The following is a 144,179-nucleotide window of genomic DNA, read 5'->3' as shown; positions in this document are numbered from 1 at the left end:
TGTTAACACACATTCTACTTCATACATTAAAACAAAATGGGAGAAGGAAGGAGGGATAATTATATCTGATGATGAATGGACAATAACATGGAGATATAAATGGAAGTGTACCAGTTCACAGAAATGGAGGGAGTTCGGATGGAAAAACTTAATAATGTGTAATCCCATTATGATAGTAACCTCCCTGTTTGCTATAGAAATTGTGGAAATCAAAATGCAAATCAGTATCATATTTTTTGGGACAGCCCTGTTATCAAAGACTATCGGAGGGGGATACACAATGCCCTACAAGACATCTTTAAATGTGAAATACCCTTAGAGAGTAAGAGCATATATTTTGGGTATATACCTCAAGAATAGTTGAAAAGAGATAAATATTTAATGAATATACTGTTGGTGGCTGGTAAGAAGACTCTTACTAGGAAATGGTTATCACAGGAGAGCCCAGCTTTAAATACATGAATGGAAATTACAATGGACATTTACAAAATGTAGAAGATAACAGCATCTGTTAATCATAAGCTGGAACAATTTGATTTATACTGGGAAAAGTAGTTTAACTACATAATGCCTCATTTTATTCTCACACAGTAATGAATATATTGTACAAAAAAGATTACTCCTTACTTGTACATAGTTTTCTGTTTTTTCCTTTTGCATGTTTTTTATTTCCACTCGTTTCTATGAGTGTAAACCTCAGATAAATACTTTGTGGAGATCTGTGACATATATGATTATATGATATATATGTACAATGTGTGAAATGCATCTTATGGAAATGTTTGCTTGATGATGAAACTCAATTTTAAAAAATTACAAAAAATTAGAAAGAGCCTTGGATTAAAAGCATCATATGCCATTGGAATGCACTTTGGCATGGTCCAGTAAGGGAGACTGTGAAAATTTAAGGACTTGAAAGAATCACAGATAGTGTGGAATATTTCCCCGCCTAAACTATACGGGCGGTAATAATTGCCTTCCTCATTTGAAATAACCTGTGAGCATCCGTGGTTTTCACAGCTTCTTTACTACACAACCAACGCGGCTTCAACTCCTACCGCTAACTGCAAGGAGTACGTACATTCCCCGGCGGCTGCGCCGCTTTCCTCCCACCGGTTGGTGGGTCAATTGGTCGCTGTAAGTTGTCCCGCGATTGGGCAGCGCAGCTCGAAGGGCCGCCCGGCCCTATGCTTAAATAAATAACTCGACAAGCTGTGGGTCCAGAGCACAATTGGATAGTACTGGTGGTTGTCTGAGGTCCGAGTCCAGTGATACGATCAGTTGTCCGAAACTGCGGTCATCCTTGCTTGCAGTGGATGACCATCAGGTCTGGGACCCGGCATGCCCTGCGCTCTCCAGGGACTGCTGCAACTCCACCTTCCTGGCCGATGGATCTCACTATAGATCTCACACGTACATGTGATGGGGCAGAACACGTGGAAACCCGCGAGGAATCTCTGGGTTGCAGGACAAGTTATTTAAACTTCGGTTGCAAGCTATTAACATTACGAGATCGCGGTAAACGTAATAAAAGTAGTTAAAAATACGATCCAATTAAAACAATAACCAAATCTGTGAAACGTACTAAGAGCTCCCACCTGAATAAATCATTTTCATTTTTAGAATCTTTTCATTGGTACATGATCTTCTACAGCTGTATAATGTTACAAAACATCAACAGATTAATATGTAGACAATTAATAAAGCTGAAGAAAAATAAAAGCTGATCGTAGTACATACAAATGGAATATATATTTTTCGGAAAAAGATTGAAAAAAAGAACCCCGTCTAACCATCGTCTCAGTTTTATAAAAATTAATGAAAGCAGAAGACAGAAATGCCGCCATTGTAAGGTTATTAAGAATAGGCTGAAATCCAGAGAATTCCTGAGGGTGAGTGAGAACCGGGAATATGTAATTTGGAGATAAGACCGTGAGGTCAGTTTCATCAACAGTGGGCAGATGAAGAGGCGAGTGAAGAGACTGATCGGTTGGGAAAGAAGCGCAAAAGCCCACGACGCGCTGCAGAACCAGCAGCATTGAGCCAGTACAGAGCCCAGAGAGCAGGTCGCTGCATTCACCGAACGAGCGAAAGACAAACATTATGATTACAATTCAATCGAAGTGAACTGTGCGGAGCTCCGAAGCAAACTGAATGACTATGAAAAGAAAACTAAGCAGGGACTTCAAAGGGGCGGGGTCCTGCCGGTGACGCTTATAGTGACACCACTTTGAAGCTCTAGCCTGAGAATACACCCGACCCCGCAGCCCCCCCCCCCCCCCGACCCCACCGTCGCCGGACCAGACCGAAATTCCGAATTATTTCAGCCCGCACTTGGGCAGTCTCCCGAGACAGTGACACCATCCGAACTCAGAGGAATTGCAGGCCAGACATGACGTGGGCACTACAGCGACCCCTAGCGCGTCAGGTGAGGAGGACAGCGATAATACAGTAAGACTGACAAACGTGTCATAGCTTGCTTGAATACAGACCAAGAGAGTGAGCACACCCAGGATTGAAGGTGAAACTGTTGTCAATCAATGTATTAACAAGCTAACACCAGTGGTGGCAGTTCTAACAGCAATTGGCTAGATGATTGGCAATCTCCTGAGAGACTTTCAGTGCTCAGCCGAATCTGTGGCTATTGATGAAGAAGAACTGAAAGTGTTTCAAACATTTAAACCGTCATTGTCCGCACCTGAATTAAGATTCACTGCTACATATAAACCATTTATCCGAGATGTTAACGATAAACACATGATGGAAGTCACACAGAAAAATATAGTCTGAGACCCTGTGTCCATGGATGTTGCAGAAATCTGCTGTCTAACACAATATAGCTTGACATCTCACTAGGCGGCAACATCGTCCGTTTGCTTCTCATTTGGCGGGTATTTTCTCTCCATTTATAGTCAACCCGTTCAATTCGTCTACATTTTATGACCCTGTATTCTAGATGCCATTTCTTTGCCAATTCTCATAATCTGTCTGAGTAGTGGTGCAGTCTCTCTAATTCCCCAAAACAAAACATCAGCCGATTCACTTCTGACTCTTCCGCTTGTTGTTTCATCAAAGAACCCCAACAGATTTGACAGGCAAGATTTTCCCCTGAAGAAATCATGCTGACTAAAGCATATTTCACCATGTGTCTCCAGGTAACCTGAGATCTCATCCTTAATAATGGACGCCAACAACTTCCCCACCACTGAGTTTAGACTATCTGGCCAAGAAGTTGCTTTCTTCTGCCTCTCTCCCTTCCTGAAGTCTGGAGAGCTGACCCAGAGATTCTTGATAAGAATGCCTCCACAATCTCTCCGGCCACCTCTTTCAGAAACCTGCGGTGTCACCATCTGGTCCAGGTGGCGAGCCTCCCTTCAGACCTTCAGGTTTCTAGGAACCTCTCACTTCTAAAGGTGACCACTCATTTCATGATCCCAGACACCTGGAACTTCCACCAAACCGCTGGTGTCTTCCACAATGTAAAACATCGCAAAACAATTTCTCACTTCTCACTTCCGCTATTTCCTTGTCCCCCATTGCTACCGCTTCAGCATCTTTTTCCTGCGGTCCGATATCCTCTCTCACCGCTCTTTTACACTTTATGCATCTGAAGAAACTTTTAGCATCCTGGTTAATTTTATTGACTGACGTAATTTCGCATTCCACCTTTACCATAAGTAATGACCTTTTCAGTTGCCTTCTGTTAAGTTTTAAAAGTTTTCCGAATAATCTGACGGCCCATTAATTTGGCTCTATTATATGCCCGCTGTTTCTTTTGTGTGCTGCCTTTGACGTCTCTTGTTGTCTACGTTTCTGTCACCTTTCCTTTAGAATAATTCTTCCTCTTTGGCATGTATATACCCTGTGCCTTCCGAGTTGCTCCCGGATAATCCTGCCATTGCTGCTCTGCCGTCACCCCTGCCAGTGTTCTTTTCCGATCAATTCTGGCCCAATACTTCTCATGGCTTTGTAATTCCCCCTAACTCCACTGTAGTACTGACTCATCTCACTTCAGGTTCTCCTTCTCAAATTTCTGAATGAATCCGAATTGTGATCACTCACCCCTAAGGTTGCTTTAACCTTAAGCTCTCTAAACAATTCTGGTTCGTTGGCGGGCAGCATTGCGTAAAACACCAAGACATTCTACAGGTATGTGAAGAGCAAGAGGATGAGATGTAAAAGAATAGGACCTATCAATTGTGACATTGGGAAAGTGTGTATGGGACTGGAAGAAATAACAGACGTACTTAATGAATTCTTTGTTTCAGTATTCACTATGGGAAAGGATCATGTTGATTATAGTGATGACTTGCAGCAGACTGAAAAACTTCTGCGTGCAGATATTATGAAAGAGGATGTGCTGGAGCTTTTGGAAGGCATTAAGTCGGATAAGTCGCCGGGAGAGAATGAGATGTACCCCAGGCTACAGTGGGAGGCGAGGAGGGAGATTGCTGAGCCTCTGGCGATGATCTTTGTCTCATCAATGAGGACGGGAGAGGTTCCGGAGGATTGGAGGGTTGCAGATGTTGTTCCTCTATTCAAGAAAGAGTTCAGAGAAAGCCCAGGAAATTATAGACCAGTGAGTCTTACCTCTGTGGTTGGTAGGTTGATGGAGAATATCCTGAGAGTCAGGATTTATGAATATTTGGATAAGTATAATATGATTAGGAATAGTCAGCATGGCTTTCTCAAGGGCAGGTCGTGCCTTACAAGACTGATTAATTTTTTTGAGGATGTGACTAAACACGTTGATGAAAGTAGAGCAGTAGATCCTGTGTATATGGATTTCAGCAAGACATTTGATAACGTACCCCATGCAAGGCTTATTGAGAAAGTAAGAAGGCACGGGATCCAAGGGGACATTGCTTTGTTGATACAGAACTGCCTTGCCCACAGAAGGCAAACATTGGTTTTAGAGGGGTCATATCCTGCATGGAGGTCGGTCACCACTGGAGTGCCTCAGGGATCTGTTCTGGGAACCACACTCTTCGTGATTATTATACATGACCTGCATGAGGAAGTGGAGAGATTGGTCATTAATTTTGCTGATGACACAAAGGTTGGAGGTGTTATGGATAGTATGGAGGGCTGTCAGAGGTTGCAGCGGGACAATGATTGGACGCAAAACAGGGCAGGAAGTGGCAGATTGAGTTCAACTAAGGTCAGTGTGAAGTGGTTCGTTTTGGTAGGTCAAATATGAATATAGCATTACTGGTAAGGCTCTTGGCAGTGTGGAGGATTAGCGGGATCTTGGGGTCAGCGTCCACTGGACGCTCAAAGCAACTGCGCAGGTTGCCTCCGTGGTTAAGAAAGCGTACCGTCTGTTGCATAAATCGTATGATTGAATTTAGGAGCTGAGGGGTAATGTTGCGGCTATACAGGACCCTGGTCAGACCCCACTTGGAGTACTGTGCTCAGTTCTGGTCGCCTCACTACAGGAAGAACGTGGAAACCATAGAGAGGGTGCAGCGGAGATTTATGAGGATGTTGCCTGGATTGGGGAGCATGCCTTATGAGAATAGGTTGAGTGAACTCGGTCCTTTCTCCTTGGAGCGACGGAAGGTGAGAGGTGACCTGATAGAGGTGTACAAGATAATGAGAGGCATTGATCGTGGGGACAGTCAGAGGCATTTCCCTGGGCTGAAATGGCTGCCACAAGTGGGCACAGGTTTAAGGTTTTAGGGAGGAGGTACAGAGGGGATGTCAGGGTAATTTTTTTAGTCAGAGAGTAGTGAGTGCGTAGAATGGGCAGCCGGTAACGGTGTTGGACGCGGATAAAATCGGGACTTTTATGACACTTTTTGATAGGTACATGGAGCTTAGAAAAATAGAGAACTATAGGTAAGGCTAATAATTTCTAAGGTAGTGACCGTTGTGGGCCGAAGGCCCTGTATTCTGCTGTCGGTTTTCTGTGTAGCTTTGTCTCTATCACGTGATCATGGCAATCCAACTCCGTGGACCAGAGCGCCGCCCGCTGGCAGAACAACAGCGGTGCATCACAGCAGAAGACCTCCGCTCCTTTCAATGCTTGACCTGCCGCTGCCCACGAGGGCAATTAGCGGACTGGTCTTCACTGCAAGACCGTTGAAGTTCAGGAAGCGGGATGTAATGATAGACTTGCAGAGGGTGAGGCCACGCCTGGAGCACTCAGCACAGTTCTGGGCCCACTGTTTGGAAATGATGGGCAGTCTTCACTTGAGATGAGGTTATTGCGGCTGCTCTTCAGGCTGAGAGGCAGCGCTATCACAAGAGTGCAGAGGATTCCCACAATATTCTCCGGAGTTTAAAAGAATGAAAGGGGAAGTAACTAAAATAAACAACGTCCCCAGGAGACAACGGCCCTGGGTCGCTCAGCCATGATCGTGTTGAAAGATTGATGGGCCGAGCGGCCCGCTGCTGCTCTCTGATCTGATAGTGCGTGCATTCAGTGGTGTGGGTCAGTGCACGGAGAGCGGGGGTGGGGGGGAGTGAACGGCACTGGGCGATGGGCCGAGCTGCCTGCTACTGCTCTCTGATCTGATAGTGCGTGCATTCAGTGGTGTGGGTCAGTGCACGGAGAGCGGGGGTGGGGGGGAGTGAACGGCACTGGGCGATGGGCCGAGCTGCCTGCTACTGCTCTCTGATCTGATAGGGCGTGCATTCAGTGGTGTGGGTCAGTGCACGGAGAGCGGGGGTGGGGGGAGTGAAACAGAGTCTGTGAAGGACGTTGTTGCGCAGAGGAGAGAGTAAGCAGAGCGGTGAGAGAATATCAGACGCTGAAGTGAGGGTGGGGGACACATGCTGCGATTTCAGAGCGAGGAGCATAAATCACATGCAGAGTATGCAAATGGAATAAAGGGAATTACAGAGGCATGAGAGAGGAGCTTGCCCAGGTGGGTTGGAGGGGGATGCTGACGGGGGTGACGGCGGAACAGAGGGAGGTGCAGTCTGTGGCAATAGTTCACAAGTGGCAGCACAGAAGCGTCCCACTGAATATGCAGGGGAGGCACCCGTGGCTGACAAGGAAAGCCTGGGACGACTTAAAAGCCCAAGGAAAGGACGTACATGGAAACAAAGGGGAGTGGACATTTGAACGACTGGGAAGCCGTGGAAGTCCAACAAGAGGCAATTTTTATTAAAACGGCTTGTTCCTCTCACTGAGCGTGCTCCCTTCTCCTTCACATATCGACCCTCCTGCCATCGATGCCGCCACCTCCTTTCACTAACCCTGCCCCTAATCTATGAGTAGATCACACAGTCCACTGTCCCCTCTTGTAACATATCGCCCTGCTGCCGGGAGCAGGCCTGGCCTCTTCCCAGCTGTCCCCGCGCGGGGCGGTGGAAATCGCGTCGCCCGAAGGCCCTGGTTCTCCTTTTGTAGATACACTGTTCTTCCGTCAAAAAGTCCTAGGGATCTCCGAAAAGTGAAGATATTTTTATTCCGAATAGTTAATATTTTCCGAATATGTAATAGTTCACAAAGCGCAGGACAGATACGTCCCGCTGAAGAACTTCTCAAAACGCAGTGTAGGCCACCGTGGCTGAGAAGGGAAGGTGAGGACGGCAGGAGAGCCCAAGGAAAGGACGGAAATGGCAACAAAGGGGAGTGGACAGTTGAATGATTGGGAAGCTGTGAAAGTCCAGCAAGAGGCAATTGCTATGAAAGGCTGTAAGTCATGAAACAGTGAACTGTGAAGGCTAACTCGGCAATAAGATAAAGTGGCATACCAGAAGTTCATTTTTCAGTTCTATGAAGAATAAAAGGGCGTTGAGAATTGATATTGGACCATTCCAGAATGATGCTGCTGAGGTAGTAATGGACGACAACGAAATGGCGGATGAACTGAATGGGGAATCCGCATCAGTCTCCACAGTGCAAGTCACTATCAGTGTGCCCGAACCCCCGGAGTGCGATCACTACTGCAAAGGAAAAGGTGCGAGTCAAACTCGAAGGCCTTACGTCACCGGAACCAGATGGACTACATCACAGAGTCCGGAGAGAGGTTGCTCATAGTTACTGAATGCATGGGTCATGATCTTTCCAGAATCACTCGATCCCGGCATGGCCCAGGAGGACGGGAAATTTCCAGCTGTCACACCACTGTTTAAGGAGGCAGGAGGGCAAAAGAGAGGACATTGCAGCCGGACCTCAGTGGCTGGGGAAGTGTTGGGAGTCCATTATTTAGTGCGAGGTTTTGGAGACGAATGATAAAATAAGCCAAAGTCAGGATGTCATCTGTGAAGGGAAATCTCATCTGACACAAAAAGTGCAAAACTTTAAACGGCAAAATGTGTCAGATGGAATACGGCGTTGGGAAACGCATGATAATGCATTTTGGTAAAAAGGAACAATTGTGCGGACTGTTATGTAAATGGGGAGGGACTTCAAACATCAGAGGTGCAGAGCTTGGGTCTTGGCGCAAGACTGCCAGCAGGCTGATTCTCTGAAAAAGAGGGCAGGTGCAATGTTGGCGTTTCTCTGAAGTGGAATAGGATGTAAAATGGAAGAGATGTTCTGGAGTTTTATCAGAAACTCGTCAGGCCACACCGTCTGTCAACAGCTTTCGGGCCTCCTGTCTCAGAAAGGATGTATTGCCATGCGACAGAGTCCAGAGGAGGCTCGCGATGATGGCTCCGGGAACGAAGCGGTTAACATGGCAGGAGCGTTTGGCAGCTTCGGGCCTGGACTCACTGGAATTTCGAAGAATGCCGGGGGTCTCACTGAGGGGCCAGCCTTTGGGAACAGAAGTAAGGAGGATGTTTCTGGTCAAACAACGGTGACTCTGTGGGATGCTCTGCCACAGTCTGCGGTGGAGGGCTAGTCCGTGGGAATACTGGAGCGGGGTTAATAGATGCGTGATGGCCCGGGGCATCACGGGATATGTTGAGAGGGCGGGTGTATGGAGGTGAATGGGATCCGGTATCAGCAGTGATGAAATGGCGGTGAGACTGGATGGCCTGAATGACTAACTCTACCCCTATGTCTTATCGTCTTTTCGTCTTCCCACACTGTGCCTAGAGACGCGGAGAGGGGTAGGGAGCTCCAGCTAAGATGGGCTCAAAGAGAGAGTGAGATTCCGGAGGAGGGAGTGAGGAAGGCGGAGTGTGAGAGGAGGTGCAATGTGGGAGGAGGAGGAGAGGGAGATGGACGCGAAGAGGGAAGGAGCGAGGGAGAGTGAAGTTAAAAGGAGAGTAGAGGGAGGGTTAGGAGGGGGAGGAAACATTAGGGTCTCTGACACGATTGCAAACGTTCTGAAAGATTCCGAACTCCGGGATCTCTTGTGGCGAGGATGGGGAGAGAATGGCCGGAAATTGTCTTACCGTCCACCTCTACTGCTTAATTTCTCGTCTCCCTGGCGACCCTCCCACCGCAGTCTCACGCCCTCGGTCCCGCGCACCCTTTCTGTGTATCCCACCCGCCTGAATCTGTGTCCGTCACTACCCTGTTCCAAGATGTAACCCGATAAATAACTAAATAGCTGTTTGTATGTCGCGATGAGAGGGTTAAGGACAGATTGCTGCCTCCCATTCAAGACACCGCCTCCTCCCACCGGTTCCTCCCAGTGACAGAGCCGCTAGCCCCCACTGACCCTGCCACCACCTTCCACTGAACCCACCATACCCCCATGGTTTCCGCCTCGCTTCCCACTGGCTGGCGTCCCCTATTCTCAGTGACCCTGACCCTGCCTCACACTGATCCCGTCCCCGACAACTTACTGACCTCGCCCTTCGTTCCATTCACCGCCCCACCTCCCGCTTACCCAGTCACTTCCTTGCACTGACTACGCCCCTCCCATACTGACTCCGTCCTCTCTTCCCGCTGGCTCCGCCCACTCATCTCAATGGCCCCGCCCCCTCCTCCCACTGAACATGCTCCCTTCTCCGCTGCGCATCGACCCTCCTCCCATCGACGCCACCACCTCTCTTCACTAACCCTGCCCCTAGTAGATCACCGAATCTACTATCCCCTCCTGTGACATATCGCTGGGAGCAGGCCTGGCATCTTCTCAGCTGTCCCCGCGCAGGGCTGTATTTGCGGATGTAAACGCTCCAAGTACCGATGACTCCTTGTTCGTTGAACGTCTTTTCTCGTTTCTGCCTGACTTGAATCGGTATTCCTTAGTGATCGGTGGAGATTTTGATTTTTGGCTTGACCCTATATTAGACCGCTCTTCAAGTAAAACCCCTGTCACTAATAAATCAGTCTTACTTTTTAAATATTTTTTTTTATCTCAATGTGGTATTCTTGACGTGCGGCCGGTTTCCTGCTAAAAAGTCCCCAGTTACTGCATCTGCGAAAAGTAAAATTATTTTTTTTTGAATACTTTGGAAGTCCGGAAGCCAGAACGAAATCACCAAAGAGGTGTTCTGAAACCCGAAGCTTCCGATCGCAAACAGTGAGGCGAGAATGTATCTGCCAGATGGATAACTTTCAGGCAAAGGAATCAAATCAAGCTGAGAAACAGTTTAAGTATGTCTTCGGCATGGCTGATAGGAATTCAATCCTACCTGCTGGAAGGAGCACCTGTTAGTCTGGACAGAGTTTGGGTAAGCGCCGAAGACAGGAGGGTAAATAATGACTGACCAACTTTAATACGTTCAATGACTTGTTCAACCTCCGTCGTGTAACTGTGCTGCAAATTCTCTGCTCTCGCGATAATTCACAGTAAAATAACGATCTGGTTATTTTGTCAACCAGCTTTGTAATTCTATGTTCTATCAGACCATTTCAAAGAACGTTGTTAACAAGCGAAAGGACTGACTGCCAGCTAGTCTATGATAAATATGCCTCACCGACGTGTGTTATTTTATTTCTAGAGCAGCTTCAGGTTTGCCTCCACTTCAGAGATTCAGTGCGCGCGTGTTGTGGTCACCGGGCAAACAGATTGTCCGGCACAAGATCATTGCTCACACTGGCCATGACAGTTTAGAGGGGTCATCGATCAGCCTCGACCCGTCTCGCTGGCAGCGTGTTCCCCGCACCCACCGGTCTCTGCGTGACACAAAAAAACAAACAAAATCTACCCCTGGCAACACTCCAGCCCCTCAGTTCCCTCCAGTCCCGGTAATCAAAGGTCACGTCTTACCCTCCTTCCCCCAAAGTGAAAAGCGCTGGCTCACTCAAACACTCCTCATACACAGAACTGCCGCTCCCTGGATTTCCGTGCAATGTGTGTTTACTCTCGCCTTCCTCTCAGCTTGAACTAGTCTGGCCATTCTCCTCGGACCTCTCCCATTGAAAAGGTGTCCGCACCCCCGCACAGAACTGCCGCTCCCTGGATTTACGTGCAATGTGTGTTTACTCTCGCCTTCCTCTCAGCTTGAACTAGTCTGGCCATTCTCCTCGGACCTCTCCCATTGAAAAGGTGTTCCCCCCCCCCCCACAGAACTGCCGCTCCCTGGATTTACGTGCAATGTGTGTTTACTCTCGCCTTCCTCTCAGCTTGAACTAGTCTGGCCATTCTCCTCGGACCTCTCCCATTGAAAAGGTGTTTCCCCCCTCCCCACAGAACTGCCGCTCCCTGGATTTACGTGCAATGTGTGTTTACTCTCGCCTTCCTCTCAGCTTGAACTAGTCTGGCCATTCTCCTCGGACCTCTCCCATTGAAAAGGTGTCTCCCCCCCCCCACAGAACTGCCGCTCCCTGGATTTACGTGCAATGTGTGTTTACTCTCGCCTTCCTCTCAGCTTGAACTAGTCTGGCCATTCTCCTCGGACCTCTCCCATTGAAAAGGTGTTTCCCCCCTCCCCACAGAACTGCCGCTCCCTGGATTTACGTGCAATGTGTGTTTACTCTCGCCTTCCTCTCAGCTTGAACTAGTCTGGCCATTCTCCTCGGACCTCTCCCATTGAAAAGGTGTTTCTCCCCACAGAACTGCCGCTCCCTGGATTTACGTGCATTGTGTGTTTACTCTCGCCTTCCTCTCAGCTTGAACTGCTCTGGCCATTCTCCTCGGACCTCTCCCATTGAAAAGGTGTCTCCCCCCTCCCCACAGAACTGCCGCTCCCTGGATTTACGTGCAATGTGTGTTTACTCTCCCCTTCCTCTCAGCTTGAACTGCTCTGGCCATTCTCCTCGGACCTCTCCCATTGAAAAGGTGTTTCTCCCCACAGAACTGCCGCTCCCTGGATTTACGTGCAATGTGTGTTTACTCTCCCCTTCCTCTCAGCTTGAACTAGTCTGGCCATTCTCCTCGGACCTCTCCCATTGAAAAGGTGTTTCTCCCCACAGAACTGCCGCTCCCTGGATTTACGTGCAATGTGTGTTTACTCTCGCCTTCCTCTCAGTTTGAAGAATGAATTGGGAGAAATTGTTATGGGAAACAGGCAAATGGCAACAGAATTTAATGCATACTTTAGATCTGTCTTCACCAGGGAGGACACAAGCAATCTCCCAGATGTATGGATGGGCCAGGGTCATAAGATATCAGAGGAATAGAGACAGATTGACATTAGGAAAGAAACTGTGATGAGTAGACTGGTAGGACTGAAGGCTAATAAATCCCCGGGTCCAGATGGTCTGCATCCGAGGGTTCTAAAAGAGGTGGCTCCGGAAATTGCAGATGCATTGGTAATCATTTTCCAATGTTCCTTAGATTCAGGATCAGTTCCTGAAGATTGGAGAGTGGCTAATGTTGTCCCACTTTTCAGGAAGGGAGGGAAGGAGAAAACGGAGAACTATCGCCCTGTTCGCCTAACGTCAGTCGTGGGGAAGATGCTTGAGTCCATTATTAAGGACGAAATAGTGGCACATCTAGATGGCAGAAATAGGATTAGGCCGAGCCAGCATGTAGTTACCAAGGGCAAATCATGCTTGACTAATCTGTTGGAGTTTTTCGAGGGTGTAAAAAGGATGTTAGACGAGGGTAAGCCAGTAGATGTTGTGTACCTAGATTTTCAGAAGTCATTCGATAAGGTGCCACATAGGAGATTGGTGTGTAAAATCAGAGCTCATGGCATTGGGGGCAGGGTTTCAACATGGATAGAAAACAGGTTGGCAGATAGAAAGCAAAGGGTAGCAATGAATGGGTGTTTCTCAGACTGGCTGGAGGTGACTAGTGGGGTACCACAGGGCTCTGTATTGGGACCACAGCTCTTTACGATTTATGTCAATGATTTAGATGAGGGCATTGAAAACTATATCAGCAAGTTTGCTGACGATACTAAACTGGGTGGCAGTGTGACATGCGAAGAGGACGTTAGGAGAATACAGGGAGACTTGGATAGGCTGAGTGAGTGGGCAGATACTTGGCAGATGTCATTCAATGTGAATAAATGTGAAGTTATCCACTTTGGAAGCAGGAACAAGAGTATTGTCTGAACAGTGTCGAGTTAGGCAAGGGAGAAATGCAAAGAGACCTAGGAGTCCTAGTTCACCAGTCAATGAGGGTGAATGAGCAAGTGCAACAGGCAGTGAAGAGGGCAAATGGAATGTTGGCCTTTGTTACAAGGGGAATTGAATACAAGAGCAAGGATGTTCTTTTGCATTTGTACAGGGCCCTGGTGAGACCACACCTGGAATATTGTGTACAGTTTTGGTCTCCAGGTTTAAGGAAGGACATTCTGGCAATTGAGGAAGTGCAGCGTAGATTCACTAGGTTGATTCCTGGGATGGCAGGGCTGTCTTACGCAGAGAGATTGGAGAGATTGGGCTTGTACACGCTGGAATTGAGAAGATTGAGAGGGGATGTGATTGAAACGTTTAAGATAATTAAAGGATTTGATAGGATTGAGGCAGGAAATATGTTCCAGATGTTGTGAGAGTCCAGTACCAGAGGGCATGGATTGAGAATAAGAGGTCAGTTATTTAAAACAGAGTTGAGGAAGAGCTTCTTCTCCGAGAGAGTTGTGCAGGTGTGGAATGCACTACCTCGGAAGACGGTGGAGGCCAATTCTCTGGATGCTTTCAAGAAGGAGCTAGATAGATATCTGATGGATAGGGGAATCAAGGGATATGGGGACAAGGCAGGGACTGGGTATTGATAGTGCATGATCAGCCATGATCTCAGAATGGCGGTGCAGACTCGAGGGGCCGAATGTTCTACTTCTGCACCTATTGTCTATTGTCTATTGAACTAGTCTGGCCATTCTCCTCGGACCTCTCCCATTGAAAAGGTGTTCCCCACCCCCCACAGAACTGCCGCTCCCTGGATTTACGTGCAATGTGGATTTACTCTCCCCTTCCTCTCAGCTGGAACTAGTCTGGCCATTCTCCTCGGACCTCTCCCATTGAAAAGGTGTTTCCCCCCCCCCCCCACAGAACTGCCTCTCCCTGGATTTACGTGCAATGTGTGTTTACTCTCCCCTTCCTCTCAGCTTGAACTAGTCTGGCCATTCTCCTCGGACCTCTCCCATTGAAAAGGTGTTTCTCCCCACAGAACTGCCGCTCCCTGGATTTACGTGCAATATGTGTTTACTCTCGCCTTCCTCACAGTTTGAAGAATGAATTGGGAGAAATTGTTATGGGAAACAGGGACATGGCAACAGAATTTAATGCATACTTTAGATCTGTCTTTACCAGGGAGGACACAAGCAATCTCCCAGATGTATGGATGGGCCAGGGTCATAAGATATCAGAGGAATAGAGACAGATTGACATTTGGAAAGAAACTGTGATGAGTAGACTGGTAGGACTGAAGGCTAATAAATCCCCGGGTCCAGATGGTCTGCATCCGAGGGTTCTAAAAGAGGTGGCTCCGGAAATTGCAGATGCATTGGTAATCATTTTCCAATGTTCCTTAGATTCAGGATCAGTTCCTGAAGATTGGAGAGTGGCTAATGTTGTCCCACTTTTCAGGAAGGGAGGGAAGGAGAAAACGGAGAACTATCGCCCTGTTCGCCTAACGTCAGTCGTGGGGAAGATGCTTGAGTCCATTATTAAGGACGAAATAGTGGCACATCTAGATGGCAGAAATAGGATTAGGCCGAGCCAGCATGTAGTTACCAAGGGCAAATCATGCTTGACTAATCTGTTGGAGTTTTTCGAGGATGTAAAAAGGATGTTAGACGAGGGTAAGCCAGTAGATGTTGTGTACCTAGATTTTCAGAAGTCATTCGATAAGGTGCCACATAGGAGATTGGTGTGTAAAATCAGAGCTCATGGCATTGGGGGCAGGGTTTCAACATGGATAGAAAACAGGTTGGCAGATAGAAAGCAAAGGGTAGCAATGAATGGGTGTTTCTCAGACTGGCTGGAGGTGACTAGTGGGGTACCACAGGGCTCTGTATTGGGACCACAGCTCTTTACGATTTATGTCAATGATTTAGATGAGGGCATTGAAAACTATATCAGCAAGTTTGCTGACGATACTAAACTGGGTGGCAGTGTGACATGCGAAGAGGACGTTAGGAGAATACAGGGAGACTTGGATAGGCTGAGTGAGTGGGCAGATACTTGGCAGATGTCATTCAATGTGAATAAATGTGAAGTTATCCACTTTGGAAGCAGGAACAAGAGTATTGTCTGAACAGTGTCGAGTTAGGCAAGGGAGAAATGCAAAGAGACCTAGGAGTCCTAGTTCACCAGTCAATGAGGGTGAATGAGCAAGTGCAACAGGCAGTGAAGAGGGCAAATGGAATGTTGGCCTTTGTTACAAGGGGAATTGAATACAAGAGCAAGGATGTTCTTTTGCATTTGTACAGGGCCCTGGTGAGACCACACCTGGAATATTGTGTACAGTTTTGGTCTCCAGGTTTAAGGAAGGACATTCTGGCAATTGAGGAAGTGCAGCGTAGATTCACTAGTTTGATTCCTGGGATGGCAGGGCTGTCTTATGCAGAGAGATTGGAGAGATTGGGCTTGTACACGCTGGAATTGAGGAGATTGAGAGGGGATCTGATTGAAACGTTTAAGATAATTAAAGGATTTGATAGGATTGAGGCAGAAAATATGTTCCAGATGTTGGGAGAGTCCAGTACCAGAGGGCATGGATTGAGAATAAGAGGTCAGTTATTTGAAACAGAGTTGAGGAAGAGCTTCTTCTCCCAGAGAGTTGTGGAGGTGTGGAATGCACTGCCTCGGAAGACGGTGGAGGCCAATTCTCTGGATGCATTCAAGAAGGAGCTGGATAGATATCTGATGGATAGGGGAATCAAGGGATATGGGGACAAGGCAGGGACTGGGTATTGATAGTGCATGATCAGCCATGATCTCAGAATGGCGGTGCAGACTCGAGGGGCCGAATGTTCTACTTCTGCGCCTATTGTCTATTGTCTATTGTCTATTGAACTAGTCTGGCCATTCACATCGGACCTCTCCCATTGAAAAGGTGTTTCCCCCCCCCCCCCACAGAACTGCCTCTCCCTGGATTTACGTGCAATGTGGATTTACTCTCCCCTTCCTCTCAGCTGGAACTAGTCTGGCCATTCACCTCGGACCTCTCCCATTGAAAAGGTGTTTCCCCCCCCCACAGAACTGCCGCTCCCTGGATTTACGTGCAATGTGGATTTACTCTCCCCTTCCTCTCAGCTGGAACTAGTCTGGCCATTCACCTCGGACCTCTCCCATTGAAAAGGTGTTTCTCCCCACAGAACTGCCTCTCCCTGGATTTACGTGCAATGTGTGTTTACTCTCCCCTTCCTCTCAGCTTGAACTAGTCTGGCCATTCTCCTCGGACCTCTCCCATTGAAAAGGTGTTTCTCCCCACAGAACTGCCGCTCCCTTGATTTACGTGCAATGTGTGTTTACTCTCCCCTTCCTCTCAGCTTGAACTAGTCTGGCCATTCTCCTCGGACCTCTCCCATTGAAAAAGCGTTTCTCCCCACAGAACTGCCGCTCCCTGGATTTACGTGCAATGTGGATTTACTCTCCCCTTCCTCTCAGCTGGAACTAGTCTGGCCATTCACCTCGGACCTCTCCCATTGAAAAGGTGTTTCTCCCCACAGAACTGCCTCTCCCTGGATTTACGTGCAATGTGTGTTTACTCTCCCCTTCCTCTCAGCTTGAACTAGTCTGGCCATTCTCCTCGGACCTCTCCCATTGAAAAGGTGTTTCTCCCCACAGAACTGCCGCTCCCTTGATTTACGTGCAATGTGTGTTTACTCTCCCCTTCCTCTCAGCTTGAACTAGTCTGGCCATTCTCCTCGGACCTCTCCCATTGAAAAAGCGTTTCTCCCCACAGAACTGCCGCTCCCTGGATTTACGTGCAATGTGTGTTTACTCTCGCCTTCCTCACAGTTTGAAGAATGAATTGGGAGAAATTGTTATGGGAAACAGGGAAATGGCAACAGAATTTAATGCATACTTTAGATCTGTCTTCACCAGGGAGGACACAAGCAATCTCCCAGATGTATGGATGGGCCAGGGTCATAAGATATCAGAGGAATAGAGACAGATTGACATTAGGAAAGAAACTGTGATGAGTAGACTGGTAGCACTGAAGGCTAATAAATCCCCGGGTCCAGATGGTCTGCATCCGAGGGTTCTAAAAGAGGTGGCTCCGGAAATTGCAGATGCATTGGTAATCATTTTCCAATGTTCCTTAGATTCAGGATCAGTTCCTGAAGATTGGAGAGTGGCTAATGTTGTCCCACTTTTCAGGAAGGGAGGGAAGGAGAAAACGGAGAACTATCGCCCTGTTCGCCTAACGTCAGTCGTGGGGAAGATGCTTGAGTCCATTATTAAGGACGAAATAGTGGCACATCTAGATGGCAGAAATAGGATTAGGCCGAGCCAGCATGTAGTTACCAAGGGCAAATCATGCTTGACTAATCTGTTGGAGTTTTTCGAGGGTGTAAAAAGGATGTTAGACGAGGGTAAGCCAGTAGATGTTGTGTACCTAGATTTTCAGAAGTCATTCGATAAGGTGCCACATAGGAGATTGGTGTGTAAAATCAGAGCTCATGGCATTGGGGGCAGGGTTTCAACATGGATAGAAAACAGGTTGGCAGATAGAAAGCAAAGGGTAGCAATGAATGGGTGTTTCTCAGACTGGCTGGAGGTGACTAGTGGGGTACCACAGGGCTCTGTATTGGGACCACAGCTCTTTACGATTTATGTCAATGATTTAGATGAGGGCATTGAAAACTATATCAGCAAGTTTGCTGACGATACTAAACTGGGTGGCAGTGTGACATGCGAAGAGGACGTTAGGAGAATACAGGGAGACTTGGATAGGCTGAGTGAGTGGGCAGATACTTGGCAGATGTCATTCAATGTGAATAAATGTGAAGTTATCCACTTTGGAAGCAGGAACAGGAGGGCAGAGTATTGTCTGAACGGTGTCGAGTTAGGCAAGGGAGAAATGCAAAGAGACCTAGGAGTCCTAGTTCACCAGTCAATGAAGGTGAATGAGCAAGTGCAACAGGCAGTGAAGAGGGCAAATGGAATGTTGGCCTTTGTTACAAGGGGAATTGAATACAAGAGCAAGGATGTCCTTTTGCATTTGTACAGGGCCCTGGTGAGACCACACCTGGAATATTGTGTACAGTTTTGGTCTCCAGGTTTAAGGAAGGGCATTCTGGCAATTGAGGAAGTGCAGCGTAGATTCACTAGGTTGATTCCTGGGATGGCAGGGCTGTCTTACGCAGAGAGATTGGAGAGATTGGGCTTGTACACGCTGGAATTGAGAAGATTGAGAGGGGATGTGATTGAAACGTTTAAGATAATTAAAGGATTTGATAGGATTGAGGCAGGAAATATGTTCCAGATGTTGTGAGAGTCCAGTACCAGAGGGCATGGATTGAGAATAAGAGGTCAGTTATTTAAAACAGAGTTGAGGAAGAGCTTCTTCTCCGAGAGAGTTGTGCAGGTGTGGAATGCACTACCTCGGAAGACGGTGGAGGCCAATTCTCTGGATGCTTTCAAGAAGGAGCTAGATAGATATCTGATGGATAGGGGAATCAAGGGATATGGGGACAAGGCAGGGACTGGGTATTGATAGTGAATGATCAGCCATGATCTTAGAATGGCGGTGCAGACTCGAGGGGCCGAATGGTCTACTTCTGCACCTATTGTCTATTGTCTAAAACCATTCAAGGCACATCGTGAAGGGAGTCATTGATTACGCGCCCATTTAGATCGGTTGGAACCCCTGCCATATCAATGTGCTTTCCCGTAGACGTGTGGAGCCTGATCTTCAGAATACGTCAATTCTTTTACAGTCATATTATGACGCTACGTAAATATCAAAGATTGATAAACGATCCTGAATTCGTTGGGCTTTTGAAATGTAATAGGAGCTAGCAGCTGCAAGCTCTTCTTCCTTTCATTTGTAATACCAGCAACACTTCGCTTTCTGGCAATGATACTTTGTGCAATGGCGGTCGCGTGCACATTCGCAATGATCTGCTTCATAAGAGCTGAATAAACAATAAGCCCAACCGCAGGAACAGCTGTTATTAGCGTTCCTAATGGTTCCAAGTTCAGCATCATGATAACTATTAAATTCGTTTAATAGTTTAATCACAGTATCAAGTCATTTTAATATTAATCTGCGGAATACAAGCATGATTGCAACCGAAGTGCCGCAGAAACAGGTTGCCTCGGTCATTTGAAATTTGTGATTATACTGGGAATAGCGATAGGGATAGGACACGGAGTGTCCTTACGAAGAAATAGAGAACACAGCCTCTTTACCAACACGTCTTTTTTAAATTTTTTGCAAGACGAAGAAACCACTGTCATACCACCGCATCTAATGCTTCTTATATAAGATACCATGAAGAAAATGTTTACCTGCCTCACCAACGGGTGGTTTGTGTAACTAACGATATCTCTCTGTAACAAATATGATGTAAATACTAATGGCAATGCATTGTATACAGCAATCTAACTATATACTGGCAACGATTAACTGCCCAGAAACACCTTATAGTTCCGGTTGCGCGGAAAGTTCGTGCATCCCCCCTCTACGGACCCTCCCCCCAGCGGAACACCCCTCGGACGACGGGAATGGCATCCCCAACGCCCAGACCATACACGCTATCCACTGGGCCATTATGCACCCACTCTTCCTCCGCAGACGTCCATGCACCTGCACAGGCTGTAGTGGCCATATTACCCTGCCCGTGGACAGACAACAGACCCCAACACATCATCTCGATACTGTACCAGACGGATGCATTTCAGTAGACGGGTCGTCGACCAAGACATTCGGAATCTATTAAACGATACTACCGGGATACTACAGGAATTAGCCAAGGGGTTAAGGAAAACTATCACATCGCTGATGGATAAGGGGAATGTACAGACATCGTTAGCGGCCTACCGGCGAGGTCAACCTGTTGGACTACCACGGGAACGCCATACTAGATTGCTACAAAAAAGCACTCGTGCGTCGTTACCTCACCCGACTAACAGCAACAAAGAGGCAGAAAGCCACACTCGTGTTTTGGGACGAGTCGGACCCACGATGGGGCACCTTACTAGCAGCGGACTTTCTATCACGACCGGGACACAATACCCCCAGTCAGCAATTCGTCAATTGCATCAGAATTAACAGCAAATTCGGTTTTTGTCTCCTCCATAAGTCAGCTAGGTATCACTTGACCTGCGCCCGCCGTTTACTGTGTGACATTTTCAACCACCCCGAAACATCTCTATCGGGTCTGTACGCGTGCTTATACCGGATTCACCGAGAAACGGCATTGCTCAATAAGTAATTGTTCAATAGATCGGCTCTCGTTGATAAGCTATTACTGTGTAGATAAAGTATATAGACTAATTTATAAAGACACGGCACCGTGCCGGTTGTACACAACAACAATTCAGCTTGGTATATGAACTGTATCAGACGTATTTATTAACACAATGTACCCGCTAATAGTTATAAGTAAAAATGTCCATAGACCTATTTATTGAACGTTCTCGACTGTATACTACTCTAAGCGATAACTGTAGCCGTATATAACATCGATAGATGTAATTGTCCTGTATTTCAAATAACTTACTGTCATACCACTCAATAGACAATAGATGCTTGAAACATATCTCCAGATATTGTCACAGGGCTTTATATTTGGGAGTATTATCTCCGGTCTGTATATTTGGGAGGACTGTCTCAGGAGTCCCTATCTCGGGTCTCTATATCTCGGGGTACTGTCTCAGGGTGTCTTTATCTCGAGATATAGTTACAGGGTGTATTACCATTTTAAGATCTGTACAAGTCAGAGTTTGTTGACCGTATAATCTAATATATTTCTCTTACACAGGTGTTAACATGCCAGGAAGAGGCCCATCACCTCCCCCGAGAGCCCGACTGCGTTCAGGCGATAGGCCTCCGCTATCACCAAGACTGAAACGCATTTCTTTTAAGACAAAGCACCAGCTCCACCGCCAACACCGGATCGACACAGATAATTCAGATGAAGAACCGCCACAATTTAAAACGATACGGCGTCGTAAACGAAAGGCCCCAACAGAAGCAGGCCAAAACGGGAAAAAAGGAAGAAAGAGGAAAAAGGTCAGATTAACAGACACAACAGAGCACCAACCCGGGACGAAAGAGCCGCTACCCGAGGAAGAGAGAGAGATGCAAGGAGAGGGACCACCGAGTGAAGGGGGACAGGAAAGGGAAGGGTGTACACCGGGAGAAGGGGAGCGGGGACACTCAAAAGAAAGCGAAACACCCCCGAGGGAAGGAGAGGACGAAAGAGAGAACCACCAGCGGAGGAGGGGGAGGGCGGAAGCAAAGACCCGACACAGGGAGCGGGTGAGGGGGAGGAGAAAGGCGGAGGTCTAGAGACACCACAAGGGGAGGGAGAGGAGGAGCAGGACGGAGGGAGACAGCCGCCACCGGGGGAGGACGGAAAGAGAGAGCCACCACCGGAGGAGGGGGAGGGCGGAAGCGGAGACCCATCACCGGGGGAGGGGGAGAGAGAGAAGGAAGACGGAGGCGGGGACCCGCCACCAGCGGAGGGGCAGTACGGAAGGGGAGAGTCGCCACCAGGCGAGGCGGAGGATGGAAGGGGAGAGCAGCCACTGCGGGAGGGGGAGGGGAAGGAGGACGACGGAGGGGGAGACTAACCCCCGGGGGAGGAGGGGGACGATGGAGGGGACCAACCGCTGGGGGAGGAGGAGGACGACGGAGGGGGAGACCAACCCCCAGGGGAGGGAGAGGAGGATGACGGAGGAAGAGACCAACCCCCGAGGAAGGGAGAGGAGGACGACGGAGGGGGAGACCAACCCCCGGGGGAGGAGGGGGACGATGGAGGAGAAGCCGAACCCCCAGGAGAGGGGGAGGGCGGAACGAGAGAACCACCATCGAGGGAGGAGGACGGAGGCGGAGACCCATCACCGGGGGAAGGGAAGGGCGAAAGGGAAGAGCCGCCAGCGGGGTACGAACCGGTAGCGAAGTGGGGAACGGGAGCGGTACCTCCTTGGGAGGAAGAGGAAGACCCCACAGAAGGGGAAGGGCAACGGGACGAGGAAGGACCCACAGAAAAGGAGAGGGGAAGAGAAGAGGAAGGACCCACGGGAAAGGAGGGTGGGCAAGAAATGGAAAGACACACAAAGGAGAAGAGAGCAGAAACGGCGGGAACAAGCAAGGAATTCGACAACACAGGTGACAACGAGGACACTGAAAGGCGGAAGAAAAGAAGAAAAAAGGAAAAGGAAAGGAAACGTACAGAGAGAGAAAGAAGGGAACGGACGTCTGAAAGGAAGCAACGGGAACGCGGAAGAAGGAAAGAAAGGACACAAACAGAGAAGGAGGGTCCGGAAAATTGCGATTGTGATGTCACCGGGACAGGCAAACAACAAGCAGTACAGAATACGGGCCGGTATTAAATCCAGAACACGTCCCCGCGCCACTCACAATACGGAAATCCAGGGCACGGAGAGGTCAGACCCCCAATCCTACAATGGCTGAATCTCCGGGACTACCAGAAGGTATTGAATTACACGAGCCCAGCAGCGACAGCGATGGATCTTTTTCTTCAGCAAGAGACACTCACTATAAAGGGTGTGGAATAGATATCAATCCCAATTTAATCATGACAGATAGGTTTAATAGGAGAACTACAATAACAGTCGATAACGGCCTGTAGTTTGTGAAAAACAGCATAAAACTGGCGGCCTGGAAGTTACCGACACGAGAAACGGTCCAAGACCTAACAGAAAGGCTGATTAATTTGAAGGGAGTTGTCATCGAAGGGACAAAAGCTATACAACGGGCAATCGCCCACTACAGAAAAATGAAACAAATCCTACTAAAGCCACCAGAAAATACCACATTTCCAGCTCCAGCCTTGACAAGTATGAGCCATGAATCGCCACCAATAGGATTTAAAATTCGGCAATTGACCGACCAAGCCCCATCCACGTCAGCACAGGCCGGACGTTCGGAGGATGTGGAAATTGTGACAGTCCCAGAGGGTGACACAGTGCACTCCAACGAAGACGCCCTCGGGAAATATAGACTAACTAAACACGCACAAAAACATCACTATCAACTACACAACAATGAATCTTTCCTCGGAGTAATGACTGACAATGACATTGAGGACTCTAAATTCCTCATAGGTAAAGACATGGCTCATTGGTTGCAGCGCAAGCTCCTTGAAAGCCGACGCAACACGATCGAACAACAGCAACAGGTAACGGAGCAACCAATTCTGATCGAGTCCGATTCTTCAGCGGAAGAGACAGAGGCCGTAGCTGGACCATCACACTCAACACCCGTACGAACTATCATCAAGAAGGAACCGGACGAGGTAGGACCCGCGGGGGCAACAAGCCATCCATTAGGAGCAACCGAGAAAATCACACCACCTTCCGGTACCAGTAGTGATGACGACAATGATGGAGACAACGGAGGTGAAGAGGAAGATCAGGGGGACATGGAACAAGAAGAGCAAGAGGGCCAAGAGGAGACAGATCAGCATCAGGGGGATCCCGAAACAGAACGCAGACGGCGCAGGAAACAGCGGGCACATGAGAAATTTAGCCACTTCACTAGTAAATGGCGCAGAGGCGGAACCGGCGACGCCATTTGTCGCTCTACCATGGCTTCATGCCTCATGTTTTACAATTCACTTGTCAGCTCTTGATGGAGCTTTCCATCCGCGATTCAATAATGGTCGTCGCGAGCCTCATCGGACAGCCGCAAAGCCAAATTGACGAAGCGCCAATTAGAAGACGATAGTAATCACCAGGAGGCGGCGCGTCCATCTGGCTATATATACACCACACAACGAACAAACCGCTATCGCCTATTATACTATTGACGATGATCTCCTTGGTAGTTCACTGTCTCGAGCTCGCAGGCCTTCTTTCACTGGCGTTCATGTGGAATCTCCTCTGTGCGCCCCTGATCGTACCATTGCTAGTCACGTCGCTGTCCTTGTAGATCAGAGTCTTTTGTGCCATTCTTCTGGCTACTATATAGATTGTGCTATGGCTCCCGGAGATTGTACGTACAGGCTACATCTGCTACCACGTATATCGAGGTGGAGAATTGCCTGACCTACCCACTGTCCAGGAGCAAAGACTACATTTGGAGGAACGGGAAAAAGCGTGGTCCTGTATACCAGAGCGCACTAGCAACTAAAGACACTCGGGAGCATTTTCAATAATGACTAGAGCTCGATGTCATCAATAAATCTATGGATCTGTTTATAACAGTGACTGGATTACCATTTTGGATTGCTCACCTCGGAAAAGAACTGCACGTGAAGGACAGATACGTACTGACTGAAGACAGTAGAATCTATGACGGGCCCGTATACGGGAGACAGGATACGGGCCCGTATATCGGTAGACCAGGGTGACGCGCCCGTATATGGATAGACCGGCAACGGGGTAGCGCTCCAGCGTGACGGGCCCGTATACGGGAGACAGGATACGGGCCCGTATATCGGTAGACCAGCGTGACGGGCCCGTATATCGGTAGACGGGGGTTACGTGCCCGTATACGGGAGTCAGGATACGGGCCCGTATATCGGTAGTCCGGGGTGTCGGGCCCGTATATCGGTAGTCCGGGGTGTCGGGCCCGTATATGGATAGACAGGCCACGGGATGGCGCTCCGGCGTGACGGGAGGCAGGATGCGGGCCCGTTTATCGGTAGACCAGGGTGACGGGCCCGTATATCGGTAGACGGGGGTGACGTGCCCGTATACGGGAGTCAGGATACGGGCCCGTATATCGGTCGACCGGGGTGACGGGCCCGTATATGGATAGACCGGACACGAGGTGGCGCTCCGGCGTGACGGCCCGTACAAGGGAGGCAGGAGACGGGCCTGTATATCGGTTGAACGGGGTGACGGGCCCGTTTATGGATAGACCGGCCAAGGGGTGGCGCTCCGGCGTGACGGGCCCGTATATCGGTAGACCGGAGAGACGGGCCTGTATATGGATAGACCGGCCACCGGGTGGCGTTCTGGCGTGACGGGCCCGTATTCCGCCAACCATATACGGGCCCGTCACTCCGGTCTACCGATATACGTGCCCGTATATGGTTGCCGGGATATGGGCCCATATATGAGTAACGGAATGTCCCCCTCCGGGGTCTAAACCGTATATGGGCAGTGGAAGTTACTCCCGGACAGCTGTTACATATACGGCAGCAACATTCTCAAGAAGTCCAGATGGCTAATAGAGGAGCAGCAGTGAGCATTGTGCAAATCAGGCGCCTTTCTCCATTGGAGGCTGGCGTAACACTTATAACTCAAACCCATGTTATATTTGATTGGGATATGCTGTGTCAGTCATTCCTGTCGTTAGGGACATTAGCAACTAAGTCATCAATACAAGATTACTCAATTATGGTTAATAAACTGGTACATGCGCAGTAAAGGCACACGAATCTAAGGCCCGTTAATTTTGAGATGCTTGCTACATTTTAGAATAATTCTGCTTGAGAGATCTGGGACTGTTCTATTAAGGGGGGCGACGGGTATACTCTCTTACACATGCGCCATCCATGTCTGTGGATCCATTAAGGGGATGGTGTGGATCTATTAAAGGGGTGGTGTGAATCCGTTAAGGGGGTGGTGTGGATCCATTAAGGGGTGATTTATAATATAATGAATTATAGAAGCAATAATAATTGTATAAAATATATCTTTTTTATTAATAGAATATATCAGTATATTCATGAATATACATCCAGAGATATAATGTTTCTTACAATTACTGTACGCATAGCTTATTACATGTAATTTACATTCCAAGTATTATACAGTTCCTCATCTTATCAGTTTAGAGGTTTTCTTCACTTCTTCAATGACTGCTGACAATTGACTGGTCCATTCGTAAATCGCTATATCGACATCGGTTCTTGAATTTCTACTATACATCAAATACATCGTAGCTAGCGTGAAAAAACTTAAGAAACTTAATGTAAAATCCTGTCTCCAAAAGAGGTTGCACAACTTGCCTGGCAGAGCTTTATCAGAGATAAAATTTCGTTTACCAAAATTGCTAGTAGTTTACTGTCTCGAGCTCGCAGGCCTTCTTTCACTGGCGTTCGTGTGGAATCTCCTCTGGGCGCCCCTGATCGTACCATTGCTAGTCACGTCGGTGTCCTTGTAGATCAGAGTCTTTTGTGTCATTCTTCTGGCTACAATATGGATTGTGCTATGGCTCCCGGAGATTGTACGTACAGGCTACATCTGCTACCACGTATATCGAGGTGGAGAATTGCCTGAACTACCCACTGTCCAGGAGCAAAGACTACATTTGGAGGAACGGGAAAAACCGTGGTCTTGTATACCAGAGCGCACTAGCAACTAAACACATTCGGGAGCATTTTCTATAATGACCAGAGCTCGATGTCATCAATATATCTATAGATCTGTTTATAACACTGACTGGATTACCATTTTGGATTGCTCACCTCGGAAAAGAACTGCACGTGAAGGACAGATACGTACTGACTGAAGTCATTAGAATCTATGACGGGTCCGTATACGGGAAGTAGGATACGGGCCCGTATATCGGTAGACCGGGGTGACGAGCTCGTATACGTCTAGACCGTCCACGGGGTGGCGCTCCAGCGTGACGGGCCCGTATACGGGAGGCAGTATGCGGGCCCGTATATCGGTAGACCAGGGTGACGGTCCCGTATATCGGTAGACGGGGGTTACGTGCCCGTATACGGGAGGCAGGATACGGGCCCGTATCTCGGTTGAACGGGGTGACGGGCCCGTTTATGGATAGACCGGCCAAGGGGTGGCGCTCCGGCGTGACGGCCCGTATATCGGTAGACCGGAGTGACGGGCCCGTATATGGTTGGCGGAATACGGGCCCGTCACTCCGGTCTACCGATATACGTGCCCGTATATGGTTGCCGGGGTCTAAACCGTATATGGGCAGTGGAAATTACTCCCGGACAGCTGTTACATATACGGCAGCAACATTCTCAAGAAGTCCAGATGGCTAATGGAGGAGCAGCCGTGAGCATTGTGCAAATCAGGCGCCTTTCTCCATTGGAGCCTGGCGTAACACTTATAACTCAACCCCATGTTATATTTGATTGGGGTATGCTGTGTCAGTCATTCCTGTCGTTAGGGACATTAGCAACTAAGTCATCAATGCAAGATTACTCAATTATGGTTAATAAACTGGTACATGCGCAGTAAAGGCACACGAATCAAAGGCTCGTTAATTTTGAGATGCTTGCTTCATTTTAGAATAATTCTGCTTGAGAGATCTGGGACTGTTCTATTAAGGGGGGCGACGGGTATACTCTCTTACACATGCGCCATCCATGTCTGTGGATCCATTAAGGGGATGGTGTGGATCTATTAAAGGGGTGGTGTGAATCCGTTAAGGGGGTGGTGTGGATCCATTAAGGGGTGATTTATAATATAATGAATTATAGAAGCAATAATAATTGTATAAAATATATCTTTTTTATTAATAGAATATATCAGTATATTCATCAATATACATCCAGAGATATAATGTAATATTTATATGTTTCTTACATTTACTGTACGCATAGCTTATTACATGTAATTTACATTACAAGTATTATACAGTTCCTCATCTTATCAGTTTAGAGGTTTTCTTCACTTCTTCAATGACTGCTGACAATTGACTGGTCCATTCGTAAATCGCTATATCGACATCGGTTCTTGAATTTCTACTATACATCAAATACATCGTAGCTACCGTGAGCAAACCTAAGAAACATAATGTAAAATCCTGTCTCCAAAAAGAGGGTGCACAGCTTGCCAGCGTCTGGCATTGGTTTATCTGAGATAAAATTTAGTTTGCTAAAATTACTAGTAGTTTACTGTCTCGAGCTCGCAGGCCTTCTTTCACTTGCTTTCGTGTGGAATCTCCTCTGTGCGCCCCTGATCGTACCATTGCTAGTCACGTCGGTGTCCTTGTAGATCAGAGTCTTTTGTGCCATTCTTCTGGCTACTGTATGGATTGTGCTATGGCTCCCGGAGATTGTACGTACAGGCTACATCTGCTACCACGTATATCGAGGTGGAGAATTGCCTGAACTACCCACTGTCCAGGAGCAAAGACTACATTTGGAGGAACGGGAAAAAGCGTGGTCCTGTATACCAGAGCGCACTAGCAACTAAAGACATTCGGGAGCATTTTCAATAATGACCAGAGCTCGATGTCATCAATATATCTATAGATCTGTTTATAACACTGACTGGATTACCATTTTGGATTGCTCACCTCGGAAAAGAACTGCACGTGAAGGACAGATACGTACTGACTGAAGTCAGTAGAATCTATGACGGGTCCGTATACGGGAAGTAGGATACGGGCCCGTATATCGGTAGACCGGGGTGACGAGCTCGTATACGTTTAGACCGTCCACGGGGTGGCGCTCCAGCGTGACGGGCCCGTATACGGGAGACAGGATACGGGCCCATATATCGGGAGACAGGAAACGGGTCCGGATAGTTAGACCGGTGTGACGGGCCCGTATATGGATAGACCGGCCACGGAATGGCGCTCCGGCGTGACGGGCCCGTATACGGGAGGCAGTATGCGGGCCCGTATATCGGTAGACCAGGGTGACGGTCCCGTATATCGGTAGACGGGGGTTACGTGCCCGTATACGGGAGGCAGGATACGGGCCCGTATATCGGTTGAATGGGGTGACGGGCCCGTTTATGTATAGACCGGCCAAGGGGTGGCGCTCCGGCGTGACGGCCCGTATATCGGTAAACCGGAGTGACGGGCCCGTATATGGTTGGCGGAATACGGGCCAGTCACTCCGGTCTACCGATATACGTGCCCGTATATGGTTGCCGGGGTCTAAACCGTATATGGGCAGTGGAAATTACTCCCGGACAGCTGTTACATATACGGCAGCAACATTCTCAAGAAGTCCAGATGGCTAATGGAGGAGCAGCCGTGAGCATTGTGCAAATCAGGCGCCTTTCTCCATTGGAGCCTGGCGTAACACTTATAACTCAACCCCATGTTATGTTTGATTGGGGTATGCTGTGTCAGTCATTCCTGTCGTTAGGGACATTAGCAACTAAGTCATCAATGCAAGATTACTCAATTATGGTTAATAAACTGGTGCATGCGCAGTAAAGGCACACGGATCTAAGGCTCGTTAATTTTGAGATGCTTGCTTCATTTTAGAATAATTCTGCTTGAGAGATCTGGGACTGTTCTATTAAGGGGGGCGACGGGTATACTCTCTTACACATGCGCCATCCATGTCTGTGGATCCATTAAGGGGATGGTGTGGATCTATTAAAGGGGTGGTGTGAATCCGTTAAGGGGGTGGTGTGGATCCATTAAGGGGTGATTTATAATATAATGAATTATAGAAGCAATAATAATTGTATAAAATATATCTTTTTTATTAATAGAATATATCAGTATATTCATCAATATACATCCAGAGGTATAATGCAATATTTATATGTTTCTTACATTTACTGTACGCATTGCTTATTACACGTAATTTACATTACAAGTATTATACAGTTCCTCATCTTATCAGTTTAGAGGTTTTCTTCACTTCTTCAATGACTGCTGACAATTGACTGGTCCATTCGTAAATCGCTATATCGACATCGGTTCTTGAATTTCTACTATACATCAAATACATCGTAGCTAGCGTGAGCAAACCTAAGAAACATAATGTAAAATCCTGTCTCCAAAAAGAGGTTGCACAGCTTGCCAGCGTCTGGCAGAGCTTTATCAGAGATAAAATTTCGTTTACTAAAATTACTAGTAGTTTACTGTCTCGAGCTCGCAGGCCTACTTTCACTGGCGTTCGTGTGGAATCTACTCTGTGCGCCACTGATCGTACCATTGCTAGTCACGTCGGTGTCCTTGTAGATCAGAGTCTTTTGTGCCATTCTTCTGGCTGCTGTATGGATTGTGCTATGGCTCCCGGAGATTGTACGTACAGGCTACACCTGCTACCACGTATATCGAGGTGGAGAATTGCCTGACCTACCTACTGTCCAGGAGCAAAGACTACATTTGGAGGAACGAGAAAAAGCGTGGTCCTGTATACCATAGCGCACTAGCAACTAAACACATTCGGGAGCATTTTCAATAATGACCAGAGCTCGATGTCATCAATATATCTATAGATCTGTTTATAACAGTGACTGGATTACCATTTTGGATAGCTCACCTCGGAAAAGAACTGCACGTGAAGGACAGATACGTACTCACTGAAGACAGTAGAATCTATGACGGGTCCGTATACGGGAAGTAGGATACGGGCCCGTATATCGGTAGACCGGGGTGACGAGCTCGTATACGTTTAGACCGTCCACGGGGTGGCGCTCCGGCATGACGGGCCCGTATATGGGAGGCAGTATGCGGGGCCGTATATCGGTAGACCAGGGTGACGGGCCCGTATATCGGTAGACGGGGGTTACGTGCCCGTATAGGGGAGTCAGGATACGGGCCCGTATATCGGTAGACCGGGTGACGGGCCCGTATATCCCGTATGTGGTTGGCGGGATATGGGCCCATATATGAGTAACGGAAAGTCCCCCTCCGGGGTCTAAACCGTATATGGGCAGTGGAAGTTACTCCCGGACAGCCGTTCCATATACGGCAGCAGCATTCTCAAGAAGTCCAGATGGCTAATAGAGGTGCACCAGTGAGTATTGTGCAAATCTGGCGCCTTTCTCCATTGGAGGCTGGCGTAACACTTATAACTCCACCCCATGTTATATTTGATTGGGGTATGCTGTGTCAGTCATTCCTGTCGTTAGGGACATTAGCAACTAAGTTATCAATACACGATTACTGAATTATGGTTAATAAACTGGTACATGCACAGTAAAGGCACACGAATCTAAGGCCCGTTAATATTGAGATGCTTGCTTCATTTTAGAATAATTCTGCTTGAGAGATCTGGGACTGTTCTATTAAGGGGGGCGATGGGTATACTCTCTTACACATGCGCCATCCATGTCTGTGGATCCATTAAGGGGATGGTGAGGATCCATTAAGGGGGTGGTGTGGATCCATTAAAGGGGTGGTGTGGATCCGTTAAGGGGGTGGTGTGGATCCATTAAGGGGTGATTTTGTAATATAATGAATTATAGAAGCAATAATAATTGTATAAAATATATCTTTTTTATTAATAGAATATATCAGTATATTCATCAATATACATCCAGAGATACAATACAATATTTATATATTTCTTACATTTACTCTACGCATAGCTTATTACATGTAATTTACATTACAAGTATTATACAGTTCCTCCTCTTATCAGTTTAGAGGTTTTCTTCACTTCTTCAATGACTGCTGACAATTGACTGGTCCATTCGTAAATCGCTATATCGACATCGGTTCTTGCATTTCTACTATACATCAAATGCATCGTAGCTACCGTGAGCAAACTTAAGAAACATAATGTAAAATCCTGTCTCCAAAAAGCGGGTGCACAGCTTGCCAGCGTCTGGCAGAGCTTTATCAGAGATAAAATTTAGTTTACTAAAATTGCTAGTAGTTTACTGTCTCGAGCTCGCAGGCCTTCCTTCACTGCCGTTCGTGTGGAATCTCCTCTGTGCGCCCCTGATCGTACCATTGCTAGTCACGTCGGTGTCCTTGTAGATCAGAGTCTTTTGTGCCATTCTTCTGGCTACTGTATGGATTGTGCTATGGCTCCCGGAGATTGTACGTACAGGCTACATCTGCTACCACGTATATCGAGATGGAGAATGGCCTGACCTACCCACTGTCCAGGAGCAAAGACTACATTTGGAGGAACGGGAAAAAGCGTGGTCCTGTATAACTGCGCGCTCTGCTAACTAAAGACATTCGGGAGCATTTTCAATAATGACTAGAGCTCGATGTCATCAATATATCTATGGATCTGTTTATAACAGTCAACCGGGGTGACGGGCCCGTATATGGATTGACCGGCCACGTGGTGGCGCTCCAGCGTAACGGGCCCGTATACGGGAGACAGGGTACGGGCCCGTATATCGGTAGACCAGGGTGACGGGCCCGTATATCGGTAGACGGGGGTTACGTGCCCGTATACGGGAGTCAGGATACGGACCCGTATATCGGTAGACAGTGGTGACGGGCCCGTATATGGATAGACCGGCCACGGGGTGGCGCTCCGGCGTGACGGGCCCGTATACGGGAGGCAGGATACGGGCCCGTATATCGGTGGAACGGGGTGACGGGTCCGTATATGGATAGACCGGCCACGGGATGGCGCTGCGGCGTGACGGGCCCGTATTCCGCCAACCATAAACGGGCCCGTCACCCCGTTCTAACGATATACGGGCCCGTATGTGGTTGGCGGGATATGGGCCCATATATGAGTAACGGAAAGTCCCCCTCCGGGGTCTAAACCGTATATGGGCAGTGGAAGATACTCCCGGACAGCCGTTCCATATACGGCAGCAACATTCTCAAGAAGTCCAGATGGCTAATAGAGGAGCAGCAGTGAGCATTGTGCAAATCAGGCGCCTTTCTCCATTGGAGGCTGGCGTAACACTTATAACTCCACCCCATGTTATTTTTGATTGGGGTATGCTGTGTCAGTCATTCCTGTCGTTAGGGACATTAGCAACTAAGTCATCAATACACGATTACTGAATTATGGTTAATAAACTGGTACATGCGCGTTAAAGGCACACGAATCTAAGGCCCGTTAATTTTGATATGCTTGCTTCATTTTGGAATAATTCTGCTTGAGAGATCTGGGACTGTTCTATTAAGGGGGGCGACGGGTATACTCTCTTACACATGCGCAACCCATGTCTGTGGATCCATTAAGGGGATGGTGTGGATACGTTAAGGGGGTGGTCTGGATCCATTAAAGGGGTGGTGTGGATCCGTTAAGGGGGTGGTGTGGATCCATTAAGGGGTGATTTATAATATAATGAATTATAGAAGCAATAATAATTGTATAAAATATATCTTTTTTATTAATAGAATATATCAGTATATTCATCAATATACATCCAGAGGTATAATGCAATATTTATATGTTTCTTACATTTACTGTGCGCATTGCTTATTACATGTAATTTACATTACAAGTATTATACAGTTCCTCATCTTATCAGTTTAGAGGTTTTCTTCACTTCTTCAATGACTGCTGACAATTGACTGGTCCATTCGTAAATCGCTATATCGACATCGGTTCTTGAATTTCTACTATACATCAAATACATCGTAGCTAGCGTGAGCAAACCTAAGAAACATAATGTAAAATCCTGTCTCCAAAAAGAGGTTGCACAGCTTGCCAGCGTCTGGCAGAGCTTTATCAGAGATAAAATTTCGTTTACTAAAGTTACTAGTAGTTTACTGTCTCGAGCTCGCAGGCCTTCTTTCACTGGCGTTCGTGTGGAATCTACTCTGTGCGCCCCTGATCGTACCATTGCTAGTCACGTCGGTGTCCTTGCAGATCAGAGTCTTTTGTGCCATTCTTCTGGCTGCTGTATGGATTGTGCAATGGCTCCCGGAGAATGTACGTACAGGCTACATCTGCTACCACGTATATCGAGGAGGAGAATTGCCTGACCTACCCACTGTCCAGGAGCAAAGACTACATTTGGAGGAACGGGAAAAAGCGTGGTCCTGTATACCAGAGCGCACTAGCAACTAAAGACATTCGGGAGCATTTTCAATAATGACTAGAGCTCGATGTCATCAATATATCTATGGATCTGTTTATAACAGTGACTGGATTACCATTTTGGATTGCTCACCTCGGAAAAGAACTGCACGTGAAGGACAGATACGTACTGACTGAAGTCAGTAGAATCTATGACGGGCCCGTATACGGGAGGTAGGATACGGGCCCGTATATCGGTAGACCGGGGTGACGAGCTCGTATACGTTTAGACCGTCCACGGGGTGGCGCTCCACCGTGACGGGCCCGTATACGGGAGACAGTATACGGGCCCGTATATCGGGAAACAGGATACGGGCCCGGATATCGGTAGACCGGTGTGACGGGCCCGTATATGGATAGACCGGCCACGGGATGGCGCTCCAGCATGACCGGCCCGTATACGGGAGACAGGATACGGTCCCGTATATTGGGAGACAGGATACGGGCCCAGATATCGGTAGACGGGTGTGACGGGCCCGTATATGGATAGACCGGCCACGGGATGGCGCTCCGGCGTGACGGGCCCGTATACGGGAGGCAGTATGCGGGCCCGTATATCGGTAGACCAGGGTGACGGGCCCGTATATGGATAGACCGGGGTGACGGGCACGTATATGGATAGACCGGCCACCGGGTGGCGCTCCGGTGTGACGGGCCCGTATTCCGCCAACCATAAACGTGCCTGTCAGCCCGGTCTACCGATATATGGGCCCGTATGTGGTTGGCGGGATATGGGCCCATATATGAGTAACGGAAAGTCCCCCTCCGGGGTCTAAACGGTATATGGGCAATGGAATGTACTCCCGGACAGCCGTTCCATATACGGCAGCAACATTCTCAAGAATTCCAGATGGCTAATAGAGGCGCAGCAGTGAGCATTGTGCAAATCAGGCGCCTTTCTCCATTGGAGGCTGGCGTAACACTTATAACTCCACCCCATGTTATATTTGATTGGGGTATGCTGTGTCAGTCATTCCTGTCGTTTGGGACATTAGCAACTAAGTCATCAATACAAGATTACTCAGTTCTGGTTAATAAACTGGTACATGCGCAGTAAAGGCACACGAATCTAAGGCTCGTTAATTTTGAGATGCTTGCTTCATTTTAGAATAATTCTGCTTGAGAGATCTGGGACTGTTCTAGTAAGGGGGGCGACGGGTATACTCTCTTACACATGCGCCATCCATGTCTGTGGATCCATTATGGGGATCGTGTGGATCTATTAAAGGGGTGGTGTGAATCCGTTAAGGGGGTGGTGTGGATCCATTAAGGGGTGATTTATAATATAATAAATTATAGAAGCAATAATAATTGTATAAAATATATCTTTTTTATTAATAAAATATATCAGTATATTCATCAATATACATCCAGAGATATAATGTAATATTTATATGTTTCTTACATTTACTGTACGCATTGCTTATTACATGTAATTTACATTACAAGTATTATACAGTTCCTCATCTTATCAGTTTCGAGGTTTTCTTCACTTCTTCAATGACTGCTGACAATTGACTGGTCCATTCGTAAATCGCTATATCGACATCGGTTCTTGAATTTCTACAATACATCAAATACATCGTAGCTAGCGAGAGCAAACTTAAGAAACATAATGTAAAATCCTGTCTCCAAAAAGAGGTTGCACAGCTTGCCAGCGTCTGGCAGAGCTTTATCGGAGATAAAATTTCGTTTACTAAAATTACTAGTAGTTTACTGTCTCGAGCTCGCAGGCCTTCTTTCACTGGCGTTCGTGTGGAATCTACTCTTGCGCCACTGATCGTACCATTGCTAGTCACGTCGGTGTCCTTGTAGATCAGAGTCTTTTGTGCCATTCTTCTGGCTACCGTATGGATTGTGCTATGGCTCCCGGAGATTGTACGTACAGGCTACATCTGCTACCACGTATATCGAGGTGGAGAATTGCCTGACCTACCCACTGTCCAGGAGCAAAGACTACATTTGGAGGAACGGGAAAAAGCGTGGTCCTGTATACCAGAGCGCACTAGCAACTAAAGACATTCGGGAGCATTTTCTATAATGACCAGAGCTCGATGTCATCAATATATCTATAGATCTGTTTATAACAGTGACTGGTTTACCATTTTGGATTGCACACCTCGGAAAAGAACTGCACGTGAAGGACAGATACATGCTGCCTGAAGACAGTAGAATCTATGACGGTCCCGTATACGGGAGGTAGGATACGGGCCCGTATATCGGTAGACCGGGGTGACGAGCTCTTATACGTTTAGAACGGCCACGGGGTGGCGCTCCAGCGTGACGGGCCCGTATACGGGAGACAGGATACGGGCCCGTATATCGGGAGACAGGAGACGGGCCCGGATATCGGTAGACCGGTGTGACGGGCCCGTTTATGGATAGACCGGCCACGGGATGGCGCTCCGGCGTGACGGGCCCGTATACGGGAGGCAGTGTGCGGGCCCGTATATCGGTAGACCAGGGTGACGGGCCCGTATATCGGTCGACGGGGGTTACGTGCCCGTATACGGGAGTCAGGATATGGGCCCGTATATCGGTAGACCGGGGTAACGGGCCCGTATATGGATAGACCGGCCAAGGGGTGGCGCTCCGGCGTGTAGGGCACGTATACGGGAGGCAGGATACGGGCCCGTATATCCCGTATGTGGTTGGCGGGATATGGGCCCATATATGAGTTACGGAAAGTCCCCCTCCGGGGTCTAAACCGTATATGGGCAGTGGAAGTTACTCCCGGACAGCCGTTCCATATACGGCAGCAACATTCTCAAGAAGTCCAGATGGCTAATAGAGGAGCAGCAGTGAGCATTGTGCAAATCTGGCGCCTTTCTCCATTGGAGGCTGGCGTAACACTTATAACTCCACCCCATGTTATATTTGATTGGGGTATGCTGTGTCAGTCATTCCTGTCGTTAGGGACATTAGCAACTAAGTCATCAATACACGATTACTGAATTATGGTTAATAAACTGGTACATGCACAGTAAAGGCACACGAATCTAAGGCCCGTTAATATTGAGATGCTTGCTTCATTTTAGAATAATTCTGCTTGAGAGATCTGGGACTGTTCTATTAAGGGGGGCGACGGGTATACTCTCTTACACATGCGCCATCCATGTCTGTGGATCCATTAAGGGGATGGTGTGGATCTATTAAGGGGGTGGTATGGATCCATTAAATGGGTGGTGTGGATCCGTTAAGGGGGTGGTGTGGATCCATTCAGGGGTGATTTATAATATAATTAATTATAGAAGCAATAATAATTGTATAAAATATATCTTTTTTATTAATAGAATATATCAGTATATTCATGAATATACATCCAGAGATATAATGTAATATTTATATGTTTCTTACATTTACTGTACGCATAGCTTATTACATGTAATTTACATTACAAGTATTATACAGTTCCTCATCTTATCAGTTTCGAGGTTTTCTTCACTTCTTCAATGACTGCTGACAATTGACTGGTCCATTCGTAAATCGCTATATCGACATCGGTTCTTGAATTTCTACAATACATCAAATACATCGTAGCTAGCGAGAGCAAACTTAAGAAACATAATGTAAAATCCTGTCTCCAAAAAGAGGTTGCACAGCTTGCCAGCGTCTGGCAGAGCTTTATCGGAGATAAAATTTCGTTTACTAAAATTACTAGTAGTTTACTGTCTCGAGCTCGCAGGCCTTCTTTCACTGGCGTTTGTGTGGAATCTCCTCTGTGCGCCCCTGATCGTACCATTGCTAGTCACGTCGGTGTCCTTGTAGATCAGAGTCTTTTGTGCCATTCTTCTGGCTACTATATGGATTGTGCTATGGCTCCCGGAGATTGTACGTACAGGCTACATCTGCTACCACGTATATCGAGGTGGAGAATTGCCTGACCTACCCACTGTCCAGGAGCAAAGACTACATTTGGAGGAACGGGAAAAAGCGTGGTCCTATATACCAGAGCGCACTAGCAACTAAAGACATTCGGGAGCATTTTCAATAATGACCAGAGCTCGATGTCATCAATATATCTATAGATCTGTTTATAACAGTGACTGGATTACCATTTTGGATTGCACACCTCGGAAAAGAACTGCACGTGAAGGACAGATACATGCTGCCTGAAGACAGTAGAATCTATGACGGTCCCGTATACGGGACGTAGGATACGGGCCCGTATATCGGTAGACCGGGGTGACGAGCTCTTATACGTTTAGAACGGCCACGGGGTGGCGCTCCAGCGTGACGGGCCCGTATACGGGAGACAGGATACGGGCCCGTATATCGGGAGACAGGAGACGGGCCCGGATATCGGTAGACCGGTGTGACGGGCCCGTTTATGGATAGACCGGCCACGGGATGGCGCTCCGGCGTGACGGGCCCCTATACGGGAGGCAGTGTGCGGGCCCGTATATCGGTAGACCAGGGTGACGGGCCCGTATATCAGTCGACGGGGGTTACGTGCCCGTATACGGGAGTCAGGATATGGGCCCGTATATCGGTAGACCGGGGTAACGGGCCCGTATATGGATAGACCGGCCAAGGGGTGGCGCTCCGGCGTGACGGACACGTATACGGGAGGCAGGATACGGGCCCGTATATCCCGTATGTGGTTGGCGGGATATGGGCCCATATATGAGTTACGGAAAGTCCCCCTCCGGGGTCTAAACCGTATATGGGCAGTGGAAGTTACTCCCGGACAGCCGTTCCATATACGGCAGCAACATTCTCAAGAAGTCCAGATGGCTAATAGAGGAGCAGCAGTGAGCATTGTGCAAATCTGGCGCCTTTCTCCATTGGAGGCTGGCGTAACACTTATAACTCCACCCCATGTTATATTTGATTGGGGTATGCTGTGTCAGTCATTCCTGTCGTTAGGGACATTAGCAACTAAGTCATCAATACACGATTACTGAATTATGGTTAATAAACTGGTACATGCACAGTAAAGGCACACGAATCTAAGGCCCGTTAATATTGAGATGCTTGCTTCATTTTAGAATAATTCTGCTTGAGAGATCTGGGACTGTTCTATTAAGGGGGGCGACGGGTGTACTCTCTTACACATGCGCCATCCATGTCCGTGGATCCATTAAGGGGATGGTGTGGATCTATTAAGGGGGTGGTATGGATCCATTAAATGGGTGGAGTGGATCCGTTAAGGGGGTGGTGTGGATCCATTCAGGGGTGATTTATAATATAATGAATTATAGAAGCAATAATAATTGTATAAAATATATCTTTTTTATTAATAGAATATATCAGTATATTCATCAATATACATCCAGAGATATAATGCAATATTTATATGTTTCTTACATTTACTGTACGCATTGCTTATTACATGTAATTTACATTACAAGTATTATACAGTTCCTCATCTTATCAGTTTAGAGGTTTTCTTCACTTCTTCAATGACTGCTGACAATTGACTGGTCCATTCGTAAATCGCTATATCGACATCGGTTCTTGAATTTCTACTATACATCAAATGCATCGTAGCTAGCGTGAGCAAACCTAAGAAACATAATGTAAAATCCTGTCTCCAAAAATAGGTTGCACAGCTTGCCAGCGTCTGGCAGAGCTTTATCAGAGATAAAATTTCGTTTACAAAAATTACTAGTAGTTTACTGTCTCGAGCTTGCAGGCCTTCTTTCACTGGCGTTCGTGTGGAATCTCCTCTGTGCGCCCCTGATCGTACCATTGCTAGTCACGTCGGTGTCCTTGCAGATCAGAGTCTTTTGTGCCATTCTTCTGGCTACAATATGGATTGAGCTATGGCTCCCGGAGATTGTACGTACGCTACCACGTATATCGAGGTGGAGAATTGCCTGACCTACCCACTGTCCAGGAGCAAAGACTACATTTGGAGGAACGGGAAAAAGCGTGGTCCTGTATACCAGAGCGCACTAGCAACTAAAGACATTCGGGAGCATTTTCTATAATGACCAGAGCTCGATGTCATCAATATATCTATAGATCTGTTTATAACAGTGACTGGATTACCATTTTGGTTTGCTCACCTCGGAAAACAACTGCACGTGAAGGACAGATTCGTACTGATTGAAAACAGTAGAATCTATGACGGGCCCGTATACGGGAGGTAGGATACGGGCCCGTATATCGGTAGACCAGGGTGACGGGCCCGTATATCGGTAGACGGGGGTTACGTACCCGTATACGGGAGTCAGGATCCGGGCCCGTATATCGGTAGACCGGGGTGACGGGCCCGTATATGGAGAGACCGGCCACGGTGTGGCGCTCCGGCGTGACGGGCACGTATACGGGAGGCAGGATATGGGCCTGTATATTGGTTAAACGGGGTGACGGGTCCGTATATGGATAGACCGGCAACGGGGTGGCGCTCCGGCGTGACGAGCCCGTATACGGGAGGCAGGATACGGGCCCTTATATCGGTAGACCGGGGTGACGGGCCGGTATATCGGTAGACCGGGGTGACGGGCACGTATATGGATAGACCGGCCACCGGGTGGCGCTCCGGCGTGACGGCCCCGTATTCCGCCAACCATAAACGTGCCCGTCACCCCGGTCTACCGATATATGGGCCCTTATGTGGTTGGCGGGATATGGGCCCATATATGAGTAACGGAAAGTCCCCCTCCGGGGTCTAAACCGTATATGGGCAGTGGAATGTACTCCCGGACAGCCGTTCCATATACGGCAGCAACATTCTCAAGAAGTCCAGATGGCTAATAGAGGCGCAGCAGTGAGCATTGTGCAAATCAGGCGCCTTTCTCCATTGGAGGCTGGCGTAACACTTATAACTCCACCCCATGTTATATTTGATTGGGGTATGCTGTGTCAGTCATTCCTGTCGTTTGGGACATTAGCAACTAAGTCATCAATACAAGATTACTCAGTTCTGGTTAATAAACTGGTACATGCGCAGTAAAGGCACACGAATCTAAGGCTCGTTAATTTTGAGATGCTTGCTTCATTTTAGAATAATTCTGCTTGAGAGATCTGGGACTGTTCTAGTAAGGGGGGCGACGGGTATACTCTCTTACACATGCGCCATCCATGTCTGTGGATCCATTATGGGGATCGTGTGGATCTATTTAAGGGGTGGTGTGAATCCGTTAAGGGGGTGGTGTGGATCCATTAAGGGGTGATTTATAATATAATGAATTATAGAAGCAATAATAATTGTATAAAATATATCTTTTTTATTAATAAAATATATCAGTATATTCATCAATATACATCCAGAGATATAATGTAATATTTATATGTTTCTTACATTTACTGTACGCATTGCTTATTACATGTAATTTACATTACAAGTATTATACAGTTCCTCATCTTATCAGCTTAAAGGTTTTCTTCACTTCTTCAATGACTGCTGACAATTGACTGGTCCATTCGTAAATCGCTATATCGACAACGGTTCTTGAATTTCTACTATACATCAAATACATCGTAGCTAGCGAGAGCAAACTTAAGAAACATAATGTAAAATCCTGTCTCCAAAAAGAGGTTGCACAGCTTGCCAGCGTCTGGCAGAGCTTTATCGGAGATAAAATTTCGTTTACTAAAATTACTAGTAGTTTACTGTCTCGAGCTCGCAGGCCTTCTTTCACTGGCGTTCGTGTGGAATCTACTCTGGGCGCCACTGATCGTACCATTGCTAGTCACGTCGGTGTCCTTGTAGATCAGAGTCTTTTGTGCCATTCTTCTGGCTACTGTATGGGTTGTGCTATGGCTCCCGGAGATTGTACGTACAGGCTACATCTGCTACCACGTATATCGAGGTGGAGAATTGCCTGACCTACCCACTGTCCAGGAGCAAAGACTACATTTGGAGGAACGGGAAAAAGCGTGGTCCTGTATACCAGAGCGCACTAGCAACTAAAGACATTCGGGAGCATTTTCAATAATGACTAGAGCTCGATGTCATCAATATATCTATGGATCTGTTTATAACAGTGACTGGATTACCATTTTGGATGCTCACCTCGGAAAAGAACTGCACGTGAAGGACAGATTCGTACTGACTGAAGACAGTAGAATCTATGACGGGCCCGAATACGGGAGGTAGGATACGGGCCCGTATATCGGTTGACCGGGGTGACGAGCTCGTATACGTTTAGACCGTCCACGGGGTGGCGCTCCAGCGTGACGGGCCCGTATACGGGAGACAGGATACGGGCCCGTATGTCGGGAGACAGGATACGGGCCCGTATATCGGTAGTCCGGCGTGTCGGGGCCGTATATGGATATACAGGCCACGGGATGGCGCTCCGGCGTGACGGGCAGGATGCGGGCCCGTTTATCGGTAGACCAGGGTGACGGGCCCGTATATCGTTAGACGGGGGTGACGTGCCCGTATACGGTAGTCAGGATACGGGCCCGTATATCGGTAGACCGGGGTGACGGGCCCGTATATGGATAGAATTGCCACGGGGTGGCGCTCCGGCGTGACGGGCCCGTATACGGGAGGCAGGATACGGGCCCATATATCGGTCGACCGGGGTGACGGGGCCGTATATGGATAGACCGGACACGGGGTGGCGCTCCGGCGTGACGTGCCCGTATATCGGTAGACCGGAGTGACGGGCCCGTATATGGATAGACCGGCCACGGAATGGCGCTCCGGCGTGACTGGCCCGTATACGGGAGGCCGCATAGGGTCCCGTATATCGGTAGACCGGGGTGACGGGCCAGTATACTGCCAACCATATACGGCCCGTATATCGGTAGACCGGTGTGACGGGCCCGTATATGGATAGACCGGCCACGGAATGGCGCTCCGGCTTGACGGGCCCGTATACGGGTGGCAGTATGCGGGCCCGTATATCGGTAGACCAGGGTGACGGGCCCGTATATCGGTAGACGGGGGTTACGTGCCCGTATACGGGAGTCAGGATACGGGCCCGTATATCGGTAGACCGGGGTGACGGGTCCGTATATGGATAGACAGGCCACGGGGTGGCGCTCCGGCGTGACCTGCACGTATACGGGAGGCAGGATACGGGCCGTATATCGGTTAAACGGGGTGACGGGCCCGTATATGGATAGACCGGCCACGGGGTGGCGCTGTGGCGTGACGGGCCCGTATACGGGAGGCAGGAGACGCGCCCGTATATCGGTTGAACGGGGTGACGGGCCCGTATATGGTTGGCGGAATACGGGCCCGTCACTCCGGTCTACCGATATACGGGCCCGTATATGGTTGGCGGGATATGGGCCCATATATGAGTAACGGAAGGTCCCCCTCCGGGGTCTAAACCGTATATGGGCAGTGGAAGGTACTCCCGGACAGTTGTTACATATACGGCAGCAACATTCTCAAGAAGTCCAGATGGCTAATAGAGGAGCAGCAGTGAGCATTGTGCAAATCTGGCGCCTTTCTCCATTGGAGGCTGGCGTAACACTTATAACTCCACCCCATGTTATATTTGATTGAGGTATGCTGTGTCAGTCATTCCTGTCGTTTGGGACATTAGCAACTAAGTCATCAATACAAGATTACTCAGTTCTGGTTAATAAACTGGTACATGCGCAGTAAAGGCACACGAATCTAAGGCTCGTTAATTTTGAGATGCTTGCTTCATTTTAGAATAATTCTGCTTGAGAGATCTGGGACTGTTCTAGTAAGGGGGGCGACGGGTATACTCTCTTACACATGCGCCATCCATGTCTGTGGATCCATTATGGGGATCGTGTGGATCTATTTAAGGGGTGGTGTGAATCCGTTAAGGGGGTGGTGTGGATCCATTAAGGGGTGATTTATAATATAATGAATTATAGAAGCAATAATAATTGTATAAAATATATCTTTTTTATTAATAAAATATATCAGTATATTCATCAATATACATCCAGAGATATAATGTAATATTTATATGTTTCTTACATTTACTGTACGCATTGCTTATTACATGTAATTTACATTACAAGTATTATACAGTTCCTCATCTTATCAGCTTAAAGGTTTTCTTCACTTCTTCAATGACTGCTGACAATTGACTGGTCCATTCGTAAATCGCTATATCGACAACGGTTCTTGAATTTCTACTATACATCAAATACATCGTAGCTAGCGTGAGCAAACCTAAGAAACATAATGTAAAATCCTGTCTCCAAAAAGAGGTTGCACAGCTTGCCAGCGTCTGGCAGAGCTTTATCGGAGATAAAATTTCGTTTACTAAAATTACTAGTAGTTTACTGTCTCGAGCTCGCAGGCCTTCTTTCACTGGCGTTCGTGTGGAATCTACTCTGGGCGCCCCTGATCGTACCATTGCTAGTCACGTCGGTGTCCTTGTAGATCAGAGTCTTTTGTGCCATTCTTCTGGCTGCTGTATGGATTGTGCAATGGCTCCCGGAGAATGTACGTACAGGCTACATCTGCTACCACGTATATCGAGGAGGAGAATTGCCTGACCTACCCACTGTCCAGGAGCAAAGACTACATTTGGAGGAACGGGAAAAAGCGTGGTCCTGTATACCAGAGCGCACTAGCAACTAAAGACACTCGGGAGCATTTTCAATAATGACTAGAGCTCGATGTCATCAATAAATCTATGGATCTGTTTATAACAGTGACTGGATTACCATTTTGGATTGCTCACCTCGGAAAAGAACTGCACGTGAAGGACAGATACGTACTGACTGAAGTCAGTAGAATCTATGACGGGCCCGTATACGGGAGGTAGGATACGGGCCCGTATATCGGTAGACCGGGGTGACGAGCTCGTATACGTTTAGACCGTCCACGGGGTGGCGCTCCACCGTGACGGGCCCGTATACGGGAGACAGTATACGGGCCCGTATATCGGGAAACAGGATACGGGCCCGGATATCGGTAGACCGGGTGACGGGCCCGTATATGGATAGACCGGCCACGGGATGGCGCTCCAGCATGACCGGCCCGTATACGGGAGACAGGATACGGTCCCGTATATTGGGAGACAGGATACGGGCCCAGATATCGGTAGACGGGTGTGACGGGCCCGTATATGGATAGACCGGCCACGGGATGGCGCTCCGGCGTGACGGGCCCGTATACGGGAGGCAGTATGCGGGCCCGTATATCGGTAGACCAGGGTGACGGGCCCGTATATGGATAGACCGGGGTGACGGGCACGTATATGGATAGACCGGCCACCGGGTGGCGCTCCGGTGTGACGGCCCCGTATTCCGCCAACCATAAACGTGCCTGTCAGCCCGGTCTACCGATATATGGGCCCGTATGTGGTTGGCGGGATATGGGCCCATATATGAGTAACGGAAAGTCCCCCTCCGGGGTCTAAACGGTATATGGGCAATGGAATGTACTCCCGGACAGCCGTTCCATATACGGCAGCAACATTCTCAAGAATTCCAGATGGCTAATAGAGGCGCAGCAGTGAGCATTGTGCAAATCAGGCGCCTTTCTCCATTGGAGGCTGGCGTAACACTTATAACTCCACCCCATGTTATATTTGATTGGGGTATGCTGTGTCAGTCATTCCTGTCGTTTGGGACATTAGCAACTAAGTCATCAATACAAGATTACTCAGTTCTGGTTAATAAACTGGTACATGCGCAGTAAAGGCACACGAATCTAAGGCTCGTTAATTTTGAGATGCTTGCTTCATTTTAGAATAATTCTGCTTGAGAGATCTGGGACTGTTCTAGTAAGGGGGGCGACGGGTATACTCTCTTACACATGCGCCATCCATGTCTGTGGATCCATTATGGGGATCGTGTGGATCTATTAAAGGGGTGGTGTGAATCCGTTAAGGGGGTGGTGTGGATCCATTAAGGGGTGATTTATAATATAATAAATTATAGAAGCAATAATAATTGTATAAAATATATTTTTTTTATTAATAAAATATATCAGTATATTCATCAATATACATCCAGAGATATAATGTAATATTTATATGTTTCTTACATTTACTGTACGCATTGCTTATTACATGTAATTTACATTACAAGTATTATACAGTTCCTCATCTTATCAGTTTCGAGGTTTTCTTCACTTCTTCAATGACTGCTGACAATTGACTGGTCCATTCGTAAATCGCTATATCGACATCGGTTCTTGAATTTCTACAATACATCAAATACATCGTAGCTAGCGAGAGCAAACTTAAGAAACATAATGTAAAATCCTGTCTCCAAAAAGAGGTTGCACAGCTTGCCAGCGTCTGGCAGAGCTTTATCGGAGATAAAATTTCGTTTACTAAAATTACTAGTAGTTTACTGTCTCGAGCTCGCAGGCCTTCTTTCACTGGCGTTCGTGTGGAATCTACTCTTGCGCCACTGATCGTACCATTGCTAGTCACGTCGGTGTCCTTGTAGATCAGAGTCTTTTGTGCCATTCTTCTGGCTACCGTATGGATTGTGCTATGGCTCCCGGAGATTGTACGTACAGGCTACATCTGCTACCACGTATATCGAGGTGGAGAATTGCCTGACCTACCCACTGTCCAGGAGCAAAGACTACATTTGGAGGAACGGGAAAAAGCGTGGTCCTGTATACCAGAGCGCACTAGCAACTAAAGACATTCGGGAGCATTTTCTATAATGACCAGAGCTCGATGTCATCAATATATCTATAGATCTGTTTATAACAGTGACTGGTTTACCATTTTGGATTGCACACCTCGGAAAAGAACTGCACGTGAAGGACAGATACATGCTGCCTGAAGACAGTAGAATCTATGACGGTCCCGTATACGGGAGGTAGGATACGGGCCCGTATATCGGTAGACCGGGGTGACGAGCTCTTATACGTTTAGAACGGCCACGGGGTGGCGCTCCAGCGTGACGGGCCCGTATACGGGAGACAGGATACGGGCCCGTATATCGGGAGACAGGAGACGGGCCCGGATATCGGTAGACCGGTGTGACGGGCCCGTTTATGGATAGACCGGCCACGGGATGGCGCTCCGGCGTGACGGGCCCGTATACGGGAGGCAGTGTGCGGGCCCGTATATCGGTAGACCAGGGTGACGGGCCCGTATATCGGTCGACGGGGGTTACGTGCCCGTATACGGGAGTCAGGATATGGGCCCGTATATCGGTAGACCGGGGTAACGGGCCCGTATATGGATAGACCGGCCAAGGGGTGGCGCTCCGGCGTGACGGACACGTATACGGGAGGCAGGATACGGGCCCGTATATCCCGTATGTGGTTGGCGGGATATGGGCCCATATATGAGTTACGGAAAGTCCCCCTCCGGGGTCTAAACCGTATATGGGCAGTGGAAGTTACTCCCGGACAGCCGTTCCATATACGGCAGCAACATTCTCAAGAAGTCCAGATGGCTAATAGAGGAGCAGCAGTGAGCATTGTGCAAATCTGGCGCCTTTCTCCATTGGAGGCTGGCGTAACACTTATAACTCCACCCCATGTTATATTTGATTGGGGTATGCTGTGTCAGTCATTCCTGTCGTTAGGGACATTAGCAACTAAGTCATCAATACACGATTACTGAATTATGGTTAATAAACTGGTACATGCACAGTAAAGGCACACGAATCTAAGGCCCGTTAATATTGAGATGCTTGCTTCATTTTAGAATAATTCTGCTTGAGAGATCTGGGACTGTTCTATTAAGGGGGGCGACGGGTGTACTCTCTTACACATGCGCCATCCATGTCCGTGGATCCATTAAGGGGATGGTGTGGATCTATTAAGGGGGTGGTATGGATCCATTAAATGGGTGGTGTGGATCCGTTAAGGGGGTGGTGTGGATCCATTCAGGGGTGATTTATAATATAATGAATTATAGAAGCAATAATAATTGTATAAAATATATCTTTTTTATTAATAGAATATATCAGTATATTCATGAATATACATCCAGAGATATAATGTAATATTTATATGTTTCTTACATTTACTGTACGCATAGCTTATTACATGTAATTTACATTACAAGTATTATACAGTTCCTCATCTTATCAGTTTCGAGGTTTTCTTCACTTCTTCAATGACTGCTGACAATTGACTGGTCCATTCGTAAATCGCTATATCGACATCGGTTCTTGAATTTCTACAATACATCAAATACATCGTAGCTAGCGAGAGCAAACTTAAGAAACATAATGTAAAATCCTGTCTCCAAAAAGAGGTTGCACAGCTTGCCAGCGTCTGGCAGAGCTTTATCGGAGATAAAATTTCGTTTACTAAAATTACTAGTAGTTTACTGTCTCGAGCTCGCAGGCCTTCTTTCACTGGCGTTTGTGTGGAATCTCCTCTGTGCGCCCCTGATCGTACCATTGCTAGTCACGTCGGTGTCCTTGTAGATCAGAGTCTTTTGTGCCATTCTTCTGGCTACTATATGGATTGTGCTATGGCTCCCGGAGATTGTACGTACAGGCTACATCTGCTACCACGTATATCGAGGTGGAGAATTGCCTGACCTACCCACTGTCCAGGAGCAAAGACTACATTTGGAGGAACGGGAAAAAGCGTGGTCCTATATACCAGAGCGCACTAGCAACTAAAGACATTCGGGAGCATTTTCAATAATGACCAGAGCTCGATGTCATCAATATATCTATAGATCTGTTTATAACAGTGACTGGATTACCATTTTGGATTGCACACCTCGGAAAAGAACTGCACGTGAAGGACAGATACATGCTGCCTGAAGACAGTAGAATCTATGACGGTCCCGTATACGGGACGTAGGATACGGGCCCGTATATCGGTAGACCGGGGTGACGAGCTCTTATACGTTTAGAACGGCCACGGGGTGGCGCTCCAGCGTGACGGGCCCGTATACGGGAGACAGGATACGGGCCCGTATATCGGGAGACAGGAGACGGGCCCGGATATCGGTAGACCGGTGTGACGGGCCCGTTTATGGATAGACCGGCCACGGGATGGCGCTCCGGCGTGACGGGCCCCTATACGGGAGGCAGTGTGCGGGCCCGTATATCGGTAGACCAGGGTGACGGGCCCGTATATCGGTCGACGGGGGTTACGTGCCCGTATACGGGAGTCAGGATATGGGCCCGTATATCGGTAGACCGGTGTAACGGGCCCGTATATGGATAGACCGGCCAAGGGGTGGCGCTCCGGCGTGACGGACACGTATACGGGAGGCAGGATACGGGCCCGTATATCCCGTATGTGGTTGGCGGGATATGGGCCCATATATGAGTTACGGAAAGTCCCCCTCCGGGGTCTAAACCGTATATGGGCAGTGGAAGTTACTCCCGGACAGCCGTTCCATATACGGCAGCAACATTCTCAAGAAGTCCAGATGGCTAATAGAGGAGCAGCAGTGAGCATTGTGCAAATCTGGCGCCTTTCTCCATTGGAGGCTGGCGTAACACTTATAACTCCACCCCATGTTATATTTGATTGGGGTATGCTGTGTCAGTCATTCCTGTCGTTAGGGACATTAGCAACTAAGTCATCAATACACGATTACTGAATTATGGTTAATAAACTGGTACATGCACAGTAAAGGCACACGAATCTAAGGCCCGTTAATATTGAGATGCTTGCTTCATTTTAGAATAATTCTGCTTGAGAGATCTGGGACTGTTCTATTAAGGGGGGCGACGGGTGTACTCTCTTACACATGCGCCATCCATGTCCGTGGATCCATTAAGGGGATGGTGTGGATCTATTAAGGGGGTGGTATGGATCCATTAAATGGGTGGAGTGGATCCGTTAAGGGGGTGGTGTGGATCCATTCAGGGGTGATTTATAATATAATGAATTATAGAAGCAATAATAATTGTATAAAATATATCTTTTTTATTAATAGAATATATCAGTATATTCATCAATATACATCCAGAGATATAATGCAATATTTATATGTTTCTTACATTTACTGTACGCATTGCTTATTACATGTAATTTACATTACAAGTATTATACAGTTCCTCATCTTATCAGTTTAGAGGTTTTCTTCACTTCTTCAATGACTGCTGACAATTGACTGGTCCATTCGTAAATCGCTATATCGACATCGGTTCTTGAATTTCTACTATACATCAAATGCATCGTAGCTAGCGTGAGCAAACCTAAGAAACATAATGTAAAATCCTGTCTCCAAAAATAGGTTGCACAGCTTGCCAGCGTCTGGCAGAGCTTTATCAGAGATAAAATTTCGTTTACAAAAATTACTAGTAGTTTACTGTCTCGAGCTTGCAGGCCTTCTTTCACTGGCGTTCGTGTGGAATCTCCTCTGTGCGCCCCTGATCGTACCATTGCTAGTCACGTCGGTGTCCTTGCAGATCAGAGTCTTTTGTGCCATTCTTCTGGCTACAATATGGATTGAGCTATGGCTCCCGGAGATTGTACGTACGCTACCACGTATATCGAGGTGGAGAATTGCCTGACCTACCCACTGTCCAGGAGCAAAGACTACATTTGGAGGAACGGGAAAAAGCGTGGTCCTGTATACCAGAGCGCACTAGCAACTAAAGACATTCGGGAGCATTTTCTATAATGACCAGAGCTCGATGTCATCAATATATCTATAGATCTGTTTATAACAGTGACTGGATTACCATTTTGGTTTGCTCACCTCGGAAAACAACTGCACGTGAAGGACAGATTCGTACTGATTGAAAACAGTAGAATCTATGACGGGCCCTTATACGGGAGGTAGGATACGGGCCCGTATATCGGTAGACCAGGGTGACGGGCCCGTATATCGGTAGACGGGGGTTACGTACCCGTATACGGGAGTCAGGATCCGGGCCCGTATATCGGTAGACCGGGGTGACGGGCCCGTATATGGAGAGACCGGCCACGGTGTGGCGCTCCGGCGTGACGGGCACGTATACGGGAGGCAGGATATGGGCCTGTATATTGGTTAAACGGGGTGACGGGTCCGTATATGGATAGACCGGCAACGGGGTGGCGCTCCGGCGTGACGAGCCCGTATACGGGAGGCAGGATACGGGCCCTTATATCGGTAGACCGGGGTGACGGGCCGGTATATCGGTAGACCGGGGTGACGGGCACGTATATGGATAGACCGGCCACCGGGTGGCGCTCCGGCGTGACGGCCCCGTATTCCGCCAACCATAAACGTGCCCGTCACCCCGGTCTACCGATATATGGGCCCTTATGTGGTTGGCGGGATATGGGCCCATATATGAGTAACGGAAAGTCCCCCTCCGGGGTCTAAACCGTATATGGGCAGTGGAATGTACTCCCGGACAGCCGTTCCATATACGGCAGCAACATTCTCAAGAAGTCCAGATGGCTAATAGAGGCGCAGCAGTGAGCATTGTGCAAATCAGGCGCCTTTCTCCATTGGAGGCTGGCGTAACACTTATAACTCCACCCCATGTTATATTTGATTGGGGTATGCTGTGTCAGTCATTCCTGTCGTTTGGGACATTAGCAACTAAGTCATCAATACAAGATTACTCAGTTCTGGTTAATAAACTGGTACATGCGCAGTAAAGGCACACGAATCTAAGGCTCGTTAATTTTGAGATGCTTGCTTCATTTTAGAATAATTCTGCTTGAGAGATCTGGGACTGTTCTAGTAAGGGGGGCGACGGGTATACTCTCTTACACATGCGCCATCCATGTCTGTGGATCCATTATGGGGATCGTGTGGATCTATTTAAGGGGTGGTGTGAATCCGTTAAGGGGGTGGTGTGGATCCATTAAGGGGTGATTTATAATATAATGAATTATAGAAGCAATAATAATTGTATAAAATATATCTTTTTTATTAATAAAATATATCAGTATATTCATCAATATACATCCAGAGATATAATGTAATATTTATATGTTTCTTACATTTACTGTACGCATTGCTTATTACATGTAATTTACATTACAAGTATTATACAGTTCCTCATCTTATCAGCTTAAAGGTTTTCTTCACTTCTTCAATGACTGCTGACAATTGACTGGTCCATTCGTAAATCGCTATATCGACAACGGTTCTTGAATTTCTACTATACATCAAATACATCGTAGCTAGCGAGAGCAAACTTAAGAAACATAATGTAAAATCCTGTCTCCAAAAAGAGGTTGCACAGCTTGCCAGCGTCTGGCAGAGCTTTATCGGAGATAAAATTTCGTTTACTAAAATTACTAGTAGTTTACTGTCTCGAGCTCGCAGGCCTTCTTTCACTGGCGTTCGTGTGGAATCTACTCTGTGCGCCACTGATCGTACCATTGCTAGTCACGTCGGTGTCCTTGTAGATCAGAGTCTTTTGTGCCATTCTTCTGGCTACTGTATGGGTTGTGCTATGGCTCCCGGAGATTGTACGTACGCTACCACGTATATCGAGGTGGAGAATTGCCTGACCTACCCACTGTCCAGGAGCAAAGACTACATTTGGAGGAACGGGAAAAAGCGTGGTCCTGTATACCAGAGCGCACTAACAACTAAAGACATTCGGGAGCATTTTCAATAATGACTAGAGCTCGATGTCATCAATATATCTATAGATCTGTTTATAACAGTGACTGGATTACCATTTTGGATTGCTCACCTCGGAAAAGAACTGCACGTGAAGGACAGATACGTACTGACTGAAGACATTAGAATCTATGACGGGCCCGTATACGGGAGGTAGGATACGGGCCCGTATATCGGTTGACCGGGGTGACGAGCTCGTATACGTTTAGACCGGCCACGGGGTGGCGCTCCAGCGTGACGGGCCCGTATACGGGAGACAGGATACGGGCCCGTATGTCGGGAGACAGGATACGGGCCCGTATATCGGTAGTCCGGCGTGTCGGGGCCGTATATGGATATACAGGCCACGGGATGGCGCTCCGGCGTGACGGGCAGGATGCGGGCCCGTTTATCGGTAGACCAGGGTGACGGGCCCGTATATCGTTAGACGGGGGTGACGTGCCCGTATACGGTAGTCAGGATACGGGCCCGTATATCGGTAGACCGGGGTGACGGGCCCGTATATGGATAGAATTGCCACGGGGTGGCGCTCCGGCGTGACGGGCCCGTATACGGGAGGCAGGATACGGGCCCATATATCGGTCGACCGGGGTGACGGGGCCGTATATGGATAGACCGGACACGGGGTGGCGCTCCGGCGTGACGTGCCCGTATATCGGTAGACCGGAGTGACGGGCCCGTATATGGATAGACCGGCCACGGAATGGCGCTCCGGCGTGACTGGCCCGTATACGGGAGGCCGCATAGGGTCCCGTATATCGGTAGACCGGGGTGACGGGCCAGTATACTGCCAACCATATACGGCCCGTATATCGGTAGACCGGTGTGACGGGCCCGTATATGGATAGACCGGCCACGGAATGGCGCTCCGGCTTGACGGGCCCGTATACGGGTGGCAGTATGCGGGCCCGTATATCGGTAGACCAGGGTGACGGGCCCGTATATCGGTAGACGGGGGTTACGTGCCCGTATACGGGAGTCAGGATACGGGCCCGTATATCGGTAGACCGGGGTGACGGGTCCGTATATGGATAGACAGGCCACGGGGTGGCGCTCCGGCGTGACCTGCACGTATACGGGAGGCAGGATACGGGCCGTATATCGGTTAAACGGGGTGACGGGCCCGTATATGGATAGACCGGCCACGGGGTGGCGCTGTGGCGTGACGGGCCCGTATACGGGAGGCAGGAGACGCGCCCGTATATCGGTTGAACGGGGTGACGGGCCCGTATATGGTTGGCGGAATACGGGCCCGTCACTCCGGTCTACCGATATACGGGCCCGTATATGGTTGGCGGGATATGGGCCCATATATGAGTAACGGAAGGTCCCCCTCCGGGGTCTAAACCGTATATGGGCAGTGGAAGGTACTCCCGGACAGTTGTTACATATACGGCAGCAACATTCTCAAGAAGTCCAGATGGCTAATAGAGGAGCAGCAGTGAGCATTGTGCAAATCAGGCGCCTTTCTCCATTGGAGGCTGGCGTAACACTTATAACTCCACCCCATGTTATATTTGATTGAGGTATGCTGTGTCAGTCATTCCTGTCGTTTGGGACATTAGCAACTAAGTCATCAATACAAGATTACTCAGTTCTGGTTAATAAACTGGTACATGCGCAGTAAAGGCACACGAATCTAAGGCTCGTTAATTTTGAGATGCTTGCTTCATTTTAGAATAATTCTGCTTGAGAGATCTGGGACTGTTCTAGTAAGGGGGGCGACGGGTATACTCTCTTACACATGCGCCATCCATGTCTGTGGATCCATTATGGGGATCGTGTGGATCTATTTAAGGGGTGGTGTGAATCCGTTAAGGGGGTGGTGTGGATCCATTAAGGGGTGATTTATAATATAATGAATTATAGAAGCAATAATAATTGTATAAAATATATCTTTTTTATTAATAAAATATATCAGTATATTCATCAATATACATCCAGAGATATAATGTAATATTTATATGTTTCTTACATTTACTGTACGCATTGCTTATTACATGTAATTTACATTACAAGTATTATACAGTTCCTCATCTTATCAGCTTAAAGGTTTTCTTCACTTCTTCAATGACTGCTGACAATTGACTGGTCCATTCGTAAATCGCTATATCGACAACGGTTCTTGAATTTCTACTATACATCAAATACATCGTAGCTAGCGAGAGCAAACTTAAGAAACATAATGTAAAATCCTGTCTCCAAAAAGAGGTTGCACAGCTTGCCAGCGTCTGGCAGAGCTTTATCGGAGATAAAATTTCGTTTACTAAAATTACTAGTAGTTTACTGTCTCGAGCTCGCAGGCCTTCTTTCACTGGCGTTCGTGTGGAATCTACTCTGTGCGCCACTGATCGTACCATTGCTAGTCACGTCGGTGTCCTTGTAGATCAGAGTCTTTTGTGCCATTCTTCTGGCTACTGTATGGGTTGTGCTATGGCTCCCGGAGATTGTACGTACAGGCTACATCTGCTACCACGTATATCGAGGTGGAGAATTGCCTGAACTACCCACTGTCCAGGAGCAAAGACTACATTTGGAGGAACGGGAAAAAGCGTGGTCCTGTATACCAGAGCGCACTAGCAACTAAAGACATTCGGGAGCATTTTCTATAATGACCAGAGCTCGATGTCATCAATATATCTATAGATCTGTTCATAACAGTGACTGGATTACCATTTTGGATTGCTCACCTCGGAAAAGAACTGCACGTGAAGGACAGATACGTACTGACTGAAGACAGTAGAATCTATGACGGGCCCGAATACGGGAGGTAGGATACGGGCCCGTATATCGGTTGACCGGGGTGACGAGCTCGTATACGTTTAGACCGGCCACGGGGTGGCGCTCCAGCGTGACGGGCCCGTATACGGGAGACAGGATACGGGCCCGTATGTCGGGAGACAGGATACGGGCCCGTATATCGGTAGTCCGGCGTGTCGGGGCCGTATATGGATATACAGGCCACGGGATGGCGCTCCGGCGTGACGGGCAGGATGCGGGCCCGTTTATCGGTAGACCAGGGTGACGGGCCCGTATATCGTTAGACGGGGGTGACGTGCCCGTATACGGTAGTCAGGATACGGGCCCGTATATCGGTAGACCGGGGTGACGGGCCCGTATATGGATAGAATTGCCACGGGGTGGCGCTCCGGCGTGACGGGCCCGTATACGGGAGGCAGGATACGGGCCCATATATCGGTCGACCGGGGTGACGGGGCCGTATATGGATAGACCGGACACGGGGTGGCGCTCCGGCGTGACGTGCCCGTATATCGGTAGACCGGAGTGACGGGCCCGTATATGGATAGACCGGCCACGGAATGGCGCTCCGGCGTGACTGGCCCGTATACGGGAGGCCGCATAGGGTCCCGTATATCGGTAGACCGGGGTGACGGGCCAGTATACTGCCAACCATATACGGCCCGTATATCGGTAGACCGGTGTGACGGGCCCGTATATGGATAGACCGGCCACGGAATGGCGCTCCGGCTTGACGGGCCCGTATACGGGTGGCAGTATGCGGGCCCGTATATCGGTAGACCAGGGTGACGGGCCCGTATATCGGTAGACGGGGGTTACGTGCCCGTATACGGGAGTCAGGATACGGGCCCGTATATCGGTAGACCGGGGTGACGGATCCGTATATGGATAGACAGGCCACGGGGTGGCGCTCCGGCGTGACCTGCACGTATACGGGAGGCAGGATACGGGCCGTATATCGGTTAAACGGGGTGACGGGCCCGTATATGGATAGACCGGCCACGGGGTGGCGCTGTGGCGTGACGGGCCCGTATACGGGAGGCAGGAGACGCGCCCGTATATCGGTTGAACGGGGTGACGGGCCCGTATATGGTTGGCGGAATACGGGCCCGTCACTCCGGTCTACCGATATACGGGCCCGTATATGGTTGGCGGGATATGGGCCCATATATGAGTAACGGAAGGTCCCCCTCCGGGGTCTAAACCGTATATGGGCAGTGGAAGGTACTCCCGGACAGTTGTTACATATACGGCAGCAACATTCTCAAGAAGTCCAGATGGCTAATAGAGGAGCAGCTGTGAGCATTGTGCAAATCTGGCGCCTTTCTCCATTGGAGGCTGGCGTAACACTTATAACTCCACCCCATGTTATATTTGATTATGGTATGCTGTGTCAGTCATTCCTGTCGTTAGGGACATTAGCAACAAAGTCATCAATACAAGATTACTCAATTATGGTTAATAACCTGGTACATGCGCAGTAAAGGCACACGAATCTAAGGCTCGTTAATTTTGAGATGCTTGCTTCATTTTAGAATAATTCTGCTTGAGAGATCTGGGACTGTTCTATTAAGGGGGGCGACGGGTATACTCACTTACACATGCGCCATCCATGTCTGTGGATCCATTAAGGGGATGGTGTGGATCTATTAAAGGGGTGGTGTGAATCCGTTAAGGGGGTGGTGTGGATCCATTAAGGGGTGATTTATAATATAATGAATTATAGAAGCAATAATAATTGTATAAAATATATCTTTTTTATTAATAGAATATATCAGTATATTCATGAATATACATCCAGAGATATAATGTAATATTTATATGTTTCTTACATTTACTGTACGCATAGCTTATTACATGTAATTTACATTACAAGTATTATACAGTTCCTCATCTTATCAGTTTAGAGGTTTTCTTCACTTCTTCAATGACTGCTGACAATTGACTGGTCCATTCGTAAATCGCTATATCGACATCGGTTCTTGAATTTCTACTATACATCAAATACATCGTAGCTAGCGTGAGCAAACTTAAGAAACATAATGTAAAATCCTGTCTCCAAAAAGAGGTTGCACAGCTTGCCAGCGTCTGGCAGAGTTTTATCAGAGATAAAATTTCGTTTACTAAAATTACTAGTAGTTTACTGCCTCGAGCTCGCAGGCCTACTTTCACTGGCGTTTGTGTGGAATCTACTCTGTGCGCCACTGATCGTACCATTGCTAGTCACGTCGGTGTCCTTGTAGATCAGAGTCTTTTGTGCCATTCTTCTGGCTGCTGTATGGATTGTGCTATGGCTCCCGGAGATTGTACGTACAGGCTACATCTGCTACCACGTATATCGAGGTGGAGAATTGCCTGACCTACCCACTGTCCAGGAGCAAAGACTACTTTTGGAGGAACGGGAAAAAGCGTGGTCCTGTATACCAGAGCGCACTAGCAACTAAAGACATTCGGGAGCATTTTCTATAATGACTAGAGCTCAATGTAATCAATATATCTATAGATCTGTTTATAACAGTGACTGGATTGCCATTTTGGATTGCTCACCTCGGTAAAGAACTGCACGTGAAGGACAGATTCGTACTGACTGAAGACAGTAGAATCTATGACGGGCGCGTATACGGGAGGTAGGATACGGGCCCGTATATCGGTTGACCGGGGTGACGAGCTCGTATACGTTTAGACCGGCCACGGGGTGGCGCTCCAGCGTGACGGGCCCGTATACGGGAGACAGGATACGGGCCCGTATACGGGAGACAGGATACGGGCCCGTATACGGTAGTCAGGATACGGGCCCGTATATCGGTAGACCGGGGTGACGGGCCCGTATATGGATAGAATTGCCACGGGGTGGCGCTCCGGCGTGTCGGGCCCGTATACGGGAAGCAGGATACGGGCCCGTATATCGGTCGACCGGGGTGACGGGCCCGTATATGGATAGACCGGACACGGGGTGGCGCTCCGGCGTGACGGGCCCCTATACGGGAGGCAGGAGACGGGCCTGTATATCGGTTGAACGGAGTGACGGGCCCGTTTATGGATAGACCGTCCAAGGTGTGGCGCTCCGGCGTGACGGGCCCGTATATCGGTAGACCGGAGTGACGGGCCCGTATATGGATAGACCGGCCACGGAATGGCGCTCCGGCTTGACGGGCCCGTATACGGGTGGCAGTACGCGGGCCCGTATATCGGTAGACCAGGGTAACGGGCCCGTATATCGGTAGACGGGGGTTACGTGCCCGTATACGGGAGTCAGGATACGGGCCCGTATATCGGTAGACCGGGGTGACGGGTCCGTATATGGATAGACAGGCCACGGGGTGGCGCTCCGGCGTGACCTGCACGTATACGGGAGGCAGGATACGGGCCGTATATCGGTTAAACGGGGTGACGGGCCCGTATATGGATAGACCGGCCACGGGGTGGCGCTGTGGCGTGACGGGCCCGTATACGGGAGGCAGGAGACGGGCCCGTATATCGGTTGAACGGGGTGACGGGCCCGTATATGGTTGGCGGAATACGGCCCGTCACTCCGGTCTACCGATATACGGGCCCGTATATGGTTGGCGGGATATGGGCCCATATATGAGTAACGGAAGGTCCCCCTCCGGGGTCTAAACCGTATATGGGCAGTGGAAGGTACTCCCGGACAGTTGTTACATATACGGCAGCAACATTCTCAAGAAGTCCAGATGGCTAATAGAGGAGCAGCAGTGAGCATTGTGCAAATCAGGCGCCTTTCTCCATTGGAGGCTGGCGTAACACTTATAACTCCACCCCATGTTATATTTGATTGAGGTATGCTGTGTCAGTCATTCCTGTCGTTTGGGACATTAGCAACTAAGTCATCAATACAAGATTACTCAATTATGGTTAATAACCTGGTACATGCGCAGTAAAGGCACACGAATCTAAGGCTCGTTAATTTTGAGATGCTTGCTTCATTTTAGAATAATTCTGATTGAGAGATCTGGGACTGTTCTATTAAGGGGGGCGACGGGTATACTCTCTTACACATGCGCCATCCATGTCTGTGGATCCATTAAGGGGATGGTGTGAATCTATTAAAGGGGTGGTGTGGAATCCGTTAAGGGGGTGGTGTGGATAATATAATGAATTATAGAAGCAATAATAATTGTATAAAATATATCTTTTTTATTAATAGAATATATCAGTATATTCATGAATATACATCCAGAGATATAATGTAATATTTATATGTTTCTTACATTTACTGTACGCATAGCTTATTACATGTAATTTACATTACAAGTATTATACAGTTCCTCATCTTATCAGTTTAGAGGTTTTCTTCACTTCTTCAATGACTGCTGACAATTGACTGGTCCATTCGTAAATCGCTATATCGACATCGGTTCTTGAATTTCTACTGTACATCAAATACATCGTAGCTAGCGTGAGCAAACTTAAGAAACATAATGTAAAATCCTGTCTCCAAAAAGAGGTTGCACAGCTTGCCAGCGTCATGCAGAGCTTTATCAGAGATAAAATTTCGTTTACTAAAATTACTAGTAGTTTACTGCCTCGAGCTGCCGTATATGGAACGGCTGTCCGGGAGTACCTTCCACTGCCCATATACGGTTTAGACCCCGGAGGGGGACCTTCCGTTACTCATATATGGGCCCGTATCCCGCCCACCATATACGGGCCCGTATATCGGTAGACCGGGATGACGGGCCCGTATATGGTTGGCGGGATACGGGCCCGTCACGCCGGAGCGGCACCACGTGGCCAGTCTATCCATATACGGGCCGGTCACCCCGGTCTAACGATATACGGGCCCGTATCCTGCCTCCCGTATACGGGCCCGTCACGCCGGAGCGCCACCCCGTGGCCGGTCTATCCATATACGCGCCCGTAACCCCGGTCTACCGACATACGGGCCCGTATCCTGCCTCCCGTATACGGGCCCGTCACGCTGGGGAGCCACCCCGTGGCCGGTCTATCCACATACGGGCGCGTCACCCAGGTAGACCCGAGACAGTAAACTACCAAGGAGACCATTGTCAATAGTATAATAGGCGATAGCGGTTTGTTCGTTGTGTGGTGTATATATTGCTTGATGGACGCGCCGCCTCCTGGTGATTAGTATCTTCTTCAAATTGGCGCTTCATCAATTTGGCTTTGCGGCTGTCCGATGAGGCTCGCGACGACCATTATTGAATCGCGGATGGAAAGCTCCATCAAGAGCTGACAAGTGAATTGTAAAACATGAGGCATGAAGCCATGGTAGAGCGACAAATGGCTGATATCTGATTGACGAGTGAAATGTAAAACATAAGTCATAAATGCGTGTTAGATGGACAAACGTTTGATATCTGGTTGACAGGTGAAATGTCACAGTTCATATGGTAATTACGTTTCATATTGGACCGAAGTTCTATCTGTCACCTAATTGATAAGTAAAGTGTAAAGTACAAAATGTAAATAACGGTGCGTAAACTATATGATGTATTTAATAAAATAATTATATTTTAAATTGTAAAAAAATATTGTGATTGTTTTTACATTACAAAATAATTTATCTCTGATACCGACAATACTAACGTTTAGGTTTTAGTCATCTTTGTTTCAACAATTATTGGTGATTGCGATCTTCTTTACAAACAATATTTGGGCATCATTATGCCAAAAGATTTGGCAAAATTGTCAGAATGTAATTATTAGCCTTTATATAAAACAAATTAAGGAAGATATGGCAAGATGGAACCTGATTTCTATTCTTTTAGTCTCAGTTCAAGGATTGAGTCTATTACAATGAATATATTGCTCAGCCTGTTATTTCTCTTTCATACACTACCAATAGAGATGAATCAAAATCAATTCAATGAATGGAACGAGATGTTATCAAGGAATATTTGGCAGGGTAAAAGGCCTAGAGGTTTTCTTAAAACTTTGAAATTAACAAAGGAAAAGGGGATGGAGCCTATCTTCTCTTAGAGATTATTATTTTGTAGCACAGTTGAGAACTGTGAAATCTTGGTGCAAACCATCATATGACGCTCAGTGGAAAAACTTTGAGGAGCGGGTACTTCCCATCCCCATACAAGCAATTTTGGCAATTTTATCAATACTATTGATAACTCATGGGTGAAATTGACTCTTAAAATATAGAAAACTGCTATCAAAAATATAATCTAGAGGGAAATATTGCAATTATTAAATGGTGTGCATATGACTCGGATTTTACGCCAAATAAACTGGATGCTAGGTTTAAGGACTGGGCAGCTAAAGGAATAACAGTTCCTTGCAACATAATGAAAGAAGCAACACTGTTCAGTTTCGAAACGCTTCAAGAGAAACACATTAGAAAAACAAGATTTTTATCGATATTTACTTATGCGACAATATGTTAATAGGACGCTTAAAAATGTAACCAGGGCAAGTACATGCTTGATAGAGCTATTTAGAAAAGCATACAATTCAGATAACGGTAGCAGAATCATTTCAAACTTGTATAAGTTTTTGTGAAATCTTAAAACACAGTCGTCTTCATACATTAAAGCAGAATGGGAGAATGAATGAGGGATAATTATATCTGAGGAAGAATGGACAATAATATGTCCATTATTATCAATGGAAGAGTAGCAGTTCACAGAAATGGAGGGAGTTCGGATGGAAATCACATGATAAGATATTTTATTATACCCTTTTAGAAATTCCATTATGGTAGTAACCTCCCTGTTCGCTGGTGAAATTGTGGAAATCAAAATGCAAATCTTTATCATATTCTTGGGACTGTCCTCGTATCAAAGACTATTGGAGGGGGATACGCAATGCCCTACAAGACATCTTTAAATGTGAAAGACCCTTAGAGAGAAAGACCATAAATTTTGGGTATATGGGTCTCTACCTCAAGAATGGTTTAATAGAGATGAATATTTAATGAATATACTGTTGGTGGCTGGTCGAAACACTCTTACTAGGAAATGGTTATCACAGGGGAGCCCAACTTTAAATGCATGAATGGAAATTACAATAGATATTTTCAAAATGGATAAAATAACAGCATCTTTTTATCGTAAGCTGAAACAATTTGATTCATACTGGGTAAAATGGGTTAACTACATAATGTCTCATAGGCCAGGTTTTATTCTTAGAAATCAATGAATATGTTGTTAAAAGAAAAATCACTCCCTTCTTGTACATCGTTTTTTTTTCATTTTTTTGTTTTTTTTTTCTTTCCGCTGTTTTCTATACAGGTTTTACCTCAGATCAATACTAAGTGGAGATTTGTGACATATATTGTAACGTAGGATGAACAACTCTGATGGGCAGAAGGGTGCAGAGTTGCCCCCTTTGGAGAATCGCAAATCGCTACGATTTCGATGTTGCTGACAAGGAAGTAAGAGAGACGAAAGAAAACCTGCCAGGGCGGCTGTTACTGATAACAGCTCATGAAAGAGAAAGAGAGAGAGAGACAGATAAAAGTTACACAAGGTGGAACGTCTCCCACTGACAAAAGAGGAGAGGAGCCATTGATTTACTGCTATTGTCTTTTGGAGAAGGATTGTTTACTTGATACTATGCAATTCATTGAAATTCCTCAGGGGACAACTGGAGTGGGCTGGTTTAATGGGCTAAGTCATTCAAAACTGATTGACACTTGAAACCCCGTGAGTGGGTGATAAAAGGGAGGTCTGGGATGACACCCGTCAGACGCACCAGGAGACACGCTAGTGAGCATCAGAAACCCACGAGACAGGGTGGGACATCGGAGACCGGACGAAGGATAGGTAAATTTTAACTCACAGTGTTTACAGCGAGGCCGGTTGGGGCTTGTGTGTGTGTCCACCCTTGCCTGGGTGACGAGTCCACCACAGAACGGTCCAGCTAAAGGACGGAGGGGTCTCACTTGAATGGCCACAACAACAACGCATCGACTGATCAAAATCGTAAAGGAAGGTTTGCAAGACAATAGCTGTTACTGTTTGTGCACTCCCTTTCTTTCTCTCTGTCTCTCTCTCCAATCCTCCCCGCTGGCAGGAGTAAATTGGCAACCACGCATAGTTACGGATTGAAATAAATCTTGTGATATAACTTATTTTTGAAGAAGAGTACGAATTGTTGGATCATTGTGGATTGTACCAGCACCCTCCAGTCTGTCATAATTGAGAGTGGAGTTTCAAGATGAATTCTGCTCTTTCTCTCTCTCTCTCTCTCTCCCCCCCCACCCCACTCCCCCGCGCCCCGCCACTTTAGGCTTTTCGATCAAACCTTTGATAAGATGTCTTACCTATACCAGTTGGGAATTATATTAAATATAGCTATCACAAGCATGTCCAGCTGGGGATTTGAAATAATTCACCTGCAAGATGATAACGAATGCGATCAAGAGGGCAGATATATATCTCAGAGGAGGAGCTTATTTACTGATCGACATTTCTGAAACTATTGAGTTTCCGTCAGTTTGTGTACAGGCGACACTGGACGAGTCAGTGAAGTCCATTTCTGCTCAACGGGCCCCGTGCTCATTCATTGTCTAAACGCAGGGAACGAGTGCATCAGTTTCACCCTGGGCCTGGTGACCGAGAGCAGCACGACCCCACTTAGTCCGGGGCAGTACTGGCTCAATAATCATGACAGCTCCGTTGAGTGGAGTCTATCGAGTTCACTTCAGCCGGCCCTCCTGCAGCTGCCGGGTTCAGCTCTGTCCCGGCTCTCATTCCCGACAGCTGGTGCCTGAATGTGGTTTCGAGGGTAAGAGACATTGAAATGACGATCCCACGGGTAGGGGATGTAGGGCGCAAGGGAGGTATGGGAGAAGGTGGTGATCTCTGCTTTTCTGGGTTATGGTGGCGAATGAGCAGAGGTTCTGCCCCTCTCGGTTACATCGCCAAGGTGAAACCGAGAGCATGCCATCAGCAGCTTAACCCGGAGCAAATGCGCAGTTCGGCTGCGAACCGTTTTACTTCACTGAATGAGGAGTTTCCAGTCTCTATTGAAATATTTTTAAAATATTCCGGCTTGGAACATATTTCGCCAGTAATTTTACCGATCACTGTCGGAATAGTATTTTCACATTGGACTTCGCAAACACTGCTCCTCTCCCTGTTTGTAACTCACGATTTGTGATTCTTTCCCTAGCGAACCTATTGACAATGGTGTCCTCTCCCGAGGGAATTGCGGCCTTTCCAAATGTATATCCCACTACATGGTTGCCATGGCAATGGCAGATCTCCTGGTGATGACGTTCTGTGTAATCGGGTATCATGTCGTCATGTGCCAGGTTCCATTCTCCTTCCTGACCTACACATCCGCTTGTAAGGTCGTCGTGTACTTCACGTCGACCAGCCTGCAAACCTCGGTCTGGTTCACTGTCCTGTTCACCGCCGATCGCTTTGTCCCGATCTGCTGTCGGAAGCTTCGAGCGAAATATTGCACAGTGAGGACAGCTGTTGCCGGCATTATAACCGTGCCGTTCCTGATGCATTTACAGAGCGTCCCGTGTCTATTTCAGTATAAACCTGTGTATGTAGTTAACGGTATTCAATGGGGCTGTCAGCCGAGCTCATGGTTCATGACGTCTCTTGTGGGAGTCACATTCTCCTTTCGGCAGAGTATTTTAACGGTTATAATACCTTTTTCTCTGTTTAACTGCCTGACAGTGAGGTGAGCCGCGGACTGCGGGTTCACAGCAGTCAGGCGCAGAAAGATCCGGAGATGGAAGGCCGCCGGAAATCCATCATTTTACTCTTCAGTGTGTCCGGCAGTTTCATTCTGTTGTGGCTGACGGCCGCCGTGAGCTTTCTGACCACCCGACTCGCAGGAACCGCGCATAACCACGGCGATTACACCGACTCTGCCGCCTATGTCGCCACTGAAGCCGGCTGCATGCTCATGTACCTGAGCTCCTGCACCAACACCTGCATTTACACAGCGACCCAGGCTCAGTTTAGACAAGAACTGCGGCGGGTGTTAAAACCCCCTTGGACTTGGTTTTTAATATTGATTAAAAAACACAGTTACAGCAAAGCACATGTTCCTAAAGGTCAAAAGTTCATCAACAACTAATTCTCCGCTTTGGGATCCGTCATTGGGTCGCGATGTTCATCTCGGTTTTATGCGTTTAAGTATAATGGGTCTCGCTATTAAATTGCCTTGGGATAAAATAACACTCAACTCCATTTCCGTGCAGGAGCGCCCTTGACAGCGTGACGTCCTCAACAATCCCGGTATCCGGGATTTCAATCACTCCTTCCGCTTCGCAGCTGCGTTGACTCTCAGGGCTCATTTGGAGCAATCGCAGTGACTTTTACACTGACAGTGGAGAGCCACTGCGGTCAACGCTGTGACAGAGCCACCATCTTGTAGATTGTAGCGGGGGATGAATATTGCACAGATTCTGCCCCAGCTCGACGATGGCGAACTAAGCTAATCCCCAGAGCCATAATACAGCCGGTATCCCTCGCTACCTTCGTTAACCAAGGGCGATCCAGACACGTTTCCATTATTTGTTTATCACCTGCATCCGGCACCTCTGCTGTAGACATAACCACGCTGCACTGGGCGAAAAAAAGAATGTATTCAGATCTGTGTCTGCATGTGCCTGTAGTTTTAGCTGCTACTGGCGTAGGAAAAGCCAAAGTTGTTGGCTATCCGTACAATATACACCTCCTCATAATTGTGTAAACTTCTAAAAGGACCCTTCAATTTATTTTCTATATCAATCAATCAAACTTCTCCTTATAGTTTTTTCCCTTCCCCACAGTCCAGAAACAATCCGGTGAATTTTGATCTACCATCGCTCAAAGCCTTGTTGGACAATGCAAGTATAACAAAAACCCCTTGTACTGTCCACTTGTCCCACTGCATTCGGAGAGGTATGACCCAGCATTGCAAGGTTACAACGAAAAGCGACCCTACAAAGGTCCCAGAATCTTATTTCACAAAGTACATTAAGTCACATTTTGTTTCACATACTGTTTTGCAAACAATGAAGGATCCAGCAGCAAATCTACACTCGCCGCCTATTGCCGGCGTCCGAGAAGAGAGAGACACACGCACACTATCATTTGCATCCATTTACCGCGCTAATATTGTAACCAGTTTGCCAACTCATCTTGGCGTCTCTGTATCTGCCATTGGAGACTTCTGAGAAACATTACTGAAGCCCATCCAAACTCCCTCTACCTTCCTGCTTCGTTAAATCGCCGAGATTATTCCTTTAAAATCACAGTCAAATTTCTGAGACATGACGGCCCTGTCACACGACAACACTAACTCATTATTCGCTTAGATGGACTACCATCCGGGCTGTATATACATCAATTTTGTTAACCGGAATTTTCCCCCATGACATTCCCACACTGATATAAAGAGAACTGATCTCAATATTCAAGAAATGAAGTGATAATGGGAGCGATGTGGAATCGGTGAAGAAGGGAGAAAAATTAATTTAAGAGCCACAAACTGTAAAAGGAGTTTGGGGGATAAATTGAAGACAGATGTTTACATGACTAACGGCACAGCTTAATCGAGAACGCTGGGTTCAGAATTTATGCACTTGTATGGAAATCACTCCAAAGTCCCGTCCAAATCAGACCCATGATCCCAGAGTTCAGCGCTCTTTCAGTCATTCCCGAATGGGCCTCCCTCCACCGCGGACATCCATCCTTCAGCTGCCTGAGGTGAGAATTGCGCAGTAACACCCGTCCGCTCAGAGGCCTATCTTTTACTTCCATTTTTGGGCATTGGCTCAGTGAAAAGCTGGGCGAGATCCGCTTCCCGACAAAAACTCACCCACTAAAATTCTGCAAGCCAAGTGATAAAGGACACGTAAATGATGCATTCCAGGAGAACGAAACGGGGCAAATAAAGCATAGTCTCCTGGGTAATAACTGGGGAATAGGGATCACACTGGGAAAATCCGCGGAAATCCGGATGGACATATGAAATACAAGCAGAAGCGATTCCTTAATGAGACATTGTCACGGCTAATATTTTCCCACGAAGAAGTTTTTTTTCTCCTTTTTCCGCCTCTAACTTAATCGATTTATATAAAAAAATGAATATTATGAAGTATTTCAAAGACTGAGCCTCCAAGGAACCTCGGGTGAAATGTTGTAAACGTACACTACATTTGCTGAAGGGTATTCTTCCCGTCACAGTTCTAAATCCTCCCGTTTCCTAACCCCTCACCTGGGGAAAATTCTTTCTGTGTCCTTTCTTTTGTATCCTGTCTTCAGTTTGGAAGTATGAGTCAGTTCATTTCTGTCCATTGTATTCACTCTGTGGTTCTCCTCAGCCCCGCCTCCTACATCCATTCCCCACCGTCATACTCTTCATTTGAAGCTGTATTCCATTCTCACAGTTTCCATGTCTCCGCTGTACTTTTCCAATATTGGAATCTTCTCCACACGGGTTTCTCTGAAGTTCCGTCCCTCTGCCAATGGAAAGAAATTCCTTTCTGCATCTCAATTATTTCCTCTGCATGTGCTCCCCACACCCCTTCCGAATTCAGCACGGTGTTATTGGCCTGGTCTTCATGCTCTTCAATTTCTATTAGTCAGCAAGATTCCACCAACCTTCACAACTCTTTTTATATTCTCTGCCACTCCACGACTTTCAGCATTTTTAAGGGAACATTTCTCCCTGATTTTCTGAACGATTCGGCCCTCGCCACCATTAAGTCCTGGTCCTGGATGAGGCCCGTCCACTGTGATCCAGGAACATGGAGCTGAGCAAAATAGCGGGCTGAGCGCTGGCGAAATTCTTGGCCCTCTAGAGTAGGTCTCTCTGCTGTGGGCCGAAGGGCCTGTAATGTGCTGTAAATATCGATGTTCCATGTTCACACAGTTTTTTTTCACTCCATCCAGAGGAAACAGTAATGGAGTGGTACATCTGTTATTTCTGTGTACTCGATGGAACGTTTAAAGACACGCCGCCTGTGGTTTGGACAAACGACAGGCGGCTGAGGAACCGCTCCTGCTTATCGTCGACGTTTCAGTTCCTGCCACTTTAATTCCCTGTTCCGGTTAAGTTCTGATCTTCATGTGTCTGGCCACATGCACTGGTATACGGGTGAAACGCCACCGTTTCCTTGGCTGCGGAAGTCTATGGAGAGCACACTCAATTCCCGCCGAACCGGTGAGATTGAGACGGCTCGAACCCACCTCAGACCCCGGGTTGTGTGGATGCTGTGTAATTTTATATCCGGTTACAAATAACAGACTGTACGCTGCATACGATTAAAGGAATTATGCTTATGAATCTCGACTTAACTGGAAGGTTAGTAAAGAGTAACAAACGGAAACTGCCCAATCCAAATTAAACAGTCAAATGTGCACAAGTTGGAGCTCATCTGGAACTTCTCTGTCACTGGGTCCTCGGTCAAGCTGAAAGCTCACACCAGCTTCCGCACGTCGCTCGCAACCCATCTCGAACAAGCGGCTCTCCCACCGGATCCTATGCTTCGACCGGTTCTCTGCAGCGTCTTCTCTCCCCATCCCCCGCAGAACAAAACCCAAGCCCAACCTTAGTGTCCCTCACCAGAGAATCATCTCCTTAACTCAACCATCCGAATCGGATGGCGCACATGTCCCCTCATCTCTTATGTTCAACCACAACCAAACAAGCTGAAAACAAGCTGCTTTTACAGAACAGCCAATATGAAAGACATACAGCATAACAGTAAAAGTAAGAACCGTGGCATTACACTCTCCCCCCACCAAAATAGTCATGTCCTCATGACTTGTCATCTTGTCAACTTGTCATCTCAGAATAATAAAACCGTTTTCAGTAGAATTTCCTGATGTCAGCAACTCTAGTCCACTTGTAAAGGGTGGTGACATATCTCCCTCGTGGGATATTCGTAGCACTCAGTTCCCCTGATGGTACATAGACAAGCCTACCTGGGGGTCTCCTGATTCTTTGAGACCCCTTTGTTCCATCAACTATTCCTTCAGTTTCATACACTCCTAGGGATACCTCTGGTGTACATGACGAGACTTCCCCCAGTCTATCACTCGGGCCTTCCTGCAAACCGGATCCCCCTGCTCAGTTTCATCCCCAGTTACTGTGGAGCCCACACCCTCTTCCTGGTCCAGCTGCAAGCCTGCCTGAGCACTGCTAATGCCACAACCTCCACCCCCGACCAGGTCACCTGCCTCAGTGTGGGAAAGGTTAGGAATCTCCTCCTCACATTTTGTGGAGTTGGCGAAATGCAGCAGATACCACAACCCCTTTTCCTCATCCTCTGAGTCCTTCAATCTCTCCACGTTGCCGCAGAGTCCTCTTACTAAGTGTAGGGTCCAGTTGAGGCAACTCTTGCCCCAGATGTTCCGTTTCAGAATCCATTCCCATGCTCTGGTATCGTGCATAACACTGGTACGTTTGACACCCCGGTCTCCATTACATTGGGCGCAACTCCCAGCGGCCAAACAACTTATGCTTCCCAGGTCGCCCCTGATATTTATGAGTACTCAGTCTGCATGCATGCGTGAGGAGAACCTAACTTTTTGATCATACCTCCTGTTATTTCTTTGATTCTGCCTGGGAGCCGAGACCTCAGCTAATTCATCAGCCCTTTTCAGCTCCCTTCGCATCTCGGACACATACTTCAGATAATTGTTCTGCGGTAGATCTTCAGCGCCAGTCTCAAAACAGAGGTCGACAGGCAAACTTTCCTCGCTCCCAAACCCTACCATAACTTCCCTGTCTCATCGGAACGTACCGACGGAGAACTCCACACCGAACAAACTCCACCGCATCTAAAACACTTGCTCTAGGGAGATGCCAATTTATATTTGTGAAATTAAAATCTCCCACAATGACAACTGTTATTTTTATAACCTGCCACGATCTGTTTCCCTACCTGCTCCTCGATATCAATGTTACTACTGGGCGGCCTATAGATAAAACACCGAATACAATTATTGACCCCTTCCTGTTCCTAACGTCCACCCACAGTCTCCGTAGACAATCACTCCATGACGTCCACCTTTTCTGCAAGCTTAACACTATCTCTGATCAAAGTGCCACGCCCCACCTCTTTTGCCTCTCTCCCTGCCCTTTCTGAAACATTTAAAACCCTGCAATTTCCTGTCACCGAGCCATCCAAGTCTCTGTCATGGCCACTACATCATAGCTCCAAGGTCTGATCCAGGCCCGAAGCTCAACCGCTTCATTCACAATACTCCTTACGTTAAATCAGACACATCTCAAACCGTCGGTCTGAGCGTGTCCCTTCTCTATCACCTGCCTATCCTTTCTCACACATTGTCTCCAAGCTTCCTCTATTTGCGAGCCAACCGCCTCTTCCGCAGTTCCCACCCCCAACCATTCCAGTTTCAACTCTCCCCAGTAGCATTAGCAAATCTCCAAAATAGGATATTGGTCCCCCCACCCCCGGGATTCAAGTGCAATCCATCTTTTTTGTACAGGTCACACCTGTCCCAAAATTAGTCTGAATGATCCAGAAATCACTGCCCTCTGCTCCAATCCCTCAGCCACGCATTTAACCTTCACCTCATTCCATTCCTATACTATCACGTGGCACAGGCAGTAATGCCGAGAATACTACCTTTGCGGCCCTGCTTCTCAACTTCCTTCCTAATTCCCTGGAGTTTTCAGGACCACTTCTCCTTTTGGGACCAATATGTACCACGACCTCCGGCTGCTCTCCCTCCCACTGCAGGAGAGAACGAAGAAATTTGTCTGACTGAGGGCAACAGCAAACTGAGAAGCTGGAGAGGGGAGTTTGCGGAGCTGAAGAAATCACAGACAAATCTCGGAAGAGGGAAGCGGAAGCTTGAAGGGAACCTGAAGATGACCATCGACATTTCAAATGAAGTGCAAAACCTGAAAGTTGATCTGGAAGAAGTCATGAGGAAGAAACAACTGGAGAGAAGTGCAGGGAATACTGAACTGGAGGCTGACCAATCTTTAACTGCTACTTTTCCGGTCGGGGTGGAAGAAGCTGTTGGAGTAACTGCCTCCCCGATTGAGATGGCCGGGATGCGTGAGTCAGAACTGCTGAGCCTGTGGCGAGAGTTGCAGGAGGCTGAAGAGACAGCCGGAGCAGTGCAGGCCACGTGTTTCCGTTTGGAGAAGAACAAACAGCAACTACCGATCACAGAAATGAGGAAGAATACAGATTCGATGGATGATATGCTGGATGTGTGGTACATGCTGCCTTTTGCTGACTTTCCCTCGATTGAGGAAGAGACCTTTGGCCCTTCTCCCACTGAATCAGGTGTAGCGGGGAGGGTTAGCTGTGTGCAGTGTGGGGCATGAGTGAGAGGTTGAGAGAGGAGTTTGTAGTGGGCCCAAGGTATCCCCAGTTATGTCCTAGCCTGAAGGGTTTAGGGGAGGGGGTACGGAGGACTCAGAAGGATTAGGGAACTCCCAGATATTTGGCCTATTTAGCGCCTGAGGAACAGGGCGTGAGGTTTACTGTGTGGGGAGGAGATGTCACTGTTTGTGCTTGGGTTACGGTGTGTTGGCAGGAAAGGTGGCGAGTTATTTAATAGTCATGAGGACATGACTTTTATTTGGTGGGGGAGAGTGTAAAAGGGGTTTCTTCTTTTTTCTTTGTTACCGTATATGTAATCAAAATGGCTTCTTTGTTTTGTTAAAAGCAGGAATGTTTCTTTGTTGCGAGAGAGTGCTGGAAGCTTGTTTGGGTTAAAATTTACTGATAACGAGAATTGTATTCCTTTGTAAACCAATTGGGATTAATGATGTTCTTTCTTCTGAGTCTGTAAACTATTGTTGGCGGACTTTTGGGAGATCGGCGCGAGGGGGTGAGAGAGAGAGGACGCGATGCTATAAACTGGGCGAGGAACAGACCCTAAGCGGGGGTCCGAAGCCAGCAGGTACTCCGAGGAGGGGGGATGAAGCTAGATGTGCTTGGATGACCACTCGGTGGGTCCTGAGCTGCGAGTCGAGGAGTTCGGAGGGGATCGAATGGTGGCCAGAAGACTTCAGTAATTGAGCTCCAACCGTTGTGCACGAAGGGGTTTGGACTTTGATAAGTTTGGCGCCTTTTCTTTATTTTTTTTCCTTCATATATACTGTATCGTTATTAATCACTTAGTTGTAGTAACCTTTATAAATTGTACTCATTTAATCGCATATGGTGTGCTGTCTGTTTTTGGGCGAGGCGGGGACATCACACAGCATCCACACCAGCTGATTACCCAGTTTGGCGGGGCCGGAGGCTGCTCCCCCTAGACGGGAACGAGCTGAGCGAGCCTAGGCGACCCAGGGGGTTACACTAGAATCGTCATTTCTTTGTCTTTGAGATTATGCAAACTCATCACAATTGGGATTTTCCTTGAATTACATCATTTTTATTTTTACCGCAGCTGTTCGAAGACACGCCAGCCTTGTGTAGTATTGAATATTCAGTGTGCTGGAGCGATTATAGATGAATGACCGTGGAGATTCGTCAGCTCAGAGATTCTTCAGCGAGATCGCGGGCAGGTAGAAGACAGGCTGAATCTCACACAAAATGCTTGAAGCATTTTACCGTGTGAGAAAGACATGGTACATGATCATCGCCGTTATCGGCGATCCTGGTAAGAACACAGGCGAACGAACAATTGCGGGTTTCTGTGCGCGGTCTGTGAACTCGTTCAGTTACCGACAGCGTTGTGATGCCGGTGTATAAATGAGAGCGGTGCAGACATTGTGATAAATCTCTGTGTTCGTTCAGAAATCTCCTTGCTGTTTAATCCGTGCCCTCGACTGAAAATCACCTGGCGGTTGAAATAGATGCAGAGTAGAAGATCGGAGATATGATTCATGTCAGGCTGTCGAAGTAAACTCCGATAATCCCGAGCTTCTGCACCGTTACGGGCTATTAGTGTTTTTCCGAATCAATAGAGCAACATGCTTTAAATTCATATTTAAATTATTGCGCAGTGTTTTCAGAAATCGCTGCAAGTTTGAAGGGAATGCAGGAAGCGGATCGCCGGTGAGATTCAGCGGGGAGAAGTAGACATCTCTTGTGATACACTCACAATGAAAAAGTGAACAGACGACGTTACGGGCCGAGCCCCCTCAGCAAGTCCGTCCTGCTGAAGCGTCTCGGCCGGAACTGTCGACTGTACCCTGTTCCATTGACGCTGCCCGGCCTGCTGAGTTCCTCCAGCATTTTGTGCGCGTTGCTCGGATTTCCAGCATCTGCAGATATTCTCTTGTTTGTGAATGGATTACATCCCTTGCGAGTTAGACTCCGAAACATCGGGAGTTTCCGAAATTAAAATACGGTTCTGCGTGCGTTTGCGTACACCAGGATTTGTTCCCCCGTGAAGTGAAGCGACATTTAAGAGCCAACCCAGCAGGGTCAGTTGGAGGTCAGAGGGGCAAAATGCATACAATATCATGACCTCCTCTACTGCCATGATGAGGCCAAACTCAGGTTGGAGGAGCAACAGCTCATCTACCGTCTGGGTAGCCTCCAGCCTGGTGGTATGAACATTGAATTCTCCAATTTCCGGTAATTCCCTCCACCTCCCCCTTCCCCTTCCCCTTCTGCTATCCAAAGTCCCTCTCTGCCTCTCTCCCCTTTTAACTTTCTGCTCCTTTATCTCTACAGTTCTTTCATGCTTATCCCCTCCCTCCCCCCCGTTTATCTTTCCTCTGATTGGTTTTCCACCTGTCGCCTCTGGGCCCTACCCCCTCCCCTATCTCTATTACTGGGCTTCGGCCCTCTCTCCCCCCCCCCACTCCTGATGAAGGGTCTCGGTCCGAAACGTTGGCTACTCTTTTCTCACGGATGCCGAGTTCTTGCAGTGTTGTGTACGTATGCATACGATACTCCGCTCTCGAACGATAAACGATACGGGCTTTAAGTTCGCGCACCCACGTTTCCACAGCCTGTCGGCACCATCTCCAACTGACGGTGGCCAGTCTCTCTCGGGAGTAGCCTCGGCAGGAGAAGTTGGTCTCCGCCCCAGGCAAGGAAATTCCGTATATGATACGGAGGAGCGCCTGTAAAACGCCAGGCAGCGGGTTCAATATTTGACAGGTCGGAGTATGCCAATTATGGGTGGCTACAGGTTTTCTCAGCGGATCGGGGTGTCCTTGATCGGACTACGTAACTCAGCCGGAGTCCAGGGTTTTAAAATAGGGACATCGTCCACCATTATCCGGTGGAATAGAGAGGTCCCTCGCCTTGTGCGGCTATCGGGCAACACCTCTCCCCTCTCTGGTGGAAACCCGAACCTCGATGAACGGAGAGTCCGTCCCCGCCCCAGGCTCCGAAAGAATCGGGCAGAGCGGCAGTCCTGGAGAGCATCCGGTCCTGGAGAGCATCCGGTGCTGCCGCAGACGGGGCTGGCAGCCCGTTCTGTGGTCTTTGTTTCAATCCCACTGCCACCTCAATAACCTGCATGGGGCCTCATGGGGCGGTGGAAGCGCCAGCGGAGCCTACAGGTCTCCCAATGGAGCTTTCGGAGTGACACTAGAATCTGCCATCGGACTGTTACCTTCCCTATTTCTGGTGTTTCCCTTAGGGCGCTAGCGCCGCTTTCCCACCTCTTCCCTTTTAGTAACATATGTAATTAAAATCCCAGCGAGTATCCTCACCCCCAGACTCAACGCAGTGTCTCCCTTGCAGTCTTCCATTTTGACCAAATCCAAATAGTCTCCATAGGGCCAGTCTCCTTGATCCAGCCATGTAAATCACTGGTAAAGGTAACAGAGTACCTGTTGTTCCTTGGTTCCAACCAAACCTTATCGGCGGGCGAACCCAGAGGGATTAACGTGTCCCGCAATTATTGTTTTGTGTTCTTGAATTTTGCAATTTTCCTCTCCGTGTCCTTATTCACTGAGGCCTTCGTGTTCGGATCGGCCGGACGTCGTTCCCGGGGGCGTCCTTTGTTCTTCTCCAGTTCGCTTGACCAAGACTTACTGGCTTGGTTTCCTATTTTAACGTGTATTTCTATCCTCATTTATTCCAGTTATTAGTATTCCACGTTCTATTTCCCATGCAAACCGTACTTCGTAATCATCTGATTAACACATACGAATACCAGGTTCCCCTGAAATTTAACAGATATATTCTGTCCATTGGGTCTGATCTCCCTCTCCTAGTTTCGTTCTTGTTCTTACCAGAGCTTAGGAACTGGGCACCGGCCAGTCAGGGACGGACTTTTTCCCACCTCGCCCTGGTCCTGATCTTGACTCCCGTCTTTCAGGGAAGTCTCACAGGTAAGAATGGGATTCCTGTCCGAGGGGCCAATTACTCTGTCGGTGCTCAGCTGGACCCCGTACACAGGGATCCCATCCTCGCCGCCAGATTGTCAGGGATTTTTCCTTTCCACACAAGACTGGGACTCGGGTTTTCGTTGGAGACTCTGTATTGACGTGACATTGAGAGCAGTCCCTCCGGAGAGCAACGCCTTCGCTTACAATCCTCATGGTTGATTTTAACGGGTATGGTTTGTTCAACATTGCATATTAGGTATTGTTCTGAGCAAGCTAGAGGGAAAAAAAAACACTGAAGTCACGTGGCCTCGCAGTGTACCGCTGCAGGCCAGAGGGCAGTACGACGTAGTGTTTTGTCGACGCTAGAGGGCGCCATCAGGATTTTATACTGATCCAGGCATTAAGCAACACAGACACAAGATGCTATAGACCCGCAAAGGTATTTACCCAGCGCAGCTGACCAAAATTCTCGACATAACTGAAAAACCCTTCCTGAGGACCCTGATGCAACCACAAAACCTCTATCCCACACAACCGACAAACCAATATATTGTACTTGAAACTTGTTAATGGAATACCAAGTGCGTGTAGTAAAGCACCTCACTGGGAAACAGTAAACATTTAGTAAACAGCTCGCTGTCCAAGTGACGAGACCTCAGTGCTGGCGGGATATTCATTAGTCTCGCAACCCGAGGGAAGAAGTTATTACCCGGCATTCCTAGTGCTGATATGCATGCACCTTCATCCTGACCGCCGTGTGTCAAAGAGATCATGGGATGGGTGGTACGGATTCTCAACAATGCTTTGGCCCCTTCGACTGCAACGCTCCCGGAAAGTGTCACAAACAGGGCCGAGTGAGAACCCGATCATCCTCTCGGAGGTTTTTACTCTCCCCCGTATTGTCTTGTGGTTCGATGCCTTACAGCTTCCGTAGCATACAAAGATGGCGCCGGACGTGACACTCTCCGTGGTGCTCCAGTAGATGCTGCTGTGTCTTCCTGACTAGTGTGAAGGTGTTGTGGGTCCAGGTTAGATCGTTTGTTACGTGCACACCAAAGAACTTAGTCCTCTTCATCCTCTCCAGAGCAGAGCCGTTGATGATCGATGAGCAGTGGTCGATCTCTGCCTTCTTTGTCCCCCATCAGCGCTTCACTTTCTCTTCTCCACGCTGACACTCGCGCTGTTGTTCTCGCACCATTGAACAAAGCTCTCAACCTCCTCTCCGTGTGCTGAATCACCATTGTTGCTGATGATACCGACCACTGTGATGTCATCACGGAACCTGATGATGTTGTTTGAGCTGAATCTGGCAGTGCAGACGTCAGACAGCAGTTTGGAGAGCAGAGGACAGAGTACACAGTCCGGATAGCGGAGGATGAGAGGTGAGTTAATAGAGGTGGACAAGATATTGAGAGGTACTGATCGTGTGGATAGTCAGAGGCTTTTCCCCCAGGGCTAAAATGTCTAGCACGAGAGGACATATTTTAAGGTGCTTGGAAGTAGTTACACAGGAGTTGTCAGCAGTAATCTTTGTTTTACGCAGAGAGCGGTAAGTGCGTGAAATGGGCTGCCGGCCGCGGTGGTGGAAGCGGAAACGATAGGATCTTTTAATTCCAAGATGGCTACATGGAGCTTAGAACTATAGAGGACTATGGGTGAAACCCAGGTAACTCTAAGGTAGTGACATGTTCGGCACAGCCTTTTAGGCCGTATTTTGCTTTAGGATTTCTATGTTTATACAACCCTGGGGGTAGTGGCAGGGACGGATTAAGCTAGAGCAGGGCCTGTAGCATATGTTATAAAGGGGCCCTCAATTCCCATTTGCTATACAGCCAGATAATGCGACAAATGTCTGACACTTCAGCAATAGTATTACTTACATGCACGTATCCATTTCAAATGTCAAAAGTAACAAAAGTACAATTTAAAAGTTAGATTTTCTATAATCATCGTGAGCAAATTTGTTGGTGATACTGGAAATGTCTATTTCACGCAGACGTTCATGTTCAATGCTCATTAGAGTGAGATTGTTCAATCTGTTTTGACCCAGGGTGCACCTTAGTTCATTTTTAATGCTTTTCTGTTTTGAAAATGAGCGTTCTCCACCGCAGTTGGTAACCATGAGTGACAAATAGATGCGCAACTAGACCACGGCCGGTATTGCAGCCTTTACCCGAAGTGCAGCTCCCAATCTCCGGCCTCTCCCCAGACCGCTCCGGGCGCACACCGTCCCGCCCACTGACACTCCTCAACCAATGAGAGTATGCTTCTCCCAGCAGTACTCGCTGATTTGTTCAGAGTGTCTGAAGATGCGCCGCTACCGGGAGCTGGAGCTGTCAGTCTCATTTTGCTGTCAGAATCAAAGGAGGTTCCCCAAAACACTTTCCCCATTCCGTGGACGTACATACATGTAAGTCACGTGAGCTCTTTCCCCGCTCCCATTTTACCGCAGATCTGCCTTATTTCCGAGGCTCCGCCCCCCGCTCTGATGACGGGAATTCCAGTGTTGACTTCCCTTCAGTTCTGTGTTGAAGCGGGTCGGCGGCGGCGGCGGATCGTCTGCAGGATCCGGATTAGGAGACGACCATCACCCCCAGAGTCGGGAATCCGGGGGAGGGTTCACTGTCCGGGCGTGAAAACAAGTTCTCATCGGTGAGTACTGAGGCCGGTCCCCAGTGTGGACGTCTGATGTAAGGTAATGCACCCAGTTAACTTCCCCAATCTGGCGGCCTCTCTGCGCTTGCTGGACAGAACCTGTCGGGGTCGCTCTGTGTTGTGGGACCTTCACAACTTACCGACTGAGATGAGCCGCCGCTCGGCCCCTCTTGCCCTGGTCCTGGGAGCGTGATGGGGTGGTGATACCGAGACTGCACATCCATTGAGGTTTATCCCGGGAACTTTACCTTCCTCACCCAGCCCCGTATCGGGTCCAAACTTCACCGGGGTCGATATCCGGTGTCGACAATAGTTTTCCATCATTCCACGGAAAGCGGCCCTTCCACCTGTTGTGTTCTTGCAGACAGAGAAGGTTAAACCGGGTAATCGCACCTTCGGGACACTGCTCCGTCTGTCTGAGTAGATCCATCTTTCACCCGTTCAGACTAGGCAGTGACATCCAGATCTCTCACGGCCTCTCGTTCTGGGTGGCCGTCGTTGTGTTTTCTGTTTTCTCTCCTTCAGTTCTCTGACTCTCTCTCTCCCTCCCTCTCTCTCTCTCTCTCTCTCTCTCTCTCTCTCTCTCTCTCTCTCTCTCTCTCTCTCTCTCTCCCTCTCTCTCTCTCTCTCTCTCTCTCTCTCTCTCTCTCTCTCTCTCTCTCTCTCTCTCTCTCCTCTCTCTCTCTCTCTCTCTCTCTCTCTCTGTGTAAAAATTAAAAATGAGCTGAGCAATAACATGGATAGGAAGAAGGACGAGGTCCTGCAAAGACAGTTTAGGGAGTTAGGTGAAAAGTTGAAGGACAGGTTATAATCTCAGGATTTCTACCAGTGTCACGTGCTAGTGAAGCTAGAAATAGGGAGATGATGCAGCGAAATACTTGGCTATGGATTTGGTCTAGGAGGGACGGCTTCATGTTTCTGGACAATTGGGCCTTGTTCCAGGGAAGGTGGGACCTGTTCTGACGGGACGGGTTGCACCTGAACTGGAAGCGGACTAATATCCTCGCAGTAAGGTTGGCTAGTACTGTTCCGAGGGGTTTAAACTAGATTTACAGGGGGAGGGGATCCAGAGTGTAACAGCAGATAGTGAGGTTGAGAGGGATAAAAGTCATGCGAGAACTGCAAGTACAGTGCATGGAGTAAAGCCAGATCCACATATAAAAAAAGCTTTGAGGAAAGATAAGCAGAATAAAGGGTGTAAAGGTAGAAGGGCGAAAGTGCGTGTAGTTCAATGCAAGAAGCATCAGGAACAAAGGTGATGAACCGAGAGCTTGGATACTTATATGGAATTATGATGTAGTGGCCATTACGGAGACATGACTGACACCAGGGCAGTAATGGATTCTCAATATTCCTGGATTTCAGTGTTTTAAAAGGGATAAACAGGGCGGAAAAAGGGGAGGGGGTAGCATTACTGGTCAGGGATAATATTAGAGCTACAGAAAGTGTGGGTATTGTAGCAGAATCCTATTTTGAGCCAGCACGGATAGATCAGGAACAGGAAGGGAGCAGTCACTCTATTTCGAGTATTCTATAGTCCCCCCGGTAGCAGCAGAGATACAGAGGAGCAGATTGGGTGGCAGAGTTTGGAAAGTTGCAAAAATGAAAGGGTTGTCATCATGGGTGACTTTAACTTCCCTAATATTGATTGGCACCATATTAGTTCAATGGTTTAATTGGGGCAGAGTTTGTTAAGTGTGCCCAGGACGGATTCCTGTCACGGGATGTTGACAGGCCGACTAGGGAGAATGCCATACTGGATCTAGTATTAGGTTCCGAACCGGGTCAATCACAGATCTCTCAGTGGGTGAGCATCTGGGGGACAGTGACCGCCGCTCCCCGCCCTTTAACATTATCATGGAAAAGGATGGAATCAGCGAGGACAGGAAACATTTTAATTGGGGAGGAGCAAATTACGAGGCTATAAGGCTAGAACTTGCGAGTGTGAATTGGGATGATGTTTTTGCAGGGAAATGTACTATGGACATGTGGTCGATGTTTATGGATCTCTTGTGGATGTTAGGGATAAATTTGTCCCAGTGAGGAAGATAAACAATGGTAATGTGAAGGAACTATGGGTGACAGGTGAGGTGGAAAATCTAGTCAGGCGGAAGAAGGCATCATATACGAGGTTCAGGAAGCAAGGATCAGATGGGTCTATTGAATATAGGGTAGCAAGAAAGGAGCTGAAGAAGCCGCTGAGGGGAGCAAGAAGGGGGTATGAGAAAGTCTTGGCGAGTAGGGTAAAGGAAAACCTCAAGGCATTCTTCAATTATGTGAAGAACAAATGGATGACAGGAGGGAAGGTAGGACCGATTAGAGATAAAGATGGGAAGATGTGCCTGGAGCCTGTGGAAATGAGCGAAGTCCTCAATGAATACTTCTCTTCATTATTCATCAATGAGAGGGAACTTGAAGACGGTGAGGACAATATGAGTGAGGTTAAAGATCTGGAGCATGTTGATATTAAGAGAGAGGAGGTGTTGGAGTTGTTAGGACGGATAAGTCCCCGGGGCCTGATGGAATCTTCCCCAGGCTGCTCCACGAGGCGAGCGAAGAGATTGCTGAGCCTCTGGCTAGGATCTTTATGTCCTCATTGTCCACGGGAATGGTACCGGTGGATTGGAGGGAGGTGAATGTTGTCCCCTTGTTCAAAAAAGTTAGGACGGATAGTCCGGGTAATTATAGACCAGTGAGCCTTACGTTTGTGGTGGGAAAGCTGTTGGAAAAGATTCTTAGAGATAGGATCTATGGGCATTTAGAGAATCATGGTCTGATTAGGGACAGTCAGCATGGCTTTGTGAAGGGCAGATCGTGTCTAACAAGCCTGATAGAGTTTTCTTTCAGGATATGACCAGGCATATTGATGAGGGGAGTACAGTGGATGCGACCTACGTGGATTTTAGTAAGGCATTTGACAAAGTACCACACGGTAAGCTTATTCAGAAAGTCAGAAGGTATTCGATCCAGGGAAGTTTGGCGGGGTGGATTCAGAATTGGCTTGCCTGCAGAAGGCAAAGGGCCGTTGCAGGGAGTACATTCGGATTGGAGGGTTGTGACTTGTCCCACAAGGATCTGTTCTGGGACCTCTACCTTTCGTGATTTTTATTAACGACCTAGATGTAGGGGTAGAAGGGTGAGTTGGCAAATTTGCAGACGACACAAAAGTTGGTGGTGTTGGGAATAGTGTAGAGGATTGTCGAAGATTGCAGAGAGACATTGATAGGATGCAGAAGTGGGCTGAGAAGTGACAGATGGAGTTCAACCCGGAGAAGTGTGAGGTGGTACACTTTGGAAGGACAAACTCCAAGGCGGAGTACAAAGATGTCATGTCCACAGATCCCTGAAAGATGCCTCACAGATAGAGAGGGTAGTTAAGAAAGCTTATGGAGTGTTAGCTTTCATAAGTGGAGGGACAGAGTTTAAGAGTCGTGAGGTAATGATGCAGCCCGATAAAACTCTGGTTAGGCCACACTTGGAGTACTGTGTCCAGTTCAGGTCGCCTCACCATAGGAAGCATGTAGAAATATTGGAAAGGGTACAGAGGAGATTTTCTAGGATGCTGCCTGATTTAGAGAGTATGCATTATGATCAGAGATTAAGGGAGCTAGGGCTTTAGTCTCTAGAGAGAAGGAGGATGACAGTGGACATGATAGAGTTATACAAGTTATTAAGAGGAATAGATAGAGTGGACAGCTAGCGTCTCTTCCTCAGGCCACCACTGCTCATATAAGAGGACATGACTTTCAGGTAATGGGAGGAAAATTCAAGGGGGATATTAGAGGAAGGTTTTTTTACTCAGAGTGGTTGGTGCGTGGAATGCACTGCCTGATTCAGTGGTGGAGGCAGAAACACTAGTGAAATTTACGGGTCGACTTGACAGGTATATGAAGGTATTTACGGTAAAGGGTTATATGGGAGGCAGGGCTTAAGGGTCGGCACAACATTGTGGGCCGAAAAGCCTGTACTGTGCTGTATTGTTCTATGTTCTATTACCGAACCTTTCCCACACAAATGAGAAAATTTAGCTCTCTTCTGGTCGGCTGGCACATCATCTGTAGCTGTGACCATTTTATATGTCTCTGCCAGCATTCACGCAGTTTCAATACTAGCGTCCCAAATGCTTCCAGGGAATATGTTGTCAGGCCCTGGAGATTTAACCATCTATACTCACTTCAAGAGAGCAAGCACATGAGGGCCTTGACGGGCAGGATTAAGGAAAGACCCAGGCATGTGAACGACAAGAGGATAACACTTGAGAGAATAGGATCAATCAAGTGTGACAGTGGAATTGCGTGTATGGAACCGGACGAGATAGCAGAGGTACTTAATGAATGCTTTTCTTCAGTATTCACCGCGTATAAGGATCTTGGCGATTGCAAGGGTGATCGCACTGGTCTGAAAAGCTTGAGAATGTAGATATTAAGAAAGGGGATGTGCTGGAGCTTTACAAAGTATCAAGATGGATAAGTCACCGGGACCGGACTGGATATATCCCAGGCTCCTGTGGGAAGCAGGGGAGGAGATTGCTGAGCCTCTGGCAATGATCCTTGCATCATCAATGAGGACGGGAGAGGTTCCGGAGGATTGTAGGATTGCAGATGTTGTTCCCTTTTCAGGGATAGCTCGGGAAATTATAGGCTAGTGAGTCTGACTTCAGTGGTTGGCATGTTGATGGAGAGGATCCTGAGAGGCAGTATTTATGAACATTTGGAGAGGTAAAGTATGATTAGGAATAGTCAGCATGGCTTTGTCAAAAGCAGGTTGTGCCTTTCGCGCCTGATTGATTTTTTTTGAGGATGTGACTAAACATATTGACTAAAATAGAGCCGCAGATGTAGTATGTATGGATTTTAGCAAAACATTTGATAAGGCAAAAATAAGGCATAAATACTGCCTCTCAGGATCCTCTCCATCAACATGCCAACCACTGAAGTCAGACTCACTAGCCTATAATTTCCCGAGCTATCCCTGAAAAGGGAACAACATCTGCAAGACGTAATAAGAAATTAAGATGGCATGGGATCCAAGGGGACATGGCTTTGTGGATCCAGAAGTGGCTTGCCCACAGGAGGCAAAGAGTGGTTGTAGACGGGTCATATTCTTCATGGAGGCCGGTGACAGTGGTGTGCCTCAGGGATCTGTTCTGGGACACCTACTCTTTGTGATTTTTGTAAGTGACCTTGGTAAGGAATTATAGGGATAGATTAGCAAATATGCTGATGACTCAAAGGTTGGGTGTGTTATGGATAGTGTGGAGGGCTGTCAGAGGTTACAACGGGATTTGGATAGGATGCAAAACTGGACGGAGGTCTGGTAGATGGAGTTCAACCCAGATAAGTGCGAGGTGTTTCATTTTAGTAGGTCAAATATGATGGCAGAATTTAGCATTAATAGTAAGACTCTTGGCAGTGTGCCAGATCAGCGGGATCTTGGGATCCGAGGGCACTCAAAGCTGCTACGCAGGTTGACTTTGTGGTTCAGAAGGCCTGCAGTGTATTGGCCTTCATTAATCGTGGAATTGAATTTAGGAGCCGACAGCTAATGTTGCAGCTATGTAGGACCCTGGTCCGACCCACATGGAGCACTGTGCTCAGTTTTGATCGCGTCACTATGGGAAGTACGTGGAAACCACAGAAAGGGTGTAGAGGAGATTTGCAAGGATGATGCTTGGATTGGGGAGCGTGCCTTACGAGAATAGCTTGAGTGAACTCGCCCTTTTCTCCTTGGAGCGAAGGAGGACGAGAGGTGCCCTGATAGACGTGTACAAGATAAAGAGAGGCCTTGATCGTGTGAATAGTAAGAGGATTTTCCCCAGGGCTGAAACGGCTAGAACGAGAGAACATTGTTTTAAGGTGCTTGGAAGTGGGTATAGAAGAGATGTCAGGGGTAAGTTTTTGCACAGTGGTGAGCGCGTGGAATGAGCTGCCGGCAGCGGTGGTGGACGCGGAAACGATACGGTTATTTAAGAGACTCCTGCAGGGGGACATGGAGCTTAGGAAAATAGAGGACTTTTGCTGAATCCTAGGTCGTTCGAAGGTACATGTTGGGCACAGCTTCGTGGGCCGAAGGGCCGGTATTGTGCTGTAACTTTTCTATCTTTCTATGTTTCTATGTGTTGCCTCATCAGGACCATAAATTCTCAACAGCACATCCTTCCTTTTATATTACAATCCTCTTGAATTGGTTGCAAAGATCGCATTTGCCTTCTTCACCGCCGACTCGGCCTGTAAATTAACCTGCAGGAAAACTACACACGCACCCCCACGTATCTTTGCACCTATTTTTAAAAATTACTTTCGGCCCCTCTTGTCCATTACTATTTCAGAGAAATTGCAGGGCAGGTAGACATGTGGTACAGTAATATTGTGAGGTTAAAGTCCTCCTTATCTTGCTGGCCACCGTTCATTTTGCTTATAACAACAGAACGGAAACCGTCCTTAAGCCTGGTTGCAGTGTTTTCCATTTTTTTTAAACTTCTACCCAAGTGGGATGTCAGACTGTCCCGGGATGTGAGGTTATGCTGTGCCTGCTTTACCAATCACACAGGAATTGCAGGCACAGTCCATGGTGGGCAGATTGGTTTCTATGATGTCCTCAGCTGTCCACAGCTCTCTGCAGTTCCTTGCACTTACGAGTAAAACAGGAGCCGTATGAACGCGTGAAGAATCCTGTTGGGATGCTCTCTATGGTAGGTTGATGAAATTTACTGAGGGATAGAGGTCACAATTCAAAGTTCCCGTTGTTTCTTCTATCTCTATCGTTCCATTCGATTTTAATTTAGTATCTGTGCATTCCTGGAGGACCATCTTTGATTGTCATCGATGCTTTCTCCCACATGGTTCCATCAGCTCACTCCATGCCGATTTTGTTCAAAATCTGTCCAGATTGTATCTCTTCAAGTTAATGATACATATCAACTATCTTGCCCAACCTCTGTCCAATCTATTTCCCTCCACATCAATGAAATATATCAACTATCTTTTTCAAACGCTGTCCAGTCTGTATCCTACCACCTCAATATCAGCTATAGCTCTGTGCATTTTATTTGTCTCTGACAGTGTTCGAGCAGTTTCTGCACTGGCCTCCCACAAGGTCCAAAGGAACAACTTGTCAGGCCCCGGGGATTTGTCCATTCTAATTCAGCAAGCACCTGTTCTGTAATCCGCATACAATCTAGAACAAGACTAGCTTTTCCCGATTTCTATAATCTCTGTAACTGTCTCCCAGGTAAATACAGGCATTCAAAAATCATTGAAGATCTACCCCATCCCTTTCGGTTCCTTGACTAGATAGCGCAATGTTCTTTTTCGACAATTAATTGGGCACTACGAAACAGTACATGAGGCTCAATAAATTATTCCCCCGGCAAACTCTCTGTATCCGAGGGAATGTGCTCATTCCAGTTGTTGTTTACAAAGTTCACAAGAGTGATTCTAGATTGAAAAGGTTTTATGTATGAGGAGCATTTGGTGTTTCTGGGCCTGATCTCAATGGAGGGGTGATGACTCTGGGAACAGGAACCTCCATGAAATCCTGAGGTCCGGATGGAGCGGATAGGAACAAGATGTATTCAACAGTAGGGGAGTCTAGTAACTGAGGTTACAATCTCAATATATTCAGCTGTTTCTGCAGACCTTCCCTTCCGTCATTCTGTCCAGTAGCAGGATCTGAATTGAACATGAATCAATGCCTGGAGTTGATCATAGATATAAGCTATTGGTAGACACAAGAACATGATGGAATTTTAGCCACTTAATTGAACAAAGAAGTACACTTTATGGTTATCACCATGTTATATCTTTTGTAAATATCCGATAGTTGCCATTTGAAGCAGATAGGCCGCATCCAACAACGTGTTTTGATTTTGGAACAGCTTCTGCACTGCTGGAATTTCAGAAGAGATGGAAATGCCAACAGATTTAATGGATACACCTCGCAGCAGGGTTAAAACAACCACTGGAATTTTAGCTTCCCCATTACAAAATGGCTGAGAGGCCAGTATTCATGTTTGTCATAATGAAACTCAGAGCATGTGAGGTCGAGTTCCTTATTTCCTATTTTCCCTTAGATCTGCTCAGCCACTTCCTCCATCACCAGAGTAACAGCCCACCACAGCTGCAAGGAGTATTGAACATTTTTATGGCTCTCTGGTCACTGCCCTTCAGCGGAGAGACAGTGACTTCAGGAGTCAGTGTGGATCTCCCCCAAAGTTTTTCGCTCCATGCGTACATAAGCACGCTGATCTTCAGAAGTTCGTTTGTCCAGTTATTGTGGCAGTAGGGAAACAACAGGTTTTCTCAAATAAATATACTGCCACCAAATAGTTTGTTACTCGTGGAAATGTGCTCATTACAATAATTGTTTATAATAATGATTTCTGGATTGAAAAGCTTAATGTATTTGAAGCATTTGCTGTCCCTGGGCCTGTTCTCAAATGGATGATGGGGCACGCTAGCGGAGGGAAACTCATTGAAACGGAGCAAATACTGATGACTCCATAGAGTGGACGGATAAAGATATTTTCATCAGGAGAGGTGTCTTGAAACAGAGAAAAAAACCTCACAAACCACTGAGATGTATCTACAAGCCTTCTCCTCCACCATTCTATCCAGTAGTTGGGTCAGAATGCTGCCTGTATTGTCAACTGTACTTTTACGTTATTCAAAGCTACAACAATTTGTCAGAATTTTTAATCGCTTAATTAAGCAAAGAAGGAAACTTCATGAATATCATCACAATGTGTTGTGTAATGTATTTTGTAAATAACAGATAACCGACTTTTGAAGCAGACTGACCGTATTTAATGACCAGCCTCAGCACTGCTGAGAAGGAGCTAACAGCAGATTTACTGGATACTGGCATTTTGATTTCAACATTGCTGAGTGTTCAATATTCATTGTGGTCATAAGGAAACTCAAAACATGTGAGGTTCAGACTGTTACTTCCTTTTTCATTTACTTCTGGTGGGCCTCTTGCTCGGTTAGTAGGGTTCAAGGAGGGTTGGACATTTTATCGCACTGTGATCACTGTGCAGACACAGTAGCCTCAGAAGCAGGTGTGGATTCCAGGATGCTTTGAGCACTTACTGTATGGAATATATGATGCCTGTGTTGGAATGAAGAGATGAGTAATGAATGTTGGGATTGCATTTGTGGAAATCATTTTAGGCTGTCACAAACATCTTGCAATCAGTCAATATTTATGCATCGATAGAAAAGGCAAATATGCTCCCTCCACTCAACAATAAAATAATCGACAAGTGTTTTCAGTTTACCTGCTGAAAGGTATCCGCGTCCGCGCTGTGACCCAAGGCCCGGAATTCAACCCCGATCCCCGTCCAGACAAAGCTTCCACCGGCTACTATTCCGTCATGGGTTGGTTCAGGAGTTTTAGTTTGTGAACTGGGCATAGCTGAGACACCGAATTACGTCAGCGGCAGCAAAGAGTCCTGGGCCAAGGTTATCATCCTGGGATGGGGACTCCAGGAATATAGTATTTGTAGTGTTTGGTGTTCGTCTGAGCTTATTGCTACTACAGATGGCACTGGGCGTTCCTCTTTCCCCAATAAAGCAAACGTTTCGGACAGATGGGCATGGGCTGCGGGGAATTCTACGTGAGACGTGCGACGATCTGCGAATCTCTTGGGTCCAGGTTTTGACCCATATAAAATGGACCTGTCTATCAAGCTGCCCGGGCGGATGAAGTGATCAGATAGTATTAATGTTCTGTGCTCAGCTGTTTAGTTCTAGAGTTCCTTTGGAAGCAAAGAAGAGAACGAGTTATCTCTCCTTCCCTCGCAGTGAGACGCTGTGAGTTAATGGGATGCTCCGTGTTTGCAGCAGTAAGCATGGACCGGGGTTTAGTGTTCAATCCGTGTTTGGAAAGTCCCTCTCACTGTCCCCCGTCTCTCAGCTAGTGGGAGTCAAACAGAAACTCCAGAAGGAGAAGCTAAAGGCAGAGGTATCAGTATTACAGAAGTACCAGCATTACAGTGGTGTACAGGGAATTACCGAGGCAGGAGAGGGGAATTGGCCAGAATTGATGGGAAACGGTCACTCGCAGGGATGGTAACAGAGCAGCAATTTGTGGGAAGCTGGAGGATTGGTAATGTTGTTAAAACAAACAGAAAACAAAAGGCAACAGTAAGTCATTAAGAAGGTAAAGGTGAACCCCCAAAGAAAACGAACCTATAATAGTAAAGATGTTACTGAACGTTTCTTCAGATACATAAAGTGTAACAGAGAAGCACGGCTGGATATCAGAACGCTGGAAAACGACACTGGAGAGGGAGTAAATGGGGACAGGAATGGCGGCCGAACTGAATAAGTATTTTTCACCAGCCTTCATGGAGGAAGACACCAGCAGTATATTGGAAGCTCCAGGTGTCGGGGGCATTAAATGTGTGAAGTTAACATAACTAGAGAGAGGTTTCTTGGGAAACTCAAAGGTCTGAATTTAGATATGTCACCTGGACTAGGTGGCGTGTACAGAAGAATTTTAAAAATGGTGGCTGAAGAGATCGTGAGACATCAATAAAGTTCTTTCAAGAATCACTAGCTTCTGTAATGGTTCTGAGAGACTGGAAAATTGCAAATGTTACTTCACTCTTCAAGAAAGGAATGGGAACGAAGAGAACCCATCTGTCCGTTTGTCTGACCTCAGTGTTTAGGAAGGTATAGGAGCCGATGATTAAGGATGTCGTCTCAGGGTACTTGGAGACCCGTCATAAAATAGGCCTTAGTGGACATGATTCCTCAAGGGAAAATCATGCCTGACAAATCTTTGAAGAAATAATAAGCCTGATAGACAAAGGTGAATCGGTTGATGCTGTGTATTTGGATTTTCAGAAAGTCTTTGTTACGCTGCCACAGATAAGGTTGCTTAACAAGCTACGAGATCATAGTATTACAAGAACGATTCTGACGTGGATAAAGCAGTGGTTGGTTGGAAAGGGGCAAAGCCTGGGAATAAAATAATCATTTTCTGGATTGCTCCCAGTGACCAGTGATACTCCACAGTGTCTGTTTTGGGACCGATTCTTTTACGTCATATGTTAATGATTTGGACAATGGAATTGATGGCTTTGTTGCAATGTTTGCAGATAGCATGAAGATAGTTCGAGGTGCATGAGGTTTCGAGGAATTAGAAAGGCTACAGAAGGTCATTGACAGATTAGGAAAATGGGCAAAGGAATGGAATACAGTTTGGAGACGTGTATAGTCGTGCAGTTCGGTAGACGAAATGAAAGTCTTAGTTATTTTCTAAATACAAAAGAAAACTGTGGTGCCAATGGACTTGGGGATCATTGTGCAGGATTCCCTAAAGGTGAATTTGCAGGTTGAGTCTGTGATGAGGAAGGCAAATGTGATGTTCGCATTCATCCCAAGAGGAATAGAATATAAAAGCAAGGATGTCATGTTGAAACTTTATGAAGCACTTGGAGTGTTCTGAGCAGGTTTAGGCCTCTTAACTTCAAAAGGAAAGTGCTGAATCTGTAGAGGCTTTGCCGCAGATGTAGTATGTATGGATTTTAAAAAAACATTTGATAAGGTACCCATGCAAGGCGTAATGAGAAAGTAAGATGGCATGGGATCCAAGGGGACATGGCTTTGTGGATCCAGAAGTGGCTTGCCCACAGGAGGCAAAGAGTGGTTGTAGACGGGTCATATTCTACATGGAGGCCGGTGACAGTGGTGTGCCTCAGGGATCTGTTCTGGGACACCTACTCTTTGTGATTTTTATAAATGACCTTGGTGAGGAATTAGAGGGATAGATTAGCAAATGTGCTGATGACACAAAGGTTGGGTGTGTTATGGATAGTGTGCAGTGCTGTCAGAGGTTACAACGGGATTTGGATAGGATGCAAAACTGGGCTGAGAAGTGGCAGATGGAGTTCAACCCAGAAAAGTGCGAGGTGTTTCATTTTAGTAGGTCAAATATGATGGCAGAATTTTGCATTAATAGTAAGACTCTCGGCAGTGTGCTAGATCAGCGGGATCTTGGGATCCGAGGACACTCAAAGCTGCAACGCAGGTTGACGTTGTGATTCAGAAGGCATGCGGTGTATTGGCCTTCATTAATCGTGGAATTGAATTTAGGAGCCGACAGCTAATGTTGCAGCTATATAGGACCCTGGTCAGATCCACTTGGAGTGCTGTGCTCAGTTTTGATCGCGTCACTATGGGAAGTACGTGGAAACCACAGAAAGGGTGCAGAGGAGATTTGCAAGGATGATGCTTGGATTGGGGAGCGTGCCTTATGAGAATAGCTTGAGTGAACTCGGCCTTTTCTCCTCGGAGCGATGGAGGACGAGAGGTGCCCTGATAGACGTGTACAAGATAAAGAGAGGCCTTGATCGTGTGAATAGTAAGAGGCTTTTCCCCAGGGCTGAAACGGCTAGAACGAGAGAACATAGTTTTAAGGTGCTTGGAAGTGGGTACAGAAGAGATGTCAGGGGTAAGTTTTTGCACAGTGGTGAGTGCGTGGAATGAGCTGCCGGCAGCGGTCGTGGACGAGGAAACGATACGGTTATTTAAGAGACTCCTGCAGGGGGACATGGAGCTCAGGAAAATAGAGGACTTTTGGTGAAGCCCAGGTCGTTCGAAGGTACATGTTGGGCACAGCTTCGTGGGCCGAAGGGCCTGTATTAACCATAACCATATAACCATATAACAATCACAGCACGGAAACAGGCCATCTCGGCCCTCCTAGTCCGTGCCGAACCCTTAATCTCACCTAGTCCCACCTACCCGCACTCAGCCCATAACCCTCCACTCCTTTCCTGTCCATATACTTATCCAATTTTACCTTAAATGTCACAACTGAACTGGCCTCTACTACTTCTACAGGAAGCTCAGGATGTATTGTGCTGTAACTTTTCTATCTTTCTATGTTTCTATATGTTGCCTCATCAGGACTTCATAAATTCTCAACAGCACATCCTTCCTTTTATATTACAATCCTCTTGAATTGATTGCAAAGATCGCATTTGCCTTCTTCACCGCCGACTCGGCCTGTATCTCTTCAAGTTAATGATAAATATCAACCATCTTGTCCACCCTCAGTCCAATATATTTCCCTCCACATCAATGAAATATATCAACCATCTTTTTCAACCTCTGTCCAGTCTGTATCCCACCAGCTCAATGATATATATCAACCATCTTTTTCAAACTCTGTCCAGACTGTATCCCACCACCTCAATATCAGCTATAGCTCTGTGCATTTTATTTGTCTCTGACAGTGTTCGAGCAGTTTCTGCACTGGCCTCCCACAAGGTCCAAGGGAACAACTTGTCAGGCCCGGGGGATTTGTCCATTCTAATTCAGCAAGCACCTGTTCTGTAATCCGCATACAATCTATAACAAGACTAACTTTTCCCGATTTCTATAGTCTCTGTATCTGTCTCCCAGGTAAATAAAGGCATTCAAAAATCATGGAAGATCTACCCCATCCCTTTCGGTTCCTTGACCAGATAGCACAATGTTCTTTTTTGACAATTAATTGGGCACTACGAAACAGTACATGAGGCTCAATAAATTATTCCCCCGGCAAACTGTCTGTATCCGAGGGAATGTGCTCATTAAAGCTGTTGTTTACAATGTTCACAAGAGTGATTCTAGATTGAAAAGGTTTTATGTATGAGGAGCAACTGGTGTTTCTGGGCCTGATCTCAATGGAGGGGTGATGACTGTGGGAACAGGAACCTCCATGAAATCCTGAGGTCCGGATGGAGCGGATAGGAACAAGATGTATTCAACAGTAGGGGAGTCTAGTAACTGAGGTTACAATCTCAATATATTCAGTTGTTTCTGCAGACCTTCCCTTCCGTCATTCTGTCCAGTAGCAGGATCTGAATTGAACATGAATCAATGCCTGGAGTTGATCATAGATATAAGCTATTGGCAGTCACAAGAACATGATGGAATTTTAGCCACTTAATTGAACAAAGAAGTACACTTTATGGTTATCACCATGTGATATACTTTGTGAATATCCGATAGTTGCCATTTGAAGCAGATAGGCCGCATCCAACAACGTGTTTTGTTTTTGGAACAGCTTCCGCACTGCTGGAGGTTCTGTAGAGATGGAAATACCAACAGATTTAATGGATACACCTCGGAGCAGGATTAAAACAACCACTGGAATTTTAGCTTCCCCATTACAAAATGGCTGAGAGGCCAGTATTCATGTTTGTCATAATGAAACTCAGAGCATGTGAGGTCGAGTTCCTTATTTCCTATTTTCCTTTAGTTCTGCTCAGCCGCTTCCTCCATCAGCAGAGTAACAGCCCACCACAGCTGCAAGGAGTATTGAACATTTTTTGGCTCTCTGGTCATTGCCCTTCAGCGGAGAGACAGTGACTTCAGGAGGCAGTGTGGATGCGAGGATGCCTTCAGCATTCACTGTATGGAAAATATGATGTTTATATTGGAATAAAGAGATAACGAATGAATGTTGGGATTGCATTTATGCAAATCTCTTCAGGACGCCACAAACATCTTGCAGTCAGCCAATATGTGTGCTGACATATTGCACATTTTGCTGACATAAAGGCAAAATCCTGCACTGAGTTTCCAGTGATTTATTTTCAATTTTATATTAAAAGCATTTTCTTACTGTTTCACTACGGGATATCTTACTATCTTTCCTTTCAGTTAGTCCTGACGAAGTGTCTCGGCCCGGAACGTCGACAGCTCTGCTCCCTATAGATGCTGCCCGGCCTGCTGTGTTCCACCAGCATTTTGTGTGTGTTGTTTGAATTTCCAGCATCTGCAGATTTCCTTGTGTTTGCATTTTAATTCTGATTCCCATTCAGATATCTCGATCAATGGCATCCTCTTGTGCCAAGATGAGACCGTCCTCAGGGTGGAGGAGCAACACCTTATATTCCATCTGGGTACCCTCCAACCTGATTGTATGAATATTGAATTCTCCTTCCACTAAACAAATCCCCCCCACACCAAAAACCTTCTCTATTCCCTACTCTGAACTTTCATTTCTGCTCACCAGCTTGTTATTGCTCCCAGGTCCCCTCCATCCCTTTCTCCTATTGACAACTCTCCGATTCTTTCATCTTCAGCCCTTAACCACCTATCACCTGCTAGCTCGCCTCTTACCCCTCACTTACCTATTCATTCAGATATCTTCCCCCTCCCGCATCAGTAATGAAGAAGGCTCTTTGCCCAAAATGACGAACGGTCTACTCTTTTCCTTAGATACAGCCTGTTGTGCTGAATTCCTTCAGCATTTTGCGTGTATTGCTTTGAATTTCCAGTGTCTGCAAGCTTTCTTGTGTTTAAGTGTAGTAATTACCGTAACAATTATTTGGGTTTTGTTGAGATTGTACCTGGAATATTGTGTAAAATCCCGTTCTCCATACTAACACGGGTTATCCAGACCAGAACAAACTGCCGGAGGAACCATGGACGTCCAGTGTAGTTTCTCCTTTGGCTCCTCCCACTTCCGCCAAACCAACGGTGTCGCCATGGGCACCCGCATGGGTTCCAGTTATGCCTGCCTTTTTGTTGGCTTTGTGGAACAGTCCATGTTCCAAGTCTATACGTGTGTCCATCCCCCTCTTTTCCTTTGCTACATCGACGACTGCATTGGGTCTGCCTCCTGCACGCATGCTGAGCTCGTTGAATTCATTAACTTTGCCTCCAACTTTCACCCTGCCCTCAAATTTACCTGGTCCATTTCCGACACCTCCGTCCCCTTTCTTGATCTGCTGATATCTACTATAGGCCTACAGACTGTCAAGGCTACATGGACTATTCCTCTTCCCACCCTGTCTCTTGCAAAAATACTATCTCCTTCTCACAATCCTTCCGTCTCCGCCGCATCTGCTCTCAGGATGAGGCTTTTCATTCCAGGATGAAGGAGAGGTCTTCCTTTTTTACACAAAGGGGCTTCCCTTCTTCCACCATCAACTCTGCTCTCAAACGCATCTCTCCCATTTCCCGCACATCAGCCCTCACCCCATCCACCCGCCACCCCACTCGGGATAGGGCTCTCCTCGTCCTCACCTACCACGCCACCAGCCTCCAGGTCCAACGTATAATTCTTCGTAACTTCTGCCACCTCCAACGGGATCCCAGTACCAAACACATCTTTCCTTCCCCCCCCACTTTCTACTTTTTGCAGGGATTGCTCCCTACGCGACTCCCTTGTCCATTCGTACCCTCATCCCTTCCCGCCGATCTCCCTCCTGGCATTTATCCTTATAAACGGAACAAGTGCTACACCTGCCCTTACACTTCCTCCCTCACCAACATTCAGGGCCCCAGACAGTCCTTCCAGGTGAGGCGACACTTCACCTGTGAGTCGGCTGGTGTGGTATACTGCGTCCGGTGCTCCCGGTGTGGCCTTTTATATATTGGCGAGACCCGACGCAGACTGGGAGACCGTTTCGCAGAACACTTGCGCTCGGTCTGCCAGTGAAAGCCGGATCTCCCAGTGGCCACACATATTAATTCCACGTCCTATTCCCATTCTGATATGTCTATCCATGGCCTCCTCTACTGTCAAAATGAATCTAAACTCAGGTTGGAGGAACAACACCTTATATACCGGCTGGGTAGCCTCCAATCTGATGGCATGAGCATTGACTTCTCTAACTTCCGGTAATGCCCCTCCTCCCCTTCTTACCCCATCCCTGACATATTTAGATGTTTGCCTGTTCTCCATCTCCCTCTGGTGTTCCCCCCACTCCTTTCTTTCTCCCTAGGCCTCCCGAAAACATGATCCTTTCAGCTCGGTATCACTTTTACCAATCACCTTATCAGCTCTTAGCTTCATCCCACCCCCTCCGGTCTTCTCCTATCATTTCGCAGTTCCCCCTCCCCTCACTACTTTTAAATCTCTTACTATCTTTCCTTTCAGTTAGTCCTGACGAAGGGTCTCCGCCCGAAACTTCGACAGTGCTTCTCCTTATAGATGCTGTCTGGCCTGCTGTGTTCCACCAGCATTTTGTGTGTGCTGTTTGAATTTCCAGCATTTGCAGATTTCCTCGTGTTTCCGCAACATGAAAGCCAGGACATCAACAGGATCCGGGACAGCTTCTTCCACCAGGCTATGAGAATGATTAATTCATGCTGACAAGATCGTATTTTAAGTTCTATTGTTGAACATACTATTTATTATAAAGTACTATAAATTGCACATTGCATATTTAGACGGAAACGTAAAGATTTTTACTCATGTATATGAAGGATGTAAGTGTAACTATCTTGGTCAACCATTGTCCAGCCTGTATCCCACCACGTCAAAGATATATATATATATATATATATATATATATATATATATATATATATATATATATACACACCATCTTGGTCAACATCTGTCCAGCCTGTATCCCATCAACAATCTCTCTTCTGCCGTTGTCTTCATTATGACGTATTTTTGACTCACTGAGTTGATACTGAAATCGGTGTTTGTACCTGGAACTACTGGAGGGTTTATTGAATACAGCACGGAATAAGTTAAAGACAGCCATTGCGATTTTCGCTTGAAAGTTAAAATGTCTGCTGTATTAATCGTTGTCGGAAGGAGGGTTGGAAGCAGAGAATACAGATTGATAGTGGGGTGGGATGGATGTTGTGAGCATTGACTGCATTATCCCTGTATTGGATTGAAGAGAAAACTAATGAATATTGGTATTACATTTGTGCTAATTTGTTCTGACCGTCACAAATATCGTGTAATCAGTTAATAGTTGTGCATCATTTAAAGTAAAAAGAGAAAATGGTGGAAATCTTCAGCAGATCGGGCAGCGTCTTGGACAGTCCCGGTTCAGATACTGGGTCTTCCACAGTTTCTCTTTCCACACATCCAATCTGATGTACCGAGTTTCCAACACATGACTTTCAATTTTACATTTAAAATGTTTTATTCCTATTAGCCTGCAGGAAATGTGACGGGCAATTGTGCTGGGCAAGATCTCATTTAACAATAGCATAATGATAAAATGTGCTCAGTTTATCTGGAGGAGACAATGTGTAACATTATACCCGCCTGCTGTTGCCCCGCGCCCAGGTTTTCCAGCCCGATCTCTGGCCCGGTCAGAGGTTCATCAGGTCCCCGTTCTGACACAGGCTGATGTCGGAGTGTTGGTGTTTGAAGTCTGAATGGCCGAGACACTGCAGCATATTACTGGCAACAAGGAGTCCTGTGCGAGTTGCTGCTTGAGCTGTAACCCTGGGAAACATTGGGCCCATGTAGCTGTCAGTATCGGGGATTTGACCCAGGTCAATACTTCCACAGATGGGGGCTGGATGTTCCTCCTTTCACAATGAATCAAAAGCCTCGGGGTGCCGGGCATTGGCTATGGGGAAATTTCTGATTACACCACGCAGTGTGAGATGCGGGGACGATGTGTGAGGATTCGGGGGTCGGTGAGTGGCAGATTCAGCTGTGTGACCCTGTGAGGTTAGGTCCTGGGATATCACCGTTTTAGATCCAAGTACAATGGCCCCGGGGTTCAAGCTGCCCGGGTTTATGAGGTTTTGAGCCAGTATTTCTGTTCTGGGCTCAGATGTTTGTTTCGGGAGTTTCTGTGGAAGAAATGACTGCCACACCGAGGAGAGGATGAGTTACCATCCCATCCCTCACAGTGAGAGGCTGTGAGTAAATGGGCTGTACCGTGTTTGCAACAGTAGAAATAGACCCGTGAGTTTGGTGTTCAAACTGTGTTTGGAAATCGCCCCTCTTTGTCTCCTGTCTGCCAATCGTTGGAAATGAAGCAGATGTGTTCAGTACAACTGTGGCTCACGTGGTTCACAGGAGTAATCTCAGGAACGAGAGGGTTTCTGTACGAGGGGTGATTGATAAGTCTGTGGCCTGTGGTGGATGGAGGAGTTATTAACTTCAAACTTTATGTATGATCACTCAAAGAGTTGATCTGAATGTGCATGTAACGAGAGCTGTATAACTCGTCTCCTTCTACCTTAGGCCATGAACATATCAATCACCCTTACTGTCGACCAACTCTGGAGGTCCAAGTTGTCGAATTCTGCAAAGAAGGGATCCGTTTGCTCCACGACCGCTGGACTGAGCGTGTAAATGTAGGCGGGGACTATGTCGAAAAATGAACGTGCTGGGTTTTCTAAAATGGACTCCTTCTACCTTGGGCCACGAACGTATCAACCACCGCTCGTATGAAAGACATTTGATGACTCTGAGCCTGTACTCTATTGAGTTCAGAAGTACAGAGGTGGACGGGATCTTATTTAAACCCACAGAATACTGAACAGCCTGGAGACAGTGGACACGTGGAGGATGTTTCCATCAGTCTGGGGTCTGAGAGGACAGCCTCGGAATAATCAAGCTTCCCTTTAAAACTGAGAGTAACTTCTCCAGCCAAAGAGTGCTCGATCTGTGGAGTTTGTTGCAACAGATGGTGATTGGGGCTGTCACTGGATATATTTCCGGCAGAGGTTAATATATTATTGATCGCTAACTATTGTCATTTTTTGTTAGGCAGAACTATCAGAGGATTATTGAATACAGCATGTTAAAAGCAGACTTCACAATTTTAGATTCTTCATTTCAAAATGGCTGCAGTGTTAACCTTTATCAAAATTACACTCACAGCATACGATGTTGAGTTTGTTATTTCCCTTTTCGGTTATTTTCGGTGAGCCACTTCCTCCGTTTCCAGGGTAACGGCCCACCAGAGCTGCAAGAAGAGTTGCACAATGTTTTTATCGCTCTGTGGTCACCGCCTCTCAGCGCAGAGGCAGTGGCCTCGGGAGCAAATGTAACAGAGTGATAGTGGGAGGAAAGGATGCTGTGAGCATTGGCTGTATGGAATGAACTGAGAACATAGAATCAGAGAAACATAGAGAACCCATAGCATAATACACAGGCCCTTCGTCCAACAGTGCTCTCCCAAACATGAACATACGTTAGAGATCTCCTAGGGTTAACCACCATCCCTCTTCTTTTTATCTCCATGTACCGATCCAGAAGTCTCTTTAAAGGCCCTGATGTATCCGCCTCCACCACCGTCGCCGGCAGCCCATTCCACGCACTCACCACTCTCTGCCTAAAGAACTTACCCCTGACATTGCCTCTGTAACTTCTCCCCAAGCATCTTAAAACTGTGCCCTCTCGTGTTAGCCATTTCAGCCCTGAGAAAAAGCCTCTGCCTATCCACACGATCTATGCCTCTCATCATCTTATACACCTCTGTTAGGTCACCTCTCATCCTCCATCTGTCCAAGAAGAAAAGGCCAAGTTCACTCTCCTGTTCTCATAAGGCATGCTCCGCAATCCAGAGAAATCCTTGTAAATCTCCTCTGCACCCTTTCTATAGCTTCCACACCCTTACTGTAGTGAGGCGAACAGCACAGTACTCCAAGTGGGGTCTAACCAGGGTCCTATATAGCAGTAACATTACCTCTTGGCACTTGAACTGAATCACTAGGTTGATGAAGGCCAATACACCGTGTGCCTTCTGAACCACACAGTCAGTCTGCGCAAATGAAATCAGACCCCAAGATTCCTCTGATCCTCCACACTGCCAAGAGTTTTACAATTCATACTATATTCTGCCATCGTATTTACCTTCTAAAGTGAACCACCTCACACTTGTCTGGATCAGACTCCATCTTCCACTTCTCAGCCCAGTTTCGCTTCCAATCGGGGTCCTGCTATAACCTCGACAGCCCTCCACACTATCCACAATACCTCTGACCTTTGGCTCATCAGTAAATGTACTGACCTATCCCTCCACTTCCTCATCCAGGTCCTTTATAAAACTGACGAAGAAAAGTGGTGCCAAAACAGATCCCTGAGGAACAGCACTAGTCAGCGACGTCCAGGCAGAATATGACCCATCTACCAACAATTTTGTGTTCTGTGGGAAAAGCCATTTCTGAATCCACAAAGCAAAGTCCGCTTGGATCCCATGCCTCCTTACTTTCTTAATAAGCCTCGCATGGGGTACCTTATCAAGTGCCTTGCTGAAATCCATATACACGACATCAACTGCTCTACCTCCATAAATGTGTTTAGTCACATCCTCAGAAAATTCAATCAGGCCGGTAAGGCACGAGCTGCCCTTGACAAAGCCAAGCTGACTATTCCTGATCATGTTATGCCTCTCCAAATGTTCATAAATTCATGAAACAGGGCATGTGAAGTTGAATTCCTTACTTCCTATTTTCAGTTAGCTCTGCTGAGCCCGTTCCTCCATCACCTCCAAAAGCCCAGCAGAGCTCCAGAGTGTTGAACATATTTATCGCTCTCTGGTCACCGCCCCTCAGTGACCTCAGGAGCCGGTGTGGGTGCCCGGTTGCCTTGAGCATTCACTGTATGGAATATATAACGTTTCTATCGCAGTAAAGAGATAACTAATGAATGTGGGGATTGCATCCATGCAAATCTGTTTAGGAAGTCACAAACAGGATTCAACAGGGATCACTCCCTCCACAATTCCCTTGTTCATTCATCCCTCCTCACTAATCTTCTTCCAGATTCCTATCCCTGCATAAGCCTAAGTGCTACACCTGCCGTACTCCTCCTCCCTCACCTCCATTCAGAAACACAGAGCAGTCCTTCCGGATGAGGCAACGCTTCATCTGCGAATCTATTGCTGGGGTCATCTAATGTGTCCCGTGCTCCCAATGCGGCCTCCTTCACACTGGTGAGACCCGCCATAAACTGGGAGACCGTTATTTTTTTACAATCTCTGTATCATCTGCCACAAGGGGGACTTTGCAGTGGCCAAACGTTTTAATTCTGATTCCCAATCCGACGTTTCGATCAGACCGCCCTCAGGGTGGAGGAGCAACACCTTAGTGATCGTTTTCACAAAAAAAAAAGGCCGGCAGATGTGTGGAGACGGAAGGGATGGAGGAAATATGGATCGGACAGCAACATGTGGCTGAGATGGGAGAGCAGCCGCCATCTTGTTGATGGTTAGAGGGGCTGAATGGCCTCCTCCTGCTGTTTTTCACTTGATGTTTCAGTGTTCCTGTCCAGTGAGGCTCCGGAGGAATGTGAATAGAAAAAAAAACTGTTTATAAACATAGAAGTGATTTCAATGAAACCTGCACAATTCCTTTCCGGGTGGGAATTGTATGTCGTACCGGGATGGGAATCGAACCCTTAACTCTGAGAACCGGAAGATGGTGCCATGGGGACGGGAAAGATCCAGAGGAAAACACTAAAAACGTAGCTGGTGTAAATATGGAATAATGTGGGGAATGCGGCAGGTAGGTCGGACAGTGTGTGAGGGGCGAGGAGCAGAGTCACCGGTTTCTAGCTCCCATTTCAAACGCAGATCTGCAGCATCTCAGGTTTTCGCTTCCGAGGCCCCGCCCCCGCTCTCACAGTCTCCGGATGGGCGGGGGTTTTCTTTCCGTTCTCTGTTGAAGCTGATCGTCTGTGGGGAGCCGGTGGACGGATCTCGCTGCTCTCCGGACAAATTGATGAAGTTCTCATCGGTCAGTTTTGAGGCCGGTCACTGGGGTTGAACGCAACCGACAATTTCCCATCGGTGAGTACTGAAGTCGATCCCGGGGGCGGGGAACCTCATGTTGGGCAGAGAGTCCCGTTAACTTCCTCGAACTGGCGGCCTCGTCCCGCTTCCTGGATACAACCTGTCGTTGTCGGTCCGGGTTATGGGACCTTCACACCGAACCGCCTGAGATGAGCCGCCGCTCAGCCCCTGGTGTTCTGGTCCCAGGTCCGGGATGAGGTGGTGATGCCGAGACTGAACCCATCCATTAAGATGTACCTGGTGAACTTTACCTCCATCACCCGGCCCGCTATCGGATCCAAACTCCACCTGGATCGACGCTTGGAGACGATAATTGTTTTACATATTTCCAGCACACTGGAAGCGGCCGTTCGACCCGGTGTGTTCTTGCAGACAGAGGGTTAAATTAAGCCATCGCACCCTCGGGACACTGCTCCACGTGTATGAGAAGTTTCATCTTTCCCCGTTCAGACAGGACAGTAAGATCCAGATATATATCAACCTTCTTGTTCAACCTATGTCCAGCCTGTATCCCACTACCTCAATGATATATATCAACCGTCTTGTTCAACCTCTGTCCAGCCTGTATCCCACGACCTCAATGATATATATCAACCATCTTATTCAACCTCTGTCCAGTCTGTATGCCACCAGCACAATGATATATATCAACCTACTTGTTCAACCTCTATCTAGCATGTATCCCTCCACCTCAATAATATATATCAACCATCTTGTTCAACCTCTGTCCAGTCTGTATCCCACTACCTCAATGATATATATCAACCATCTTGTTCAACCTCTGTCCAGCCTGTATCACACCACCACAATGATATATATCAAGCATCTTGTTCAACCTCTGTCCAGTCTGTATCCCACCACCTCAATGATATATATCAACATATTGTTCAATCTCTGTCCAGCCTGTATCCCACCACCTCAATAATATATATCAACCATCTTGTTCAACGTCTGTCCAGCCTGTATCCCACTACCTCAATATGTATCAACCATCTTGTTCAACCTCTGTCCAGCCTGTATCCCACTACCTCAATGATATATATCAACCATTTTGTTCAACCTCTGTCCAGTCTGTATCCCACTACCTCAATGATATATATCAACCGCCTTCCTCAATGTTTGTCCAGCCTGTATGCCACCAGCTCAATGATATATATCAACCATCTTGTTCCACCTCTGTCCAGTCTGTATCCCACCAGCACAATGATATATATCAACCTTCTAGTTCAATCTCTGTCCTGCCTGTATGCCACCAGCTCAATGATATATATCAACCTACTTGTTCAACCTCTGTCTAGCATGTATCCCACCACCTCAATAATATATATCAACCTTCTAGTTCAATCTGTCCTGCCTGTATGCCACCAGCTCAATGATATATATATCAACCTGCTTGCTCAATGTTTGTCCAGCCTGTATCCCAATGCTGCAATGTTATATTTCAGCAATCTCTCTTCTAATCTTTGTCTTCATTGTGAAGTTTAGTATTGCCCCTTTCTAATTATTTAGTTATTTATTTGTGTGCCTGCCTGTTTGTTTATTTATTTATTTATTTATTTATTTAGTTAGTTATTGTTCGCTCGGAATACCAGAGGTTTAGTTGGACACAACACGTGGCAGGGTAAAAGCAACCATTTCAATTTTAGATTCACCTTTACAAAATGGCTGCAGTGTTAATCTTTGTCATAATGGAACTCATAGCATCTGATGTTGAGTTTGTTATTTCCTTTTTCGGTTATTTTAGTTGAGCCACTTCCTCTGTTTCCAGGGTAACGACCCGTCAGAGCTGCAGCAAGTGTTGCACTTTTTATCGCTCTGTGGTCACCGCCTCTCAGCGTAGAGACAGTGGCCTCGGGAGCAAATGTAACAGAGTGATAGTGGGAGGAAAGGATGCTGTGAGCATTGACTGTGTGGGATGTGTTACACCAGCGTCAGAATGAACTCAGAACTAACAAATTGTTTGGGGTGGGGTGGCATTTACAGTTCAGGGTGGCAATCAGTTACTATCTGTGCATTAAAATGAAGAGGGAGAAAATACTACAGTTGCAGGAAATTTAAAGTAAGGAAGGGAAAATACTGGAGACGCTCAGCAGATCGGCAGCATCTTGGACAGTCTCAGTTCTGGAACTGGGTCTTCCACCATTTGTCCTTTCAGAGACGTAGTCTGATGTACTGAGCTCCCAGCATTTTCTACTTAATAATTTTACATTTTTTTCCTGCTACACTGCAGGAAACATGGCAGCCCGCTCTCCTGGGCAAGATCCCACGCAGCGATGACATAGAGATCAAATGTGCTCTGTTTAGCTGCTGGGGTCAGGCTGAAGTGTATCCGCGTCCTCTATACAGACCGGGGAACCAGCCTGAGCACCGGACCCGGCAGAGGGTCATTAGGTTCCAATTCCACCTTAGTTTGTGAATCGGAAATGGCAGGAACTCCACGGCAAATTGCCGGCACCAAGGCGTCTTTGTATGGGTGATAATATTGGGCTGATGAATCTGATGATATGAAATTGCCAGAAAACGGGCTACAGTCCAGGCTGGTAATTCTGCAGCTGGGATCGGAATTTTCTCAGTCTGCAGTGAAGCTGAAATCCCGGGCGGTTGGGCATTGGTTATGGGGAAATCACCGTCAACACTGTCCAATAGGATATCATATCTGTCAAGTATTTTGGAGATTATTTAAAAATGAACTAGGGCGTTAGGTGAAGTTGGGCAGTGATGTTGTTCATCTGAACTTTGGTAAAGTCTGTAACAAGATCCTGCATGGCAGCTGATCGGGGAGGTTCGGTCACGTGGGATTCACAGGGGGCTGGCGAGGAGGATTCACACCGGGCAAGAGAACAAGAAGGAGAGGGGGATGAATGTAGATGGTTCTAACGAATGGAGGTCTGTGACGAGTGGGATGGAAGTGTCAGTGCTGAGATCTCTGTAATTTACTATTCATGCCATTGATTTGTATATGAATGTACATGGCTACACAGAGTATTATGTACCGTTGTGTTCACCCTACTGTAGTAAATATATTATCAAGCTGGAGAGGGTGCACAAGAGATTGCTGAAGATGTTGCCTGGACTACAGGGCCGAGTCATAGGAAGCATTTGGCTGAGCTGGATCTTTAGTTCAGATGAGAATGAGGGTGACATTGTAGGAGTTCATGAAATCAAGATGGAATATAAATAATGAGGTTGGTCGTAGCATTTTCCCCAGGATTCAAGATTCAAAAATGATTGATGTCATTCTAGTAATGAAGGGTAAAAGAGAACAAAATAATTCATACACTGGATCCAAAGCAAGACAGAAAATAAATAATTATAGAGACCACAATAATAAACTAAACACAATACATAAAGTATGATAGTTTAAAACGATTGATTGTCTGTCCATAAAGTGACGTTAATCACAGGAGTGTCTGGACATATGAGGCTGACATTGATACTTCTTCTGCATGTGCCTTACGCGTTACACGCTTGGGCGATCATGGGTCTCCACATCTAATGACTCCTCACAGCGTCAATGATATCTCGCACACTTAGATCTGTTAGTTCTTTCACAGTGTCCATATATTTTCTTCTTTGTCTTCCTCTTCCGCGATTCCCAGGCATAGGGCCTTGCAATGTAAAGCATTCTATTTCGCCCTTTCTGATGACATGGTCCAGGAATTTCAGTCTCCTCTCATTTAATGTTCTCATTAAAGATCTTTTTGCATGTGCACGTTGGAGTACCGCCTCATTAGTTACCCTATCTCTGTATGATATTTTCAGCATTCTTCTAAATAAAAACACATTTCTGTTGCTTCTAAGTTTTTTTGGAGTTCAGGTGTTACAGTCCATGATTCGGAAACATACAGAAAGATTGACCAGATGTAACACTTTAGTAGCTTAAGCCTTGTTTTCATAGAAATGTGTCTGTTGGTAAAAATGGGTTTCATTTTTTTGGAAACTCGAGTGAATCTGCAGATGCTGGAAGTAAATAAAAACACAAAATGCTGGCAGAACTCAGCAGACCAGACAGCATCTATGGGAGGAGGTAGAAGGATGAAGGGTTTCGGCCCGAAACGTCATCACTACCACCACCCATAGATGCTGTCTGGCCTGCTGAGTTCTGCCAGCATTTTGTGTTTTTATTCATTTTTGGACGTTGGTTTTGGCAATGGCAATTCTTCTTTTTATTTCTACTTTACTTCTAGCATCTTGTGATATAAAGCTACCAAGGTAATTAAAGCCGATCTTTTGTTCAATCGCTTGGTTACCGATGGACAATTGGCAGTTGGGAGTATCCTGCCCTTTTTATATTTCCATATATGTGTTTTATTTTACCGTTGATGGTTAGACCAAAATCTGCACTTGTTTGTACTAATTTGTCTGGGAGGATTTGTAAGTCTTCTGCTGCACTTGCAATTAGGGGGATATCGTCTGCATATCTTATATTGTTGATGCAAACACCTCCAATTTTTATCCCATCTAGGTCTTCTATTTCTCTGAGAATCTTTTCAGTATAAATATTAAGTAATTCCGGTGAGGCAACGCATCTCTAACTCCCCTTTGAATTTTAGTCTAACTGCTTATATTATCATCAATTTTTACAGCCACTGTTTGATTCCAATATAAATTTTGAATAAGTTACTGGTCCCTTCCGTCAATGTTTAGTTAAATGAGAATTTGAAAAAGTTTTTCATGTTACACTTTGTCGAATCCTTTAGTGAAATCAATAAAAAAATGAAAAGACATCAATTTGACACTCAATTGCCCTTTCTGAAAGCATTCGTAGTATGAAAATTGCGTTCCTTGTTCCTCTATCCTCCATCAGCCCATATTGCAGTTCAGTAGTTTCTGGCCTTAACTTGTTTTTAATTCGACTCAGAACAATTATCAACAAAATCTTTATTATGTGACTCATCAGACTGATTGTTCTATAATTTTCGCAGTCAATAGTTCCAGGAATTTTAGGCAGAGTTATAAATACTGATTTCAAGAGATCGTCGGGCAATACACCAGACTCATATATGCCATTAAACTCTTCAAAATGAATATCCATGCCCAGATCTTCCGGGGCTTGTATCATTTCCACTGAAATTTCATCAGGTCCAGAGACATGGTCAACCTTTGCCCCTTTTCGACTGAACTCTCACATGGTTAGCTTGCTCACCAGTGTGGAATAGGCCTTCACATACTCCTTTCATAGGATTTATCTTATCACCAATGTTTTCCAAACTTAGCCCATTCTCTGAACTTCCACACACTTCTTTATTTCTGAGCAAGTCATTAATTCTATCTTCAGGACCTTCATTCTATTAGTTTTCATTTTAACATCTGCAAGTGACCCCCCTTTGTCCAACCAACACTTTTGGTTCAGTCTCTCCAAATCACCTCCTTGAATAACCTTCAAATTCCAAAACAAACTGTAATAGATTCACAGGCACCTTGTTAACAAGCGATTTTTCCTTCAGCCTGGTTACTGCTTCTCAAACCAATCCAGACATTAAATTTTCTTTATTCAATTTAGGAACAACACCTTTCCCTTCTCCTTCAATAATATTCACATCACCAGCTTTCATCTCCTCACTAACTTTTAACACATCTTCTAATACAAACAACAGTGAATTCTCACTTTCCACTGGTACCAAGTTTAACCCTTTCTTCACTAAACCTAGTCCATCTGACCCAAAAGGACTGCATTCCTTTTCAACTGAATCAGATACCTCAGACTTTTTCTGAGCTTCAACACTAGGTTCAGTATCCTGTGACTCCACAGGTACTTCAACAACCTGAACACAAGCAAACGGGACATCTGCCTCTTCTAGGCTTCCAATACCAGTCCCCTTTTCAAATTCTAAGCTCCCCTCATCCTCCCAGTTACTTTCTGGGCAATTCCTATCCGGAGTAAACTCAACCCTGCGGGTTAAAACAACTCCATCTGCTAACCCAGCAGACTCCTTCAAGGTAATGGCATCCTTTTCATCTAGGACTGCCCTTATATCATTATCGGGAACACATTTAAATTTTTCAACTTCTTCAAACAGTTCTGCCAAGCCAGACAGATCATCGGTGTCCAACCCTGGACCTTCTAACTGCCTCATCTGTTTCTCATCCTTACTCTGTGCCTCTATAAATTCCCTCTTGGCAAAGGTTAAATCTACCTCCTCTGCTTTACCTTCTTTCACCTCCCTATTCTCCGCTTTACCATCCCCTAACCCCTCTAGATACAGGGTCGGTAAAAACGTCTCAGCCAAATCAACAGTGGACTCATTTAAACTGTCTTCTTTCTCAGCCGCCTTTCTCGACATGCTGCGAGTGATTGCGCATGCGGGATAGATCTTAGAATCTAGGGCCGGGTCCTCAGCACTCACAGGCTTGCTTGTCAGCTTCACTGCTGAACACACGTCACCACCTGTTAAATCATTACAAGAAGGACGTCCACGCCGTCTCTCGGTAATTCTCAACGCACCCCGACTTCGACTGGTCCAGATACCAGGTCACATTGTAAAATGATCCTGTGCAAAGGTACAGCTTCTGTCCCTTTTCCTATGCCTCTTAATACCACCTCTCCAGTTTCTGGACCGAAATCCAGCACCTTACTTAGGATCAATGACTGGTCAGCCCCAGTATCCCTCCAGATTCTCACTGGAACTGGGGTTTCTTCTTCTTTCACAGACACCGTCCCTTCCGAAATAAATTTCTGACGGCCCTCTCGTACTCTATCTACATTTGCCTTCCCCGTCGACTTGCTAACCGACTCAATGCATCCTGTAGGGATGGCCGTTTACCCTTTTCCCGTCTCCTTCTTCGGAGCAAAGCATTTAGATGCAATATGACCAAGCTTTCCACAATTATAACAGGTCAAGCCAGGAACCTTCCTGCCAGCTTGCTTGCCCTCCTCCTTACCTTTACCACTAGCTCCCTGCTTATTCTCTACCTTAGCCGGTGGACTTTCTCTACCGTCTCTACTGCCTTTCTGGTAACTCTTATCTGGGGGAAACTTTGTCTTGTGGGTTAGGGCATATTCATCTGCTAACCTGGCAAATTCCGTTATAGACTTATTCGACTTCTCGTTCAGATACGTCCGGATATTATCCGAAACACAACCTTTAAATTCTTCAATCAGAATTAACTCTCTTAAACGATAGAAATCCTCCTCCACCCTTTCTGCAGCGCACCAACGATCCAAGAGCACACCCTTCTCATAGGCAAACTCTGTATACGTCTGATTCCACAGTATCGTTAAATCTCTGAACTTTTGTCTATACGCTTCAGCTACCAACTCATAGGCCCGAAGGATAGACTGTTTTACTTCCTCATAATCCTCAGACTCTTCCATGGACAATGCCACATATGCCTGTTGAGTCTTTCCTTTTAATACACTTTGTAACAACGCCACCCACTGATCTCTGGGCCACTTCTGATTCACGGCCACCTTTTCAAAATGCAAGAAGTAACTATCAACGTCCGTCTCTCGAACGGAGGTACTAAACTAAACTCCCTACTTACATTAAACTTCTCCGCTCGATCTGCCCCGCTACCCATATGTTGCCATCTCTCCCTCTCGAACTGCCGTTGTTTCTCTTCCTCCTCCATCCTCCTTTCAGATTCCTCTTTCCTCCTTCCAGCTGCCTCATCTGAAGTTCATTCTGCCTCTGCTTCTCCTTCTCAACCAACTCAGCTCTTCCTTTCTCCCATTTCGCCTCCAACTCCTTTAGCAGGATCTCATACTCCATTTTCCTCTTCTCCATCTCCAACCTTATTTTTGCTATCTCTAACTGAGCCGCCCGATCGACTGGTTTCTTCTCAGGAAACAGGTTCAATGTATCAAGCGCGAACACAGCCTTGGATATATTATGCTAGGCTATGGCTCTCTGTATCTCCCACTTTCTCATCGACGATTTCACCGCCGAGAGATTTAATCGTCTCGCAACACTCACCAATTCCACCTTCCTGGTATTCTCCAATGCCCCCAAAGTCGGGTTCTTTATAAATTTGTCTATTCCCATCACTGCTGGTTCCCGTCTGGTTACCCACGCAAACAGATCAGATAACGGACTTATAGCCGATTTCTCTGGCCCCCCAATTTGGGAATCAAATCCCGGACGAGCCCCCAATTTGGTTATGTACCCCGTAACTGGGTGTCTAACCAGCAGAGAAAGAAGTATCCGTTGGAGTCTGGTGGTACTATTTTCAAACAGTGTTTATTAGTAAAATACACAAATCAATATCAATAATGCAAATATATATATAATACACGTTAGCAATACTAAACCGAAAAGTGTGTGAATAATAATACGCAATAATAAACAAGCTCTATCAATGTCTAGTGGATAATGAATTGTCATATGTGAATATAACGTACAGTTCAGTTCACACTTGCTGAGGTAGATGTTGGTCGTTGTGTTGTAATTGTGAGAGAGAGAGAGAGAGGAGAGAGAGAAAGAAGAGAGAGAGAGAGAGATGTAACAGCTACAGGCAGGCAAACCTTCCTTTACGTTCTTGATCCGTCGATGTGTTGTGGCCATTCAGGTACGACCCCTCTGTCCTTCTGTGGTGGACTCGTCACTCTGGCATGAGTGGGCACACAGAGAAGCCCCCACCGGCCCTGCTATAACACTGTGAGTTAAACTGACCGATCCTTTGTTCGGTCTCCGGTGCCCCACACCTTCACGTGGGTTCCAACACTCAAGCAGTGCTCAATAGTGTGTCCTGGTGTGTCTGAAGGGAGTCTCCGTAGACCTCACTTTTATCCCTTCTCACGGGGTTTCAGTTGTACATCAATTTTGAATGGCTGTGTCCATCAAACCAGCCCACTCCGGCTGTCCACTGAGGAATTTTAATGAACAGAATGGTACAAGGTGAACAACCCTCTCAGAAGCCATAAGTCTTTCAGAAGTCAGAATATGGTGGATCAACAAGTCTCACTCCCCTGCTTTATCTCTCTCTCTTATCTGTAGCAGATGTTCCAATTCCAGCATGTTTTCTCTTACATTCTCTCTCTCATTAGCAGCATAGCAACAGTAACGGTTTGTGATTCTCCAAAAGGCGGGGGGGGGGGGAGATGGGCAACTCTGCACCCTTCTGCCCATCAGAGCTGTTCATCCTTCGTAACACTGGCAAGTCCACATCTGACATGTGGAGGGTGTTTAAAGTCCATCTGCACGGAGTATAGGGTATTTTGAAGTACGGGAGGAGACAGTGTTGGGTCTCTATGTTCGGTGCTCAGTGACGCTCTCTTGCCCTCCGCTGTTGGAGTGCGTGGTTATTTGAGTTCTTGCCGCTTTCCTGTCGGATTCAATCAGTCTGCCCAATCTCACTGAGCTCTCTCATTAACGGGGCCTTTAGAACCGCTGTTCACTGGATTTTCCTTTGGTTTGATTCCGGACCATTCTCAGTAAACTGAGAGATTTACACTTGAGAATCCAAGCTGCTGATCAGTTTCCGTAACACTCAGACCACCCGGTCTGGCACCAGCGATCATTCCCCGGTCAACGTCACTTACATCACATTTATTTCCTCTTCAGATGTTTGGCCTGAATAACAACTGAACCCGTTGACCATATCTGCATGTGTTTGTGCTTTGAGTTGCAAGCAGATGATTAACAGATTCGTATTAATGAGTTGGTATAGAGTTGTACCTAACAAAGAGGCCATTTAATACATTTCCCATTTAGACAAACCCTCACCCATCTCGAATATGAACACGGATGAGATCTGAGCCTGATTGTTGATGATCTGCATGTTTGTAACAACAGGTTGTCGCTGGCAAGGCAGTGGACAAAACACTGTTATAAGGTGAGGAATATCTGGAGAGAGAGACCCGTCACTGTTCCCTCTAAACTGCTCGTCTGCGTAACCACAATGCTCCCACGAACGGAGCCTTTGTTGCAGCACAGATGGAATTAAACACTGTCGTATAAACGTTTATGAAACCTGAAAGTTTTTCTTTGTTGTACTGCATTTTTATCCTATCCTTTAATTAGTAATTAAAATCAATAGCATGTTTTTTTCCTCTTGTCTGTCTTAATCCTAAAATATTCATGGATGCATTTTACAAAAGAGGACGCATCTATGGTGTTGTGCTTTTCTCAGTCCGTGTGAAAAGTTCCGTCTCAGAGCAATGGCTGATCCACGCAGCTGCAAAAATAGTCATTAGATGGAACATTGGAGACCGACCCACATTACATTCTATGCATATTAATCACGATTGAATATGGTACATTATCGTGCTTCCTGTTATAGAGGAGATGTTAAAAGTCAATAGAGTGGACAAAACAGTTTCACCGGGAGCCTCTCTGGTATCCAGGAAATAGTAATGAATAACGCAAGAAAAATTAATAATCATTTCGCCTTGTCCGTAGGAGCCTACTTTAAGGCAGTGATGCTCAGGTGCTTAACAATATAGAACTAATACTGAACAGCGAATAACTAGACGGTCCATTTGCTATAAATTCAAGAGCTTTTCGTTTTCGTTTCTCTAAAGATCACTATTAATGCCCCGATAATCACTTTTACTATTTTTTCAGAACACTGTGTGTTGTACCTCCCCCATTATAGGTATGAGCAAGGATGCGATCTGGGCCAAATTGCGCAATTAAGCGTTCAGCATATCACGCATCATCCTGGATAATCCCAGTTCTGATACTTGGTCTTCCACAGTGTCTTGTTCCACAGATGCAATCTGCTGCACCGAGTTTCCAGCACTATAAGGGGACGCAGGAATATGGCATTGGGGCAAAAAAAATCAACCATGTTTGAATGATGGAGGAGACTCGATGGAATGAATCACTTCATTCTGCTCGGATATCTCATCATGACTGAATGATGAGTCCTTCGTATCCCGTATCCGGATTTGTGACGTGTGAGGGAAAATTAATGATTTGTTCCATGAGATCCTTTTATTTGTCTTCAGCGTTTAAATTTCAGTGAGATTCGCTTTTGAAAAAATTGAGCAGAAATATTTTTTCTCCTTTGTATTGTTAATGAGCTTCATTATCTCTCTGGTTAAAGTTAGACCTGCGGTGAGAGATTTATTGGAAGAAAAGCCGACAGCTGGAAAGCCACGAATGAGAACGAGTGAACAGCGACCAGTGAACCAGCCCGAGGACTGAGAGTACCAACTGAAGAGAACCCTCTGACTCAGAGTTTCCATTGATTTAGTCAGGAGAAAGTTTGGTGAGTCTCATTCACTCGAACACTGGTCCTGTAAACATTACAGACCTTTACAAAGGAAGGTACGAAATAGGTGGAATGCCTCGGTCAGACCAAGTTGCAATCACTCCAGGTCTGGTAATGTGCTTTCAGAAGCCCAGCTCTTTACAGTCACTCACATTCTCTGAGTGTTTGCTCATTTGAAGGTGCTGCATCTTCTGAAGAAGCTTTTGGTTAGTTCTGATGTTTCCTTGTTACGTTATAATCATCTTAAAATGCGTTGACAATTTCCTCCCTTTATAAGAAGCCCCAAGTGTGTCGTGTTGCAGTGATTGTAGAAATGTGGAATTACCATGAACTGCAGCAACATGCCCTTGATCCCATTGACTATTGCAATCTGCAGTGATATACTTACCCTCGAATATATCGTCGTGTAGGCTTCTGCAGAGAACAGACCATTTATAAAGGAAAATATCCCAACACTGCATTTTATTCAGTCCAAACTAGCACATGGCAACCCATAATTTAGCTTGACAGACCTTGGCCTCATCAAGTACTTTTCTGCTAATTACATTGTCAAAACCTGTGAAGGTGACATTAAGCAGAGGTGGAAATTCAAAGTTATGCTCCCATGGATGTTGTGCAAGGGCCTTCAGCAAAGCATTTGACAAGGTGTCACATGGCAGCTTGGTCTCGATGATCAGGTTCCACGCTGTCCGGAGAGAGCAAATTGGATGTATTCAAAATTAGCTTCAAGGTAGCAAGCAAAGAGTGGTGGTTGAAGATTTCTCCTCGCAATGGAGGCGTGTAATTAGCAGTATTTTATAGCAATGATTTGGATGCGGTTGCACAAGGATTACTTGACTGGTAAGTTCGCAGAATGCACAACCTTAGTATTTGTTGTTCACAGAGAAGATTATCGTAGCATCTAGGGGATCTAAATGGACAGGGTCTGGTAAAGAGATTGCAAACCCAATCTGATCAGCAGCGGATTCATGCAGATGTTGGGGATCATGTGGACGAAACAGCCAGAGGAAGTGGATGAGGCAGGTGCAGTTCCATAAATCAAAAAGCAGTTGGGGTGTGTAGATGGAGTGAAGAGGCCAGAAGGGAGATGGCCCTATCACAGGAAATCCTGACCATCTCAGAGGGCACTGTGGTTGGCATTGTGTCGTTGGGCTGAACGCTCTGAATTTGCATTTTCTTGCTCTGTGACTCTGTCAGTAGATGCGCCAGGTACCAGTGGACAGATATGGTGTGGAAGTGGTTACTAACAGGGAATGTTTGGTCCCCATGCCAAATGCTACAAGGGATGGAAATACTGTCATATTTGCAAAGCAGTCGTACTCTCCGACTCACTGTCTGCTTGTTGTGAAATTTAGAGCCTCACCAGCAGGTGGAGCTGTCCTGCAGAGCGACCAAAGTGTAAACAAGACGACGACAATCAACAATCGTCAGTCAGAATCAGAATGGACAAAGGTATGATCACAGGGGTCTTTGAATTAAACTTTTGTCGCGTTTGTACACAATAGTTCAGATGAAAAAAAAACTGACAGAGATGTTAACAGTGCATAGAAAAGTTTCATCAAGCCGTGTCATTTATCCCACTGGTAAAGCGGCCTTGAGTAATTGATCAACCCAACAGTTCCAGCGCAGGGACCTGACACCAGTAATGGTCGAATCACTCCGCTCACCACACAAACCTTCAGCTGAGTGAAGGGAGCAGGGACTCCTGAATCAGGTGGTCGTGAGTGAAACACAGACAGGAATGTGACAGCGATCTTGTGGTTTATGTAAATGTTCAGGGTCAGTGTCCATTTCACCTCCAGACAAGCCCCGATATGTAAGACATCTTCAACTTTCACTGATAAAATTCAGAACCAGATGATAGGAGCATTTCCGGTATTTCAGAGATTCTATGATAACACAGCATTTCAGGTTTTGGAAGGAAAGCTACCAACTCCCCCCTGGTTTTTCTTGCCTGCTACGCAAAGGAGGAGGGGTGTCACCGAAATCTGTTTTCTGTAGCGGAGCGGAGATCATTGCCGGTGCTGGGAATGGCTGAGGATCAGGAGGCAGCTCATTGTAGATACATTTGTGATCTGCTTCGGAGTTTTAACACCCCAGTGAATGTCTGGGCTGTGGAGAAATGGTGAACCTGAGTTTCTAAATATTTCCCTCTTGATATAATCTTCTACCTGAATTTAAATTCCCAGGATCTTGGCTGGGAAACCCGGCATACCCAATGACCAAATATCTCTGTCACCTGTAGACATTGTGATTGTGCTCAAATCTGAGATTCCAGGTGGAATAGAAACGATGCTCCAGCCTGGAAACGGGTCCTTCGGCCCAGACAATTCAAGCTGATCTAAATGTCCCATTTTCCTGCAGTTTTCCCAAATTTTCCTAGTATCTCCCATTTTTCCTGCCTACATGCTCTCAATTTTGTAATTTTATTTGTGTTTGCGGCCTCTTCCGGATGCATGTACTTTATACCCATCAGTCACCACGTGAAAAAATGCCCCTTTGGTCCCTTTTAAATCTCTGCCCTCGAGTCTCAGACTCCCCTACCCAGGGAAAAAGACTGTGACCATCTATCCTATCTGCACACCTAATTACTGTGTGTGTGTCTGTATGTGTGTGTGTGTGTGTGTGTGTGTGTGTGTGTGTGTGTGTGTGTGTGTGCATGTGTGCGTGTGTGTGTCTGTATATGTGTGTGTGTGTGTGTGTGTGTGCGTGTGTGTGTGCGTGCATGTGTGCGTGCGTGTGTCTGTATGTGTGTGTGTGTGCGTGTGCGCGTGTGTATGTCTGTATGTGTGTGTGTGTGTGTGTGTGTGTGTGTAAGATCACCCTTCAAGCTCCTGAGCTCCAGGGCAAGCTGTCCCAGCCCAACCATATAACACAAAAAACAGCACCCTAGCCCAGTACCGTAGTGTTCATTCTTCACTTCACACTTTCCAGCTTCATCACCTCCATCCTATAGATTAGCAACTGCAACTACACACAAAGCTCTAGAACCAAGACTTTGCCAATGACATGCATAGTTGTTACATGATGATCAGCAGGTGGGGGAGAAGATGGCACCCAGCGGAGAGGACAGCATAGATCGCAAGGGAATGGTCAGCCTGCGACCCAGCGGACCGGAGGACGTGCGTCTCAAGGGAATGGTCAGTCGGTGACCAAGGGGACTGGAGAAAGCAACTCCAGTTCCCTTGTCCAGTCTCCAGCCCCTCGTGTGACAAAGCAAGTGGAGAATGTGTGATCCAGCAGACTGGACCATGTGTAATCCCGTTGCTGGTCTTTGTGTGACACAGACTACTGGACAGTTAGTGACCGAGGGAGATTTTAGCTTGTGGAAGATAATCACAGTGATATTTCCCAGTATCACCGGACACCGGTGCATTATGATCCCGTGGTCATCCGTGCGTTCAGCTGCTGTGATTGGTATTACTCTGCCTATCCTGCTATTTTACTGGGAGTAAATGTGTCCAGTCACCGGCTTATCGGGATGGGCACCTGACAGGATATACGAGTCACATTAACCAGCTCAGTTCCACTCCCAATCTGGTCAGCCAGAGTCTCTGCTCCATTGCAGTCTGAATCAGTTTTGCTCAGATCTAAATCACACTTGTATAACCTGAAATTCATCACTTATTTCATGTGGAAAATTGAAACTAGTTTGGAACGTATGGAAGAGGATGTTACCAGGCGGATCATCGAGGGAAGATGATCGGGACAAGGGAAGCAAGGTACCAGCGCAGGGTCAGATTGAGAGCGGTGTCCCAATGGAATCCGGTCCGGCCGCAGAGAAGGAGGAGAAAATTCAGCCCAGAGACAGTGACGTCAGGGACACTGATCCGGACCCTGGAACCGGCACAAGTGAGGCGACTATCTGTCAGCCCAGAGACAGTGACGTCAGAGACACCGATCAGGACCCTGGAACCGGCACAAGTGAGGCGACTGCCTGTCAGCTCGGAAGCTCATTGAACAGAGGACTGCCAAGTCCCAAAGAAGGATCGGGTGAGTGAAATATGAGGGTGACGTGCTCACAGAGTGCGGCAGGGTGGAGGGTAAACAGGGTGGAGCCCTGTTGGAGGGTTGGTCAGAGGAGAGGGAAAATGTGTGGGTGTGGTACATGTGGTGCACTGGGTAGCCGTTACCCCACTGCAGGAAATGTACTACCTGCTCTGAGGATTTCCAGGATGTGAATTGGAGGAAATGCAGCTGTCCAGATGAGGAGAGTGTTTCCGGGATGTGTATCAGGGGAAATGTATTCGCCAGGATGGAGAGAGTATCTCTGGGAAGCAAATATTACCAACCATTCCAACACTTATGCCCATCCAAATTTAAACAGGTGAATGGGTCGGATGGGGGATGGACTGGTTTATATTAAATGTGGTCCTTCTATTACGTAATGCCTAGAACATTGTTGGTTAGGCTTTAAGGCAAGTGTTAGATTCAAGTCAAGTCAAGTCACTTCTATATTGCCATTTCGACCATTACTGTTGATACAGTACATAGTAAAAATGAGTCGTTTTTCAGGACCACGGTGTTACATGACACGTTACAAAAACTAGACTGAACTACGTAAAAAAAACAACAGAGGAAAAGAAGAAAAACACACAACAACTACACTAAACTACACACCTATCTCGGACTGCATAAAGTTCACAAAACAGTGCAGACATTACAATAAATAATATACGTGACAATAGGGCAGTAAGGTGTCATGCCAGGCTCTGGGTATTGAGGAGTCTGATAGCTTGGGGGAAGAAACTGTTACATAGTCTGGCCGTGAGATCCCGAATGCTTCGGTGCATTTTCCCAGTTGGAAGGAGGGAGAAGAGATTGTTTGAGGGGTGCATGGATCCTTTATAATGCTGCTGGCTTTACGGATGCAGCGTGTAGTGTAAATATCCATGATGGCGGGAAGAGAGACCCCTATGGTCTTCTCAGCTGACCTCACTATACGCTGCAGGGTGTTGCGATCTGAGATGGTGCAATTTCTGAACCAGGCAGTGGTGCAGCTGCTCAGGATGCTCTCAATACAACCCCTGTAGAATGTGATGAGGATGGGGGGTGGGAGATGGACTTTTCTCAGCCTTCGCAGAAAGTGGAGACACTGCTGGGCTTTCTTTGCTATGGAGCTGGTGTTGAGGGACCAGGTGAGATTCTCTGCTGGATGAACACCAAGAAATTTGTTTTGTTCACATTCAGAGCCAGACTGCTGGCTCTGCACCAGTCCGTTAGCTGCTGCACCTCCTCTCTGTAAGCTGACTCGTCGTTCTTGCTGTGTCTTGCAGCACAGTCGTGGGTCAGCAGAGTGAACAGAAGTGGTCTGTGCACACAGCCGTAGGGGGACTCCGTGCTCAGTGTGATGGTGTTGGAGATGGAGAATTAATCCAATTTTGTATCTGGAGGCAGGTTCGAGACACGGTTTTTTTTTGTTGAGTTGGGTGAGAGCGGTGGAGACGAGGGATATCTGAGTTCAAGCCTACATTTTCCTTTTTGTATTCACAGAGCCAGAGTTTACAATCTCTGAACTCCTGGCAGAAGGGGAGGAATATCGACTGTACCAACTGACAAAGTTCTACAGGGACAGACTCAAACAAGCAATTGAAGAAAAGGTTGAGAGACTGGGTTGGATGTTGACAAAGGAGGGACATTTCAGTAGAGAAGAAAATGAGGTGAGTGCAGTCCGTGTATTGTCACTGATCTGCTGGTATCAGAGGGAATAGTGATCAACATTTATCTCCTGCATGTTTTAGGAGATCGACTTGGGAATGGAGACTTTGATCTCTGACTTGCCTCTCGCAGATCTGGTTTCAGTTTTTAAGGTGGGGAGCACTGGGAACTGCAGGTTTAGCATCACCTTTTCCTGTATTACCTGCTGTATTTATCAGTGTGAAGTAAGAGCAGTGACTGCATATCTGGACTTCCAAAAGGCATTCGGTGTGAAACATTTCAAATCTTGGCTGAACCGTCGGGGAGCTTCACCTCATCTCATTAATCCAGGATGAGTATTAAACTGTCAATTAGGCCAACCGGCTTCACTGCGGTACCTGAGGGAGGGAAACCAGCTAACCACAGCTTGTCTTGGCTCCGTGAGTTCCCAAACAATGTGTGGCTGACTTGTCATAGTCGCAGCAAAGTACAGTACAGAAACAGGCCTTTTGGCCCATCTATTCCATGCCAGACTACAGAATCTACTTATTCCCGTTGACCTGCACCGGGCCATGGCGCTCTATACGCTCATTACGCAAGCATCTATTCAGAATTCTCTTCACAACTTGCACTACTTGCCCTGCTAGCTAGTTTTGCACTCTCACCACCCTCTGAGTAAACCGGTTTCACCTTTGTACCCTTTGAACTTCTCACCTTTCACCCTTTAGTGATAACCTCTTGTTGTAGGACCTCTTTACCTCAGTACAAAATGCCTGCTTGCATTTATCCGATCTATATCCCAATGTAATTGTGTACACTTCTATCAAATCTCCGCTCAATCTTTCATGTTCCAATGAATAAAGTCCTAATCAGTTCACTCTCTTCTTAGAACTTAGGTCTTCCAGTCCAGGTTACATCCTTGTAATGTTTTTTTTTTCTGTACTCTTTCAAACTTATTTCCATCTGTCCTGCAGTTAGGTGTGCAGAACTGCACATAATATCCAGATGAGGCCTCTCCAACGTCTTATATAACATCATATCGTACACGATATTTTCATTTACCAAGGTTAATGCACTAACAAACTTTCTTTCAGAGCCTAGCAACATTTGCTGCCACTTTCAATGGCTTATGTACCTGTATTCCCGATCACTTTGTTCTACCAGTCTCTCAGTAAGATCTACCCTGATCGGTCCATCCAAAGTGCAACATCTTGCACCTGTCTGCATTAAATTGCATTGGCCCCTTTTAAGTCCATTCTCCAGTTGGTCCAGACCTCACTGAAAGCTCGTGTAATCTTCCTCTTTGTCAACTGCTCCTTCCCAATGTTGGAGTCATCAGCAAATTTGCTGATGCTCTTAACCGTAATTTCATCCAGATCATTGATATGGATGACAAACAACAACAGGCACAGCACCGATCCCCGTGACACTGCACGAGATACAGGCGCCAAACAGAAATGCAACAGTCTATAGTTACACTCTGGATTCTTTCCAAAAAGTTAGTGTCTAATCCAGTTTACTACTTTATCTTGAATGCGAAGCAACTGAATCTTCTAGACTGACCTCCTATACGGGACCTTGTAAAAAACCGTGCTGAAGTCCATGTAGACAATATCCACAACCTTGCCTTCATCAACTTTCCTGGTAACTTCCGTGAAATACTCCGAGATTGATTGGATGTGAAAGATCACGCACAAAGCTGATATCTCATGACCACAAACATCAATAGTTTGATCTGAAAGGGCAGAAGAAAGCACAAAACATAAAATAAATCTGGTGACTTGCTGATATCCCATGATCCCAAAAAATCAACAGGTTGTCCTGAAAGGGAAGAAGATCAATAGGATTTCCTGAAAGGGAAAGGGCAAACAAAAAGAACTGCTAACTTGCTGAATATCTGACTAATGAGAGACAGGGACACACCATTTCAGGTCACTCTCTTTGGAGCTCAAAAACAATGATTGTCTTGTCCTAGATCTGACCTATTCAGCCATGAGTGGTATTAGAAAATCAAGTGTGTTACACCCGTGAGTAACTCTGTTCTCGTTGGGATTCATTGGCTCTGTCTGTAATGAATCACACAGGTATTATCCAAAGGCAAGAGATAATCTGTAAATATGATGCTGATCTATAAATTCATCATATAACCATATAACAATCACAGCATGGAAACAGGCCATCTCGGCCCTCCTAGTCCATGCCGAACTCTTAATCTCACCTAGTCCCACCTACCCGCACTCAGCCCATAACCCTCCACTCCTTTCCTGTCCATATACCTATCCAACTTTACCTTAAATGACACAACTGAACTGGCCTCTACTACTTCTACAGGAAGCTCATTCCACACAGCTATCACTCTTTGAGTAAAGAAATACCCCCTCGTTTCCCTTAAATTTCTGCCCCCTAACTCTCAAATCATGTCCTCTCGTTTGAATCTCCCCTACTCTCAATGGAAACAGCCTATTCACGTTAACTCTATCTATCCCTCTCAAAATTTTAAACACCTCGATCAAATCCCCCCCCCCAACCTTCTACGCTCCAATGAATAGAGACCTAACTTGTTCAACCTTTCTCTGTAACTTAAGTGCTGAAACCCAGGTAACATCCTAGTAAATCGTCTCTGCACTCTCTCTAATTTATTGATCTCTTTCCTATAATTCGGTGACCAGAACTGCACACAATATTCTAAAATTAGCCTTACCAATGCCTTGTACAATTTTAAAATTACATCCCAACTTCTGTACTCAATGCTTTGATTTATAAAGGCTAGCGTTCCAAAAGCCTTCTTGACCACCATATCTACATGAGACTCCACCTTCAGGGAACTATGCACTGTTATTCCTAGATCTCTCTGTTCCTCTGCATTCCTCAATGCCCTACCATTTACCTTGTATGTTCTGTTTGGATTATTCCTGCCAAAATGTAGAACCTCACACTTCTTAGCATTAAACTCCATCTGCCAACGTTCAGCCCATTCTTCTAACCGGCATAAATCTCCCTGCAAGCTTTGAAAACCCACCTCATTATCCACAACACCTCCTACCATAGTATCATCGGCATACTTACTAATCCAATTTACCACCCCATCATCCAGATCATTTATGTATATTACAAACCACATTGGGCCCAAAACAGATCCCTGCTAGTCACCGGCCTCCATCCCGATATATCCACCACTACTCTCTGGCATCTCCCAACTAGCCACTGTTGAATCCATTTTATTACTCAGCATTAGTACCTAACGACTGAACCTTCTTAACCAACCTTCCATGTGGAACTTTGTCAAAGGCTTTGCTGAAGTCCATATAGACTACATCCACTGCCTTACCCTCGTCAACATTCCTCGTAACTTCTTCAAAAACTCAATAAGGCTTGTCAAACATGACCTTCCACGCACAAATCCATGCTGGCTACTCCTAATCAGATCCTGTCTATCCAGATAATTATTAATACTATCTCTAAGAATACTTTCCATTAATTTACCCACCACTGATGTCAAAATGACAGGTCTATAATTGCTAGGCTTACTTCTAGAACCCTTTTTAAACAATGGAACCACATGAGCAATACGCCAATCCTCCGGCACAATCCACGTTTCTAATGACATCTTAAAGATCTCAGTCAGAGCTCCTGCTATCTCTACACTTCCCTCAAGGTCCTAGGGAATATCCTGTCAGGACCCAGAGATTTATCCACTTTTAAATTTCTTAAAAGCGCCAGTACTTCCACCTCTTTAATTGTCATAGGTTCCATAACTTCCCTACTTGTTTCCCGCACCTTACACAATTCAATATCCTTCTCCTTAGTGAATACCGAAGAGAAGAAATCGTTCAAAATCTCTCCCATCTCTCTCGGCTCCACACATAACTGACCACTCTGATTCTCTAAGGGGCCAATTTCATCCCTCACTATCCTCTTGCTGTTAGTATAACTGTAGAAACCTTTCGGATTTACTGTCACCTTATTTGCCAAACCAACCTCGTATCTTCTTTTAGCTTTTCTAATCTCTTTCTTAAGATTCCTTTTACATTCTTTATATTCCTCGAGCAATTCCTTTACTCCATGCTGCCTATATCTATTGTAGACATCCCTCTTTTTCCGAACCAAATTTCTAATATCGCTTGAAAACCATGGTGCTTTCAAACCTTTAACCTTTCCTTTCAACCTAACAGGAACATAAAGATTCTGTACCCTCATAATTACACCCTTAAATGACATCCATTTCTCTATTACATCCTTCCCATAAAACAACTTGACCCAATCCACTCTCTCTAAATCCCTTCGCATCTCCTCAAAGTTAGCCTTTCTCCAATCAAAAATCTCAATTCTAGGCCCTGTCCTGTCCTTCTCCATAATTATATTGAAGCTAATGCTATTGTGATCACTGGACCTGAAGTGCTCCCCAACGCATACATCTGTCAGCTGACCTATCGCATTCCCTAACAGGAGATCCAACACTGCCCCATCTCTAGTCGGTAATTCTATGTATTGTTGCAAACAACTATCCTGCACACATTTCACAAACTCTAAACCATCCAGCCCTTTAACAGAATGAGCTTCCCAGTCTATGTGTGGAAAATTAAAATCTCCCACAATCACCACCTTGTGTTTACTACAAATATCTGCAATCTCCTTACACATTTGCTCTTCCAATTCACGCTCCCCCTTAGGTCCTATAATACACTCCTATCAGTGTTACTACACCTTTCCCATTCCTCAATTCCACCCAAATAGTCTCCCTAGAAGAGCTCTCTAATCTATCCATCCAAAGCACCGCCATAAGATTTTCTCGGACAAGCAATGCAACACCTCCTCCTCTGGCCCCTCCTACTCTATCACACCTGAAGCAACTAAATCCAGGAATATCATCTGGAGACGTCTGCTTTACTGGTTAAATCTCTTTTACAACGGTAACTCATCAGACCTGGTCGCAGTGAAACTGAAGGATTATTTTACAGTGCAGTGGACCATCAGGGAATTATGATGATTTATTTCAGTACAGCACAGTACGGGCACTTTGGCCCACAATGTTGTGCTTCCCCTTAAACCCTGCCTCTCTTATTTCTCAGAACAATGTCCTAAGCCCATCCATATTCTGTTACCTTAATTCCAACATCGGTGTATGTTGCTTGAAGACTAGTCAACGTTTTGTTCATAATTCCTGAGTTAATCAGGAAACCCATGCCTGCATTCAGTAAGTCATTACCATTTTACGGTATGAGCGCCAGGCAGTAACCATCTCCATTATAAGATAGCCGCACTGATACTGAATCTTCTTTTGTCTTTACACATCATCAGACCATAAGGCATCAGAGCACAATTGGCCATTAGGCCCATCGATTCTGCTCCGCCATGACATCATGGGTGATGTACTATCCCTCTCAACCCCATTCTCCTGCCTTCTCCCAGTGAACTTTGCTGACCAGACTAGTCAAGAAGATACCAGCCTCTGTTTTAAATATACTCAATGACCTGGTCTCCGCAGCTGTCAGTTCCAATGGATTCTGCAGTTTCAGTACTCCTCGGCTAAATATTATCATCATTTCTGTTCCAAATGGACGTCCCTCTACTCTGAGGCTGTTTCGTCTGGTTCTAGACACCCCCACGTAAAACAACATCTCCACATCCTCTCAATGTCTTTCGATATTCCACAGGTTACAATTAGATTCCCCCTCATCCTCCCACCCTCCAGCCAGTACAGGTGCATCCAGGATCCATTCCCATCTGGTTTAATATCACTGGTTCTGTTCGTTTAGATTCCTCTCTGGACTTTTCACAATGCCATCACAAACTTTCTCTGATCAGGGGATCAAAATATGCGAGTGCGGTCTGGCCAGTGCTTGTGCTTATATTCTGATCCTCTCTAAGTGAATGCTGGCTTTGTGTTTGCCTTTCCTAACACCAACACAAACTGCACGGAATCCTGCACCGGGTCTCCAGAGACTCTTTACAACTCCGATTTCTGAATTTTCTCCCAGATTCAAAAATAGTCTACGTCTTCATTATTTCTGCTTAAGTATATGGCCACGTACCTCACTACTACATTCCAATTGCCACTGATGTGTCCATTTCTTCATAGGTCCATGTCCTCCCGCGAAATCCCTGCTTCCTCAACACTTCCCCTCCCTCCCCATATCTTCGTAATGCCTACAATAACGGCCATAAAGCCTACAAATCATTGACATAACGGAAAAAGAAACTGTCCCAAAACCAACCACTGCAGAACACCACTGGTCACCAACATTCGACCAGAGAAAGCCCTATTTGTTCCCATTCTGTGCTTCCTGGCAGTCAGACAAATCTGTCTGGAGAAAATCTTGGATCCTCTATCCATGCCAGTGTCTTTCTTGTCCTACTGTGGGCCTGGTATTGTTAACCGGCGTCATGTGGGACACCTGGTCAAAGGTCCTCGGGAAGTCCAAGTAAACAACTTGCACTGACTCTCTGTTGTCGACCCAGCATGCTGTTCTCTCAAAAAATTCCAACAGTTCTGTCAGGCAGGATTCCCTTCCATGGATGTTGGCCTTTTTCTTATCATGTGCATCCAAATACCCCGAAACCTTATCCTCAATTATCGGCTGCTGACATCTTCCCAAACGCTGATCAGACTAACTGGCCTATAGTTTGAAATGATCAGTCCTCCGGAACCATTCCAAAATCTAGTGATTATTGAGTGATCATTACTAATGTCTCCACAATCTCTTCAGCCTCCTCTTTCAGAAGCAATCCGGTGAGTTGATCTGGACTCATCTATCTTCACAACTTTCAGCTTACCAAACGCCTTCTCCGCAATAATTGCAAATACACTCATTTCTGCCACCTGACATTCTCAAATACCTGGCACGTTCCAGTGTTTTTACAGTGAGGACTGACGCAAAATGCCGACCAATATCTTCCGGCATTTCCTTGTCCCCTGACAGTACCTCTCCACTGTCATTTTCCGGTGGTCCAATAGCCACTCTCCTCTCTTTCAATCTTCATATATTAGACGGACGTTTTGGTAAGCTATTTTACATCATTCTCTAGCCTGCCTTCCTATTTCATATTTTCTCTATTTACGGCTTTTGAACTGTCTTCTGTTGATTTGTAAAAACATCCCAGTCCTCCAGCTTTCTGCTATATTTTGTAATATTCTGTACCCTCTCCTTTGCTTTTGTGCTGCTTTGACTACCTCGTCAGCCACGGTTGATCATCCTCCGTTTAGAATAATTCTTCATCTTTGTGATCATTTGTCCTCCGAGAAACTTCAGCCATTCCTGCTCTGCCGTTGTCCCTGTTAGTGTCATTTTCGAATGAATTATTGCTCAGCTCCTCTCTCATGCCGAGGTAATTCCTTTATTCTACTGTAGCACTGATACCTCTAACTTTACCTTCTCCCTTTCAAACTGCTGGCTTGAATTCTGCTATTTTATGATCAGTGCCTCTGAAGGGTTTATTTAGCTGAAGCTCCCTGATCAAATCTGGTTCAATACACAACACAGAATCCAGATCTGCCTTTCCTATAGTGGGGTCAACCACAGGCTTCTCTCAAAAGCCATCTCATAGGCATTCTATAAATTCCCTCACTTGGGATTCAGCACTGACCTGATTTTCCAAAGCTACCTGGATATTGAAACTCCCCGTGACAATTTTAGCATTGGCTATTTTCCATGCCACTTCTCTCCCCCGTTGTAATTTGTAGCCCACATCCTGGCTACTGTTAACATGCCTGTATATAATTTCCATCAGGGTCATTTTACCTACGCAGTTTCTTAACATCCTCATCGTCTAATCCGATATCACCTCTTTCTCAGAACTTTTCATTTTTAATGACAGCAGCTTCGACCCAACACTTTCACCTACCTGCGTATCCTATTGATTCAATATTTATCCTTGGGTTTAAGCACCCAACTATAAAATTTTGTCAGCCACGATTCAGTGATGCCCGCCATCCATTTGTTTTTGCACTCTCTCTCTCCCCTCTCTTCCGTTCTTGTTGTCACATCTTGTTGATGTAATGCTGCACATTGACAGATCAAGGAAATTAATCACATTGCATCTACTGCAGAGTGTCAGTAAATCCTTATTCTTATACACTATTGATTTAGAATTTCCTTCAGTTACTGTTTCTCTGTTAATGACTGAACCCAGAGAGGATGAGGCAGCAGCCCAGTGACTGCATCTGTTCTGAAGCTACTGGTGCCATGAACAGATACTTTCCTGCACATTCTCCATGTCTGTCTGTCTGCTCCACAATAAGTCCATTGTTTCCTTTTCTAGAAAGTCACTGAGCTGACAGAGAAGGGAAACCGGGCAGAGAGTTCCAGACTCTTCCTCAGTCTGGTGAATGGCAAAGGCTCCCGGGCCCGGAGGGCGATGTGGGAATCTTTTCTGATGTGGAGGACTGAGTTACCGAAGTTGGACAGAATACTGAGGGAAATACAGGAACTCGGTATGTTAAAACCACGCTCTGAACACAAAGGTACATTGAGATAAACATTTTAGCTATTTTAATTATTTTAGCTCTGTTTCCATGGATATTTTTTTTCATATTTAAACAGGTCCTGATCCACAAGAATACATGAACATCGGCCAAGGTTTATCTGAATTACCCACTCAGCTGATAGGTGAGTGATGAAATGCACAGTTCAAACCACATCTCAAGTGTTAGTCTGTGACTTGGCAAAACCTGGGAATCAAAGTTCGCCATTAATCATTCACTGATCTCTGGATTTTAGTAACAGTTCAATGAGTGTCTCTTTGCAGCCTGAATATTCTACAATATACTTTTCTATTAATCCAGCTGTTGGTTCTGCTGAAGCCTTCACTCCAGATCCTCACGCTCTGGGAATCCCAACACACCCCAGGCAGGCTCCTGATACACTGTATGACCCAGTCCAGGTGACTTTTCTATCTTCAGACCTTTCATCTTCCAAGCCCCTTTTCCTTTGTAATAGGCCTACACGCAATTCTGTTCGCTGATGTTCTTTACCTTTTAGAATTCTGCCAGTGCCTTGCACAGAGTTTGTCTGGCATTTCCTTTTCACCCGTTACTGCAACTACAACAGCAGTTTCTAGTGGTCCGATATCGACCCTCTCCCATTTTCCACTCTTTATATATCCGGGAAAGAAAGGAAAAATACTTTGGTATCCTTTCTTATATTATTGACCATTTCCTTGCATTTCCTGCGCATTCATGTATAACTAGGAGCATCTATAACATAGTTGCCTCCGACATGACCCTGGTCACTAGACTCTAGACACTAGAATACTACAGCACAGTACAGGCTCTTCCGCCCTGGATGTTGTGCCGACCCATGTATTCCTTTAAAAAGAGTACTAAACCCACACTACCCCGTGACCCTCTATTTTTCTTTTATCCATGAGTCTGTCCAAGAGGTTCTTAAATACCCTTAATGTTTTAGCCTCCACCACCATCCCTGGCACGTTGTTCCAGGCACCCACAACCCTTTGTAAAAAACTTACCCCTGATGTCTCCCCTAAACTTCCCTCCCTTAACTTTGTACATATGCCCTCTAGTGTTTGCTAATGGTGCCCTGGGAAACAGGTTCTAGCAATCCACCCCATCTATGCCTCTCATAATTCTTTAGACCTCTATCAAGTGCCCTCTCATCCTTCTACGCTCCAAAGAGAAAAGTCCCAGCTCTGCTAACCTTGCTTCACATGACTTGTTCTCCAAACCAGGCCACATCCTCGTAAATCTCCTCTGCACCCTCTCCATAGCTTCCACATCCTTCCTATAATGAGTTGACCGGAATTGAACACAATACTCTAAGTGTGGTCTCACCAGAGATTTGTAGATTTGTAACTTGGCCTCTCTACTCTTGAACTCAATCCCCCTATTAATGAAGCCGAGCATCCCACAGGAGTTCTTAACTATCCTATCAACCCGTGCAGCGACCTTAAGGGATGTATGGATTTGAACCCCAAGGTCCCTCTGTTCATTCACACTCTTAAGTAACCAACGATTAAATTTGTACTCAGCATTCTGGTTTGTCCTTCCAAAATGCATCACCTCACACTTATCCGGATTGAACCCCATCTGCCACTTTTCCGCCCAAATCTGCACCCTGTCTATATCCTCTTGTAACCTTCAACAACCAGCTCCATCCACAACTCCTCCAATCTTCATGTCATCCACAAGTTCACTCACCCATTCTTCCACCTCTACATCCAGGTCATTTATAAAAATCACAAATAGCAGGGGTCCCAGGACAGATCCCTGCAGCACTCCACTAGTCACCGACCACCAGGCAGAATACTTTCCTTCCACTACTAAACTCTGCTTTCTTCCAATTATTTATTATTTATCCAAACAGCCAAGGTTCCAATTATCCAGTGCCTCATGATTTTCTGGATGAGTCTCTCGTAAGGGACCTTGTTAAATGCCTTGCTAAAATCCATCTAGAGCACATATTACACCGTACCTTCATCAATTGCTATTTGTTACCTCGTCAAAAAACTCAATTAGCCTCGTGAGGCACGATGTTCCCTTCACAAAGCCATGTTGACCCAGACAGTAAATTCCAGGCATCCACAACTCTGTTAAAAAACTACCCACAATTGCTGTAAATTTACCCCATCTCACCTTAACCAAATGCCCTCTGGTATTAGACACCAGTCATATGAAAACAAAAACAACAAGCAAAATACAGGCTATCGACCCAGACTTATATCTCTCAAACTTGTACACCTCAGTCAGATCTCTATTCTAACTCCAGAATAAACAAACCAAGTTTATCAAAACTCTACTTGTAGCACATGTCACCGAATCCAGGCAACATCCTGATGAACCCATTCTGCACCCTCTCCAATCCTTCCAAGAGCTGGACAATCAGAAGAGAACACAATACTCCAGATGCTCCCTAAAACCATAAGACCTAGTAGCAGAATTAAGCCATTCGGCTCAGTGAATTTGCTCTTCAATTCCTCTCCACCCCATTATCCCAGTAAACGTGGACACTCTTCCTAATCAGGAACATATCGACCTTCATTTTAAATATATCCAATGAAGAGTCTTCCTCAGCCGTCTATGACAATAATTTCACAGATTCACCACCCGCCAGCCAAGACATTTCTCCCAGTTTGTCCCCGGCAGCCAGGACAATTCCCTACAGTTCTCAAGCATGTTAATATTCTGTATGAGTCTCCCTTGTGGGACTTTGTCAAACACTCTCACAATATACAAGTAGACAATATCCATGTGTAACTACATGCATCACCTTTGTCACCTCCTGGAGGAAGTCAATCAAGCTGGCAAGACACAAACCCGACTCAAAGCCTTTCTACTTAACCCCAAACCACCTCATACATCCTCTCTGTCATACTCCCATGGGGGAGAACATATAAAAGGCTGAAGGTATATACCACCAGCCTCAACGACAGCTTTATTCTGCATTTATAAGACTACTAAATGTTCACCTACTATTATTATTGGCTCTTAATAATAATAAGACAATTTTATATCTAAAATTATAGCATCTTACGTCTTGTAACTAATAACAACTCAGATAACAACTTAGATAACCACAATATACTCACAGGAGAGCAGACAGAATACAGTAATTCTACTTCAAACCCTGTGTAAAGCAGAAAACTTTCAGTGTTATATTGTCAATCAGAAAAAAAATCACATCTGATTCTGTTCCTCGTGTGTTTAAGAGAAGTTCCAAATATATATAAAATTCATACAATGCTTGTGAAATTTCTACAACTGATGAAGCATTCGCTTAAAATAATCGTCCTAGTAACAACCAGAGAGGAACAACGACCACTATCAAAATAAATGGAGGGATTTTCCAGAGTGACTCACTAAGCCCACTATGGTTTTGTCTCGCTTTAAGCCCACTCATAATTTACTGAAACAGACAAAAATCAGGTAGCTAATCAGAAAAAAAATACGAATTATACCTTGACACGTCTATACATTGATGATTTGAAATTATTTGCTCGCATCAGTAAAGCTGAAATAAACAATTCAAATAATGGAACTAATTTCCATATATACAAGCATGAACTTTAGACTAGAAAAGTACAGAACATGATTAAACATAAAGAAAGGTACAATAGAACCGGTAGAATATCAAACAGAGCATCAGGATGCAATGCAACAGAATATGAAATGGATATTTAGGATATCAATAAGCAAAGAAGATAGATCATCGTGTGATAAAGGAAAACCTTCCAACAAAATTTACTTCAAGGCTGAAGAAAATCTGCATTTACTGCTAGGCTGAACAAACTTTGAATTTACATCAAGGATCAAGAAAATCTGCAAAACAGAGTTGAAAAATAAAAATATAAAGAAGGTAGTAAACACTCACTGTGCCCATATTGATGTATAATTTTGGTAAAATCTCCTGGTCTGAAACAGATCTGGAAAATATGCAAAAAAATAAGAACTTAAATAACAATTTCTGGAAAATACCATGTGCACTGGAGCGCACTCAGATTGATATGAACGAGGACAGTATGAGGATGATGAATAACAGATCTAAAAAAAAATGTGACAACAGCCAGATAAAAAATTTCAGGATTAGGGTTAATATCATGGACACTTCGTGAAAATTGTTTTTCTGCTCCAGCAGCACGATTACGATAAAGTGCGGGCAGTGAGTCTGTATTTATGTATACAATTGTGGAAATAGAATTGTATCAGCGTGAATTAATCAGTCTGATGGCCTGGTGGAAGAAGCTGTTCCGGAGCCTGTTGGTCCTGGCTTTTCCGCTGCGGTACCATTTCCCGGATGGCAGCAGCTGGAACAATTTGTGCTTGGTGTGCCTTCAGTCCAGAATGATCCTTCGGGCACTTTTTACCCCGTCGCTGAAATTACCTGAATAGTAGGAAGTTCACACCTACAGGTGCACTGGGCTGTCCGCACCACTCTCTGCAGAGTCCTACGATTGAGAGAAGTACAGTTCCTATGCAAGGCAGTGATGCAGCCAGTCAGGATGCACAAATTGTGCTCATATAGAAAATCGTTAGCATTTAGGAGCCCATCCCAAACGTCCTCAACCATCTCAGCCATCTGTTTTTCTGTTTTCCTTTTTTTTGTTCAGACTAGAGAATATGCCAGGCAGGATGTTGGAATGCTCCTCTTGCAGGATGTGGGAAGTCAGGGAGACCTCCAGTGTCCCTGACAACGATACCTGCAAGAAGCGCATCCAGCTGCAGCTCCTAACAGACCGTGTTAGGGAACTGGAGCAGGAGCAGGATGACCTCCGTATCATTCGAAAGACTGAGCAGATTATAGATAGTAGCTTCCAGCAGGTAGTTACACCTAAGGAACAGGGCACAGGTAATTGTGTTACCGTCAGGTGAGTGAAGGAGAAAGGGCAGTTAATGCAGAGATCTTCTGTGGCCATTCCCCTCCAAAATAGGTATTTGGATACTGTTGGGGGGCGGGGTGAGGATGGCTTACCTGGGACAAGCTGTGGCAGCCGGATCTCTCGCACTGAGTCTGGCTCTGCAGTGCAGAACGGAGGGAGGAGGAAGAGGAGAGCGGCAGTGATAGGGGACTCCATAGTCAGGGGTTCAGACTGGAGATACTGTGGTTGTGACAGAGACTCCCGGATGGTATGTTGCCTCCCGGGTGCCATGGTCAGGGATGTCTCTGATAGCCTGCACAGCATTCTGAGGTGGGAGGGTGATCAGCCAGATGTTGTGGTACACATCGATACCAATGACATAGGTAGAAAGATTCAGGATGTCCTGAAGCGTGAGTACAGAGAGCTTGAAAAACAGGAGATAGAGGGTAGTAATCTCCGATTGCTGCCTGTGCCACGTGCCAGTGAGGGTAAGAGTGCGATGTTCTGGCAGATGAACACGTGGCTGAGAAACTGGTGTAGGGGGCAGGGTTTCAGATTTCTAGATCATCGGGACCTCTTCAGGGGCAGGTGGGACCTGTACAAGAGAGACGGGTTACATCTGAACTACAAGGGACCAATATACTTGCAGGGAGGTTTGCTAGTTTTATTGGGGAGGGTTTAAACTAGATGGGAACCAGAGTGCCAGAGTAGGTAGTGGAACGGGGGTAAAAATAAATGATGCTGGTAGTTCATGCAAAGTCACAAATAGCAAGGTTGTGTGTGTTGGTAATAATCTTCTGAGGTGTGTCTATTTCAAAGCGTGGAGTATTGTGGGAAAGGCAGACGAGCTGAGGGCCTGGATTGACACATGGAATTATGACATCATAGCCATTACTGAAACTTGGCTACAGGAGGGGCAGGACTGGCAGCTCAGTGTTCCAGGGTTCCGATGTTTCAGACGTGATAGAGACAGAGGGATGAAGGGTGGGTGATGGCTTTGCTAGTCAGGGAATATATTAAAGCAGTGTTTCGGCAGGACAGATTAGATGGCTTGTCTACTGAGGCCATATGGGTGGAGCTGAGAAACAGGATGGTACGACCACATTAATAGCGTTGTATTATGGACTACCCAATAGTCAGCGAGAATTGGAGGAGCAATTCTGCAAAGAGATAACAGACATCTGGAGGAGACAGAAATATGTGATTGTAGAGGATTTTAATTTTCCACACATTGATTGGGACACCCATACTGTTAAACGTCTTGATGGGTTAGAGTTTGTAAAATGTGTTCAGAAAAGTTTTCTAAATCAATATATAAATGTACCAGTTAGGGAGAATGCAATATTAGATCTTCTATTTTGAAATGAGTTAGGGCAGGTGACGGAGTCTGTGTTGGGAAACACTTTGGTTCCAGTGATCATAACGTCATTAGTTTCAACTTGATCATGGATAAAGATAGATCTGGTCCTCAGGTTGACGTTCTAAACCTGAAAAGGGCCAAATTTGAAGAAATGAGAAGGGATCTAAAAATCGTAGATTGGGACAGGTTGTTCTCTGGCAAGGATGTGATTGGTAAGTGGGAGACCTTCAAAGGAGAAATTTTGAGAGTGCAGAGTTTGTATGTTCCTGTCAGGGTTAAAGGCAAAATGAATAAGAATAAGGAGCCTTGGCTATCGAGGGATATTGGAACTGTGATAAAGAAGAAGCGAGACGTATAACATGTATAGGCAACACGGAGGAAATAAGATGCTTGAGGAGTATAAAAAGAGTAAGAAAATACTTAAGAAATAAATCAGGAGGGCTAAAAGAGGACATGAGCTTGCTCAGGGTAAAAGATAATTTTAATAACTTCTACAGGTATGTTAAGAGCAAAAGGATAATAAGGGATAAAATTGATCCTCTTGAAGATCAAAGTGGTCGGCTATGTATGGAACCAAAAGAAATGGGAGAGATATTAAATAGGTATTTTGCATCTGTATTTACTAAGGAAACTAGAAAGGAGTCTATGGAAACAAGGCAAACAAGTCGGGAGATCATGGAACTTATACAGATTAAAGAGGAGGAGGTGCTTGCTGTCTTGAGGCAAATCAGAGTAGATAAATCCCCAGTACCTGACAGGGTATTCCATCGGACCTTGAAGGAGACTAATGTTGAAATTGCAGGGGCCCTGGCAAAAATATTTAAAATGTCGATATCCACGGATTGTGTGCCAGGGGATTGGAGGATAGCTCAAGTAGTTCTGTTGTTTAAAAAAGGCTCAAAAAGTAAGCCGTGAAATAATAGGCCAGTAAGTTTGACATCCATAGTAGGTAAATTATTGGACTAAGAGATAGGATCTCCAGGTATTTGGATAGACAGGGACTTATTAAAAAAATGTCAGTATGGCTTTGTGCGTGATGGATCATGTTTAACCAATCTATTAGAATTTATCGAGGAAGTTACCAGGAAAGTGGATGAAAGGAAAGCAGTGGATGTTGTATACATGGACTTCAGTAAGGCCTTTGGCAAGGTCCCGCATGGGAGGTTAGTTAGGAAGATTCAGTCGCTAGGTATACATGGAGAGGTAGTAGATTGGATTAGACATTGGCTCAATGGAAGAAGCCAGAGAATGGTAGTGGAGGATTGCTACTCTGAGTGGAGGCCTGTGACTAGTGATGTGTCACGGGGATCAGTGCTGGATCCATTGTTATTTGTCATCTATCTCAATGATCTGGATGAGAATCTGGCAAATTGGATCAGCAAATTCACTGATGATACAAAGATTGGAAGTGTAGTGGACAGTGAGGAAAGTTTTCAAAGCTTGCAGAGGGATTTGGACCAGTTGGAGGAATGGGCTGAAAAACGGCAGATGGAGTTTAATGCGGACAAGTGTGAGGTATTGCACTTCGGAAGGTATTGCACTTCGGAAGTTAGAACATACAAGGTAAATGGTAGGACTCTGATGAGGGCAGTAGAACAGAGGGATCTGGGAGTATAGATACATAATTCCCTAAAAGTGGCGTCATTAGTAGATAGGGTCGTAATGAGAGCTTTTGGTAAATTGGCCTTTATAAATCAAAGTACTGAGTATAAGAGTTGGAATGTAATGGTGAGGTTGTATAAGACATTGGTGAGACCGAATTTGGAGTATTGTATGCAGTTTTGGTCACCTAATTACAGGAATGATATTAATAAGGTTGAAAGAGTGCAGAGAAGGTTTACAAAGATGTTGCCAGGACTTGAGAAACTGAGTTACAGGGAAAGTTTGAATAGGTTAGTACTTTATTCCCTGGCATGTAGAAGAATGAGAGGTGATTTGAGAGAGGTGTATAAAACTATGATGGGTATAGATAGAGGGAATACGAGCAGGCTTTTACCACTGAGGCAAGGGGAGAAAAAAAAACAGAGGCCATGGCTTAAGGGTGAAGGGGGGAAAAGATTAAAGGGAACATTGGGGAAGGTGCTTCTTCACACAGAGAGTGGTGGGAGTGTGCAATGAACTGCCAGATGAAGTTGTGTATGCGGTCTCACTTTTGACATTTAAGAAAAACCTGGACAGGTATATGAATGAGAGGTGCATGGAGGGATATGGGCCAGGTGCAGGTCAGTAGGACTAAGCAGAAAAATGGTTCGGCACAGCCAAGAAGGACCAAAATGCCTGTTTCTGTGCTGTAATGTTCTATGGTTCTATCTGAGGTGAAAGAGGTGCTGTTGTGCCTTTTTTCACCACACAATTAATGTGGGCAGACCACATGAGGTCCTCAGTGATGTGAATGCCGAGGAACTTGAAGCTGTTCACTCTCTCAAACCCAGATCCATTGATGTCAATAGGGGTTAGCCCGTCTCCATTCCTCTTGTCTTTGCGACATTGCATCCAGCTCCTTTGTTTTTGCGACATTGAGGGAGAAGTTGTTTTCTTGTCAACACTGTGTCAGGGTGATGACTTCTTCTGTGTAGGCTGCCTCGTTATTATTTGAGATTTGGCCAATAAATATAGTATCAGCAAATTTAATTAGCAGATTGGAGCTGTGGGTGGCGAAACAGTCATGCGCATACAGAGAGTAAAGGAGGGAGCTTAGGACACAGCCCTGAGGGGCTCCTGTGTTGAGGGTCAGAGGGGCAGAGGTGAGGGAGCCCACTCTTACCACTTGCTGGTGATCTGACAGGAAGTCCAGGACCCAGCTGCACAAGGCAGGGTGAAGGCCGAGGTCTCTGAGCTTCTTGTCAAGCCTGGAGGGAATGATGGTATTGAATGCTGAACTGTAGTCAAATAACATCATTCTCACACAAGCATCCCTCTTCTCCAGATGTTTAAGGAGGTGTGCAGAGCAGTGGCTATTGTGTCATCTGTTGATCGGTTGTGTCGGTAGGTGAATTGTAGGGGGTCCAGTGTGGGTGGTAACAAGCTGCAGATGCAGTCCTTGACCAGTCTCTCAAAGCATTTGCTTATTATTGAGGTGAGTGCCACAGGACGCCAGACGTTCAGACACGTTGCCTTAGTCGTTTTCGGTACAGGAACAATGGTGGATGATTTGAAGCAGGAGGGAACTCTACACTGGGAGAGGGTGAGATTAAAAATATCTGTAAATACACCTGCCGGTTGTGCCGCGCGCATCCTGAGTACCCGCCCTGGGACGCCGTCCGGTCCCGCAGGCTTGCGACTGTCCACTCGTTGGAAACACCTGCGAACTTCAGCCTCAGAGATGACCAATGTGCAGGTCGCTTTGTCGGCTCTCCTCGGGGTCTCAGTGTTGGCGATATCGAACCGAGCGTAAAGAGACTTAGATCCTCTGGGAGACAGGCAGCGATGTTGGCAGCACCACTGCACTTAGCTCTGAAGTCTGCATTGGGGTGCAGAGCTTGCCATAAGCTGTGTGTGTTGTTGGTGGAGAGCTGTGCCTGAATACGATCTCTGTATTGTCGTTTCGCTGCCTGGATGACTTTGCACAGATCGGAGCTGAATTTCTTGAGCTCCTGCTGATCACCGGCAATGTAAGCAGTCGGTCACACGGCAAGTGCTGTTCACACGGAACTGTTGATGCAAATTTTGTGGATTGGGCAGTCCTGACCGATTTCTGAAGGAAATCATCTCCCCTCTGTGACAATAACACACAAATGGGGGATGTTGTTATTACACAGCTGTGATAATAACAGCCGGGAACTCCCTTGGCAGCCGGAAAGGTTTACACAGCAGCACCAGGTACTCCAGATCTGGGGAACAAAAGGGTTTGAGGGCATGAACATTGCGGGGTTCCACCAAGCATTAATGATCATGAAACATACCCTAAATCCGGTTCTCTTCCGAAATAGGTGTGTGTGTGTGTGTGTGTGTGTCTGTGAGTGGGGCTTGGTGGTACTGGATGACGACACGATTGTTGGTGACGGTAGGGGCCAATTCCGAATCTGTGGACTCGGGAGCAGTTGGGACAGAGGGACAGCTGGGATGCAGGCGCTTGGGTAGTTGGAATCTTCTTGTATCCCCTCTTCTTTTCAGCACTCGCTCTTCTGGGTTCCTCAAAATTCTTGGCTTTTCCTCAAAATCAGCGGCTGCCACTCATTGACCTCCATATTTGCCTGAGAGAGCCTCTGCTTAATTTGGCCCTTGTACCTCCTGCGCGGGGCACCACGATCTCTCTTGCCCTGAGAGAGTTCTCCGTAGTGTACTGCTTTCGGTAACCTGGAGTTGTCCATGCGAGACATATGGCCTGTCAGACGGTGGATCTGGCTGAGCAGCGAAGTGGCTTCAGGGCTGGAAGTTGAACATATATAGCTGTGCATGTCTGTGTGATTATACGAAATATTAAACTAAATAAGTAGTGCAGAAATATAAATTTAAAAAGAGATTAGTGAGGCAGTATCGATGGTTTCAATGTCCATTCGGAAGCTGCATGGTAGAGGAGAAGTTGCTCCTGAATCGTTGAGTGTGCACCTTACTCCGTTCCTCGTGAACCAGACGGTGATGCAGACAGTTACAATGCTCTGCAAGTTACACCTGTAGAAATATTCAAGTGATGTTGAAAACTCCTGATGAAATATTGCCACTGTTGGTGCCTTCTCTGTAGCTGTATTGATATATTGGGTCCAGGTTAGATAGTCGGGAATATTGACAGCCAGGAATTTGGAATTGCTCACTCTTTCCACATCAAATCCCTCTGTGAGGACTGGTGTGTCGTGCTCCCTCATCTTGCCTTTTCTGAAATCCACAATTAGCTCTATTGACATAGATGTCGACAAGGAAGTGTCGAGCTCCTGTCTCAGAGTTGGAGACTTCTTCCCAGAAACAGAAGGGATCATTGTAGCAATACAGGACAAGGTTGTTGACACATGTAGTTATCAATAATACAGAATAAACGACTAATAGGTCCAAGACGATATATGCTGAAAATTATAAGAGAAACTACAAACAATCCGACTTTAAAAGATCCTGCAGTTCAACTGAATCTCATTACTTGCACAAGCAAAATAAAATGGCGAACAACATTCACAAAAACATTGCTTAAACTACAACTGATGAAAAACCCCTAATTTACTAAATATACAAGCCTCTTCCACTTTTGGAGTTAGAGTCCTTCATATCATACTGCATCAGATCATTATTTCAGATAGGATAATATATGATCTGTGTTCGGATGTAATTTTACAGGATAAACAAGCAAAAGCAACCTTTTAAATATATATAGCCATTCCAAACACACATAACTTACAGAAATGAATTAGTAAAAAAAAATATACCAGAAATATATTGAATTGAAAGGGCAAAATGAAAGACTATGGAACACGAACAGGGTATTATTTATCCCAATCGTAATATCGATAACTGGTATCATCCTAAAGGCTTTACAGAATAGTATTAATAAATTAGGCCCACACGGCGATACTTGTGTAAATCTTCGAAAACCCATAACACTATACACCACGAGAATAGTCTGAAATCTCCTCTCAATTGAGACATGTGTGTGCTTGGCTATGCCTGTACCTCAAGTTTTACCAGTTTAGGCTGATAATAATAATAATAATAATAATAATAATAATAATAATAATAATAATAATAATAATAATAATAATAATAATGACTTATTTATAAAGCACCTTTCATCCAGACGATGGGGTTCAAACCGTATCACAACGGGATAAAGTGCAAACTAGAAAACAAAAGACAGAATGTGTCAGTCCTAATATACACCTCAGACTTCTGCACAATACTGTAGTTTAAGCTGTTGAATTCTACAGTTTAGGAACATAGTCCCAAAAAAACTCAACGCTGACCTCCCAATGATCCTTTGGCCTTCTACCTTATCGTCTGCCTGCACTGCATTTTATCGGCAACTGAAACACTGTTTCCCTGAACTATTCTGTTCCATTTTGCCTTGTACAACCTCATTGCACCGATGTGATGTAATGATCTATTTGGATCGCATGCAGAAAAGTTTTCCATTTTACAGTGGTGCATGTCACAATAATAAACCAATTTACCGATTCATTGTCAATAATACATCGCCCCTCGGTTGCTTAAGATTGTTATAACCGGGGGGGAGGGGGGTGACAGTGCGGATGAGCTGCCACGACCTATTAAATGCTCCCAGTGGCGAGTAGCCTCTGTCCAGCTCTTGGTCTTCACGTGCGGTTTAGCCACTAATCCCGGTGGAAGCGTTTCTTCTGACAGGAGAAGAGGCAGAGGTGGGTTTCTGGTGCCTTACAACCAGTCACTTTGGGCAGATGGGGCTTGTCGGCTGTGATTGGCAGCTCACCCAGGAACAAGAAAACTCTGATCTCAAAACTCCACTGCCTTGTAACTGTAACCCCTCATGGGGAAGAGTTTGGGAGTAAACCCAGTGGGAAAGCCTGGAGCTGGAGTCCCTGAGTCAGTGTTAAATGGTGTTCAACGCAGACTGGCATCTCCTGCGACACCTCTGGTGCCAAGCTGTGTCAGTCTGTGTCGTTCCTTTGTGCACATCAGATGCATGGAGAGAGGGAGCTTGCTACTTCGGCAGAAGCTTCCTCTCCATATTGGAGTGTCCCGGCTTACAGGGGCAGGACATCCATGGTCGACAAAATGCACAGTGACCTGCTCTCCATAGTTCCACACCAGATCAACATTAACATCGTCTGTTAATGAGTCAAACAATGCTTTAAATATAGTGAAATGTTGTTGTAATGGGAGGTGCAGTCAGGATTGCAATAGGATATTCAAGATTCAAAAACTTTATTGTCGTTCCAACCGTACATCAGCTCTGCAGGGTAGAATGAGACAGCGGTTCCCAGGAGCAGTGCAATCATAACATAACAAACGCAACACTAAATAATAAACACAACAATAAAAAATAAAACACAACAGCCACATGTTGCTTTAAATCAAGTTATAGGTGTCCGGTGCAAGTTAAAAGTGTCCAAAGCAGAGTCAGATAGAGCAGCTATTTAGCAGTCTGAATGCCAGTGGGAGGAAGCTGTTTAGTAGCCTTGTGGTTTTAGTTTTGATGCTCCTGTAACATTTACCTGATGGCAGATGAACAAACAGTTCATGGAGAGGGTGTGAGGGGTTTTTAATTATGTACCGTGACTTCTGGAGGCATCGACGTTGAAAGAGGTCTTGGAAGAAGGTAGGGAGACCCCAATAACCTTCTCTGCTCCCCTAACCACCCCCTGTAAGGCTTTTTTGTCGGCAGCACTGCAGCTGGAGTACCGGGTTGTGATGCAAAAGGTCAGCACACTCTCAACCACGCCTCTGTAGAATGTAGTTAAGATGTTAGTGGGGAGTGATGCTTGTTTAAGCATCCTCAGAAAGTGCAATCAGGGGAATGTTCACCTTCACAAATAACTAGAACCAGAACATGAGGATTGGACAATTTCAGGGACATCCATTGCTGTCAATTCTGTGCCTGCGAACAGAATTTTACTTTCTGTTCTAATATCCATGGAAACATTGAATTTATTCATGTAATCTCAAACACTGAATTCTGAAATACCGTTATAAAGTTCTTTGTCAGATGAGCCGTTTAACGTTTTGAATATGTTCTCTGTTCCCATGGAAGATGTTCAACAGAAACACAAGGAGACTCTGCGAACACGAACTGAAAAACTGAGAGTGAACACGATCCTGATGACGGAGAAGGTGAAGGTTTTCCAGCTGGCTGATCGATACGCTGAGCTCACGGTCATTTCTACTGTTCGAGATCGGACACTGGTGGAACATGAGCTGCTGGCAAGAGGCAGAGACCATGAGGATTATAGAGAGAAACAACTCCGCAGACAGCTGGAAAAAATCCGGACTGATCAGTTATTCCAGAGCAGCTTTTCCCGGAGTAAATCCAAATCTGGGAGTTCAGCAGCAGTGGCCGGAGTCCCGGGGATCGGGAAAACAACGATGGTACAAAAGATTGTTTATGACTGGGCCATGGGGAAAATATACCAACAGTTCCAGTTTGTCTTCAGTTTCAAATTCCGAGATTTAAACAGTATTGACTGTCGAATAAACCTGAAGGAACTGATTCTGGATCAGTATCCTTACTTTGGGAATATCCTGAGAGAAGTCTGGAAGAACCCAAAGGGATTGCTGTTTATATTCGATGGTTTAGATGAATTCAAACACAAAATCGATTTTGCGGACAGTCGGAGAGATACAGAACAAAAGCACCAGTGCCCAGATCCCGAGTGGTGGTGTGAAGTGTCTGACATTGTGTACAGTTTAATCCAGGGCAAGCTGCTCCCAGGGTGTTCAGTGCTGGTGACCACCCGCCCCACTGCGTTACATTTATTGGAAAAGGCGAATATCAGTGTCTGGGCTGAAATCCTGGGATTTGTTGATGAGGAACGGAAGGAATATTTCATCAGACATTTTGAAGATCAGACGGTGGCGGAAGCTGTTTTCAATTATGTGAAGGAGAACGAGATCCTGTACACCATGACCTACAACCCCTCCTACTGCTGGATCCTCGCTCTGGCACTGGGCCCCTTCTTCACACAAAGAGTCAGGGACCCACAGCGAGTTCCCAAGACCATCACCCAACTGTACTCCTACTATATTTACAACATCCTGAAAAACCACGGCCGTGAGATTGAGAGACCCCGTGATGTGTTACTCAGGGTTGGTCAGATGGCCTTCAGAGGAGTGTCCGAGAAGAAGATTGTGTTTACAGATGGAGATTTGGTCAACTACAGTCTGCAGCCTTCCCAGTTCCTGTCCGGGTTCCTGATGGAGCTTTTGGAGAGAGAGGATTCTGCCTGGAGCGTGGTGTACACATTCCCACACCTCACCATCCAAGAGTTTGTAGCTGCAGTCGCACAATTCCTGAATCCACATCCCGGGGATATCCTGAAATTCCTCACTGAAGCCCACAACACGACAGATGGGCGATTTGAGGTATTTCTCCGTTTTGTTGCTGGTCTCTCCTCTCCAATGACAGCTCGGGGCCTGGTGGAGTTTCTGGGTCCATTTCCTCATGAAACAACCTGCCGGGTGATTGACTGGGTGAAGGAGGAGGTTAAACGTCAGATTGGAAACACAGGGAGTGAAGCTGGTAAAAGGAGCCTCCTGAACACATTGCACTACCTGTTTGAGTCTCAGAATCGTGGACTGGCTCAGGAAACACTGGGATCTGTGGAAACACTTTCATTCCGTGGAATGACACTGACCCCGATTGACTGCGCGGTCCTGTCTCATGTCATCGGACTCTGTGATACAATAAAACACCTCAACCTGGAGGGCTGCCACATTCAGTGTGAGGGAATCCAGCGGCTGGGACCCGGGCTGCACAAGTGCCAGGAGTTGAGGTAACTTGATTTATCTCTCACTCGGAACTGTGAAACTGTTCTATTGTGTCATTTCAATGTAAAGAGATTTGGGTTAAACTGTGATAAATCAGATTGTGAAGAATTGTGACAAATGCCCAGGGGATCGGTCAGCAATTCCCCAAGGACAGGAGGGTTCTGTGGTTCCTTGTGAAGGGATGTTGGAGACTTCATCAGATCAGTGAACAACGACCATTGGTTTAATGGTAGTAAATCACAGGAATGGCCGTGTTTCCTGCTGCCTGTGACACGTCCATTGACAATGTTCCTTCTCACTGTTACTGACACCCAGATCGACACTGACTGCAGCAGATGGGTCAAAGATTCACACCCCCTTCCCGGTGAGGGACAAGAGGCCGTCTGCAGACTGTCCCAGTGAGAAGGAAAGAAATACCATTATGAGAATGCCCTCCCCTGCCCTTTCCTGTTTGTGACTTTGCTCACTACCAGATACACAGAGAGCGAGGCCGCATCTCCTCTGGGTCTCTGTTCAGACCCAACACACGCGTACAAAAATTCCCCTTCCTCCTTTCAGATCTCTCTTCCAATCCCCCTTCCTCCTGTGGGATCTCTCTGCCTCATCCCCCTTCCTCCTCTCAGAACTCTTTTCCCCATCCCCCATCCTCCTATGGGTTCTCTCTTTCCCATCCCCCTTCCACCTCTAGGTTCTCTCTTCCCCATCCCCTTCCCTCCAGTGGTATCCCTTCCCATTCCGCTTTCCTCCTGTGGGATCTATCTTTCCCATCCCCTTACCTCCTGTCGGATCTCTCTACCCCATCCCCCTTCCACCTGTGGGATCTCACTTCCACATCCGCCTTCCGCTTGTGGGATCTCACTTCTCCATCCCCCTTCCTCCTGTGGGATCTCTCTCCCCCATCCCCCTTCCTCCTGTGGGATCTCTCTTCCCATCCCCCTTCTTCCTGTGGCAACTGACCTCCCCATATTCCTTCATAGAATCGTAAAATCATAGAACACTACAGCATAGAAAACAAGCCATTCGGCCCTTCTGCTCTGTGCCAAAACTTTATTCCGCTAGTCCCATTGACCTGCACCCAGTCCATCGCCCTCCAGACCTCTCCCATCCATGCATCTATCAGATTTATTCTTAAAACCTAACAGTGTGTCCGCATTTTCCACATCAGATGGCAGCTCGTTCCACACTCTCACAACTCTCTGAGTGAGGAGGTTCCCCCTAAACCTTTCCCCTTTCACCCTGAAGCAAAGTCCTTTTGTAATTTATCTCTCCTAATCTGTGTGGAAAGAGCCCATTCGCATCTACCCTGTCTATTCCCCTCGTAATTGTGTAAACTTATATCAAATCTCCCCTCATTCTTCTGCGCTCCAAGGAATAAAGTCTTAACCTGTTCAATCCTTCCTTGTAACTCAACTCCTGAAGAGCCGGCAACATCCTCGCAGATCTTTTCTGCACACTTTCAGTCTTACCGATATCGGTCCTATAGTTCAGTGACCAGAATTGCACACAATACTACAAATTTGGCTTCACCAATGTCTTATACAACCTCACCATAACATCCCAACTCCTATTCTCAACTTTGATTTATGAATGCCCGGATGCCAAAAGCCTTCTTTACAACCCTGTCTCCCAGTGATGCCACTTTCAGGGAATTATGTATCTGAACTCCCAGATCCCTTTCTTCCAGCGCATTCCTCAGTGCCCTACCCTTTACTGTCTATGTCCTACCTTGATTTGTCCTTACAAAATGGAACACCTCACACTTGTCTGCATTCATTTCCATCTGCCATTTTCTGGCCCATGTTGCCAGCTGGTGCAGATCCCTCTGCAAGGTTTGAAAGTCTTCCTCGCTGTCCGCAACGCCTCCAATCTTAGTGTCGTCAGCAAACTTGCTGATCCAATTTATCACACTATTATCTAGATCATTGATACAGACAACAAACAACAATGGTCCCAGCACAGATCCCTGAGACACACCACTAGTCACAAGCCTCCAGTCTCAGCAGCAATGATCCACTAAGACTCTCTGTCTTCTCCCACACAGCCAATTTGGAATCCAATCTACAACCTTTCCATGGATACCTACTGTCCGAAACTTCTGAACTAACCTCCCATGTGGGATCTTGTCAAAAGCCTTACTAAAGTTCATGTAGACAACATCCACAGCCTTTCCTTCATGTGCATTCTTGGTAACCTCCTTGAAAAACTCTACAGGATTCATTAAACACGATCTGCCATGAACAAAGCCATGCTGACTATCCTTAATCAGCCCTTGGTTATCCAACTCCTTGTAAATCCGATCTCTCAGAACACCTTCCAATAATTTACCTAACACCGATGTCAGGCTCACTGGCCTGTAATTACCTGGTGCACTTTTGGAGACTTTTTCAAACAACGGAACAACATGAGCTACCCTCCAATCCTCCGGCACCGCTCTTGTGGCGAAGGACATTTTAATTATTTCTGCCAGGACCCCTGCAATTTCTGCACTAGTCTGTCTCAAGGTCCGAGAAAATATCATGTCAGGCCTGGGGGATTTATTTACCCTTATTTGCTGTAAGGCAGTACGCACCTCCTCCTCTTTAATCTCTATATGTTCCATAAAACATAGAATAGTACAGCACATTACAGGCCCTTCGGCCCACAATGTTGTGCCGACCCTCAAAACCTGACTGCCATATAACCCCCCTCCTTAAATTCCTCCATATGCCTGTCTAGTTGTCTCTTAATCTTCACTGGTGTATCTGCCTCCACCACTGACTCAGGCAGTGCATTCCACGCACCAACCACTCTCTGAGTGAAAAACCTTCCTCTAATATCCTCTTTGAACTTCCCTCCCCTTACCCTAAAGCCATGTCCTCTTGTACTGAGCAGTGGTACCCTGGAGAAGAAG

General features: G+C 46.4%; 1 protein-coding gene and 1 long non-coding RNA gene across 5 annotated transcripts; one reads left to right on the top strand and one right to left on the bottom strand.

The window, feature by feature from the left end:
* The first annotated feature begins 77,807 nt into the window (after positions 1 to 77,807).
* Positions 77,808 to 141,634, top strand: LOC132390559 (NACHT, LRR and PYD domains-containing protein 3-like). 4 transcript variants are annotated; one of them, XM_059963167.1, is made up of 8 exons: positions 77,808 to 77,927; positions 111,436 to 111,600; positions 112,959 to 113,055; positions 115,255 to 115,596; positions 117,097 to 117,263; positions 125,500 to 125,671; positions 125,781 to 125,846; positions 139,557 to 141,632. In XM_059963167.1, the coding sequence occupies exons 3-8, from the start codon at positions 113,046 to 113,048 to the stop codon at positions 141,296 to 141,298; spliced, it is 2,499 nt and encodes an 832-aa protein (XP_059819150.1). In that variant the 5' UTR covers positions 77,808 to 77,927; positions 111,436 to 111,600; positions 112,959 to 113,045; the 3' UTR covers positions 141,299 to 141,632. The 4 variants fall into 4 exon arrangements, with proteins under 4 accessions (XP_059819150.1, XP_059819149.1, XP_059819152.1 ...); XM_059963166.1 differs by lacking the exon at positions 77,808 to 77,927 and adding an exon at positions 100,327 to 100,443; XM_059963169.1 differs by lacking the exons at positions 77,808 to 77,927; positions 115,255 to 115,596 and having other exon boundaries at positions 110,333 to 111,600; positions 139,557 to 141,634.
* On the bottom strand, positions 117,508 to 129,617 carry LOC132390560 (uncharacterized). The gene is made up of 4 exons (XR_009510936.1): positions 129,564 to 129,617; positions 128,782 to 128,819; positions 125,083 to 125,239; positions 117,508 to 118,975 (listed from the first exon to the last, which is right to left on the bottom strand). It is a non-coding gene; the product is annotated as an uncharacterized LOC132390560 (long non-coding RNA).
* Positions 141,635 to 144,179: the final 2,545 nt, after the last annotated feature.

The sequence above is a fragment of the Hypanus sabinus genome, unplaced genomic scaffold, assembly GCF_030144855.1.
Source record: "Hypanus sabinus isolate sHypSab1 unplaced genomic scaffold, sHypSab1.hap1 scaffold_950, whole genome shotgun sequence".
In the NCBI taxonomy this organism is placed as follows: domain Eukaryota; kingdom Metazoa; phylum Chordata; class Chondrichthyes; order Myliobatiformes; family Dasyatidae; genus Hypanus; species Hypanus sabinus.
This window is presented reverse-complemented; position numbering and strand designations above follow the sequence as displayed.

Coding starts and splice junctions, on each gene's coding strand:
- LOC132390559 (XM_059963167.1), top strand. Junction 115,597..117,096: donor AAGTCCCAAAGAAGGATCGG/GTGAGTGAAATA, acceptor TTGTATTCACAG/AGCCAGAGTTTACAATCTCT. Junction 117,264..125,499: donor TCAGTAGAGAAGAAAATGAG/GTGAGTGCAGTC, acceptor TTCCTTTTCTAG/AAAGTCACTGAGCTGACAGA.